This window comes from Littorina saxatilis, linkage group LG3 (genome assembly GCF_037325665.1).
Source record: "Littorina saxatilis isolate snail1 linkage group LG3, US_GU_Lsax_2.0, whole genome shotgun sequence".
Lineage (NCBI taxonomy): Eukaryota > Metazoa > Mollusca > Gastropoda > Littorinimorpha > Littorinidae > Littorina > Littorina saxatilis.
The window spans coordinates 50,857,818-51,001,056 of NC_090247.1; the positions used below are offsets into that span (position 1 = coordinate 50,857,818).

The 143,239-nt window shown below is 43.4% G+C and overlaps 6 protein-coding genes and 1 non-coding gene across 10 annotated transcripts in view; 6 read left to right on the forward strand and 1 right to left on the reverse strand.

Moving 5' to 3' along the window:
- Window positions 1-300: 300 nt before the first annotated feature.
- LOC138962591 (polyphosphoinositide phosphatase-like) lies at window positions 301-50,425 on the forward strand. 2 transcript variants are annotated; one of them, XM_070334462.1, is made up of 24 exons: window positions 301-456; window positions 4,225-4,323; window positions 6,221-6,344; window positions 8,124-8,280; window positions 10,320-10,370; window positions 12,389-12,645; window positions 13,147-13,284; window positions 15,883-15,983; window positions 17,354-17,516; window positions 17,929-18,026; window positions 18,535-18,668; window positions 27,229-27,345; window positions 27,926-28,061; window positions 29,185-29,243; window positions 30,069-30,235; window positions 31,095-31,236; window positions 31,739-31,797; window positions 38,062-38,206; window positions 38,771-38,848; window positions 41,474-41,539; window positions 42,751-42,922; window positions 43,953-44,032; window positions 44,849-44,974; window positions 47,701-50,425. In XM_070334462.1, exons 1-24 carry the CDS (start codon window positions 391-393, stop codon window positions 47,876-47,878), a joined length of 2,913 nt encoding a protein of 970 aa, XP_070190563.1. In that variant the 5' UTR covers window positions 301-390; the 3' UTR covers window positions 47,879-50,425. The 2 variants fall into 2 exon arrangements, with proteins under 2 accessions (XP_070190563.1, XP_070190564.1); XM_070334463.1 differs by lacking the exon at window positions 41,474-41,539 and having other exon boundaries at window positions 47,701-50,424.
- LOC138963342 (5S ribosomal RNA) lies at window positions 21,131-21,249 on the forward strand. The gene has a single exon (XR_011454806.1). It is a non-coding gene; the product is annotated as a 5S ribosomal RNA (ribosomal RNA).
- Window positions 50,426-52,171: 1,746 nt separating the features above from the next.
- On the forward strand, window positions 52,172-83,267 carry LOC138962592 (E3 ubiquitin-protein ligase listerin-like). Its single transcript, XM_070334464.1, has 31 exons — window positions 52,172-52,365; window positions 52,907-53,107; window positions 53,924-54,022; window positions 54,375-54,605; window positions 55,078-55,130; window positions 55,498-55,681; window positions 56,034-56,207; window positions 56,770-56,960; window positions 58,758-58,902; window positions 59,380-60,114; window positions 60,737-60,959; window positions 64,992-65,146; window positions 65,558-65,639; window positions 66,128-66,281; window positions 68,496-68,679; window positions 69,326-69,607; window positions 70,997-71,109; window positions 71,560-71,661; window positions 72,227-72,363; window positions 72,632-72,770; window positions 73,592-73,736; window positions 74,313-74,529; window positions 74,788-75,025; window positions 76,247-76,330; window positions 76,676-76,862; window positions 77,324-77,543; window positions 78,884-79,013; window positions 79,278-79,365; window positions 79,880-80,074; window positions 80,728-80,895; window positions 82,366-83,267. The coding sequence occupies exons 1-31, from the start codon at window positions 52,324-52,326 to the stop codon at window positions 82,423-82,425; spliced, it is 5,358 nt and encodes a 1,785-aa protein (XP_070190565.1). The 5' UTR covers window positions 52,172-52,323; the 3' UTR covers window positions 82,426-83,267.
- Window positions 83,268-88,916: 5,649 nt separating this feature from the next.
- LOC138962594 (uncharacterized) lies at window positions 88,917-93,614 on the forward strand. Of its 2 annotated transcripts, none has more exons than XM_070334467.1 (3): window positions 88,917-89,013; window positions 89,830-90,104; window positions 91,406-93,614. In XM_070334467.1, exons 2-3 carry the CDS (start codon window positions 89,856-89,858, stop codon window positions 93,269-93,271), a joined length of 2,115 nt encoding a protein of 704 aa, XP_070190568.1. In that variant the 5' UTR covers window positions 88,917-89,013; window positions 89,830-89,855; the 3' UTR covers window positions 93,272-93,614. The 2 variants fall into 2 exon arrangements, with proteins under 2 accessions (XP_070190568.1, XP_070190569.1); XM_070334468.1 differs by lacking the exon at window positions 88,917-89,013 and adding an exon at window positions 89,105-89,122.
- Window positions 93,615-100,515: 6,901 nt separating this feature from the next.
- Window positions 100,516-114,931, forward strand: LOC138962593 (uncharacterized). Of its 2 annotated transcripts, none has more exons than XM_070334465.1 (3): window positions 100,516-100,633; window positions 102,625-102,920; window positions 109,713-114,931. In XM_070334465.1, exons 2-3 carry the CDS (start codon window positions 102,666-102,668, stop codon window positions 111,639-111,641), a joined length of 2,184 nt encoding a protein of 727 aa, XP_070190566.1. In that variant the 5' UTR covers window positions 100,516-100,633; window positions 102,625-102,665; the 3' UTR covers window positions 111,642-114,931. The 2 variants fall into 2 exon arrangements, with proteins under 2 accessions (XP_070190566.1, XP_070190567.1); XM_070334466.1 differs by having other exon boundaries at window positions 100,534-100,614.
- Window positions 114,932-115,106: 175 nt separating this feature from the next.
- Window positions 115,107-137,666, reverse strand: LOC138962595 (protein GDAP2 homolog). The gene is made up of 12 exons (XM_070334469.1): window positions 137,195-137,666; window positions 136,045-136,187; window positions 134,312-134,465; window positions 133,681-133,769; window positions 132,744-132,820; window positions 132,266-132,428; window positions 131,800-131,983; window positions 130,460-130,613; window positions 128,958-129,097; window positions 127,645-127,699; window positions 120,249-120,392; window positions 115,107-119,940 (listed from the first exon to the last, which is right to left on the reverse strand). The coding sequence occupies exons 1-12, from the start codon at window positions 137,371-137,373 to the stop codon at window positions 119,887-119,889; spliced, it is 1,536 nt and encodes a 511-aa protein (XP_070190570.1). The 5' UTR covers window positions 137,374-137,666; the 3' UTR covers window positions 115,107-119,886.
- Window positions 137,667-137,873: 207 nt separating this feature from the next.
- LOC138962598 (ashwin-like) overlaps window positions 137,874-143,239 on the forward strand; it is a 13,259-nt gene continuing 7,893 nt past the window's right edge. Inside the window, exons 1-3 of the mRNA XM_070334471.1 lie at window positions 137,874-137,968; window positions 139,884-140,086; window positions 141,648-142,041. Coding sequence (XP_070190572.1) covers window positions 137,876-137,968; window positions 139,884-140,086; window positions 141,648-142,041 — 690 coding nt within the window. The 5' untranslated portion in view covers window positions 137,874-137,875. The remainder of the gene's footprint in view (window positions 137,969-139,883; window positions 140,087-141,647; window positions 142,042-143,239) is intronic.

Below are 143,239 nucleotides of genomic sequence, written 5' to 3' on the forward strand. Positions count from 1 at the left end.
ATTAATTAGAGAAGGACTCAAGGAGACTGCCAAGCAGAGAAGTCATTTGGGACGTCAATGTTTAGAGCCGGCAATTATTAGAAGAAAAATTTTGTAACATACCTGTCTGCTACCCCTGTCTGCTCTTTTCCACGTGAAACACAACAGAGATCTTGAGGAGCTGCATGATCTGTCCTCCGTTGATGATTTCTTCCGAGACAGAGAGCTAACTACCAGCCACAAAGCCGGAGAACGAATATAGTAGTGGAGTGGTCGCCCTTTCCCCTTGTCCTCAAACCGTTCGAGACAAATTCACAAGCCGATCGAGAATCGCGTTTTAGAATGATCTCCCTTCCCTAGCTTCCCGTGATCGTCCAAAGCAGTTCTTAGGGAAAATACATTGTTAAAAACATGACTTACACGGAAGTCCCGATCATAAACTGGATGCAGAAGCTTGTTCTTTATGAAACAAAAGCTGTAAGTATGCGTATTTGGCTTGCATCAAGTCTCTCTCTCTCTCTCTCTCTCTCTCTCTCTCTCTCTCTCTCTCTCTCTCTCTCTCTCTCTCTCTCTCTCTCTCTCTCTATGTCCTTTGGCTTTGGGACACAGTCACTCACTTTTGATTTATTGCTTTGTTCACGAAATTATGATGTTCTGCATAATATCCATTGTCTTGCAGAGTTGATGTACTATTGCATAGTATTCTGACTCTAATTGACTTGCAAATTTTTCACCTTGTCATGAACATTTATAAACTACAAGTACAATGTTTCATATAATGCGCTTATGAAGTTATGTACATAAACTTATACTGTTTCACTAATTATGTATGTAGTAGTAGTTATTATAGTAGATTTAGTCCCTCTTTAGGGCGAGGGCCAGATGCAAAAAAGTATACCAGAATTGTCATTGTCATTGTCAATGTCATTCTCTCTCTCTCTCTCTCTCTCTCTCTCTCTCTCTCTCTCTCTCTCTCTCTCTCTCTCTCTCTCTCTTTTACGTCTCTCTCTCTCTCTTTTTACGTCTCTCTCTCTCTCTCTTTACGTTGAAAAGGAACCATAGGCTAAAAGAGAAAAGACAGACCGATAGACCGACAGACGACCAGAGACAGAGACAGTGAGAGAGACACACATACACTGACAAAAAGATAGTAAGGCAGCGAGAGAGGTCACTCACAAGCACGATCACGCACACACACTTGTAAACACGCACACATGCACAAAAAACAATTTGGCTGGGGGGGGGGGGGGGGGGGGGGGGGGGATGCTTAAGGCCCCCGGGCTTGAGACCCCCATAGACCACCAACCCTGCCCCCTCGTCCGGCCCTGCGCACACCTGTACACACAGTAACACATGGTGCACTCAATTACTGAAATAGACAAACACACACTGTATGCCAGGCGCACGCGAGAAAAGCGCCAGAGAGGGGATGACATCACGATGCATTGACGTCAAAACATCTTGACGTCGTCTAATTGCGTAAGGCCAAAAAAATAAGTCTGTTTACGGTATCTCGACTGACCCTATTTTTTTGCGCGACCCGAGACTTTTTTTTGGTATTTGGGGGAAGAAAAAAAAAGTTAAAAATTAAAAAAAAAAAAGTCTTTGTTTTTTGGCGAAATAATAAAAAAATAAAAAAATCCCGACCTACCGACCCTATTTTTTTGGCCTATGTTACCGTAAACAGATTTTTTTGGGTGGCCTAAGCATTATGCCGTAGCAGGGATGTCGTTAGGCGTCGGACATCGGACATTTAACGATGAAAATCCCCAAATGTCCGATACACATTGCCGCGTGGTCATTGTCCGATATGTACTCCATTCCTTCGGACAGCGCGATATTCGTAAATTTTCATTTCAAGATACAAATCTTCTAAAAGTTCGAACGCTCTCGTGTTCAGGTGACACCGAAGTTGCCAGTGCCGCGTGCGGATCTTTTCTTTTGTCGGGAATTCCCGAACCGTTTGCGGTATGCGCCGTTTGGGTATAACCGTCTCAGTGCAGCACACTGATCTAAAAATAGTGGATTATTTTTAAATCAGTGCATACTACAAGAGTACGGGAGACAACTCCAACTGACTAAATTTGTCGTCTGCTTTTGTTTTCGATACGAGACGAAGCTCTGAATTATGCCGCTGAAAAAAAAAACTAAAGCCTGCAAAAGATCAGCATTAGATCAAACCGATCATTTTGTTTTCAACTTTTATCCAAATCATGCAGTTTGTAATCAAAGTAAGACTAAGAGCTCTGAAGTTGTTCATGTTGGTTTCTTTTTTGTGGTTTCTTTGAAACTAAACAAATACAACATTATACGCACACTGTGTTGATGTATTTACTATATTATGTGTGTGTTCCACAGCGCGTGGGTGTGTGCATGTGTGTGTGGGCGCATGACTTTGGAACAATTCCATGGAATGTGTTATATGGCGCAAATTTATAATGTCCAATTACACTTTCTGAAAGCGGTCAAATGTCCTATTGATGCTAAAGAACTCAGGACATTTGTCCTATAGATATGAATTTGTAGCAACATCCCTGCCGTAGTCTCAGAAATTCCACCCCAACATATCGGCCTTGGGTAGCGGTGGATCGAAAATCGAAGAATTAGTCGGCACCCACCGTATTTCAGTTAGTATGTTCCCAATTTTTGGTGAACTTCCATCCCGAACTGTAGCCTGAGTTAGGGCACAAAGATTCCTTCTTTATCATGTATTATCGGCATGAACATTTCTCAAGTCGATTATATATATATTAGAGGTTACAACACGAGTGTTTTTTTTATATGGCTTGTATTTCAGTCAAGACCCAGCGGGAATATCAAAGGGACTCACTCGCCAGAGGCTCGTGAGTCCCTTGATATTCATCCGCTGGGTCTTGACTGAAATACAAGCCATATTAAAAACCACTCGTGTTGTAACCTGTATATCCCATGAAGATCTAAAAGACAAAGTGTGACGGAAACATCAAGCTTTAGTTGTGTGTTCAGATGAGGCACCTCTGCACATGCCTTATTCTAAAGGCTTGTCTGTTGATCTGTCAAGTCGGTGCATAATGGTGGCTTAATGGTTGTCCCCGTCAGTTGAAAGCCTCTTACACGGATTTGACTGAATACCTAGTGGTTACACACGCATCTCCTGAGATCTTGGACACCTTCATCATCTATAGGGCATACTGCACCGCAGAAGAGCTAGAAATACTCGCAAAATGCATTAAACAGCTTGTCCAGAGAACACTCGTCGTCGATGATGTACCGATTAGGGCGTGTGTACCGGGCACGCTGTAACTTCACATGAGCATAGTCTGAACATAGCAGTGCTGGTCGGACGGACTGGGTTTTTAACGATTGCTAGTTTGACTTTTGTTTTAGTTGAGAGCACGAGCACACTCAAACACATACGGCTTGTCATGTTGATCACAAGAGAGAAATAGAACAGCGAATACAAGGAAACATAACAGATTACGTCCCCTTAATATGACGCGATGGACGACAGACGTCATGAAATCTATGACGCTACAATGATAGTCTCGGCAAGTCGAGACTAAAACTCAGCTATAACACTGAACGACTCTCGCGCAAGTTCTCAAAAGCGTGGTTACCCCTTGCACATCCGGTCTATAGGTACATGTGCATTTTGGAATGTCAAGGACGACAGAAAGTAGAGCCAGCTATGATGTATTTTGTGCACCCTTATTTATCCTCTATTTTATGTGTTATAAGAGTGCAATAGTTACATGATAGATGTAACAAGAGAACAATGGAAATACAAGAAATATACCTAGAGTACATTTACAGAGACAAAGAAGGGAGGTCATGGGATATATATATATAGTATAGCGTTCGTGGGATACCTCCAGCTTCGCTGGGATTATGTAAATTGAAATGCCTTGTCAATGTTTTGCGTTGTGTACATGTATTTGTTCATACACGTGTACACACACTCACACACACACACACACACACACACACACACACACACACACACACACACACACACACACACACACACACACACACAGAATGACACTCTCTCTCTCTCTCTCTCTCTCTCTCTCTCTCTCTCTCTCTCTTTCTCTCACACACAAACACACACACTGTCACACAAGGCAGTCATATCGACAAGGATGTGACTCACAAGAAAAAAGGCTCTCATTTTCTTTTCATTGTAAATTAATTGGCCTAAATAAAACCATTGAGGTAGAGGTCATAATTTATAGGTCTGTGCATATGTGTGTCTTTATGTTGCAGAGATTCTATATTGTGGGATCAAATAAAATTGAGACTCGCTTCAGGGTGTTGAAGATTGACCGAACAGAACCAAGAGACCTGGTTATTAATGATGATAAGGTAAGGGATTTGTCAATGTCAACAGACAACTAAATAAAAATAAAAATATTAAATGCGTACTTGTAATTGTAGTCAGAGATTGTTGTTTTCACGTTCTTTGTCTTGTTCGGACTAAGGGCTGCCTGTATGTAGTTGAGCCAAGTATACAATATATATATAATTATATATATATGACGCTGTGATGATAGTCTCGGCAAGTCGAGACTAAAACTCAGCAATAGCACTGAACGACTCTCGCGCAAGTTCTCAAAAGCGTGGTAACCCGTTGCACATCCGGTCGACAGGTACATGTGCACTTTGGAATGTCAAGGACGACAGAAAGTAGAGCCAGCTATGATGTATTGCGTGCACCCTTATTTAACCACTATTTTATGTGTTATAAGAGTGCAATAGTTACATCATAGATGTAACAAGAGAAGAATGGAAATACAAGAAATATACCTGGAGTACATTTACAGAGACAAAGAAGGGGGGTCTGTGAAGGGACACATTTTTTTGTTTCCTCTCTCTTTTGCTCTGCTAAGAGATTTTAACAAATCTCAGAAGAAAGTCTCTTCTGACTTTCAATTGTTTCTTTCACAACTTCTGATGTTTTATATATATACAACATAATAAAAAGTCAAAAACCAAGCCATAATGTCGCATCTTTTTAAAAATCCAAATTTTCGGCCCGCAGGCCTTCTTCAAAGGTTCACAGACCAAGCGTCTATAGTTACCAACACAGCAATAATAAGTTAATAATAATAATAATTATAAGTTAATAATAATAATACGTTAATAATAATAATAAGTTAATAATAATAATAAGTTAATAATAATAATAAGTTGCTGTGTTGGTAACTATAGACTATATATAATTATAAGTTTCCAAAATCTCGGGTTGCAATTTTCTAAATTTATTACAGCTGTTTTCAAAGAAAAGTACTTAAAGGCACACTCAGCTTCCCGTAAACTATCGGTTTCTGGTCACAGACACTGTCAGGCTTTTACACGCAGTACGAACACCCTTTCGTTTAAACACTCACCGCTTGAGAACATCCTAGGTGCCCTCCGTAAATAACAAGCATTGTTTAAAGAATTTATTTTTGCGTGGCCAGCCGGATTTAAATACAATGAGACAAATCGGACGCCTCGTCTTCATCAAGACTAGATGAGTACAATTCGAAGTTTGGAAAGTTCCGAAAAAGGGAGCCCGGAAGCGTGTCACGCAAGGTCATGTTTCCCGTAGCAGACGAATGTCCTGCATAGCGCTTGCTTGTTTGAAACCAACTGCCACCGATAAGTTTGTGTGACTCGCAGCTGTTTGTTGCGTTTTAGATTCAGAGGTACACAATAACGTGCTACGGCAAGTCGCATTGAAATCACAAACCGACAACTAAATTCTGGAAAAAAAGAAAGTGGATCACACAGGTTCACGATGGCTCAGGGGTTAGATAAACCACAAAAACTAATGTGTGGTTTACGCGAGCTAAATAGCCATTCAAACTAACTGTGTCATTTAATGCTATTACATGCTATTGCAAGTGTGTTGGATAAGGTTAGAACTGCTTTTTTCATGAGAAGATTTAAATCGTTCTGTAACCATTTGAGAGAAACTGGGACTTTAATGATATTTTCAGATCACACAAAAATTCCAATGTGCTTATTCTGTTTGAATAGTAATTTTGTGTCGTCAGTCACTGAGTCAGACCCTCCATTTTATAGAAATTTCTTCTGACAATATGCAACCCATTTGATAGTTTTAGGCATGCAAGTAGTCTTCTGACAGAACAATTATTTTGTAGCTTTTGCATATCTTCAATCGAGGTTGAGCTGACCAATCGTCCACTTAGTCTCGGAACAATACTAATGTAATTTGCTAAACTGATTAAAAAAAACTCATTTCTTTTTGCAACAGGTTGAGTACAGCAGAACAGAGATTCGCAGTGTGTTGTCCATGATTGATGGCGGAAACAAAACCAAGCGAGCAGCACAGGGGTCTGCAGGCTTATCCAAGACCACCTCTGCATTTGGAATTGCTGGTGAGTTTAGGTGTGGAGGTAGTTATTCAGATGCTGTGTACTTTTTGACTCACATGCGAAGCAAAAGTGAGTCTATGTACTCACCCGAGTCGTCCGTCCGTCCGTCCGGACGTCCGGAAAACTTTAACGTTGGATATTTCTTGGACACTATTCAGTCTATCAGTACCAAATTTGGCAAGATGGTGTATGATGGCAAGGCCCCAAAAAACATACATAGCATCTTGACCTTGCTTCAAGGTCAAGGTCGCAGGGGCCATAAATGTTGCCTAAAAAACAGCTATTTTTCACATTTTTCCCATTTTCTCTGAAGTTTTTGAGATTGAATACCTCACCTACATATGATATATAGGGCAAAGTAAGCCCCATCTTTTGATACCAGTTTGGTTTACCTTGCTTTAAGGTCAAGGTCACAGGAGCTCTTCAAAGTTGGATTGTATACATATTTTGAAGTGACCTTGACCCTGAACTATGGAAGATAACTGTTTCAAACTTAAAAATGATGTGGGGCACATGTTATGCTTTCATCATGAGACACATTTGGTCACATATGATCAAGGTCAAGGTCACTTTGACCCTTATGAAATGTGACCAAAATAAGGTAGTGAACCACTAAAAGTGACCATATCTCATGGTAGAAAGAGCCAATAAGCACCATTGTACTTCCTATGTCTTGAATTAACAGCTTTGTGTTGCATGACCTTGGATGACCTTGACCTTGGGTCAAGGTCACATGTATTTTGGTAGGAAAAATGTGTAAAGCAGTTCTTAGTGTATGATGTCATTGCTAGGTTTAGTTACCCTAAAGGTCGAGGTCAAGCATGTGAGTCGTATGGGCTTTGCCCTTCTTGTTGTTTCTTTTTCTCCGGGCAGGGAGCATCCTTCTTCATAGGTTATTTTTTTAAATTTTTTTTTTAACTTTAATCTTAATTCTTTATTTGTTTTACTCATTCTAAATTCCTTAACCGCAATTTATAATAAAAAATATATCTATGCTGTATACTGTTGGTGTGCCAAACACAGGAAAAGCTTGAAAAAAAATGCAAAAAAGTTAAATTATTGTATACATTTGTGAACTTTTTAAAAACTTTATTTATTCTCTTTATCGTTCAACAATGCATAGTTCTCACGTGGTTCATCCATGGAATAACAAAACCAAAAGATCGCTATTGGGAGGTAAGCTATGAAGAGAAGGTCTCTGGATTCTTGAAAACATTTAGGGTTTCAAGTCGAATCGTAAAACTGTGCATGCAAAATAACCGACTGGTAAACACACACACACACACACACACACACACACACACACACACACACACACACACACACACACACACACACACACACACACACACACACACACACACATTTTCAACATTCACCAAGGGTCTCCCTTAATTTTCTTAAACTATTTGGTCAATTTTATTTACATAGAACAGTGGTAGCAGGCGTCATCGATCGTTGGGAAATTTGGGTCGTTTCCTCCCAGTGGAAAGCTAACAGCAACGTAGTCGCGCTACCCAGGTGTCTGCGTGTTTAGGTGTATTCATGCAGCCACCTGCACTTATGGCAGAATGACCAAGGTCTTTTACGTGCCATTGTGGTGACACAGGGGTGGGACATGGCTCTGGGTCTGCACATAAAGTTGACCCGTGTCCGTCCCGGCCCGAATTCAAACCAGCGACCTTCCGATCACAAGTCCAGTACTCTACCAACTGAGCTACCGGGCCCCCCGCAGCCGATCGTAGTCCTGCAGTGTTTTCCAAACTTTGCTTTTGACTGCAGGTTTTGTGCGATTCCTGGAGGGGCCGTACATCATTCTGATCACCAAACGGAAGAGGGTGGCTCTGGTCGGCCCGCACACAATCTACAAGATAGAAGACATCAGCATGCTGTACATCCCAAATGACAGTGTGCGTTATGTCCACCCTGACGAGAGCAGGTAAAGAGTGTTACTCAATACAGTGGAACCCCACTTTTAAGACCCCCGAAGTTGACCTCTCCCCTGAAGATCTTGCTTTTTGAGAATTTCTCTTCATGACCTCTGTAAATTTAACCCCTTCTTCTTCTTCAGCGTTCCAGAATTGTCTGGTTACGTGCGAGCTCGTTTGCCCATTTGCAGACCTGTTTACCAGTACGATTTGGGCGTATTTTGTACGCCAAATTATTATCGGTACGCAAATACGCGACACACGCACAAAATACGCATAAGAAAAAGTCTAGAATACGTTTTCCGGTGTTGGTGTGCTGATTACGGGATGGTACAACTGATACCGGTTTCGGTTAAAGGGAGATAACCATGACAGCGAGTCTTCAGCTGTAGAAACCTTGTTCAGTTGTTGGCACGTGCGATCGTCTTGACAATCGTGGCAAAATGAAGCGGTAAAATGTGTCAGTTTCGGATGACTGTACCAAGTCTAAACAGCAGAAGCAGCAGATTTTCTTGGAGAAATATAAGAAAGAGCCAGGAATTGTGGAGTCTACTATGGGAAAAAGTCATCCACACTGCAAGTATTGTAAATCAGATTTCTCCGTTGCCCATGCTGGGAAATATGACATCGAACGACACTGCATTTCCAAAACTCACCTGGACAAGGTTGCTGCAAAGAAATCCGCTGAAAGCTGTCACGGAATTATGAAGTTCATTCCCGCAAAGCAAATCCTGCCAGAAGAAAAGGTTGTAGTCCGTGCTGAAGCAAGGTTTTCTGAGATGATTGTAAAAATGAACTTGCCACTGTCAACCGCAGATGTTATTTCACGAACTTCATCTTTTCATTATCGATCTGTTTGGAAGACACTGGTTATAATGCTATAAACTGACAGGTAAATAAAATTGTTTTATTCCTGTTGTATTGGAAGGAGTTAAATTCTGAAGGTGTCCACAAGACATGCTATTCTTACTCAAACACTTTTGCACCCACGCGTACATTCCCTAGCCCATATGGCTTTGCTTGCAAAGTACAGCAGAACCTCCGATGTGTGGACCCTCCCATGAGAGGACACCTCCCTTAAAAGGACACTGCTCTTGTCCCTGTTTATATTATCTCTACCAAAGTATACCTGTCATGAAAGGCCACCTGCAATGTAGGGACACTTTTGGCTGTTCCCAAGGGTGTCCTTTCCTCGCAGGTACCACTGTACACCAACTTTTTGAAAAATACACTCAACTTTTTGGGAAAGTACTCTTGCCTCGTGTTTAGGGTAAACAGGTCTGCATTTGGGTTCCCCACACTATAATCTGAGAGCATAGTCAGCTCACTCCGCTTTCGTTGAGTAGGCATGCTGGGTATTTTTGTATTTCCATAACCCACCGAAATCCAAGATGGATTACAGGATCTTTTCCGTGCACACTTGGTCTTGTGCTTGCGTGTACACACGAAGGGGGTTAAGTCACTGGCAGGTCTGCACATAAGTTGACCTGGGAGATCAGGAAAAATCTCCACTCTTAACCCACCAGGTGGCATTGACGGGGATTCAAACTCACGACCTCCCGATTAGGAGGCCGACGTCTTACCACCATGCCACTGCGCCTGTCAATTTAACCCCAATTTAATACTCCCTCTTTATGACCTGAATTTCTCAGGATTTGTTTTAGGTCTTTAAAGGGGGGTTCCACTGTACTGAGAATGATTATCTTATTGATGGATGCACTAACTAGTTGAGTGGTAGTATTCGCACCTTCAAAGTGGATTAGGTTTGGGGTTTGGATCCTAGAATTATGACTGCAAGAGGATGTTGCACAGAAAAAGGACTTTAATGGGCAAGGATTCAAAGAATACTTGGGTTTTGTGTGTGGTAGTGCTATCACATCAGTGGATACATTTGTGGCTTGAGCAGACTACTGAATTTCATTTTGAAATGTCTTAGATCGTCTCCCTTGAGCTCTTTTTGAGAGAAAAAAAATTGCAGATGAGGCAACGAGTGGGGTAGTTTGCATCGTTTATGACTTCCCTATGACGCTTTTTCTGTGCTCATTTGCAGATACGTTCGGATGTTTCAAAATGTGGACTTATCCAGCAACTTTTACTTCAGGTGAGTCTTTCTGTTAGTTGATTAGTTAGTTTGTTTGTCTATTTGTTGTATTCAGGCACAAAATGCGACGAGAAGACAAAGACAAACTTCAACAGAAATCAAGGACTAATGTTACCTGTTAATTGCTTTTGGGATGATGTACAACCTATACTGTTCAAAAAAAGAAACGCATAGCTTGTAATATTTGGTTAATTTAGTTATATGGCTACAAGGATATCCACCAAACTGCAGAAAGTGTTTATCTGGTCGTCGACCTTTCGTTCATTGCCACAAGTGAGCTCTGCACGTGACGCATGCGTTATCAGTGGCTACAATGTCAAAATTGCTCATTTGGCATGACCACTCGTCATGCTTCAGTGTAATCTCGTGAAACTCGGGGAATATTGAGCTCTCACCATGTCTTCCAAAACCCATAAAAGCGGATTGTTCGCCACAAAGAAATCAGACGACAATTCAGCGACGAAAGATGGCCCGATTGAGCAGAGAAGACCGCCAAATTGCATTGGGTCGTTTACAAGCAGGCCAAAGTCAAAGTGCAATCGCCAGGCACTTCCACGTGTCCCAGAGCACCATCAGTAGACTGTGGGTCAGGTTTCAAGCCACTGGCTCCGTTGCTGACTTGCCACGAGCGGGAAGACCAAGGGCGACAACTGCTGCTCACGACCGCTTCATACGGCTCCGCCACCTCCGGAATCGTTTCCTGTCGGCCTCATCTTCTGTCCAGGCTCTCCCCGGGCCACACCGATTATCGGACCAGACCGTGCGGAACCGCCTGCATGAAGCTGGTTTGAGAGCTCGCAGACCTCACAGAGGAGCTGTCCTCACCCGCCGCCATCGCCAGAACCGAGTGCAGTGGGGCAACCAGCACCTTCGCTGGACCGTCCGGAATCACTGGAGACACGTGTGGTTCAGCGACGAGTTCTACTTCCTGCTCCAGCGACATGATGGTCGGAGGAGGGTCTACCGGAGAGTAAACGAACGTTACGCGCCCAACTGTGTGGATGAGGCACCCGTTCATGGTGGTGGAGGCGTCATGGTGTGGGGGGCGATCAATACCGCTGGAAGGAGCACCCTGGTGCACGCATAACTGCCCAGCGATACGTGGAGGAAATTCTGCGCCCACACGCCCTTCCTCTTCTGGCTGACCAGGATGCCATATTCCAGCAGGACAACGCTCGCCCGCACACAGCACGACTCACCACCCAGTTCCTCACCGACCACCATGTCCAGGTGCTTCCCTGGCCATCCATGTCGCCAGACATGAAACCGATAGAACACCTCTGGGATGAATTGGACAGACGTGTGCGCAGGCGAGAAGAAGCGCCGGCAAATCACCGCGATCTATTGCAGGCACTTCAGGAGGAGTGGGACACCATCCCACAGCAAGATATCCGGCATCTGATCCAGTCCATGCCCAGAAGGTGCCAGGCAGTTGTTGCTGCTCAAGGCAGTCACACCCCCTACTGACTTGACAGCCTCGGCACCCAATCGTATTGATTGACTGATTGATTTGAAGATGCAAATGAACTGTGTGTGCATTCAACTGTGTCCATACCAAATTTCAAACAAATAATCTAAATATTGGATTTTCTGTTAATTTTTTCGAAAAATAAAACAAATTTGGCAAGTAGCAACTATGCGTTTCTTTTTTTGAACAGTATATATAGTGCCTCAAATTCTGGGAGGCTAGCGGGTTGTAGTTAAAGGTTTGGAATTCTTGAAAATGAAAGCAAAGCTGTATTCTGCTTTAACCCATTGCCTCATGCACATAGTCTATAAAGATACTGGACTAGTGCAAGCCTTCAAAGCCAGGGGGGTGGGGGGGGGGGGGGGGGGGGGGGGGGTATTACCTTACTGCAGCAAGGGAAGGGTGACAGAATAAACTTGGAACCTAGCATTCAACTAGCACTATGAGGATTTTTTTCTGGAAAGAAGACATATTTACTGGATTTTATTGGGCATAAAAAGGAACATTGACTTTAAGTTTTCTACATGTTTTGTATTTTATGTGGTTTCAGCTACAGCTACGACCTCACCCACAACCTTCAGTACAACATGGCCAAGTCATTGCAACCCACGCAGGGCCCTATCCCCCCTCCTGAGTCCCAGAGCAAGCAGAAACTGGTATTCTGGGAGTCCAGCATGGAGGATGAAAGTAAACCCGGCGAGGGTACCGCCGAAAAGGAGGACATCTGCTTCTCTGATTTCTCCACCCAGGAGGCGTCATTCTCACCCACCCTTGCGTACGGACTCACCGGTGACAAAAACAGTGCTGGTGTGTAGGACTTATTTGATTGTTGACTTTATAGCACAATGAAAGCTCTGTTTTAGGACCCTTCAATTAAAGGCTGTTCTCTCTTTTAAGCTCCCCCCTTCCCCTCTTTTTAAAATTTTTTTGTTATTTTGTTTTTGATTTTTCGTTAAAGTGTCCATAAATTTACCTCCCTGTTCATAAACTGATATAGTCGGTTTTCTTGGATTGCCCTTTATTTTCTTAGATGGAAAGATGGCAATGTTTCATTCTAACATTCTGCTCTGTGCCCTTTACACTTATTGCTGTAAGCTGTTTAGTACTCAGGGGTGGTAAGGGGGGATTGGGCCGGGAGGGGCATAGCAGGTATATAGGTGAGTACATTGAACTCAGAACTTGATTTTGAAAAGATAGAGGTTTTAGGATTAGCCTAATCATTCCATCTGTCCTTTGAGAAAATTCTGGACACGTTTGTGATGCTTTTTTTTTATCAACCTGTTACCCCCTGTATTTTTGTGTGTGCAGCCAATGAACTGGTCTGCGGTGTGCGGCAGAAACCGGTGCGAAAGTTTGTGTGGAATAATCACCTGCTGAAGGACTTTGAGGGCAAGGTACACCATGACTGGATCCTCTACATCATCCATGGCTTCATCGGACAAAGCAGTATCCTTGCCATCGCTTTGCTTGTTTGATAACACAGTGAAACACCCTGGTTAAGATCTCTAAAATCCGGGAACAGACTACTTCCAATTCAGTAGGGGGGCGACTATCCTCAACCCGGCGGATCCCCAGGTGGCGGATAGGGGAACGGCCCCCAGATATGGGGGCCAGCTGCGAATATAGAATAAGCAGTCCCGGACCAACTAGCGGTGTCTCTACCAGGACAGGGTGGGTTGGCAGATGGCACTGACTACCCTATAAATGCCCTACGTGTCCGATGACGGTTACACCATGCGGGTAAGAGCCGCATTAAAAGCTCTAGCCCCGGGGTGGGATCCCCGGTAAGAAATCCCCCATGTGTTCCCAGGGTTAGGTTTTTGAGCCAGGAACTAAGGGCGGGGTAAGCCCGAAAGAAACCTAAGGGCTGAAGTCGGAGGATCTGGGCCAACAGGCGCACCTTAACCAACCACAGATCCACAAAAACGCAAAATGAAAACAGCGAACGACAAGAAGAAGAAGATCTCTAAAATTCTGAGAAAATCAGGTCTTAAAAGGGGGTACATTTATAGAGGTTGTGGACAGAGAAACTGAAAAAGTAAGGTCTTGAACAAGAGGAATTCTTCAATTGGGGAGGGGGGGGGGTTCTTAAAAGGGGGTACATTTATAGAGGTTGTGGACAGAGAAACTGAAAAAGTAAGGTCTTGAACAAGAGGAATTCTTCAATTGGGGAGGGGGGGGGGGTCTTAAAAGGGGGTACATTTATAGAGGTTGTGGACAGAGAAACTGAAAAAGTAAGGTCTTGAACAAGAGGAATTCTTCAATTGGGGAGGGGGGGGGGGTCTTAAAAGGGGGTACATTTATAGAGGTTGTGGACAGAGAAACTGAAAAAGGAAGGTCTTGAACAAGAGGAATTCTTCAATTGGGGAGGGGGGGGGTCTTAAAAGGGGGTACATTTATAGAGGTTGTGGACAGAGAAACTGAAAAAGTAAGGTCTTGAACAAGAGCAATTCTTCAATTGGGGAGGGGGGGGGGGGTCTTAAAAGGGGGTACATTTATAGAGGTTGTGGACAGAGAAACTGAAAAAGTAAGGTCTTGAACAAGAGGAATTCTTCAATTGGGGAGGGGGGGGGGGGGTTTCTTAAAAGGGGGTACATTTATAGAGGTTGTGGACAGAGAAACTGAAAAAGTAAGGTCTTGAACAAGAGGAATTCTTCAATTGGGGAGGGGGGGGGGGTTCTTAAAAGGGGGTACATCTATAGAGGTTGTGGACAGAGAAACTGAAAAAGTAAGGTCTTGAACAAGAGGAATTCTTCAATTGGGGAGGGGGGGGGGTCTTAAAAGGGGGTACATTTATAGAGGTTGTGGACAGAGAAACTGAAAAAGTAAGGTCTTGAACAAGAGGAATTCTTCAATTGGGGAGGGGGGGGGGGTCTTAAAAGGGGGTACATTTATAGAGGTTGTGGACAGAGAAACTGAAAAAGTAAGGTCTTGAACAAGAGGAATTCTTCAATTGAGGAGGGGGGGGGGGGGTTCTTAAAAGGGGGTACATTTATAGAGGTTGTGGACAGAGAAACTGAAAAAGTAAGGTCTTGAACAAGAGGAATTCTTCAATTGGGGAGGGGGGGGGGGGGGTCTTAAAAGGGGGTACATTTATAGAGGTTGTGGACAGAGAAACTGAAAAAGTAAGGTCTTGAACAAGAGGAATTCTTCAATTGGGGAGGGGGGGGGGGGTCTTAAAAGGTGGGTTCCAATAGGAAGGTTTCCGCCAGTTATCTCTCTGAGGTTTTGGGTGCGTGCCCCTTGCGGGGGCAAAAAATATCGAGGTCACAAGCAGGGTCAAGGGGAAGGTCGGCTGGGCGGACAGGAGTATGACGGCTTACTTGTGCCAAAACCTGGTGTTACCCATTATCACGTGATAATTACTAATTAACGCTGTCAGTTACTGTTTTCATCTGTTAGTTACTAATTTTCACGGGAAAATTACTAATTTTTAGTTTCGGCACAAGCAATCCGTCAGGAAGTGAGCCAAAATTAAAAATTAGTAATTAACAGGTGAAAGTTAGTAATCTTTCCGGAAAAATTAGCAATAAATTAGTAATTAACACGTGAAAATGGTAATTATCAAGGAAAAATTACTAATTTTCCCTTGATAATTACAATTATGAGGTTTTGGCACTAGTAAGCCGTCATACAGGAGACTACAATAGGAAGGTTTCCGCCAGTTATCTCTCTTTGAGGTTTTGGGTGCTTAGAGAGTACCGTACCCCTTGCGGGGGCAAAAAACATCGAGGTCACAAGCAGGGTCAAGGGGAAGGTCGCTGGGCGGACAGGAGACTATTTAATGATGATGATTGCTTACGTAGCGCAGATCACAGAATTATTTTGCACTCTCTGTAATTTCAAATAACATCTAAGATACACAATAAAATCACCACACAATAACAGTTAAGTCACAGCATGATGATATCTAATGTAGACAATAACATTGAACATGACAATGATCATGAAACATTCATATGAAAAGAACACGAAAAAGTTCAAACTCCAGCAGTAGTTGTGTGTGTGTGTTTTGTGTGTGGTTTTTTCCTTAACTTTCCCCAGACATTGGTGTGTACGGCAAGTCCATCTATCTGACTCTCATAGGGCGCAGATCGAATGAGTTTGCCGGCACGCGATTCTTGAAAAGAGGAGCCAATTGTCAGGTAAGGTCATGTGTGTGAGGTGTCAGAATGTAACAACTGGCAGTGTTATAGTCAAAAGTCAAGGGTGTGCGTTGCAACCTGGGGCAGTAAAAAAACACAATTCCAATTCATTGAAGTAAAGCCTGTCCTTTATTGAGCCCGAAGTCGACTACACAAAGACTTCTTGAAGTCTTTTTTCCGAAAACTTAGTGCTAAAGCTCCGTGTGACCTTCTTCTTCTTCTTCAGCGTTCCAGAATTGTCTGGTTACGTGTGAGCTTGTTTGCCCATTTGGGTTCCCCATGCTATACTCTGAGAGCATAGGCAGCTCACTCCGCTTTCGTTGATGAGGCATGCTGGGTATATTCGTGTTTCCATAACCCACCGAACTCCGACATGGATTACAGGATCTTTTCCGTGCGCACTTGGTCTTGTGCTTGCGTGTACACACGAAGGGGGTTAAGTCACTAGCAGGTCTGCACAAAAGTTGACCTGGGAGATCGGAAAAATCTCCACTCTTAACCCACCAGGCGGCAGCGACCGGGATTCGAACTCATGACCTCTCGATTAGGAGGCCGACGTCTTACCACCACGCCACTGCGCCCGTCTCCGTGTGACCAACTTCGCGAAGAGTACTTTGCGTAGTCCACTTCGCCCAGTTAAGGACGGGCTTAAACGTCTGTATCAGAAAAGTTGTAAAATTTCCTTCCTTTCTTCTTTCCTTCAATCATTTTTTCATTTACTCAAGTTTATAGAATTGTATTGTTCGTAGTTCCTTTAATCCAAAAACAGATAGACTGCCAACGTTCCAAAATTCAGAATCAAAAACTAAAAACAAAAAACCTACCATTCTTGCTTTTTGATTCGTAGTTCCTTTATAATAGCCTGTGATGTGTTGTAGACACAACCATATTTGACAAATATGTGATGTGTTGATTTGTGTCTCGCCCAGCAAAGACCCAAAATCCTGGTTTCTTGTCCAAACATCCCGAAATACATTTGAACCTGTCTATAACGACCACCAAAGGAACCGATCAGAGTGGTCGTTATAAGACAGGTGGTCGCTGTGGAAAGGGGAATTATATGAAGAAAACTTGTCTGGGATCCTTAGGAGTGGTCGTTGTGGGCAGGTGGTCGCTTTCGAGAGGTGGTCGCTTTCGAGAGGTGGTCGCTTTCGAGAGGTGGTCGCTTTCGAGAGGTGGTCGCTTTCGAGAGGTGGTCGCTTTCGAGAGGTGGTCGCTTTTGAGAGGTGGTCGCAAGGACAGGTTTAACTGTATATGTGTTACCTTACACAAGAGAATACCATCATTACTCTCATATTCTTTCTCCAATCATGAATTACTTTTTTGAAGTTTTTTTTCTCATCTTAGATATTGTTTTCTTCTTTCCCTAGGGTTCTGTGGCCAACGAGATTGAGACGGAGCAGATCGTGCAAGACATGTCGGTGACCTTCCTGTCTCACACGAAGGTGTCATCGTACACACAGTTGCGTGGCTCCGTGCCTCTCTACTGGTCGCAGGATCTTAGCAAAATGGTGGCCAAGCCCCCGATTACACGTAAGTGACTGCATGAGGCTTGGCTTTTGAATGTCTGACCGATCTTGTCAATGTTTAAAATTCATGTTTTTGTTCAAACCTGAAGAAGAAGTTGAGATTCAAATTCTCCTGCAGGTTTGTTTTGATTTTGAAAGCATATTTTAATATGGGTGTTTTGGGTGAAATGAAATTGATGGGCTTGAATTGATGGGAGTTGGGGGGGTAGGCATGAGCGGCAGTTTGGCTTTGTCTGTTCAGGTTAAAGATGAACGGTGCAAGATGTGATTAAGAAAAGTTGAAGTGTTTATGTTTAGCTTTTTAGATCTTTTAAACTACTGAAAGCAGGGTTGCATTCTGCTTGTGTTACATCATAGTGTTGTTGAAATTTGTTGTTTGTTGTTTATTTTGTTTTTTGTTTATCATTGGTTTTCAGTGGATCAGAGAGATCCATACGCTACAGTGGCAGGTCTTCACTTCAACCAGATTCTAAAGCGATATGGAGCTCCTATTGTCGTTCTCAACCTTGTCAAGGTAAATAAATATACAGATTGTGTTCAATTTTATTGTGGCATCTGTTACGCATTATTTTCAGCCAGGAAGCAAATGTCTCCACTCATTTCATTTATTATCATCATTCCCTCCAAGAAAAAAAGAAGTTTTACAAGCAAACTAAACAAGATGATATCCCCCCCCTCCCCCTCCCTCCGCCCCCCAAAAAAGAAGAAGAAAGAAAAAAAGACAAGAAACCACACATGCACACAGCTTTTTGTGTGTGTACTTTTTTTTTTATTAGAACTACTGATATTTTTGTGGTGAAGTGTGCATATTTTCCAAACTCTGACAGCTGATTTTTTGGTATTTTTGTATGCTTACCCATTTTCTCTTGGTCTTTCAAAAACTGGCCTTTATTTAAGAGAACAGTAAAAGTCAAGCTGTTTTTTAAGAAATGATTGTAGACTTCCAGAGAAAGTACACAAGTTGACTGAGTGACAGCTCTTGAAATCTGCAAAACATCATCATTGCCTTAAACATTCCACAGACCAGGGAGAAGAGACGCCATGAGAGCATCCTGAGCGAAGAGTTTGTGGAGTCCGTCAACTACCTGAACCAGTTCCTGCCTCCGGAGCATGCCATCCAGTACATCGGCTTTGACATGGCTCGGGTCACAAAGCGGTACTTTCAACATTTTTCTGTCAGTTACTCTCAATCGGTAGAAACTTCCTCAAAACTGATTCAGATTACATAGCCTGGCTATAAATGTAGCGACATGCCATGAATATCTATTACTTGGGCATCAATTTGGCTGTCATATAAAAAATGAAGAGGGAAGAAGATTCCGTGCTTCACAAAGTTTGTGTTGCGTGTACTTTAAGTGCAAAATTAGTATTCTAATTTGCTTTTCTAAATGACAAGATGACTTTTACAGACCTGTGCACATCTACGGTTTCTCCGTAATTTCTCCGATTTTTGAGTCACTTGAGAAAAAGTGACTCTATGTAATCGGTCAGTGTTAGTCTGTCCGGCCGGCCGTCCGGCCGTCCGTAGACACCACCTTAACGTTGGACTTTTCTCGGAAACTATCAAAGCGATCGGGCTCATATTTTGTTTAGTCGTGACCTCCAATGACCTCTACACTTTAACGATGGTTTCATTGACCTTTGACCTTTTTCAAGGTCACAGGTCAGCGTCAAAGGAAAAATTAGACATTTTATATCTTTGACAAAGTTCATCGGATGTGATTGAAACTTTGTAGGATTATTCTTTACATCAAAGTATTTACATCTGTAGCCTTTTACGAACGTTATCAGAAAAACAAGGGAGATAACTAGCCTTTTCTGTTCGGCAACACACAACTTAACGTTGGGCTTTTCTCGGAAACTATAAAAGTGACCGGGCTCAAATTTTATGTGAACGTGACTCATTGTGTTGTGAATAGCAATTTCTTCCTGTCCATCTGATGCCTCATATAATATTCAGAACTGCGAAAGTGACTCGATTGAGCGTTTGCTCTTCTTGTTATATGCAGAATTCCGATGTTTTACTCACACACAAAAAAGAGGTACTTTTTTCTGTTTTAAGATGTTTTGACCAATTAGTTGGCCGTTGCGCTGAAAAGACGTTTTCCGATTTACCGGAAGCGCACGTGTTCTCAGCATTGAGTCTTTCATCTTAAACTTAGTTCGTCCAGCGTCTGCGTGGCAACTTGTGATTGAAGTGAAACATGGAAAAGAAAAGAGAGTGCGAGATTCAGATAGTGAAGAGGAGACACCAGCTCTGTCACCAAAGAAGAAGAAAACGGCACAACAGTGCTGGAAGTCCAGTTATTCTCAAGACAACCTGCTGGCAAACAGTACAGTCATGAATGAATGTCAGAATGACGAGACCAAAGACATTTTCAGAACAAATGTTACAACAGTGTTGATGTTTCACCTTGGCTTGTTAATAAATAGTACTTCCCAATTTCTACTGCGTCATAGTGTTTCAGTTTGTGTGCTTTGTGAGCAGAATTATGTCTTGAACTGTCCTTACAGCTTACTACTGAAACATTTTAAAAAACTACTGAAATTTGGTTTGTTTACTACTGATGAGCGTTTTGAGTGTGCACAGGTCTGCTTTTATTCTGTGGTCACCAAATTGCTTTGTATGTCAATATAACACTTACCTCGACAGTACTATTCTTGCACATTATCTATTATAGGCCGAAAAAATTGGACAAAACGCTGAGTGGGTACAATTATCTCCCATAACCATGCGCCACCGTGGATCCCAAGCACTGTCCGAGTGCTTCCCCCTTACAGGATGTAGGTGGCGCGTCCTCTTTCTTTTTTCGCGCGTGTCAGACCGGCTGTGTTTCTGCTACGCTCCCGGATTATTTTGGACTAAGAGGCTTCTTTTCTGTGTGGACTATCACCTGTTGGATTATTGTGTGTTATTCCACTTCTGGCTTGAGGCTACGTTGTGTTTCCTTCAACTTGTGCCTCCGTTTTTGTGTGGCGGACTCGGCGTGCCTCCCGTCCTACTTCGTGGTGACCGGTCGTCTGCTTCTCGTTTCGCCGCATTCACTTGAGTATTGACCTAAATTTTCTTTGAATTTTGTTAATTCTCGGTCTTTAAGGGTACGTACAGGGCGAGGTAGGATGTCTCGTCCTGTTTTGGGCTCTGGTTCTACGGAACCAGAGTCTGCCGGGGGCAACCCTTCTCCGGGCGCCCAGCGTCATGTTTTACGCACGGAGAAGGGGATCTTTCGGCGCTCCGACTCTCCCTCCCCAAACGCTTTGCGTTTGCGGCGAGGGAGGGCGGAGAAAGCCTGTTTGAGCAAGCTCAATGCGAGCTTGCTCAAACAGGCTGGGCTTGAGCCTGGGACTTCGGGCGGGGCTGCGCCGTCGAAGGTTCGGGGAAGGTCGAGGGGAAAGAAAAAGCTTCTTTCTCCTTCTCCTTCAGTGGAACAAGCTTCCCCCCCTTCGACGCCGTTGTCCGGCCCTCAGTCTCAGGCTTCAGCTCCTCCCGGTTTCAAGCCTGGGGGGAAGGTTTCCTTCTCCTCCCTGGCTCGAATCCGGGGGCAGGTCGATTCCCAACCCTCTTTGGGGGTTGGTGAATCCGATCTAGGGGCTACTGGAGAGACTCAGGTTTTGACAGCCAACGGCCATACCACGTTGTAAACACCGGTTCTCGTCCGACCACCGAAGTTAAGCAACGTCGGGCCCGGTTAGTACTTGGATGGGTGACCGCCTGGGAACACCGGGTGCAGTTGGCATTAAAATCTTCCTTTTCCGGTGCCTCTCCTGTGCCCTCCTCGGTTTCCACCGCTGTGGAAGCCAGGAGGGACACGGGTCCTCCTCTGAACTCCCTCGCTGGGTCGTCTGCTGCTGTTTCGACAGTAGTTTCGGCCTCCTGGGGGGGGAGATCGGAGGAGATGACGGGGTCTCTGAATTCCCTCCCCGCTGGGGTTGGGATGCGAATTGACCCCGTTCAGGGCGGTCCTGTGGGGGCAGGGGTTTCAGGCTTCGTGCCTACGACCACTGCTACTACGGTTCCCTCTGACGTCCGTGTGACTGGTGGCTGTCCCTCTATGAAACGCTCCGGCCGACTAGTTACTGGACGTGGAGGTGTTCGACAGAACGTGGTACTTCTGTCGAATGGTCAGGGCGACGGGAACATTGTTTCTGTTGCTCAGACCGACACCTCCGACCGGACCGTCTTGACCCCACGCCATTCCTTAGCGTCTGGTGTTCGGGTGACGGATGGTCCGGACCAAGGGTCCGGAACGTTCCAGGCTTACGGGTCGGGATCGAACCGGACCCACGGGTCCCGACTGGACTTGACCTCCGGGTTTGGTCCGGACGGGACCCATGGTACGGGACCGTACCGGACCGGTGCGGGACAGTACCTCTGGCCCTTCCCGGACCTACGGGTCCGGATGGTACGGTACGGGACCAGTGGTTCGGTCGGGACCGGACCACCCGACCACCTCTGTTGGTCTGGGTGGTCTGGCACCGAACCGGAACACACCGGACCACCGGACCTACGGGTCCGGATGGTACGGTACCGGACCAGTGGTCCGGTCGGGGCCGGACCACTCGACCACCTCTGTTGGTCCGGGTGGTCTGGCACCGAACCGGACCATGCCGGACCTACGGGTCCGGATGGTACGGTATGTCCACGTCCGACCGAGCCACCCGAACACTTCTGTGGGTACGGATGGTTCGGTACCGAACGGGACCTCCGGATGCTACGGGACCGGACCGAACCTACGGGTTCGGATGGTCCGGTACCGGACCAGTGGTCCGGTCCGAACCGGACCAGTGGTCCGGTCCGAACCGGACCACCCGACCACCTCTGTTGGTCCGGATGGTCTGTCACCGAACCGGACCATACCGGACCTACGGGTCCGGATGGTACGGTAGGTCCACGTCCGGACCGAACCACCCGAACACTTCTGTGGGTACGGATGGTTCGGTGCCGTACGGGACCGCCGGATGGTACGGGACCGGACCACAGGACCGGAACACCGGACCACCCTATCGGATCGGTCCGGACCACCCGACCACCTCTGTTGGTCCGGATGGTCTGGCACCGAACCGGACCTACGGGTCCGGATGGTACGGTATGTCCACGTCCGGACCGAGCCACCCGAACACTTCTGTGGGTACGGGTGGTTCGGTGCCGAACGGGACCTCCGGATGGTGCGGGACCGGACCGGACCTACGGGTCCGGATGGTCCGGTACTGGACCGGTGGTCCGGTCCGGACCGGACCACCCGACCACCTCTGTTGGTCCGGATGGTCTGGCACCGAACCGGACCTACGGGTCCGGATGGTACGGTACGTCCACGCCCGGACCGAGCCACCCGAACACTTCTGTGCGTACGGATGGTTCGGTGCCGAACAGGACCTCCGGATGGTACCGGACCTACGGGTCCGGACCTACGGGTCCGGATGGCCCGGTGTCGGACCACCCGACCACCTCTGTTGGTCTGGATGGTCTGGCACCGAACCGGACCATACCGGACCACGGGTCCGGATGGTACGGTATGTCCACGTCCGGACCTAACCACCCGAACACTTCTGTGGGTACGATGGTTCGGTGCCGAACGGGACCTCCGGATGGTCCGGCACCGGACCGGAACACCGGACCACCCTACCGGACCGGATCGGCACCCCCGACCGGACCGGACCATTTCTTTTCTGATCAGACCCGATGGGTTCCTGTTCAGTCTATAAATGGCGGGGGTTCGTTGGCTGGGCTGACCCAACAGTCGCAGGGTTGTTGTTTTTCTCCCCCTTCGGCTGCTGGAGACGTTTCGTCTTTGGGGCAGGGGTCTTCGCGGCCTCTTGCTTCTGTGGGCGTTTCTTCACAGCCTGCTTCATCGCTTTCGGCTCTTCCCCCTCAAGCTCCCTACACTCCTGCTTTTGAGGAGTTGTCGGGAAGTGAAGAGGAGAGTGAGTCGGAGGACGATAGGGAGGAGGATCAGGGTCGCCCTGAGGTTAACACTGATCCTCTACCCTTGCCGGTTTCTGATGGAACTTCCGAAGCTATGCTTCGTACTTTGCAACAGTACATGACAGACATCACGCGGCGTCTTGACGTCACGGATGCCTCTCTTAAGCGTCTGTCGTCTAGTGTTGACACACAGGACCTGGACCCGGGGTCTGAGGACGAGAGGCAGGAGGCTCGTCCTCGCACAGCTAGAAGGACGTTTGAACAGTTTCAGGACGTCCTTCCCTGAGACGCCCTCTCGTCCTTTGAGTCCGCTTCGGCCCGGGCGCGGGAGGCTCACGCCGCGTCTGCCGGCGGCTCGTTTTATGAACGATCCGTCCGCCGGCAATTCGCGTTCCACCCTAGTCTTAGTGCCACGGTGGAAGCGGCAGCACATCGCCTGAGGAGTACAGATTCACGTGCAAACGCGACCTATGTTCCTCGGGAGGACGCGGGTTCAGTGCCATGCTTTCCTTCGGGAGGCGCACCTCCACTGTTTCCTCGTGTCCAATCTGTTTCGTCCCTCCCTTTTCCCTTTGACTCTCGAACTCTCACTTTCCAGACTTCGAGTGTTTAGGGTGGGGCTGACGGTGATGTGTTCGTTGGGGAGGTGCCTTCGGTCAAGAAGGTGGAACTGAGCTCTGCTTCGTTCCACAATCTTGAGGCCACCGTTTCTTCCACAGTCGAGGCCCAATCACAGGCCTTGACATGGATGAGCACGCTGTCCACACTGTTGGACCCTCCCGATCGGGCAGAGTCCGATTCCACTCGGGTCCTTGTCACGGTTCGAGTGGATCGGGCTTTGCATATCGTGCGTGACGTCTGCGGCAGAATTGGCCATTGGAACACGGGTCCACTTTATTGGCCCTGTTCCGTGATCATTTTCTGCCTACTTCTATAGTGCCTCCGGATATGAGGAAGAGTCTGAGGAACACGTTTCCTCAGCCTTCTTCCCTCTTTCATCCGGACACTGTTCGTTCTGTGGTGGAGTCCACACGCCAGAGGAACACTGATTCTCTGATGGTTGGCCTCGCTGCTTCGGCGACGGCGGCGGGGAGTAAGAGAAGTGCTACAGTCACCTCCAGCTCCCAGCCTCAGAAGAAGAAGAAGAAGAAGAAGCCAGTTTCACTGCCTCCTTCTTCCTCCTCTTAGGCGCCTGTTGCGTTCCCAAGCAAGACGAAGGGTGCTCAGACAGGTAAGGGGAAGCAGCACCACCAGGGGGGGTGGTCGCAAGCCTGCGCCTGCCCGCCAGCAGAATTTTCAGTGAGTCCCGGCCCTACGTTGACGCCCCCTCAAGTTGCCCCTCTTTCGTCCGTCGGTTCCCTTTTTCGGGCCCGCGGCATGTGGGGCAGACTGGTCTCCAACCAGTTTTTCTTGAGGGTGGTGTGGTCGGGGTTTTCTCTACCGCTGTCGTCACAACCTCCATTGTCCGCTCTACCCTGGACGTTCCCCCCTCCTCGAGACCCTGCCAGATGGCAGGCTCTTCAGGACGAGGTGAACTCGTTGGTCGAGAAGAAGGCGGTCTACCCCCTTTCTCAGCCTTCTCCAGGGTTCTGCTCCCGCCTGTTCACCGTCCCCAAAAAGGACGGCCGGTTCAGGCCGGTGTTGGACCTCTCCACCTTGAACTTGTACCTTCACAGGTGCAAGTTCAAGATGGAAACCCCTTCGTCGGTCCGGTTGGCCATCCGGCCAAACGATTGGGCCATGTCTGGGACCTCCAGGATGCTTACTTCCACATCCTGGTGGCCCCGGGGTACCGACATCTGCTCCGGTTCGTTTGGGAGGGCACAGTGTTCGAGTTTCAGGCCCTCCCATTCGGCCTGTCCTTGGCCCCTCTGATTTTCAACGGGGACAACAACACCACATGCTTAGCTTACCTTCGCCACCAGGGGGGCACCAATTCTCGGTCCCTCTCCCTGTTGGCGGAGGAGATTCTGCTCTGGTGCCAGACCAATCAGGTCCGGATGTCAGTCCAGTTCGTTCCGGGGAAACTGAACGCCCTGGTCGACATTCTCAGTCGGGGCGATCAGGTTCTCTCCACAGAATGGACCATCGCTCACAACGTTCTACAGCGTCTGTGGGCAAGGTGGGACCGTCCTCTGATCGATCGGTTCGCAACTCGATTCAGCGCTCGGCTTCCCAGGTACGTCAGCCCCTTTCGAGACATGAATGCGTTCCACTTGGACGCATTCACTCTCTTGTGGAGGCTCCTCGATGCTTACACCTATCCCCCGACATCTCTGATTCCGAGGGTGCTGGCAAAATATCTGCAGGAACGACCAAGACTGATTTTGGTCGCGCCTTACTGGCCAACAGCTCTGTGGTTTCCAGATCTTCGCGGTCTCACCCACGTAGACCCTCTACCTCTGGATCTGGACGGGGGAGGTCTGCTCCAGCCTCGATCATGCCTCCCTCATCCACGTCCAGAGAGTCTGTGCTTGACCGCATGGCTCTTGTGCGCTCCAAACTGCTTGCACTAGGATTGCACAAGAGTTCAGTAGAGTTTTTCTTGAACGCTAAGAGGCGATCAACTAATCAGCTCTACGACTTACGCTGGAGAGCTTGGGCCACCTTCGCCTTGTCCAAGGGGATAAAGCCGCTTTATCCCTCAACACAGGACTTGGCCAACTTCCTGGTGGAAGTGTATCAAAAGAAGAGTCTTTCTTCTAAGACTCTTCTTGGATACAGACCTGCCATCGCTTCCACGATTGCGGCCGCTACTGGTCGCAGACCTGAACACTTGATCAGGTCCTCCCTCATCGCTAATGTCCTTTCGGGTATTAGCAATGCAGCGGTGTCTAAACCTCGGGTTTCATTTCCCAAGGGGGATGTTTTTCTGGTCCTCAAACTCCTGCGTAGCAATGAGTTTGAACCCCTGGCAGGCATCAGTATCAAGTTGCTGATTTTTAAGACTAATTGTTCCTCATCGCTTTAGCCACTTGCCGTAGACTCAGTGGTATTCAAGCTTTGAGTGGCCTGGACTTTGACATTGAGTTCACCACACAGCAGTGGTTGCCAGCATGGTCACGTCAGTCTTAGGTATGTTTCTTGGGTATATTTTCTTGTACGGTAGTACTGTTCGAAAATTGCCTGGGTATCTTAATCCTTGGATTTAAGTGATTTTGATTAAGGAGTTTAATACTCTACATATCACCCTCACACCACTCTGGTATTCTGTGCAAGAATAGTACTGTCGAGGTAAGTGTTATATTGACTGTAAGGCTTCTTTTTAAGCCTACTGTCTATATGATACTTACCGAGACAGTACTATTAGAGTTTCCCTCCCGCCTCCCCTCTTGATATGTTATGGGCTTTTTGAGGGTCTGCAGCTCATAAAGAAAGAGGACGCGCCACCTACATCCTGTAAGGGGGAAGCACTCGGACAGTGCTTGGGATCCACGGTGGCGCATGGTTATGGGAGATAATTGTACCCACTCAGCGTTTTGTCCAATTTTTTCGGCCTATAATAGATAATGTGCAAGAATAGTACTGTCTCGGTAAGTATCATATAGACAGTAGGCTTAAAAAGAAGCCTTACAATTTGTTGTATAACTATCATACTCATGTTTGATCTCAATACTGAATGCTGTGGACAATGCTTCATCAAGCATTTGATGTACGATTTGTTGTGGTGCAGAACAGAAGAACAGACTTTTGTATTTTTAGTGTTGTCTGACTGCAAATGACTTTTTTGTTGTTGAAATAGATAGACTGCTAGCGTTCCATAATTCAAAATGAATTTTATTTTTGATTCCAGCAAAAATGCAGATGTGATGATGCGACTAGCTCGCATTGCTCGCTACTGCTTGAAACAGACTGGATTTCACCTGAACGTTCCGTCACGACAGGCTGACTACTTGATGAAGGATGAAGAGTGAGTTCGCTGTATCAGAGTTGTACATGATCATCATGAGTTTGAGTTTTTTGTGGTGAAGTAGGGAGGGAGAGAACGAACGAACGAACTTTATTTTACAAGGATAAAGGTTTAAGGCACATTGCCTTGTCTAACAACCTGTCCTCAAACAAATACTAAGAGAGAGAGATAGAGGGAGGGAGAGAAAGAAAGAGAGAGAGAGAAAGAAAAAGAGTGTGTATGTGTGAGTGAGTGTGGTGAGTGTTTGTGTGTGTGCGTGCGTGCGTGCAAGCGCTGTCATGTGCCTCTGTTTGTGGTCATGTGTCTGTGTGTATCTACATCTGTATCTGCATGTTTATGTACCTGGAGGGCATTGTTGCTTTATATTGTACCTATCCTGATGCCTATGACTATTCAAAGTCTCAAGATATAATCACATGTTGATTTGAATTTTTATTATCAACTTGTTTGATAAAGTTCTACCTCTTCGGGGTAACAGTGCCTGTTGACACACTTAACAAGAAAATGTTATTTTACACCTACTCATGATTTTTAAAACAATCAGTCCTTGAAATTCAAAAAAGGATATTTTTGTCATCAGACTGAAGGTGCTTCGAGGTCGGTGGAACAAAAATGGCTGCCAGCAGGCAGGAGTGGTGCGAACGAACTGTGTGGATTGCCTGGACAGGACCAACACTGCTCAGTTTGCTCTGGGCAAGTGTGTACTGGCTCACCAGGTGAGAAATAATAACCTTCAGCTGCTATGAAACACTCCCTCCCCTCCTCCCTCCCCTTTGGGGGGGGGGGGGTGGGGTAGGGGGGCGGGAGCTGCAAGGTTCTTTGTTTCACAGGGTGCATTAGCTGCCGCCCCCTTTTCCCATCCTTTTTTTCGCACTGAAAGAACAATAAGCCACTCATGAAGTGCTGCCTCAGGCATGTTTCACTGTATGCTAGTCATAAAAATTGATGATGATTACTCGCCCAGATAATTGTAAATATCAGGCTTGCAGTGACAGAGACAGTATGATGAATATATTATGAAATTTGAAAAAGGAATAGCTTCAATATCTTACCTCAGAGGAAATAATTATCAGTCCATTGCTGGATGTCTGGATGTCTGTATGTGTGTACTGTTATGGAATGCTACATTAAAGAGAAAATTAGAGAATATTTTGAGCGCAGTTTCAGTGAATGCATTTTGTTGTAAATGTGAGAGCAGGACTTCTCGTTTCAGAAACAGTTTCTTTCCTGAGGCAGTCCTTGCGGCCTCAATGGTGGATCGTTCTTAGATCTGTTAGATTTGTGATATGTGTCAGTTAAAGTTTTGAAAGGGATCGAGTATCCTTAAATGAAATATCTTAATAGATGTAAGGGTTGTGTCCTTTGAATAACTGTGTTAGCATGTACTCGGATTTATTATATTGATGACTATATTTTTAGATATGATTTTAGGGAATTCATTTATCTTTATCCATGTAACCTGTGATTACTCCTGTCAAATTGGTGCTAAAAGAACAACCAGTCCGTTTTGAACTGTCTGGTTGGTGTACACATGTAAATAGGCCCAGTGAAATTGAACACTTTATCTGTACATATTTATTATGATATAATATGCGTGTGGAAGGAGTGTGAAGTTTGGATGCATACACCATAACAAAATCCTGTGCTTTGCATTTGGTAAATAAACTGTTTGACTTGACTTGAAATAAAATACAGAGGAACCCCTTTATTACGACCTCCAAAAATCTGAAAAATTAGGTTTTAAAAAGGAGGGAGTCTTAAATTGGGGGGTTTTAAAAGGGGGGTGCCACTGTAGTGATTTATGTCCACTTTCACTAAATTACTTTTCTTTTGTAACAGCTGTATGCACTTGGAGTGCTTGACACCCCCCAGCTGGAGTTTGATACAGACTGTGTGAAGTGAGTTGGAATGCTGTTTATTTTCTTTAGTCGTACTTAGTGTGTGTATGTGTGTGAAATAATGAAACACTCTGAGAATTAGATTCTACCCAGATGAAATATTTGAATAAATTCAAGCAGTGGTTTTTTGAGGCTTGTTGACAAGATGTTTCTTTTATATTTTTGTTTTGTTTTGATATTTTTTTTACAGTGGAACCTGCGATATGAGGTCCCTCTGATGAGGGGACACCTCCCATAAAAGGACACCTTCTGTTGTCCTTTTGTCTATTATCAATACCAAAATGGGCCTGTCAAGACAAGCCCCCTTAATGTAGGAACATTTTTGGCAGATACCCTAGAGAGTCCTTCCATCACATGTCCCACTGTAACAGTGTTGTGCCCAGCCTTTGAGGACAAAAGGAAAATATGTATAGGTCCAAATGTCCTGGCTTTGTCTGCTTGGCAGGAAGAATGATGGTCAGAAGACCTCCTTCATGTCAAAAGTACGGATAGTTAACCGGCCAGTGGTTAGACCAATGCGTCGGTAGCTCAGCTGGTAGAGCACTGGACTTGTGACCTGCGTGTCATGGGTTTGAATCCGGTCAGGGGTAGCGCGACTCTGTTGCTACTAGCTTTCCACTGGGAGGAAGGGACCCGAATTTCCAAGCGATGGGACAATAAAGTAATGAAAATTTCAACAACAAAAAAGTATGCTTCAATGTCCAAAGACGGAGGCCTTGAAACAACACTGCTGTAACCGTGACTTTCCTCATATAATTTTTTTTCTCATCATCAAAATACATCTTGACAGTGTGACATTTTCCGTCTTTGACATGTTGAACCCAGGATGCTGGAGGAACTGTACGAGGACCACGGAGACACGCTGGCCCTGCAATACGGCGGCTCTCAGCTGGTGCACCGCATCAAAGGATACCGCAAGATCGCTCCCTGGACCTCACACAGCCGGGACATCATGCAGACACTCTCACGCTACTACAGCAACACTTTCTCAGGTGAGACCTTGGACATTTTAATAGCTAGATGTAAGTGCAGCATACTACAGGTGAGTTCTTGGACATTTAATGGTTGGAGATAGTGGTGGAATTGTAGATCTGGGTATGAGAGGAGGAGGTTACAAGTAAGATCAGTCCTTGGACCTCACACATTAGGAAAACCATGCTCTCACGCTACTACAGCAACACTTTCTCTGGTGAGAGCTTGAAAATTTGATTGTTCGAGATAGTGGTGAAATTATAGAGCTGGTTATGAGAGTTGAAAGGAAGAAGTGGAGGTTACAAGTAAGATTCGTCCTTGGACCTCGCACAGGGAAATCATGCAGACACTCTGACGCTACCACAGCAACACTTTCTCAGGTGAGATTTTGAATGTTGAATGATGGGCGCAATAGTGAATAAGATGCCGACCTCCAATGGGGAAGGTTGCGTGTTGAAATCCCGGCCATGCCAGGTGGGTTTAGGGTGAAGATTTTTCCAATCTCCCAGGTCAAAATGTGACCAGACCTGCTAGTGTCTTATCCCCCTTTGTGTGTACACAAAGGCACAAGTACACACAGAAAAGATCCTGTAATCTATGTCAGAGTTTGTTGGGTTATAGAAACACAAAAATACCAAGCATGCATCCTCGGAAATCAGTGTATGTCTGCCTAAATGGCGGTGTAAAAACGTTCAGTCACGTAAAAACTCTCTGAACACATGAGTGTACGTGGGAGTTTAATTCAGCCCATGAACGCAGAACAAGAACAGTATTTAATGGTTGCAGGTAAGCGCAGGAGTGTAGGGTTGGGTTAATTTGGGATCTTGAGAGTTGAGTTTTTCTCTTACAGTTATTGAATTCATTGTTTGTTGTGTGCAGACGTGGAGAAGCAGCAGGCCTTCAACCTGTTCCTGGGGATCTTTGAGCCAGTGGAGGGACAAGCCAACCTGTGGGAACTGCCCACTGACTTCTACCTGCACAACCCCATCACCATGGGCAAGATCCCCTCTGAACGCTCCAGGTGAGCGTTGGACTAGGTGATCTTTTTATCAGGGCTCCCGCTTTTCTGCAAATTCGCAAATTTGGCAAAATGTAGAATTGAAAAGGCTGTGGCTAGAGCCACGGGTCCGTGGCTTTAGTGTCCTGGCTATATTCACGTCATGACATCATGCTAAAGGGGCATTTACTCTGACATATATCATTCACCCACTTCGGATGCCACATAGAATCTGTTGACGAATAGGTTAGAAATGTTGAAATTGTCATGTTCACTTCTGTCATGAAAACCCAGAGCCCAAGTGGTCCTAATAGATGACAGGAAAGGTAAATTATATAGGTGAAAGGTGAATTATATAGCAAGGAAGCTTGTGGGGTGGTCGTAGTGGGCAGGGGGTTGTTATCAAGAGATTGTAGCCAGGGCAGTTTCAACTTGATAGTGTAGTAAGAGTTGCAGCTGAAATTCTTTCATATGATTTTTCTCGTGAACACAATGTATCAGCAGTTCTGTTTCTTGTTCGTTTCAGCTACTCGCAGTGGTGGGAGAAGGGAGTCTACGAGAACTTGCCAAGACCCTATGATGAAGGTAAGCTGATTTGCAAGGTACTCTGCAAGATAGTGGAATACAGATTTAAAACATTGATTCCGAGGTATTAAAACCATTATAGGGATAATGAAATGCAGACTTAAAACGGTGATTAAATTACATATCTTACCCAACTCACATATAGCAATTAACCCATAGTTCAGTGCTGATACCGCTGTACGCGTCCCCTTAGCAACAAGGAAGACGCCTCTAAAAAAGAGTGACCGAGACCCGTAAGGGTATCCAGGCCAGCCCGTAAGGGAGGCTGCCTTCCATATGCGCGCGCATATGCCGCCATCTTGTCATTCTACTCTCAGCGCTCAGTGGAGCTGGTCGTGTTTGGTACGCTCCGGCTGTGTTTTCAGCCTACTTGCTTGGTCTTCCAGACCTGGTTTGTGTTCCCCTTGGTGTCTTCTTGTCACCGGACTTCGCATTTGCTGTTGAGGTGAGATCTTTCCATTTTTTTACCTGAATTTTGGCGGCATTGTTGGCTTGTTTTCGGACTTACAAAATTTTTTCCAAATTTGTTTGTGAGTTGTTTTCATCATGGCCGACAATGCGGACGGGAAGAGGTCAACATCTAAACATGTAGCTGCTTCGCCCTCTCCTGTTAAGAAAAGCTCTAGAAGTTCTAGAAGTTCTAAAACGCACGGCGATACGCCCGTGTCTCTTTCGGGTTCAGAATCCAAAAAATGTAGTGATGTTGTTGTTGGCGTGCCCGGAGTTTCCGGTTCGTCTGCTAAACCTACGGAGAAGCCCTTGCTCGGGGTTAAGCATGTTGTAGGGGATGTCTCGCCTGTAGGTTCTGGGCTTGCATCTGCGGATTTTGCTTCTTTGCTTTTGACATTAAGCTCTCAGGTTTCGGCCTTAGCGGCTGAAGTTTCGTCAACTAAGGCGGAGATACGTGCGCTGCCGGCAGGGGTCGGTGGTACGTCGTCGCTGGCCAGTGTGCGTTTGCCTCCCTCTGCTACTGTTACGAGGGCGGACGTGCATGCGTCTCAGGATGGGATCTCTCAGGCTCCCGTGGGGTCTCCGGCCGGTGTCCGTTCTTCTTCACAAGGTATGTGCACTCCACGTGAGCGTTGTCTTGAGGGAGTAGCCTCGGGTCTCATCCCAGGTGAAAGTTCTGAAACATCGGCTGATATCCACCGCTTAGTCGGGGTGTCAGTGGGTGCGAAGAGCCCTGACAAGCGAACAGATGTTCCTATTCTTCCTGGCCGTAGTCAGGTTGAAGGGCATCTGCTTCCGCCCAGGGGGCAGGAAGTTGGTGGTAGTATGGCTGGCTCTGGACTTGACTCTGTTAGTCAGTACGGGGACCAGTCTCCGGAGTGCACGGAAGGGCACGAAGGCTACCTGGATGACGGTGCCGCCTCTCAGGCTGAAGGTGCTGGATTCTTTTTGCCACGGCAGCTGCCAGATGCGGTGGCTCTGGCGGCTGGAGTGGCTTCGAAATATCTCGAGGAGGAGGTGGCGGTGAACAAATCTCAGTTTGTCCATCCTCCTTCTGCCTTAGGGGATTTCAGGAGTGCTAAGGAACCGAAAAGTTCGTTCCGATTCCGGGAGTCCCCCTCTGTGGCGGTCGAGATGTCGAAGGTTTTTGCGAAAGGTCGAGCTATGTCCGATGCCTTTCCGCTGTTGTCACAGCATGGGGAGGCGCCGGAGGTGGTGGGCCCCTGGTTGGCTAAAGCGGGTCAACACGTTCCTTGTTCTGCGCTCTCAAAGAGCTCTAAACTGTCGGTTCGTCCCGTCGCTCTACTTGACTCTTTCGCTTTGCCGAGATCAGTTCTACCGGTGACTCCGGAACTGCTTTCTCTGCGGGAGGACGGGTATGCCAGGGATAGATCAGTCCCTTACACGGAGTCTGCTCTTCAGGCTTTGGAGGAGACGGGTAGATCTCTGCTCGAGTTGGGTTCCGTCTCTAGTTCTCTCCAACGCTCTTTGTCTAGGTCTATCGCTTCATCGTTAGACCCGTTTGAGTTCCGTTACGACGCCTCCCAGGAGGATGTGACAACTCTGTTGGCGACGCTTGCCAAGGTCTCTCAGGAACAATTGAGCTTGGCAGCCAGGCTTTACGGGCATGCTGTACATTCCCGCAGAACTGCCTTTTTGGCGGGTTCAAAGATCCGAGACAGGGGTACCATTGACAGACTTAAGGTATCCCCGTTTACGGAAGGGTCGCTGCTGGGTACTTCCTCTTTGGACGCTTTGCAGAAGGAAACCCAGGACGCTAGGGATCTGGCTATTGCAAGGATTGCTCACCACGGCTTTCAGAAGGTTCAGAGCAAGCCTACCTCCCAGAGTAAGGCTCAGCCTTCTTCGTCTGGGGGGGGCAAGATGCAAAATCAGTCCACCTCTTTTCGGGGTAGGGGGCGAGGCGCGCCTTACCCGAAGAGAGGCTCCTTTGGGGGTTCTCGGGGGTCGGGGCACAAGCCTCACCCCCAATGAGGGTCTCCCGAGCCACTATTCCCAGTAACCCCCGCCGTGGTGGCGGCGGGTGGCCCCTCCAGGGCCTTGGCCGCCTGGACACGCCTGGTGTCCAGCCGGTGGATTTTGGGAATAGTGCGTTCGGGATTCCGTCTCCTCTGGGCAGAGGGGAAGGCACCTCTGTCCAGGATACCTCCGCCTTTCAGATATCCCGTGGACCCGGAAGCCAAGTCAGCCGTTCATGCGGAGGTGGCTTCCCTACTCCTGAAGGGTGCGATAGAGGAAGTTCGAGATCGAGAGTCCCTCGGCTTTTACGGCAGGCTGTTCGTGGTGCCCAAAGCCTCAGGGGCATGGAGGCCTGTTTTGGACCTGTCCACCCTGAACAAATACTTACGGGTAGTCAAGTTTGTCATGGAGACTCCTCTCTCTGTAAGGGAAGCTCTGCGTCCGGGAGATTGGGCCACGTCGGTGGATCTCACCGACGCATATTTCCATGTGCTCATGCATGTTCAAGACAGGAAATGGCTGCGCTTTCTGTGGGGCGAGAAAGTGTTTCAATTTCGGGCACTCCCCTTCGGGCTTTCCCTGGCCCCCTGGATCTTCACGCTGGTCGTTCGCCAGCTTTGCTCCCTTGTCAGACAAGAGGGGGTACGCCTACGGGCGTATTTAGACGATTGGTTGAATCTGCATCAGGACCAGTACATGTGCAGAACTCAGACTGCGAGGGTTCTCGACCTGGCGGCTCAGCTGGGCTTTACAGTCAATCTAGGGAAGTCAGAGTTAGAACCATCCCAACGCTTCACTTACCTGGGCATGGATTTCGATACGGTGGAGTGGTTAGTCCGTCCCTCTCAAAAGAGGGTGGACAAGCTTCAGAACTTGGTTCGCTCGTTGAAAGGAAAGAGTGTGTCCACGGCCCGGGAGTTGTCCTCCCTACTGGGGCAGATGGAATCGATGGCTCCCCTTGTGCCTCTAGGCAGGGTCCACAAGAGGCCGTTTCAGGCGGCTTTGAGGAGGCAGTGGGACCAAGCCTCTCAGGGCTGGAATGTTCGCATAGGACTGGGGAGTTGGTTCAACAACACTACAAGTGTTTGGCTGCTCCCCTGGGTCTCTCAGGGTGTTCCGATCGTTCCTCCGGCGCCGGAGAACATTCTTGTTACAGATGCATCCATGACAGGCTGGGGTGCTCATCTGGCCGATCAGACAGCCTCAGGTCTGTGGGATCTCTCCCTAGCTCCACAGCACATAAACGTGCTGGAGCTGGAGGCTGTGTCTCTGGGTTTACAGGCTTTCCTGCCGCTTCTGGGGGGCAGTCATGTTCAAGTCCACACGGACAATACGACTGTGGCCGCTTACATAAATCGGCAGGGGGGCACACGCTCGCAGAAGCTGTCGGAGAGCGCTTGCCGTCTGTTGGTTTGGTGCAGCTCGCACAACATACTTCTCTCAGCCAAGTACCTGAAGGGCACGCTCAATGTTTTGGCGGATGCCCTCAGTCGGGGGGACAAGGTTCTGCACTCAGAATGGACCCTCTCCCACCAGGCGTTGGACCGCCTTTGGGTTCAAGTAGACAAGCCTTGCATAGATCTGTTTGCAACGAGATTCTCCACCAGGCTTCCCCTTTTCGTCTCACCGTTCCCGGACCCTCTGGCGTGGGCGGTGAACGCGTTGGATCTGGATTGGTCAAATCTGCAGGCGTATGCTTTTCCTCCGTTTTGCCTGCTAGGGAAGGTAGTAAGAAAAGTGGATCTGGAAAAGCCAGCGCTGGTGCTGGTTGCTCCTCTTTGGCCCAGCCAGCACTGGTATCCGGACCTTCTGCGGCTGGCAGTGCGCCCACCCATTCCTCTAGGCGTTCGAAGGGGCGACCTGTTACAGCCCAGGTCAGGGGTCCCGCACGAGAATCCGCAAGCGTTGCAGCTTCACGGCTGGATTCTGTCAGAATCGCTCTGCGTCGTGCCGGGGCCTCGGCCACAACTTTGAAACTGGTACAGAAAGCACACAGAGACTCAACTAGCTCCGTTTACTCTTCTCATTGGGCTGCATGGGCCAAGTGGTGCTCTGAGAATAAGGTTCAACATCTTTCCCCAAGGTCCATGGAGGTAGCCAACCACCTCTCTTGGTTGGCTAGTAGGGGGGTCTCTCCTTCTTCACTGCGAGTTAGAAGGTCTGCGATTTCTTCCACTCTTAGACAGCTCGGTCGCAAGATCAATCTTGACGGCGTCATTTCAAGCGTGCTTAAGGGAGCTGCCCTTGACGCAGCTCTCTCAAGATCACAGCTCCCTGCCTGGGATCTGTTTGTGGTTCTCCGTTTCCTTGCATCGGAGGACTTTGAGCCTCTCCGGTTGGCTAGTTTACCTAATTTGACGAGAAAAACTCTGTTTTTGGTCTTGCTGGCCACGGCTAGGAGGGGTAGCGAGGTGCACGCACTTTCTGGTCTCGCTAAAGATATTTCCCTGGAGAGGGATGGCTCCTACTCTTTGAGATTTACGTCTAATTTTCTCGCTAAAAATCAAAAGCCCGGTCAGGCTTCGCCTTGCATTCGTATTCCACCCTTGAGCGATATACTCGCTCCTGGAGACCCCGATCTGTCAAATTGTCCTGTCAGGGCGTTAAGCAGCTACCTGTCTAGGTCTTCGCCGATTCGCTCGGAAACTCAGAAATTATTGTTTATATCCCTCAACACTGTGCGAGCGAAGGATATCTCGAAGGTCACCTTGACTAAATGGGTTTCACTGACCATTAAGCAAGCGTATGGATGGTGGCAACGCCAGTCTGGCGAGGTCAGGGCGGTGCTTCCTCTTACGTCAGCCAGGACGCACGAAGCGAGGGCTTGGGCGTCTTCTGTGGCCGTGCTTCGCTCAGGGCGCCTATCAGAGGTCCTGGCGGCGGCTTATTGGAAATCTGAGGACGTGTTCATCAATTTTTATTTGAGAGACATTGCTGCAAGGCGGCAAGATGGCAGTGCGGCTTTGCCGGCTCTCGTGGCTGCAGGGCAGGTCCTGCGGTCTTAAGTTGGTAAGTACCCTCCTCCTATAGTAGCAATCTGCTATATGTGAGTTGGGTAAGATATGTAATTTAATTAAAAATTTTAGTAATAAATTTTCATTTGATTAATATACTTACCCAACTCACATCGTTTATTCCCTCCCGCCTCCCCGCTGTGGGGGGTATGGGGGTCTAAAAAAGTAGTGAGTTGGGCTTCGTGTAGAATGACAAGATGGCGGCATATGCGCGCGCATATGGAAGGCAGCCTCCCTTACGGGCTGGCCTGGATACCCTTACGGGTCTCGGTCACTCTTTTTTAGAGGCGTCTTCCTTGTTGCTAAGGGGACGCGTACAGCGGTATCAGCACTGAACTATGGGTTAATTGCTATATGTGAGTTGGGTAAGTATATTAATCAAATGAAAATTTATTACTAAAATTTTTAATTCTGAATTATCAAAGCCATTACAAACAAAATTAAGATACCAGGAAAAAAAGAATGAGATGACAGAGAATTTGGGCGAGTTAGGGGTTGGATGCGGGAGAAGTTGGGTTGCAGTCAGGGGTAGGAAGAAGATTTACCCTGCTAAACAAAACATGATTATTTCCAGGGATGGCGAAATCGCCCGCCCGATCGCCAGGGGCAAGTAAAAAATCCGCGGCGCTAGTAGAAACAGCCTGCCATCTCGCCCCGCCAGTGAAAATTCTGGTCAAATGCAACCCTTCTTCTTGTACTATCGAGTTTCAAAGCCATTTTCACCGCAGATGTATTAACTGTGGTGTGTACCAGGCCAGCGAAATTTTCTGGCAGGCTAGTAACTTTCTTAAAAAGTTGAGATTTGACCATCTGATTTCAGTGGCAAAGAGCGACGCAGGACAGCTAGAGATCTCCACAGCCCCAGCGTCCAGTGAGAACGTCAACATCTTCTTCGAGTTCTACCGCCCAGCTGACCTGACAGTGTTTGAGGACCTCTACCAGTTCTTCATGTCGCGAGCTACCAGGTGGGAATGTACAAAGGAATGTATGTGTTATAATGTTGTTTCAAAACGTGACACAGTCTTACAGTTCATTTCGTTTTCCTAAAAGCAGCCATTTTTGATTCAACCAAACCGTTTGTACCTTTTCAAAATGTGCAGTTACCAATGAGTCTTGAAATTGCTTTGGAAAAATGTCTTCTATTGGGGAGGAGGCAGGGGGGTGGTGGGGAGGAGGCAGGGGGGGGGGTTCTTTAAAGGGGGTTTCCACTATAATTTGACATGACGAAGGCGAGCCGTGCAATCATTTGCTTTTCTTGTTGTGTGTTGTGAGCAGATCAGTTCACTAGCATTTTTTGTGTAGGCTTAAGTTTTCTCATGGTGCAGTTGAGATTTGGGCGTTCGTATTTTAACAAAATAACTTATGAGTTCTAGACACATATGAGCAAGAACTGCTTGATTACATAAACATGCATGAAGAGGTAATACTTTTGTTTTTTTCTGCAAATGTACCTGTTTGCATGTTTTGACAGTGTTTTTTGTGGTTAGGTCAAATAAAATAAAAATAAATTCTTGTTTTGCACCTTTCAGAAAGTTCATGCCAAAAGGAGCCACTCATTTCAGTCCGTTCATCATCCGAGAACCACCAGAGCCTTCAGATAAGATGGGGTGAGACTTTTTTTTCTGTTTTTCTGTCTTTGTCAATTAAGTCTCTGCCTGTGTATTTTGTGTACAGCAGTCCCTCTCATGAACGGACACCCTTGGGCCATAGCAAAACTGTCCGTACATTGCAGGTGTCCGGTCACGGGAGGGGTGACCACACCACCCCCTCCCCCATACACTCACACAGAGACACACAAACAACAGGATTGAGTCTATGCTAATCACTTCTTGTGGCTACTAAACAATAACAATAAACTCCTAATACTTCTTTAAACGTTCTGTAAAAATTATTTGCATGAAAAGTGTTGAAAAGAAGAGATAAAATAAATCCTCAAGGCAGTGAACACACTCACCATGCACTGACATACGAAACCAGCCACACAAACACAGCACAGAGGAGCGTGTGCAGATGCTTTGCAAGAATAAGCTTGAAAACCAGTTTGAATAAATAGCAGCAGATAGAGCTGCATGTCATAATCTTGTAATTTATTTTCTTCTTGTCTGGCTTTATTGACTGCATGCCGATCATGTGGCATGACAGTGACTTTTCACTCTTCAGTCGAAAATACACTGTACATAACACAGCTCCCACTCTCCCTCACTAATGCCTACCCCAAGCCGTGACAACTGATGCTTGGAAATTGTGTGGAAGAGTACACCTCTCTATTTCTCTCCAATGCTCTTCCTGCTGACATGCAATGACACCGGACACCCCACAGAGTTTAGCCAGCTACCCCTCCACCCCCCCCCCCCTCTCACTCCCTCCAGCCATGTACTGTTTGGGGCTGTGGCCAGAGAGGCCAGTTGCACTGTTCACTCAGAGCAAAACCAGTTGACTGTGTCGTAACTTTTGACAAAGCAAGACAACTGAAGGAATCACAGATTAGGCAACCGACTCACTGGTCAAGGCTGAGGGGAAACAAGAGTATCTTTTCAATGAAAGAGGTTACACACAGACACACGATGCTGATAACTGTGGCCGGTTTTTCACTCTCTTTCGCTCAGGACCTTCATTGACTGTGGTTTCTGTTGTTTACGTCCAACAGACAAGAATAAAGAGCACAGTGCAGTTTCATGTTGGCATCTTCGCATGTACTCCACTCCTGACCAAAAATACCCCCTCCTGATGGGTACACGTGCACTCAAGTTATCAGTGACTGTCATCACGCCATTGCGGCTGTGATCTTTGTACCAAGAGCCGGACTGCTCTATTATCGATTTTGTTGTGGTGAAAATTTGATGATGGTCTGTCCGTACATTGGAGGTATGACGTGCTGTTGGGACCGAAAATGAGTGTCCGCGTCCACGTTTTGCAGGTGTCCGTTTAAGGGGGGGCAAATATAGAAGGAAAACACTCCGTGCCGAGCAAATGTGTCCGTACATGTCAGGTGTCCGCTCACGCCGGGGGCCGTACATAGCAGGGACTGCTGTACATGTATCAATGTATTGCATGTGGTGCTGTGTGACTCACTTTGATTGTTTGTGTTCCATTTCTGTCAAAGAAAACCTGATGGGTGATGTTTTTGAAAGGCATTTTGCATTTAAAAAATGATAATTTTAAGTTATTCTTGCATTTTGAAATGCTCTTTACTTTTCTTCTCATAACAAAAAATGTTTGTATGTTAACAAACAAAAACACAGTACTGAAACAAAGAAATTCATCAGAATTCTGTGTTGTATATTTTGCAATTTTTATATTTTTTGGTTTTATGTTTGCAGAAGTATATCAAATCTGTATTTCAATTTTCATATTTTTGCTTTTCTCATTTGCTGTAGTTTCTTAGATGGCAGTAGTGCTTTTGATATTGTTTTTATTCATCTGTTAGAAGAAGAAAAACGAAGAAGAAAAAACACAATGAGATTTTGTATCTTCACCGGTTATCAAGGCTTCTTGAAAGCTACTTGTGATTTCAAACGTGCATGATTTTTTGGACTAATGATGTTCGGAATCCAGTTATATTTTTCTTTACATGCAAGTTTGCATCGTAATTGTAGGGGAATTCACACAAGCAAACTCTTGCATCATCTATGAAGATTAATCATCAGGGGCTGGAACCCTAAATAAATCATTAAGAATAACAAAAATTAAAAAATGTAAATCACCTTTTAATGTCCAAATGAAGTTTGCTTGAGGTGGACTCCTCTGTAAGATTTTGTTGTTGCAGTTTTTAGTGTTTGCATGTTTGACCAGTCAAGCCTGCATGCGCATTGTTCCCCCCCCCCCCCCGCGGGTTAGGGGGAAGAATTTACCCGATGCTCCCCAGCATGTCGTAAGAGGCGACTAACGGATTCTGTTTCTCCTTTTACCCTTGTTAAGTGTTTCTTGTAGAGAATATAGTCAATTTTTGTAAAGATTTTAGTCAGGCAGTATGTAAGAAATGTTAAGTCCTTTGTACTGGAAACTTGCATTCTCCCAGTAAGGTAATATATTGTACTACGTTGCAAGCCCCTGGAGCAAATTTTTCATTAGTGCTTTTGTGAACAAGAAACAATTGACAAGTGGCTCTATCCCATCTCCCCCCCTTTCCCCGTCGCGATATAACCTTCGTGGTTGAAAACGACGTTAAACACCAAATAAAGAAAGAAAGAATGCGCATTGTTGTGTTTGTGTGCTGTGTTGTGATGTTGTAGCTTCACAAGGTTCCACCCCTCTCATCTGACCAGTAGAGCGTCACAGTTGTCCTTTCTCCTGAGCAGGTCAGTGCAGTGATACATTGTACTAGCTATTTCACGACCTCCAAAATGTGAAAAATGTAGGTCTTGAAAGAGAGGTAGTCTCAAAACAGAAGTGGGGGCGGGGATGTAGCTCAGTCGGTAGCGCGCTGGATTTGTATCCAGTTGGCCGCTGTCAGCGTGAGTTCGTCCTCACGTTCGGCGAGAGATTTATTTCTCAGAGTCAACTTTGTGTGCAGACTCTCCTCGGTGTCCGAACACCCCCGTGTGTACACGCAAGCACAAGACCAAGTGCGCATGAAAAAGATCCTGTAATCCATGTCAGAGTTCGGTGGGTTATAGAAACACGAAAATACCCAGCATGCTTCCTCCGAAAACAGCGTATGGCTGCCTAAATGGCGGGGTAAAAAACGGTCATACACGTAAAATTCCACTCGTGCAAAAAACACGAGTGTACGTGGGAGTTTCAGCCCACAAACGCAGAAGAAGAAGAAAAACGGAAGTAAATATACTGACTATGAAGAAAAGGTCTGAAAAAATCGGGTCTTAACACAGAGGGGGTCTTACAATAGAGGGTCTTAAAATTATTATTCATGCAAAACAAAAAGTTTTAACTTCTCAATAATTTTCCTGTCTTGCTTTTGGTTTACCGTTCATGCAGTTTTTTCATTTTCTTCTCAAAGAAAACCTGATTTTTTTGTTTTCGGGTAGGCAAAACTACCTGTATGCAACCTTCTCAGACGTGATCCATCTATAAATGCAGCATGCATGTTCTGGTTTCAGACATGATAGTTAATCTTAAGCTCAAGATGCTTTTTGTGTGTCGTCACTGGAATATTGTTGCTTCTATTTTTGTTATTTGAGAATGGAAATGAGATTTGCTGTATGCTTTTTGCTTATTACTAATTACATGTTGTATTTCTTTATTTGTAAGCATGTTTTATGCCCTAACATAGTTCTTTATCTTTGCATCCTCTAGAGAGTGTTGTAAAGCACACATTTTGTAGTTATGCATAATTCAAATTTTGTTTCCTGTTCTTTTTTGTCTGGTGCATGAATTAACTGTGCAACTACTCTCGTATTTTCCTTGAAATTAATTTGATTTTGTGTGAAATATTAATTAAGTATTGTTGCATTAGCAGTGACATAAAGGTACAAATGAAGTTACACATTTTGCTTTGAGAAAACTTCTGTGTCTGAAGAGTCATCCCAATTCTGAAATCTCATGATTTTAGCAACGAGGCCAACCCAAACATATCTGGCAAAGACTCAACGGCATCTACAACGTCTCAAGGGTCTGATGACTCGAGCAGCTCGGAAGATTCGAGCGTGGAGGCAGGAGTACACCTGTCCGAGTCCTCCAGTCCATACGACTCGGAACATGAGTCCACCTTTGTGTCTTTCAAGGTAGTTGGACACAGTTCGGAATATAGCTGACTGTGTTATCTTAAAATATGTTTTGTCTGTTTCTTAGAATATAGATTTTTACTCAAAATACAAAATGGTTACTATTGCTGATGGTGAACCAACATATGCAGGTCCGACTTGGAAACAGCAAATTGTGTGGCTTTTGAAAGTAGTGCATTGAAATAGGTATGATGAGCGCAATGGCCCAGTGGGTATTTAAGACATCAACCTGAAGGTGAGTGTTTAAATCCCAGCAACGCCTGGTGGGTTAAGGATGGAGATTTTGCCGAGGTCAACTTACGTACAATCCTGCTAATGCTTAAGAACGCAGAGAAGAATAAACAAAAATTTACTCCCGCAGTGGGGCACTGCGGTTATGAAATTAAAAGCCCCTCCTGTTTTTGGAACCGCAGGAGCTTTCTAGTTTGCTGTTAGGTAGATTTTTGGTTCCTCTTTCCTGTCATGCTCTCTTTTTCTTCATGAATTCTTTTCTTTTTTCTGCCTTCTTGCTCATTCACCTGTATTTTTTCCAAAAATCTCTTCTCTTTCCGCTTGTCTCGCGATTCATGTATAGTTTAATCTGTTAGTGTTCTGATGTAAGTCCAGCAGTAGATAGGTTAAGCCTATTTTAACATACTGGAAACTGGTAATCTTCCAGTAGGTATTAATTTAGTTTTACTAAAGCCTGCTGGGACACAAGTAATGGGTTAGTGCATTTGTAAACAGGAATCGCTTGACAAGTGGCCCCCTTCATCCCCCCCTTCCTCGTCCTGATATGGCTCTGCGTAGTCGGCTGGACGTTAAGCAACAAATAAACAAACAAACAAACAAAAATCTACATTTTTAATCCAAGTAGATTTGGACAGAATTGAAGCAAAACTTCAAATATGTTCCTTATTGTAGATTACATTAATATTAGTGTATGCAGGACATCATCATGCATCATTAACAAGAAATGTACATGTACATATAGAATATTAGAATAAGCAGAGATATTTGTACTAAACTCTGGGTAACGTTGTTGTTTCAGGATTTGTTCCCTTCAATGAAGAAGGTGTATGACTCGGAGATCAAGGAACCCAATGATCGTGACCGCAATATCTATGAGAGGTAATAACACCTAAGTTTCAGTAAGATTCAGTGACATGAAAGCTGAAAAGATTTGCTGTGGTATGTTGTGTACTTTTTGACTCACCTGATCAATGAGCAGTGTTAGGTCATGCAGCGGTATGCTTTTCTTGTTCTGATTAACTTTTCACAGTTTACAGTGTATAATGATCTGTAATGGCAGGCTTTTTTTAATTTTTGAGTCACTTGAGAAAAAGTGACTCTATGTAATCGGTCAGTGTTAGTCTGTCCGGCCGGCCGTCCGTAGACACCACCTTAACGTTGGACTTTTCTCGGAAACTATCAAAGCGATCGGGCTCATATTTTGTTTAGTCGTGACCTCTAATGACCTCTACACTTTAACGATGGTTTCGTTGACCTTTGACCTTTTTCAAGGTCACAGGTCAGCGTCAAAGGAAAAATTAGACATTTTATATCTTTGACAAAGTTCATCGGATGTGATTGAAACTTTGTAGGATTATTCTTTACATCAAAGTATTTACATCTGTAGCCTTTTACGAACGTTATCAGAAAAACAAGGGAGATAACTAGCCTTTTCTGTTCGGCAACACACAACTTAACGTTGGGCTTTTCTCGGAAACTATAAAAGTGACCGGGCTCAAATTTTATGTGAACGTGACTCATTGTGTTGTGAATAGCAATTTCTTCCTGTCCATCTGATGCCTCATATAATATTCAGAACTGCGAAAGTGACTCGATCGAGCGTTTGCTCTTCTTGTTATTTTTTTACCCTGGCTAGTAGATTTGATTCCATGCAGTGTTTATACCTTGTTTAAATTCTATTTTCCTTTGCGTCAGGTATGTTGAGATTGGACAGGGATGTCACCAAACACCAGAGACGAAGGGGCAGAAGTCGGTCTGCTTGTCATTTGAAAGGTCCATGGCCCCCCATCGTGCTCGCAAAGTGCCCCAAGGACTTGACATGTAAGCTTTTGCTTTTGTTTGAACTGAGATTGAATGATTATTTTTTTTTTTTTAAAGTTTGCCACGCACATCATTGTAGGGCTTTTTGACTCACATGCGAAGCAAAAGTGAGTCTATGTACTCACCCGAGTCGTCCGTCCGTCCGTCCGTCCGTCTGTCCGGAAAACTTTAACGTTGGATATTTCTTGGACACTATTAAGTCTATCAACACCTGATGTGGCCTGATGGTGTATGGTTACAAGATCTCAAAAAACATGTGCGGCAACTTGACCTCACTTCAAGTTCAAGGTCACAGGGGCCGTAATTGTTGTCTTAAAAACGACCATTTTTCACATTTTCGCATTTTTTTCTGAAGTTATCGAGAATGGCAACCTTAGCTATGTATGCTATACAGGGCAATGTAAGCCCTATCTTTGGACACCAGTTTGGTTGACCTTGCTTCAAGGTCAAGGTCGCAAGGGTCCTTTAAAGTTGGATTGTATACATATTTTGAAGTGACCTTGACCCTGAACTATGGAAGATAACTGTTTCAAACTTAAAAATTATGTGGGGCACATGTTATGCTTTCATCATGAGACACATTTGGTCACATATGATCAAGGTCAAGGTCACTTTGACCCTTATGAAATGTGACCAAAATAAGGTAGTGAACCACTAAAAGTTTGTTTGTTTGTTTGTTTGTTTGCTTAACGCCCAGCCGACCACGAAGGGCCATATCAGGGCGGTACCACTAAAAGTGACCATATCTCATGGTAGAAAGAGCCAATAAGCACCATTGTACTTCCTATGTCTTGAATGAACAGCTTTGTGTTGCATGACCTTGGATGACCTTGACCTTGGGTCAAGATCACATGTATTTTGGTAGGAAAAATGTGTAAAGCAGTTCTTAGTGTATGATGTCATTGCTAGGTTTAGTTATTTGACCTTGACCCTGAAGGTCAAGGTCATGTAAAGGTCAAGGTCAAGCATGTGAGTCGTATGGGCTTTGCCCTTCTTGTTATCATTAAACATGCATCCTTCAAAACATAGAAGTGTCGATTCATACTTGATCGATCACAACTGGCAAAAATATTACATATGATTCATCATAGACAAGGGCGGATCCAGGGGGGGGGTTTCCGGGGTTTCTGGAAACCCTCCCCTTGCCTAAAAAAAAAATTACAAAAGTGAGAAAAAAAAATTGGAAAACAAAGAAAAACTGATGGCTCAGATAGCAACAAATTCCACCTGTCAACCTTTGGAGGTTCGAATGCTTCGCGCCCTCAACTAAACGCTTCGCGTCATCAAATTGTCCCTAAAAGGAATTTGGAAACCCCCCCTTAAGAATGATGTGATCCGCCCCTGATAGATCATTTGGGTGCTAACGATTGTAGAGAAAGTTGTATTTGTTGATCTTTATCGTTGTGTGTTTATAAAGTTATACACTATATATAGACAGTTAAAATTAGTGTTTGGTAGTGTTGCTTAAAGCTGACTTCACAGTTTTCACTGTTCTGCAAATTAAACATTTTGTCTTGAACATGTTTTTAGAGAGAAGGTACAGTATTTTAAGCAACACTCTGCTGTGTCTTGGTGTTGATAATCAAAAACATCTCTACTTTGTTTATACATCTCAACTACGTTTTGTGCTAAAATGAAAACAGAAGTGTCAAAGATTTAATTTAATTTGACTTTAATTTAATTTAATTCTCTATTTTTGTATGAACTCAAATGTTTAGTGTTCTTAGTATGTCTTGCTAAGCTAAGTTCTATTTAATCAGAGTATGTTTGCGTGTGCTTATACTTAGTGATCTTGTAAAGCGCATAGTGCTTTTAGTTATGCGCTATAGAAATCTCCTTAATAAATAAATAAATAAATAAAGATGACAAATTTAAATATGTACTGTGTCTGTGTGTTTTTACATTTAGTCAAGTTTTGACTAAATGTTTTAACATAGAGGGGGAATCGAGACGAGGGTCGTGGTGTATGTGTGTGTGTGTGTGTGTCTGTCTGTCTGTCTGTGCGTGTGTGTGTGTAGAGCGATTCAGACTAAACTACTGGACCGATCTTTATGACATTTTACGTGAGAGTTCCTGGGAATGATATCCCCGGACGTTTTTTTCTTTTTTTCGATGTCTTTGATGACGTCATATCCAGCTTTTTGTAAAAGTTGAGGCGGCACTGTCACACCCTCATTTTTCAATCAAATTGATTGAAATTTTGGCCAAGCAATCTTCGACGAAGGCCGGACTTCGGTATTGCATTTCAGCTTGGTGGCTTAAAAATTAATTGATGACTTTGGTCATTAAAAATCTGAAAATTGTAAAAAAAAAAAAATTTGTATATATCGATCTAAATTTACGTTCATCTTATTCTGCATCATTTTCTGATTCCAAAAACATATAAATATGTTATATTTGGATTAAAAACAAGCTCTGAAAATTAAAATTATAAAAATTATGATCAAAATTAAATTTTCGAAATCAATTTAAAAACACTTTCATTTTAATCCTTGTCGGTTCCTGATTCCAAAAACATGATTAAAAACACGCTCAGAAAGTTAAAACGAAGAGAGGTACAGTAAAGCGTGCTATAAAGCACAGCGCAACCGCTACTGCGCCAAACAGGCTCGTCACTTTTACTGCCTTTTGCACTAGCGGCGGACTACGTTCAGTTTCATTCTGTGAGTTCCACAGCTTGACTAAATGTAGTAATTTCGCCCTACGCGACTTGTTTTTTCTTCTAGCTATCCCATCAGTGGCTTTAAGATGGACAGCACCTTTGGAGTGGAACCCCCTCCTGTCAGCCTACATTCGCAAGACATCTACAAGGCGTACGTTAGCCGGGGTCGGCACGGAGCGGGCCCGCCCACTGAACATGATCGTCACACCTACGTCAAGTACATGCAGATGAAGTACATGTAGACTGGACTGGTGTAAGCAGGCAGCTCAGAGAGTTCATTTCTTTTTGTGTTTGTTATCTGGATTGACTGACATTCCCTGTGGAGACAAGGTTTAGGTCTTCTTGGAGAAAATTAACCAGGGGGTAGATCATTAGACTTGTGATCCTAAGGTCACCGGTTCGAATCCAGGCCAGGGCGGACACGGGTCAACTTAATGTGCAGGTTCAGAGACGGTATTCATGTCCCACCCCTGTGTCACCACAGTGGCACGTAAAAGACCTTGGTCATTCTGCCATAAGTGCGGGTGGCTGATTACACCTAAACATGCATACACCTGTTTATCTCATCTAACGTTGGGGTAACAACCGGGAACATATGTCCCGAATGGTTTCACCGTGAGGGTGTAAAACAACGTTATCATCAGGTCTTAACATAATCTTTTTGTCGCATGATACTCAGTTGCTCATATGCCTCCCAACTACAGCAGATGAATAACGTTTGTTACAACTACAGCAAGAACAGTTAAAACCAATGCTTGAAAAAGTCGTGAGATATGCCTTGAAGTGCAATATGGTGGCTTCATTTCTTGATCTAGTTCGGCTTTGCCTCTGTAAAACATTTGAGGTTCAAGTACATGTACCACCGTGAAGTAGACTGTCCAATGTGATATGTGCAATAGTCTGGTTTCTACTATATTTTATTTTCATTTTGCATATCGGTTTGTTACATTTCATCTTGACCTTGGTAAATGTATGTTGATATTTTCTATCAGAACTTGAGTGGACACATTTTGTCTTGAACAAAAAAGGCACCATTGCTGTGGTATTTTGATTACCATTATACATGTATTTTGATGTCATGTTTGTTGAAGATTTTTTTTAGACAAATATTCAAGAATGAATGGAGGCTGTTGCTGCGTGCTGCATCATTTGAATGTCTTACTGAATGGCCATGAACTATTAATAAATTGTATGGTAGTCAAACTGAAACAAACAGGCAATATCTGCCATGTCCAAACACTTTGATTTTATGTCAAAAGTGCTATATATGTCTACATGTACATGTACTTTACATACCAGAATTTAACACATTTGTAGTTGACATTAGACTGTTTGATTGTACTCCTGAAAAAGACAGATTTATGTGAGAAAAAAAATCTTGCTTTCACCAACATTCCAGATTACTCTACTATGATTTTCCTTGTTCGTGTCTGAAGCAATTTGAACTAGCCTGCTGTTTCACCAGTGCAATTTACATGTTTTCATCAATGTCCTTGTTAATTTACTTTTGATAAGTTTCCATTTAACACTCGGTGTGTGTGCTCTGTGTTTGCATTCAAGTGTACATGCTTTGTGTGTGTGTGTGTGTGTGTGTGTGTGTGTGTGTGTGTGTGTGTGTGTGTGTGAGAGAGATAGTGTGTGTGAGATAGAGTGTGTGTATATGTTTGTGTGTGTAAAAAGGGAGGGAGGGGGAATGTGTGTGTGTGTGTACAAGGATGTATTTCCATTGCCTTAGATGTGTTTTTGAACAGTAATTCGCCACTCTTATCTATTTCAATATAAGCAATCATTTGAAATTTGTTTCATATGCTGACTTTCATTGGAAGCAAGCATGTAAATGGTGTTGACTTAACGAAGCTGGGGCAGAAAGTATAGTGGCAAGAAAGATTGACCATTCCACTGTGTCATTGTAATTCTTGTCAGGTGGGCCAGTGCACCATGTGTTTTTTTACTTGAATGTTTTATTTTGTTTGAATGTTATTGTATGAAAGAAATGAATAAACAATGACAAATAATAGTCACTTTTTGTATTTTGGGTTGCTGGTTTTTGTTTTACGCGACAAAAACAGTCAGACTACGGACAAAAGTGGAGTACAGGGAGGATATGATATTTTAGCAGATATGACTGTCACACTTCCAACTATTGTTTTATTTTATCCTTCTGGGTATGCTCTAGGGGATTACGAAGCAGATTTAGATTATTGTATTTATATCTGGAGTTAGGGACACTTCTTAGCTACAACCGTCGTAGGGTAACCCCTGCAAAATTATTTTTTGAAATAATCTGGTTATGACTGTAATACAATTGCAAAAAAATCTGTTTGTAATCTCCTAGAATATCATATTCTGCACAAACTGCACAAACAAATATTGCTCTAGCTTCATTACAGCCAGAGAAATCGCAACCACCAAGAAGCAACTGCCGCAAAAAGGGCTGACATGAGAAAAACGACGTTGAAGATAGAACTATTCAAATATTGTCTTTATTGACACATAAATATGACACTTTTGACAAAAACACTGCCACACATGCATTATAGGTATGTTATGGAACCATAATCTGCAAAAATATATTAAAAAAAAGCTTTTTGAACAATTTGATCCATTTTGCACTGGCCCACCTGCCCTTAATTGGTAGTTATGAAGTTAACAAGTTTGATTGTGTCCTTTAGATTTATATGCATGAATGAAATGTACCCAGTTGAATAAATTGCATAAATGTAATTGACTGTGATACAAGTGTCATTCAATAAATATTGGTATCTTGACTTCTTTTTGTTGACTGTCCTTTGTTTTGATGGAAGTATGTACAATAGGTACCGTAGATGTTTTGTTTGGGATATGTACAGGGTATTTTTTTACCAGTGTTTTGCCTGCCATATGCTTGTCACCTAGCTGTCCTTTATTTTGTCTTGTCCTTCACTTTTTCAGAACAATTTGTCTTGCTCTCAAGAAGCACACACAAACATGCATAGTGAGCACACACACACACACACACACACACACACACACACACACACACACACACACACACACACACACACATAAATAGGCCAATATGTATCAGGGGCGGATCACATCATTTTAAAGGGAGGTTTTCCAAATTTTTTGGGGGGACACTTCGATAACGCAAGGGTGCGAAGCGTTCAAACCTCCTAGGGGGGTCCGGGGGCAAGTATTACACCTTTCAAAAAGTACATTTAAGAAGACAAATTTGGATTAAAAGAAGGACAATTGACCGATCTGGTGCAACCTGAGCCATCAAATTACCCAACTACTTTCCATAACCGTCACTTAGAAGACAAAGGCCGGCGGTCCGGGGACATGCCCCCCGGAATTTATTTAATAAAAATCAAGAAAAATTGAGCAATCTGGTACAATCTGAGCCATCAGTTTTTCTTTATTTTAAAATTTATTTATTTCTTCTTTTGATTTTTCTCTGTGTATTTTATTTTATGTTTTTAGGATGGGGGGGGGGGGGGGGGTACGGAAGCCCCGAACCCCACCCCCACCCCCCCACCCCCCCTGGATCCGCCTCTGTGTATAACTGAGTAAGAATAAACATGCCATCATCGCCAACATTTTTTCTCAGACATAAAATTACAAGTACATTTCCGGTCACCTCTCTGCCCCCCCCCCCCCCCCCAGTTTTTCTCTCTAACTCTCTTTCTCTCATACACCACACACACACACACAAACACACACACAATCATATAATTTACGACTGTTTTCCTGCATTTCAGTATGATTTCCAGTGAATGTTTTGGAAAAGGCCGAGGCTGGAGGTCCGGCGAGCCGGATCCTGAGCCTGGGGGCTCAAGCACCGGCGAGTCGGTGTTCGAGCCCCCAGGCTCAGGATCCGGTGTCACGATTTCATCTTTCGCCTGTGTACATATTTCCCCCTCGATAGATACTCAAGACTGAAATGTTGTTTCCTGGTAAAATTAAGAAGTGACATTATTTATGGACGAAAAGCATGTCAGTTTCTTGCATGTGAAGAAAATTGGTGGTGAAATTTAATCGATTTCACCCCCAAAATCGATTTTTTCGAAAACGTGTACCGAGTGGTTACGTTCCTTGAGTAAGAAGGGAAACATTTGAGGATGAATCAAATTTCAAGTTAAATAAAAAAAAATTGTTTGGACAAATTTGGCCCCATGAATGTAAGGTACACGAAGGGTGTTTTTTTGTTCAGTGTAGAGTTTATACTAGATCAGGGATCATTTTAATATAGGTCTATGACTAGATCAACGAGGCCGAGAATCGAAATATCAACCCGAGCGACTCCGTTCAGAAAACAGTAGGATGGAGAGTACAATGTTGACTTGTTCAACTTTGTTGAGGTTTACGGTTAGTCTTTGTTGCTTTCGTTATTTTAAACTAGTAATCATGAAACACAAGTATGTGCACAAACATATTAATACGAACTGAAAACGTGTGGTGGGGAGAACTTGTGACAACATTGTTGAACCATACTTTTGGGGACGACAGTTGAAACAAGTGTCCTCATTGGCTGAGCGTCACCCGGAAGTACATAGCTGAGGTCACAACGTGGATACCCAAAACTACAAGATTGCATGATCAAGGAACAACATTAACAGACGGTGAAATTAAAGACCAAAATATTGCTCGACTGAGCATATTATCATCCTTTTCTCACCGTATTTGAACCTGTAGGTAATCTACAATGCCTGGAGGGAAGGGAAACCGAACCAAAGGAAATGTCAAGGTAGATTTTGCTTTCGTTTCGATTGTAACTTGTAAGAGAGTGAAAGAGCTTTAAACTTGAGACCATTGCCAATATATTCTTGGTTTTGATCTGTATGGTTAGAATACTTACAGAACAGAAGATAGAATGTGTTAACAATTGAAGAGCCTTGCTAGATAATGACATAACATTTCTTTTTTTTTTTGCTCACTGAAAATGAAAATATGGAATAGTGTTTGTTTGGAATCGTATCTATTTGAAGGGGTATAGTTTCACTTTCACAAAAGTGAAATATAAATGCAGATGAATTTTCGTGAGACTGCAAGGCTTTTGAGCCCACAAAAAAGAATCCTGATACTCGATTAGTCAGATGATTATTATATGACTATATGAGTTTATGACACTGACAGTAAATCCACTTGACCAAAACACCTACAAGTAGCTGAACTTATTACTTGTACTGTACAAAAATGTTTAAGCGTTTGGCAAACTGGAGATTTGTGTCTGCGTAGACCTACACTTAGCCAGACTTATAAATTGTACAACTTATTTATTATTTCAGCCTTCAAGCAGTAGTCGGGCAGCAGAGTTGCTGACACAGTCGGGGGGAGGAGCGGGGTTCATCGGCTTTGGAGGACTGGGTGGGGCCGGAGCCTACGTTCCTGCCAGCCAAGCGTTCGATGAAGAGGACACCTGTCTTGACAGTGACTTCAGGGTGGTCATGAGAAAACTGACCAAACGAGATGCTACCACCAAGATCAAAGTAACGAATACCTTTTGTAGCTGGCCGGATGGGTGCTGTATGATTTCTCAGTCTTCAGGCCTGGGAATGATACGCCTTTCGTCGTAAATACGACAAAGTCCTTTTCTAATTGTGTAAGAAAAGAGCCTCCGTGTGCCCTTAAAAATGCTTAAAACGCAACATTTTCCCGTCAGTACGCCCAAACCACTTTTACTCATTCCCAGGCCTGAGTCTTGGTAGTTTCTTTGACAATGCAGAAAGTTTTTGATAACCAAATGCTAGATGATTTTTACTGTCTTTCATTTTGTGAGAATATTAGTAGGAAAAGCATTCAAGGAGTATTTGATATGGTGGTAAAACTAGGATGTAAGGACACCTGTGGGACGAGCCAAAAGTGTCTGCAAATTATACTACAGATGTCCTTTCGTGACAGTGAGAGGTGTCCTCTCATCAGAGGGACCTCACATCACAGGTTCCACTATACTTCGTTATGATTAAGTTGACAGCTTGGTGTACAGAAACTGAGGCAATAGCTAGATGTTGCTTTCAGGTTTAGGAAATAAAGAAAACAAAAATGGAATTTTTATTTAAAGACAAACGGAATATTCCCTGGCAGTAATATGTCAACTTCATGGTCTTTGTAGTGGAAGGGACATGCAAGTAATTATGAGAAAATCAAAAGAACAAGATTATTTCAGGGTTGAGGTTTACAGCTATTGCAGAGAGAGAGAAAAGAGAGAGAGAATGCGTCTGTGTGTCATTGAGTGTATGTGTGACAGGGATGGAAGGAGATATCTAGTTTATGACAGTAAAATATTGAGTGCCATCTTTTTTCAGGCTCTTGGAGAGTTCAGTGTACTGTGCAAAGAGAAAGACGAGAACACTCTACAAGCTGTTCTGCCATTCTGGCCTCGCCTTTTCAACAAAATGGCCATTGTGAGTTTAGTTTTTGTCATTGATTGCTTTGTGAATATATATAAAAGAAAAGTTAAAATTGTTAAGACCTAGGTGGGCTCCTTTTTGGTTGCTATCAGTATTGATCAGAAATAGAGTGTTAAGTTCACATTTTGCATTTATTTTATGTGAGGGTGAATATTTCTCTGTGTTGAAATTTCATCACTTACTGAAAGAGGTCCAACAGAAAAGAATGTCTGTGATGGATGTAGGGTTTTATGTTTACGAGTTCTAAAATTCTGTATATTTTTTGTTCAAAGAATCTGAAAAAGTAACTCTCTTTTTTATTCCTAGTTTATGGGTTTTTTATGTGTGTGTTGTTTTATTTGTCCAGGATACTGATCCAAAAGTGAGAGAGTGTACGCAGAATGCCATGGCAACCCTAGTGAGCCGAGTGCGTCGTAACCTGGCTCCGTACCTGAAAAATGTGATGGGGGCTTGGATCCTGAGCCGGAATGACACATATCCCACTGTAGCGTCTGCTGCAAACAAGTCTTTTAACGCTGCCTTTCCTCCCGACAAACAGGAGAACGCCATTGTCTTCTGCAAACAAGCCGTTCTGGAGGTAAGTAGAACAGTTTATGGGATTGTGCTAGCAGTTGGGGAATGTGTGTGTGTGTGATTGCATGGATGTTTGTGTGTGGGTGGATACTTGCTTTGTGGTGTGTGTGGTCATGCAGTTTTGCAGGTCAGGTTTAAAAATTGAGTGAGTAAATTGTGTGGCGTTGGCAGTTGGCAAGATGCCGGTACTTCTTTCCAATTGCGGAAAACTTTTAATGCTATTTCAGCAGATGTGCTGAACTTTTTTCAGGGTAAGGGGAAAGGTGACGCCAAGGGCTACCTTGCCTTCCAAAAATTGTCAAACTTGTATGGCCAATTCGGCAAATTGGCAGAAGAAAATATCACAGAAACATCTCTGGAAAGTTGGAAAATAAGCATGGCAATGATTACAAGATGTGCTCTTCTGTTTCATGTGTCTAACAGGTGTTGTGATGGAAATAAATAAATAATGCTTTAATCCTTTGTTTTGTTTGCAGTATTTGATCGACAACTTGCTGAACCAGACAGCCTCCACTCTCAGTGACCCAAAGTAAGTAAAATGTCATTGTTATGTGATACTGGACCACAGTTCTGAAATTCTGCTTTTCAACACAGATTACACAATAACAGATGAAACAAATTAAATTAGCATAATTCATTTTGTTAAATGTAACAGAGAGCGAGGGTGGACATAGCTTTAACCCTTTTGCTGCCTGTAGGACGTCAACTGACAAACGGAGAAAAACTGGGTGCAACCTATCTGGGTTGGAACAAGCGGCGGGATAGGCAGTCCAACCCTGCAGCTGCGTACCACCCATTTGACTAGCATCCAGTTTAGCTTCATGCACCTCCGTCCTGGTCCTGCGAAGCATGTTTAATATGCTGCTGTCAAACATTTAAAAAAAAAATGTTTGCAGGACAACAGAGAAAGAGGAGATGGAGGCAAAGCTGATGAGGGTCCAGTGTGCTAGCATGATGGGATTGCGACAGCTTCTGCTGGCTCTGCCATCAGCTCAGATAGACGATGGTCTCAAGGGTCACCTCAGGGCGCTGTTGAATGATGGGAAATTCTGGAACCTCTCAAAGTCACCGCAGCTTTGGGTATGAATCGAAAGTTGACATTTTGATCTGTTCTGTGAAAGATGTTGATTTTTTCATGATCTTGAATTAGCACACCTTTGAGGTGGAATTTTTATGGTGAAAGAAAGTATAGCCAGATGTGTGAATTTGTGTGAATTTATCTATGCCGTAATGTTGGGATTTAAGGGGAAAGAAAGTATTTGCTCGAAGAAAATGCACCTGAACTTTAGAAATAATCTTTGTGAATGTCATTCTGCTTTTTTTTCAAGAACCTGCCATAACCTCTGAACCCCAGATAACTCTTTGTGTAGTTGTCATTGCTGAAGCATCTAGGACAGTAGCATAATACGATCTCTGTTTGTCATTGTTCAAGGTTCGCAGTGGAATGTTCTGGTTCCTGGGAGGTCTGTGCCAAGTGGTGCCTGACGTTGCCGGGGAGTTTGTACGCAAGATGAGTCCACTGGTCCTGGGAAGCGTCGACATCTTGGAGCCAGGCCTTACAGGGGCTGTGTGGGATGCTGTTCTGTCTTTGGTCAAGTTTGTTCCTGTGAGTATGTCTTTGGGTCAGGGGGTGCTGAAAACCATAATTTTCATAATTCAAGTGCCTGGAGCCAATTGCTGGGACTTGCACTATAGAAAAGTTATTTATTATTACATGTATTACTATTATTAATTTTCAACTTTGCTCACTAGACAAGTGGTGCAGTCAAATTCAAGGTCTTCTAGATTTCTTACTGGCCCATCAGCGAGAAGTGTTCTAAGAAAACTAAACTCGAGTACAGACCAAAATTCAGAATAAAGTTAGAAAACTAAAGTTTAAAGGTCATCCATTAGACAAGCTGGTAGCAATTCTGGACTAGTCCACCATCAATTTCAGTCTTTGCTGGAAGACAAACCGGTTGTTCTTTTTTCAGCACCCTTGCAAGCTGTATTCTTCAGTGGAGCTATTAAATCATGTAAAATAAACAAACAAACAAACAAACTAGTACTTTGTGTCAGGAGGTGGAACCTAGCAAGTCTGAACTTTTTTTAATAATTCCATAAAAATGCACATTATGTGTAAAAAAAAAAAATAATCACGAGCTTCACTGTTATCACTTTTGTTGCAGGCATGCTGGGAGAATATAAACTGGCAGAAGGCATTCTGGCCCAAACTGAAAAATCTGCTGGAGAATGGTTGCCAGGGTAACGCTGCTAGCGTGGCTCCCAACCTTCTCCCACTGCTGAGTTGCGTTCCCATGGAAACGGCTGGTGGAGCTACTTTGTTCTTCCCAAAACTTCTGGAACACTTCAAACAGGGGTTAGGAGCTTTTTGGTCAAATAATGTGTGTGTGTTTGACTTTGTGTGTTGGTGTATGCATATGACTGTGTGTCTGTTTGTCTTGTCTGCCCTTTTTTCTTGTGCCTTCCCTGTTTACCCAAGATTGCAAGATGTTATTCAGCCTAGTGTGTTCAAGGAATACAGCTTGGCAGTGATGAATCACTCTTTGACCACGTCAGCAAGCCAACGCATAATTCAAAGCACAATTCCCCAATTAATCCCTCCCTTTGACTATGGCTTTCCATAATTCTGCCTGTCAGAGTGTACAGTGGAACCCATCACAAGGACCCCCCTCTCTAACGACTACCCCGCCACAACGACCCTTTTTTTTTTAACCGATGTGTTTCCTTATATAGTTGTCACCAGTGTAGCGACCACCCCGCTTTAACGTCGAAGGACCGACCTAACAGCTTGTGTAACGACTTTGTCAGACTAAGCCAAGACTCTCAGTCAGCGTAACACATCACTGACAAACCGGTTATAACCAGTTATAACCGTCTTGCATAAGCAAAGGCACTAAACCGCTGAGAGGTGTGATGGTTGGGTGGGCTGAGTAAACATCACAAACCAATCATCGAGAAAACAAACTCACGTGACCAACATACACCGTTCAACTCGGTCAGAATAGACAGTCTTTGGACAGAAGAGCAGTGGAGATCGACATGGCGTCTACAAATAAAATAAAATATTTAACTTTCGAAAATCGAGTGAATGTTGTGAACAGACACAAAAAGGGAGAAACTGCCATCGCGATTGCAAGAAGTCTTGATGTTGGAAAATCGCAAATTCAAAGAATTATCCAAGACAAAGAAAACATTCTGAAAAGGTGCGAAAGTGGTGACAATGCCGATCGAATGCGATCAAAGCGGTAGAAGACAACATACTTTGACGTAAATGAAAAGGTTTGGGATTGGTTCCTGGCTGCCAGAAAAAAGAATTTTCCGATCTGCGTGTGCGGCGAGATCAAAAGCAGGTCCATTGTGATAGCTGGGTGGCCTTGTTTATAGACACTGACCTTCTTCCCAGGGGTCATTGACCCAGTTTTAGCTATGAGAGGTGGTTCCCCTTTCATATCTGAGAGAGGAAACACTTCCTGCTCCCGGGTCAGTGACCGAGTTTAACCTATGGGGAGTTTAACCTATGGGGCGGTCTCTTTGATGTCTTGAGAGGAAACTTGGCCAGGGTAGTACATGCACCAGAACTGGTGGACACCATGGACAATGTCAAACATGAAATCAAAGCAGTTTGCTTGAGGAAACGGTCGTCAGCAACTCAAACTTCTCTGTTTTCTTTTTTTTAAGAAAATCTGACTTTCTTTGTGGCCCCCTGACCCCGCCCCCTCCCTCTGTAAGGACCCCCCCTCTAAAAGGACCGATTTTTGTCAACATTTTCAAGGTCGCTAGAGAGGGGTTCCACTGTATCAGCCTGTCCATTAGAGTAAGCCTATACAGTCAGGTATAGTGGTAGGATTTGATTTGTTTGCTAAACTTGCCAGAATCATTGTAGAAATGTTGGCAATTTTCTGTAGTTTAAGGGAGCCTTTAGTGTTACTTTTATTCCTTCGTGAACAAAGATTGGCATATCTGCTAATATGCTGTGTTTTGTTTTGTGTATAAATATGTGATTTGAAAGAAGTTTTGGCATTTTGCTGACAGCTTACACAAAACGACATCCCTGTCCAGTGAAGTTACATCAGATCAATGGTTCGTTTACAGATTACCAGAATATTTGTCAGCGTTGACTTATTTATTCATTTTTATCTGATTTATTTTTCAGTTTTGCCCAAGACAGTGTGGCCAACAGCCCCTCTGAAAGCAATGCCTGGGCCAGAGCCTTCGTGGAATGTTTGCAGTTTGCCTTCAGGCAGATTGGCACTGATGCTTCTTCTGCTGAAATTCTTCAGTCCATCTTGCTGGATCAGGTCAGTCTGAGGCACTAACAAAGGGAAATATTTCAAATCACTGCATATCAGAACTATTTTTACTTTTGATAGAGGTGTGCACTGCATAAAGCATGAGTGAATGTGGCTGTGGCAGAAGCTTGAATTGTGGCAATTTGTTAATTGTTTGGGCTTGCGGTATGCTTGAAGAATATTGAGGTCTGAACCAAGGAATAGTAATAATCATGCCATAGTACTGGTGGCTTCAAAAACTTTTGAGGCAGAATTTTTATTCATATACATTTTTTGATAAATAAGTTAGAATTATAGTAGTGTATATGACTTATATGCAAGATGCAGATGACTCCTTCCAAACACTATTTCTTTACTAACAATTTGTGTATGGGGTTTTCATGCATGTGTTATTTTTAGCACCTGATCTTTGTGGCATAATTTGTATGTATGTTTGATTTTTGTTCTCTGTTGTAATATGTATTGTTTTTTATGTATCCCTTACAGATGATTCCAGTTGTGGAGGCTTCGCTGTTCGACCCAAAGCCAACGCTGTCTCGTTCACACCTCTTCCCTTCCGTGTCTGCTTTTTTGAGAACTCTGGAATCCAACACAAAATCTTCCAAGTTGGTTCAAGCATTCTGGGCCCAGCTTTCAGATGACATTGTGGGAATGTTTGAAACCGTCGGCTCTGGAGGAAAACAGAGTTTAAGACCCGACAGGCTTGTGTCATTCATCAGAGCTTTGCTGAATCCCAAAGATGCTTCAGCTCTCAGCGGAGCAAAAAGCGAGAGAGTGAAGTTTGCTGAGGAGGAGAGGAAACCGGAAGCTAGGGTCCCCATTTCGAAGGAGGTTGAAGTATCAGAAGTGATGAACAGTTTTGTGAAGAAGATGGTGGTGCACTCTCACAAGCTGTATCAACAGGATCGCTCCTGCGTCCACCTGAAGCTTTTCGTAGACTTGGCGAACCTGTACTTCCCAGAGGACATCGCAGCTTTTGTGCTTCAGTCTCTGCAGAGTGACAAAGAAACAGGGGCAGGGGATCAAACTCTAGGGCCAAGGGAGAGCAGTCAGAGCGCTCACAGCAGTGTGATAGACAGAGTGGTGCTGCCTGTTTTGGGAGGGAAGGTGGAGGGGGAGAACGCGGAAGAGATTGTGGACCACACCATCACCTTGCTGTTTGCCTGTCTGCCGTACCTCTCTGAGCAAAGCAGCACTGATGTTTGGGACAATGTGCTGCAGGTTAGTACAAATTGGGTAGGAAGTATATGTGTTAAAAGTGCCTTGGAGAATGAGGAACATATTGAATGAGGAACATATTGGCTTGCGGCAATCATTCTTTTTTTGAGGATGAAAGTCGTTTTTTTCATTTCAATGCTTGTTATTCTCTCAGGTGCCAGGAGATTGGTTCCGTATAACTCTCACTTACTCTTGTTGCACATGTCATGCATTTTAAAGTTTTTATGTCCCTTTGTTTCTCACTCTCAGATCTAAAAATAGCTCTCTGCTTCATTTGATTATGATTTTCAGTACAAATTGGGTAGGAAGTTGCTGTTTAGAAAATTGGCATTACGGGAGTGTACTGGATGGGGATGAGAGTGTGTGTGTTTAGGGGATGGGTAGGGGCTGGCAGATGGTATGGAACATGAATATACTCTGCAGTTTGTTAAAAAGACCTGGGGGATTGTTGGGGGAGGTGGGGGTGCTTGTGGCTTGGTGTGTATGCACTCAAGTTTGCTATGGTGGTTATAACTGAATATGCACTCAAAGTCTTGCCCCAATCAGAAATTGATATGCTTTTTATTGCATTTATGTATGTCTTCAGTTTTCATGGATCATCATGATCAGTTTGACATTTTTGCAGACAGTCAACAGCACAAACGCACTGTGCAGCTTGATAGAAAGAGCTTTGGAGAAGAGGAAAATCATGCTGCAAGTGTCAAAGTGGCTCGGCTCCCCTCACCTTCACTCCCGACTCTGTGGCCTTGTTGCTATGGTGACCACACAGCATTCCGTCAAGCAACCATCAGAGCTTGAGCAGGGCTGGAGGGTTATCTGCCTTGTGCTTTCTGCCAATGATGATAATGGTGAGAATGTTTTGTCCAGGTTTGGAAAAGAATCTGAAGATTTGACCTTTTGAAATAGGTTTATTTGGTACAGCAATTTTTGAAGTATTTGCACTGGACCAATATTTTTAGTGAAGATGTCGCAGATGGAGAGATATATATATATATACGACTTGTGTCTGTGTGTCTGTGTATCTGTGTATTTGTGTATTTGTGTATTCGCCATGCACGGCCAAAGTTCTCGATGGATCTGCTTCAAATTTGGTGGGCTTATTCAGAGAGACCCCGGACACAACCTCATCGATGAGATATTTCAACACGTGCTCTCATCGCGCAGCGCTGAACCGATTTTGGTTCCACCTCAGCTATTTTGGTTCCACCTCAGCTACCCGGGCCCCCATACCGACACACCGAAGCCAAAGTTCTCGGTGGATCTTTTTCAAATTTGGACACCGTATTCAGCTACACCCCGGACACAATATCATCGATGAGATATTTCAACACGTGCTCTCAGCGCGCAGCGCTGAATCGATTTTGGTTTTTGTGTTCATTTCACCATTATAAGTAACTCTTCCTTATCTTCTCATATTCTCCAGGTTTTCAGCGTTTACCTCCCTTCCTTCGTAATGGTGCACTATAGTGTGAGTGGAGCGTCTTCGGATATTCCCGGCGTTCTGTTACTGTTACTATTTTTAGAAGGTCAACGCAGTGTCCAGAACGTAAATTGGACCCGTAAATTATCCTCACTGTAAAAGTGCAAAGGTCGAATCAATTTATAGCCACGCGAAAAATACACTGTCATCTATCTCTCTATAGATACGGCTTCTCTGTGTTTTTGTGTGTGTGTGTGTGTGTGTGTGTGTCTCTATGTGAGCAACACCTGTGCATTGTTCAGTTCTGTTTGTGATGTGGTCTGGCGGCTTTTGTGTAAATTTATGTACTGGCCTTCCTTTCAGAAGCCATAACTTGCTCAGTCCTGTTTGAGTGGAGTTCGCCTCCAAAGGTGATTAACACGGTTACATTCGTCGACAAGGATGGGACTCGATATGGTCAGGAATGGCATTATGGCCACTGAATCATTTTCGTGCTGTTCCCATTCCACGAATCTGGGAGGGACCTAAGCTTGGCGGGTCCATTGTTCGGACCCGGCAAAGCCGGCGTACGGCTCTAAGTACTTCTTCCCGGCGAAGCCGGCTACCCGGCGAAGCGGGTATTCATTCTAGTATATATATATATATCTATATATATATACGACTTGTGTCTGTCTGTCTGTCTGTGTGTGTGTGTGTGTGTGTGTTCGCGATGCACGGCCAAAGTTCTTGAAGGATCTGCTTCAAATTTGGTGGGCATATTCAGGTAGACCCCGGACACAACCTGGTCGATGAGAATTTTCAACACGTGCTCTCAGCGTGCAGCGCTGAACCGATTTTGGTTTTTCTGTTCATCTTCCCAGATCCATTCCCAGTAACTCTTCCTTATCTTCTCCAGTGTTTTGCGTTTATCTCCGTCAATCCATATTCCCGTTACTATTTTTAGAAGGTCACTGTCCACAACGGTTTCATCCCGGCGAAGCCGGATATTCCCGTTACTATTTTTAGAAAGTCACTGTCCACAATGCTTTCATCCCGGCAAAGCCGGGTATTCCTCTACTTCTTCACAGCGAAGCTGGGTATCATTCGGCTCTACTTCTTTCCGGCGAAGCCGGGTACCTGGCGAAGCGGGTATTCATTCTAGTAGATATATATATACTAGATGAATACCCGCTTCGCCGGGTATGGCTGCGCCGGGAAGAAGTTGAGCCGAATACCCGGCTGTGCTGGGGACCCGCCGGCGTACCGCACGAAGGAAGGGAGATAAACGCGGCTGAAAACACTGGAGAAGATAAGGAAGAGTTACTGGGAATGGATCCAGAGAAAAATCAAAATCGGTTCAGCACTGCGCGCTGAGAGCACGTGTTGAAATATCTCATCGATGAGGTTGTGTCTGGGGTGTAGCTGAATACGGTCTCCAAATTTGAAAAAGATCGACCGAGAACTTTGGCCGTGCATCGCGGACACACACACACACACACACACACACAGACACACAGACAGACACAAGTCGTATATATGTTACAGTCAAAACGGGAAATCAGTCATTACGGGTAATGACTAAAAGTTTTAGTCATTTCCGGAAATGACTGATTTGATCAGTCATTACCGGAATTGCCTAAAATCTTTAGGCATTACCCGTAAATGACTAAACTTTGTGAATATTTTTTACCCTTATTGCCTGACTGCTAGTTCATGTTCAGTCATTACTGGTAATGTCTAGAGCATATTTTTAGTCATTTACGGGTAATGACTAAAGATTTTAGGCATTTCCAGTAATGACTGATCAAAACCGTCATTTCCGGAAATGACTAAAAGGCGAGATAACAACACGTACACTCTTGCAACAAAACATGGGATTCTAAAAGGTTCGTATGAAAGGAGTGGGTTTGAACTATGTCCACAAAAACTCCTGGATACGGCAGACCTTAACTGTGACACAATCCTGAGCCTGCGAGAAACAGTTATTCGCGGATCACAGAGTGGTGGGCAGGGTTATATCAAGTGCAACTGTGCAGGAACAAAAAAGTGTCGCACTAACAGGTGCAAGTGCTACAAATCAAAGATAAAATGCAACAGTCGCTGCCACCAAAGCCTGAACTGCCACAACAAATGAAATGTGTGTGTGTGTGTGTGTGCGTGTGTGTGTGTGTGTGTGTGTGTGTGTGTGTGTGTGTGTGTGTGTGTGTGTGTGTGTGTGTGTGTGTGTGTGTGTGTGTGTATGTGTCATTTACTTCAATTTTCCATTGATTTATTCTATTTTACTCCAGATTTCTGTTCAATTTATCGAATGTGTATTTGTCATTACAGCGTCAAAGTGTGTGTTCAAGACGGTTTAGTTGCAAGGGGTATTGACAGGGGGAGGGAGAGAGAAAGAGAGAGAGAGAGAGAGACAGAGAGAGAGACAGACAGACAGGCAGAGAGAGAGACAAAGAGAGAGAGAGAGGCACAGACAGAGAGAGACACAGACAAAGACAGAGAGAGAGATAATTCCATTTTCTTTAAATTTCTGTTCATTTTATCTTTTCTTTATTCCAAATTTCTGTTCATTTTATCTAATGTGTATTTGAAATAAAAGATTGACAAATGTTTAACATCAGAGTTGCGAATAGATTGAGAGATTATGCGGTTCGGGGTTTGAGCGCTTTATGGCGAAGGGAGTGCGTTCTATATAGCATTTCTATTGGCCGATCTGAGAAGTACACGCATTTAGTGCGCGTTTTATAGCAATTGGCTTTCGCACACACGGGTGCAACCTTCGTGTCTACCACTCTGTGTGTTTTATAGCCTTTACAACCAAATAAATTTAATGTGTTTTTGCTTGATTTTTGAATTATTACTAAGTTTAATATTGACTTATGTTAAATATTGTATGGAAACACAATATCATGCATAATTGGATAAAAATTAGATGATTGTGGGGGAGCAAACTATATGAAGACTCACAATTTTTGTAATAATGGGATTCATCTCAGAACATTTAGTTCATGTTCAGTCATTACTGGTAATGTCTAGAGCATATTTTTAGTCATTTACGGGTAATGACTAAAGATTTTAGGCATTTCCAGTAATGACTGATCAAAACCGTCATTTCCGGAAATGACTAAAACTTTTAGTCATTACCCGTAATGACTGATTTCCCGTTTTGACTGTAACATATATATATATATGGATCAGAAGAAGCAAAATCAAACGGCTAAGGCCCTTGTTACGCTGTGCAGCTAGGCTGAATGTAAACAACTCATAATATCGTGTAGCAGATTGTATTGTTCGGTATCTGATAAATTACATTCAGCCAAAAGAACACTTCATGGTATTACTTTTTTCCAAATGTCAGCTTCACTCACTTTTCAAGTTATTGATGTTCAGAGTTGAGAAGCAAATGTTTGTCACAGGAACAGAGATACAAGCTAAGTAATTTTTGCTGAAGAAAAATAGTTGAAAATATTTTGTATTTTTCCAGAACCAGTGTTCCCTAGCAGCTGGATCGTAGACATTGTGAGCAGTGTTCACAAGGAACTGGTGACCCTGGGTTCACGCACGCTGGTGCCGGGAGAAGCCCAGATCGCCATTCAGTTTGTGGCCAGGGCCGCACTCACCTTCTTTCAGAACCTCAGGGTAAGAAGTATTTCACATTTCACTTTTTTTTTTTTTTTCTAGTCTGAAATAAGAACACTGCAGTTTGAAAAAGCGGGTGGTCAAAGGGAGGTAATTTTGTGAGGATGAGATCTTAGAGCAAGTGGGAATTTTCTTTTAGCCTGCAAAGGATGGATGGTGGGATTAAATTGACATGCATCCTCACTGGAGCAATTTTTAGTTACACTCACTTATCTTCGGATAGTTTTGCTTTGCTTTGTGTTTGGTTAGCAATGGACTGCATAATTGCAATATTTACATGCAAACATTGTAATTGTGCACTCTTCGCAAGAGACAAGGTTCAGGGTCCATGTAATTGGTAGAACATACAGTGGATTGTTTTTAAGCTTTTGTGTGCCGTGTACTTTTATTTTGCTTTCTTTATTTCTCCAGATGAGCCTTTGTCTGAGTGAGGGGCGTGATGTGATCGTAGCTTTGATGATGGCTGACCTAGACACCTGCTTCTCCACATCTGGTAAGTTATGAAAAATTAGGCATAATTTTTCCAGGTTAAGGATTATGGCATTTTGTTCATCACAATCTTAAAATATCAATGTCGTCGTGGAATTTTGGCGTACCTTGTTTTCAACAGCTTTTCTGTAGAAGGACAAAACTGATTATTTTTATCATGAAATAGTGTTTATATTCGTTCCTGGTATGGATAGAAAGGTAAAAGAATATTAAATCATGTATTGTCAATCGTATTTAAGAGAATATTTCTCATGAAGAATGATTTACTTAGTCAAAAGCACACAAAAATCTAAACCACCAAGAATTGAGTTGCGCCAAAATTCCATGACGACATCGATTTGCGTGTTGTGATCTCACTTCATTGGTGCTGATTCAGGAGATTGCCACGCAGACATTTAATCCCAAACCAACAAGGCGGGTATATATCTAATCATTTTAAACATGAGGATCGTCATGGTCTACAGCTTTGTCTAATGTCAGTGTGACTTTCAGGAGAAGCAGGCAGCATGCTGAGACAGTCTTGGACCACAGGGCTGGGTCTGGCAGTGAAGGAGACGGGCGGTCTGATACAGGAGGGAGGCATGCTGGCTTCAGCCTGTCTGATCGTGCGAGACACTGTCCTCACCAAGACAACTTCCATGGAACAGTGAGTTCTACTACTTGTGATTAGGCCAAGAAAGAAAAAAATTCAATGTGTCCGATTCCCCGTCCTTCCCTTTTTTGAAAATGACAAAACTCGATTTTGCAGACTTTACATTACAAGGAAAGTTAGTCTTCTCTCCGACATCCAGGGTTTACAGCTCGCACTTTTTTCTGGCTAATAAAAACTCACATGTGATGGTGTAAATAAAAAATAAACTTCAATCTAAACCCCAAAAAAGTAACCGATCTACCAATCCTAATTTTTGAGTTACTTGAGAAAAAGTGACTCTATGTTATCGGTCAGTGTTAGTCTGTCCGGGCCGGCCATCCGGCCGGCTGGCCGTAGACACCACCTTAACGTTGGACTTTTCTCGGAAACTATCAAAGCGATCGGGCTCATATTTTGTTTAGTCGTGACCTCCAATGACCTCTACACTTTAACGATGGTTTCGTTGACCTTTGACCTTTTTCAAGGTCACAGGTCAGCGTCAAAGGAAAAATTAGACATTTTATATCTTTGACAAAGTTCATTGGATGTGATTGAAACTTTGTAGGATTATTCTTTACATCAAAGTATTTACATCTGTAGCCTTTTACGAACGTTATCAGAAAAACAAGGGAGATAACTAGCCTTTTCTGTTCGGCAACACACAACTTAACGTTGGGCTTTTCTCGGAAACTATATGTGAACGTGACTCATTTTGTTGTGAATAGCAATTTCTTCCTGTCCATCTGATGCCTCATATAATATTCAGAACTGCGAAAGTGACTCGATCGAGCGTTTGCTCTTCTTGTTCTTGCATTGTCATCAGAAACAAAACTTTTTTTCTTCTTGGCCTTAGCAAAACTCCTTTCTTTTGTGCCAGGCTTGAAGAACGTTAGCGCATGAGTTTGAATGCGCTCTTACCCTATCTATTATTCTTTTCCCACGATTGGCACTCACCTCTTTATTGCATTGTAAGTTTCTGTGTTTATGTATATCCTGTTATTTACAGGGCCTAGCATTGTAAGCCGTTCGGGCGTACTTTACGCCGAAATAACATCTCCAGTACGCGGAACTCGATTTGGTGTACGCCGAAATGCAAAAACCTGTTATTCCCAAACGGTAAACCCAAACAGTCCCAGCTTTCGTTTTGTGCGCCGTTTGGTTCAATTCTCAATCGGGTTGACAGTTTGCTTGAGCACGCACTTCCTCTGGCATCGCGCGAGCATGCTTTGTGCCGGTGTTTTGTGGCTCTTGACTTGAAATAATGTCTTGAAGCGACATTGTCGAACGTGGTCAGCCATTCAGTGACAAAGAATCCAGGTATTCCTGGAAGTGGGAATGGCTGGATTTCATTCCGAAGGCGGAAGGCAAGTCAGAAGAAGTAATGTGCCGATACGGACTATGGCTCCGAAAGGTTGCTATTTCTGGCAAAGCATACTGTCAGTTTTGCCGGAAAGAAATATTTTACGCGAACAAGGGCTTCGCAAGGCCAAGCAGATCAAACTTGAATCTTTTTTTCAAAAAACAATAAGCCAAGAAGGATCATCTCACAACATCTGCTAAAGACATTTCCAGTGTGTAATTTTTTTTAACAACTTCAGTTTGTTCTCTGTGTATAGTTTTCAAAGGAGGGACACGCTTTATGCCTGAGACTGTGTATAGTTTTCAACAACTTTAAGACAAGGAGTGACATTGCTGACATTGAGTGACATTGTGTTTGTTTGAAGAAGGTAAGCACTTTTAGGCCAAATAACACAAGATTGTCAGTTTTCTTGTTTTCTGTCTGTGTTTTGCTTGTTGGTGAAGGCATAATTTATTTGCTCAATCTTCTTTGGGGGGGGGGGGGGGGGGGGGGTCATTTTAGGTAAGAAATCTCCAAAAAATCTTCAAATTCGGGGGGCAAAGCCCCCGAACCCCCACCGGGGGCCTCCTGCGGCCCCCAGACCCCCGCCTTTGTAAGCTGAACTCACTTTTTCCAATGCTAGGCCCTGTATTTACATGTTTCATGCATTTTCAAGGACTGTCACTGAGCTAATTTATGTTCATATGAGACACAGAACAACAAAGTATGTGGTAAAGTGTGTGGGATTCCCCAAGGACAATAAAATAGACAAAATAACCAAAATAAATTTTGAATTTGATAAGACAAAATAAGGTTGAGACTGATGTGACTGAAGTTGATGTGACTCCCCATTCACAAGTTTGACCACCTTGGTATGTTTTCTACTTCAGGTACAGAAAGGTCGTTGAAGTGACAGAAGCATTGTTGAAAACCACTCAGGATCATCTGCCGCAGGGAGATGGAGAGGAGGATGATGATGATGATGATGACTCTGAAAAGTGTAACCCAGTTCTGGTAGCATTGCTGTCAGAATTGGTTGTTCCCCTTCTCACATCTTCTACGTACAGTGACAAGGTAACATTTGGCATGCATAAATATTGAACTGTCCCGATAGTGAATAAAGAATGAGATCACATGAACTCACACGCACATGCGTGCACGCATACATACTCTCACTTGATCACGCACCATACTCTTGGGCAGTCGAGGAAAATTTTGTGTTCTGATGCAGTATTGGCATTAACCGGTAATTACCAGTATTTTACCAGTTGAAATGAGAAAATACTGGAAGAAAATTGGCTGCCAGTATTACCTACTGGTTGATTTTTAGAACTACCTTTTTTTTCGCTGGTAAAACAATAAAGCCAGTACTCTCAGCTGGACTCTTACTGATTCCAATGACCAGCCTACCGTTTTTTTCTGGACTGTTTGCATCATAAAAGTGTGCGTACCAGTTTGAAAAATTACTGACACCATCACTATGATGATGTGACAACTTTAGGCTCTCATTGATGGTAGAAAGTATGTGTCTTGAATATGATTGATATTTTTTGGTTCGGTAGGGCAGAGAACTTGAGGTTTGAAACAACAAAACACTCCTTTCCGAAGTATGCATTTAGAAACTAGAAATTTACATTTCTCAGTACAATAATTACTTTTTTAAAGCATTTCCTTGGACATACAATTTTTGAAACTATTTCTGCTATTTCGAATGTTACAGATTGTCCAGTTTCTCTGCCTGACTGGCCAGCTGCCTCTGACCACACTAGACTATCTTGCCGACCAAGGGGAAGATAACGCCGCCAGTATGACCACACTTGTCTTTTCCTCAATCTTCAATGTGCAACTCTTGTGCTACTGTCGCTCAGAGTTCAGGTTTGAGGCTGTAGACGCAGTTTCTGAGAAAGCAGAGGAATCGGAATGGACTGGAGCAGAAGATGTGATTCTCAATGCAGCTAAGGCTGTCTTTTTGGCCAACACCTGGCTGACAGTGGAAAGCAAGGTGAGATATACAGCGAAACCCCCCTCCCCCGTTCCCCCCCCCCCCCCTTTTCCCAGTTTAATACCTTCACCTTTAAAGACCATACTTTTTCAAAGTTTCAGTTTAACATTTCTGAATATTTACCTCCATTTGAAAACTCTTTACCTTTTAGGATTCGTCTTTCACATATTTTCAGAGGTCTTACATGAAGGGTTCTACTGTAGCAGGGTAGAGGTGATAGCGGTGGTGACATTATGCTGTTCTACTGTAGCAGGGTAGAGGTGATAGCGGTGGTGACATTATGCTGTGATGATGAAACGAAAGAGGTGTATGGTAAGTCAGATTTAGTTGATAGTTCTTAATGGTCTAATTTAACTCTTCTGATAGAATATGATGGATTTGGGAAAGAGATTACACAGACACACACAGGCAGGCAAACACACACGCACGCACATGTTCACACATATGGCCACCCCCACCCCAACACACAGCTACACACACACACACAAATAGACAGACACACACACACATGTACACTCACATACACAGGCAAACATGTATTAGCCTCCCCCCCCCCCACACACACACACACACCAGTGTATTTCATTTAGGCTAAGTCCACCCCGTGATCGGGAGGTCGTGGGTTCGAACCCCGGCCGGGTCATACCTAAGACTTTAAAATTGGCAATCTAGTGGCTGCTCCGCCTGGCGTCTGGCATTGTGGGGTTAGTGCTAGGACTAGTTGGTCCGGTGTCAGAATAATGTGACTGGGCGAGACATGAAGCCTGTGCTGCGACTTCTGTCTTGTGTGTTGCGCACGTTAAATGTCAAAGCAGCACCGCCCTGATATGGCCCTTCGTGGTCGGCTGGGGGTTAAGCAAACAAAAAACCCAAAAAATTTAGGCTAAGTCTGCTTACTTTGGCTCACTCGAGGTGACTGAATTGGAACAGTATCACTTCATTTTTGGCTCACGTAAGTGTAGCCTATGCGATCGTAACTTTGTCTGTCTCTGCGTGCGTGCGTATGTGCGTGCGTGCGTGCGTGCGTGTGGTAGAAACTCTAACATTTGAAGACGTCACATTACATTGACGTCACATTATGACGTAAGAGGGTTAGAAGTCACGCGAAGGAAGTACTGAAAGTCTCGGTCATTATTATTTTGAGCGGGCCGAGACTAGTTGGCAGTCGTGTCCCTGTAAGTAGGCTACATGCAGACAGACAGATCTAGATCTAGTGTCTCGCTTTCTTGCACAGTTTCACCTATGCTCTTTCTGTGTGTGTGTGTGTGTGTGTGTGTGTTGTGTGTGTGTGTGTGTGTGTGTGTGTGTGTGTGTGTGTGTGTGTGTGTGTGTTACTGTTTGTCGATTTCTTACGTGAGCCTTGATGGCTTCGCCTCTTGTTGTGTTCAGTTGTTGCCTGATTTGGTGTCTGCTGTCGAAGAGCTGACAAAAACAACGCACAGCTGTTTCTTGTCATCCCCCAGAAGTCTGCAGCAGCAAATCATGGATAAAGCTTTTGTGAGGTAAAACCAAGTGTGTTCAATATGTGTGTTAGATTGAACTAATTTTTCTGCAAAAACTTTGTAGCGAATTACCTGAAATTGAAACTGATGGCAAGAGGGGTACAGTTAACACACATGGGTTGTCATAGGTTAACAGGATTTCATTTTTCTAGCAGGCTTTTTCATTGCCAGTGTGTGTGTGTGTGTGTGTGTGTGTGTGTGTGTGTGTATGTGTGTGTGTGTGTGTGTGTGTGTGTGTGTGTGTGTGTGTGTGTGTGTGTGTGCTTGTGCAAGTATGTGTGTGTGTGTGTGTGTGTACAGAGCAAAGATACGTTGATACTGAACGTAATGTTGGGACCTAGACATTAGTGTTTGCGTTTTTCTTACAATAAGTTATGTTGTAATATCACTGTTGAGTTTTAAGTTCAAGGAGAAGGTAGCTCTTTCATCATTGATTTTTGTGTACTTCAGGATGACAGACGATGTGATGAGCGCCTTGGTTGTCGGGCACCTTGCACAGCTTCTGTCCACTCTGGGTAGCAGTGATGCAACTCACTTCCAGCAGGTGTATAGGTGAGCGTGTAAACATTATAAAGTCATGAAGAGAAAAAAAAGCGATGTTTCTGTTTATGGTGGCCAAGTTGCTCGGTTGGTAGAGCGTTAGGTTTGTGATTCGCGGGTCACAGCTAGGTTTGAATCTGGGCCGGGGCAGACACAGGTCAACTTTGTTGTCGTTGTTACTGTGCTTGTGACTGACGCTTGATGTTTGATATTGATTCTGTTGTTAATGTTAGTGTATATATTTTGAATGATGTCATTCAATTTATTTGAATTTTTGTATAGCTGCGTATGTTGGGTGTGCTTGGCTAGAGTGAATGGAGTGAAAACCGCGTCTGTCAAAAGAATTCCCAAACTTGGGCAATAAAATACTCTGTATCTGTATTCTGTATCTGATGTTGTGTGGGAATATACATAATGTGCTTATCGGTGTGTGTAACTTTGTTATGCTATGTGATTTCAAGTCTGCATGATATATATATGTCTACTTGTCTCTGTGCGTGCCATTCTGTTAGCGTCTTTCTTGCTATCTTTGTGATTGTTAGTGTCAGTAATTGAACACTTTTGCTTTTTCTTGCAGTGAAAAGGTGGACAGCATGGAAAACTGTGTCGAAGTGTTGGTACCTTACCTGCCTCTGTGGAAAGTATTGGAAGTCTTTCGACTACAGGCAGCAGTTCTGACAAGCATCAATGCTGACACTCTGCCTACAGCTATCTGTGAGTTGAAAAAATAGAAAACCTACAAAGGGTACTTATTAAATGGTTATTCGGGTAAAAAGACATGATCACCAGGCTTTTTTGGGGGTAACGTTTGAATTGTACAAACAACATGTACAACAGACAATATCTCAAGCAGCAAAGAAAGGGTGAACAAAGTGAAAGTGGAAATGACTTTATCTGTATATGATAGGGATTTTTTTCACAGTTGTTAGTTGTTCTTTTTATTAATACATACACATCTTTTTTGTCCCTTGCATTTTTTCAGCTTGTCTACGTGTGATGGGAGCTTGCATGACAAAGGACTCTAGTGCTATTGCCACAGACTGTGATGATCTGTTGAAAGTCAGCATCGACAGCCTGAAGACTATGAGAGATGAACACACTGACTTGTTCCTGTTTTCATGGTGAGACTCCCCTTTTATTTCCAGTTGATTTACTGTATTGATCTGGTAATGGCATAACCTTTGTTATACTGTCGAAACCTGTCTTTAGCGACCACCCAAGGGTCCGAAGGGACCCTAAAGAAAGGTGAATAATATAGAAAAAACACAACACTTTTCAGGGATTCTTTTGGGTGGTCGTTGTGGGCAGCTGGTCATTATTGAGAGGTAGTCGCGAGGGTAGGTTCCACTGCAGTACGACAAACAAGAACAAACAACATCAGCCAAAGGAGGAGCAGGTGGATGAAAACAAAGCATGTAGAGTATGTGTGTTTTTATTGAAGTCTACATCGGTGTCTACCGGCACGGTTGGCCTAGTGGTAAGGCGTCCGCCCCGTGATCGGGAGGTCGTGGGTTCGAACCCCGGCCGTGTCATACCTAAGACTTTAAAATTGGCAATCTAGTGGCTGCTCCGCCTGGCATCTGGCATTATGGGGTTAGTGCTAGGACTGGTTGGTCCGGTGTCAGAATAATGTGACTGGGTGAGACATGAAGCCTGTGCTGTGACTTCTGTCTTGTGTGTGGCGCATGTTATATGTCAAAGCAGCACCACCCTGATATGGCCCTTTGTGGTCGGCTGGGCGTTAAGCAAACAAACAAACAAACAAACATCGGTGTCTCTCAGGACTTTGATTTTAGATCTTATATATATATATATATATATTTTCAGAAAAGAGTGGCACAATTATTTCTGAAGAAAAGTTTTCCTTATTTGACATTACAGGGCGGTTTTTGCTTTGTTTGTTTGACCCTTTAGCAGCTAATGTCTTTCCGTTCTTTTTCAGCAATGTCGTGGAGGAGCCACTGTGGCGAGTTGCGTTCAACGTGTCGGCTATGCAGTTCCTGACAACAGTTGCCAATGCAGAGTCGTGCACTTTGACCCCTGACATTTGGGATTTCATATTGTGCTCAGCGGTGTCCTGGATTGAGGTCAGTATTTTGATTGCACTTTGGACTGCTTAGCCATTGAGTACAAAAGTGTTGCTGGTTGTTTTGAGAACTGTTTGATGATATAACGCAGTTGTACTTTTTTTTACATTTTTTAACATCATTTACATTAGTTAGGATGTAAACTCAGTTGCACTTTTTTGCAATGTTGTTAACATTCTTTACATTAGTGTCCATGCAGCTTACTGTGAACGCCTTCAAAGCCTTCTACCTGAAAAGCTCTTTTTTGAGAGAAAAAAACCCACCAACACATCTCCACATGTTCTGCAGAATGCATTATCCTCCTCATTAAGGGATGGACTCAGATGGCCTTGGAAGGTCTGTGTTAGTCTAGAAAGAAAAGTACTTATATAACAGCTGTCTGCATGACTGTCTTATAGGATGATCCTTTTGTCTTCACATACTGCACCATACTTGACTTGTTGCCTAACCCCAGGGGGTTAGCGGGATCACCCACAAAGAAGTCCAAAAGATTTAATTACATTTCGGTATGTGGATAGCTAAGGAAGACTATTTGACATCCGTCAATCATGGAAAAAAGGTTGTTTTGCGTTTCAGAGTCTGAACAGTTCGAAAGTTTCTCTGGCCTCACCCACAAGCGTGCAGACGTTCTGCATGGCCGCTTGTCAGCTGTTGGCGTCTGTGGCTCTGACTATTCAGCAGCGACTGCCAGTGAACCGTGACGTCTACCCGCCCAACCTGGAGACGGAATGGAAGGAGTTCTTTGCTGAAGGAATCTACGCCTTCCTCTTCCCTCTCTTTGTTAGACTTTTGGGTAGGTTGTTCGATAAGTGTGCATAGTTTCCACAACATTTTCTTCTGTTATTTTTGTTGTTGTTGTTGTTTTGTGGGGGGGTTGATGGAGGTTACCCTGAAGACAGAGGCTTACATGTGAATGCGAATCACTAAAACATTGAAAGCTAGAATGGTCAGAATGTTGTTCACGTAATTTGCTACACCTAAGTTGTGCGAATGGGTTTTTGGGTTTGTTACTGCTTTTCTCATATTTCACTGTAGTCGGTTGTGTCCACAGATGAGCTGAAGGGATCCAAAACGGGGGAGACAGAGGTGATCCTGAGAGCTGTGGGATCCGCCATGACCCAGTGTCCCCAGGACCGCGTGCTAGCGCACAATCTGCCACTGAAGCTCATGGCCAGCGACGACACCTCCCCCCTCCCTGACTCCATCCAGACCGTCCTCAATTACCTGTGTCCTGCCCTCACCTGTCCTCTGGCACCTGCACAGGTCACGGCTTTCACCTTGTTGGACAGGTGAGTTTGTAGAGCACAAAACAACAAGTCGCGTAAGGCGAAATAACAACATTTAGTCAAGCTGTCGAACTCACAGAACGAAACGAAACGCACTGCATTTTTTCACCAAGACCGCATACTCGTAGTTTCGTCAGTCCACCGCTCGTGGCAAAGGCAGTGAAATCGACAAGCCAGAATAGTGCGGTAATGGTCGCGCTGAGTAGGATAACACGCTTTTCTGTATCTGTATTCTTTTTAGCGTACTGAGTTTGTTTTTAATCCAAACATATATGTATATGTTTTTGGAATCAGGGACCGACAAGGAATAAGATGAAATTGTTTCTAAATCGATTTCGGACAATCAATTTTTATCATATTTTTCATATTTTTAATTTTCAGAGCTTGTTTGTAATCCAAATATAACGTATGTATATGTTTTTGGAATCAGAAAATGATGCAGAATAAGATGAAATTGTTTTTGGATCGTTTAGAAAAAAAATGTTTTTAATGACAAGTTTCCGATTTTTAATGACCAAATTCATTAATTATTTTTTAAGCCACCAAGCTGAAATGCAATACCAAAGTCCGGCCTTCGTCGAAGATTGCTTTGCCAAAATTTCAATCAATTTGATTGAAAAATGAGGGTGTGACAGTGCCGCCTCAACTTTTACAAAAAGCCGGATATGACGTCATCAAAGACATTTATCGAAAAAATTAAAAAAACGTCCGGGGATATCATTCCCAGGAACTCTCATGTCAAATTTCATAAAGATCGGTCCAAGAGTTTAGTCTGAATCGCTCTACACACACACACACACACACACACACACACACACACTCACACACAGACACACACAGACAGACAGACACACACACACACACACACACACACACACACACACACACACACACACACACACACCACGACCCTCGTCTCGATTCCCCCTCTATGTTAAAACATTTAGTCAAAACTTGACTAAATGTAAAAAGAAATTTGTTTCCGATGACAAGGCCAAAAACAATAGTCTTTTTTAATTTGTTTTTGTTTTTGACCGAAGTTGTTTTTGTTTTTTTATTTACTTACACAGGTGAATGTGGCTTTTTATTGGTCTTTTTTTTCAGTCTAATTTTCTGTAGGGTCAAACAAAGTTGTAGGGTTGTGAGGAAAAAAGTATCTTGTGCACCTGTACCTGTCTTTTCAGTTGATTATGTAGTCATCAAGAGGCACTTGCCATGTTTCAGAATCATACCACTGTTACCAACCTACCACAAGGAACCAGAGGCTGCTGAAGGTGCTAGCAGTAGCAACACTGACACAGAATCAAGGTGAAATATTTTCTTCTTTCCTTTTTGATAACAGATGTTATGTTTGAATTTACATTTGATTTTCTATCTGAGCCCTTTTCTTTCTGCTAGATAAAGATGCAGGAGGAACATGCAAAACAGAATGATATGCCGGCATTTGAAAGGTTGCTCAACCAAAATTGAATAGCACTTTAAAAATCTGCCTGTGAATTTTGACCATGTTTCTTAGCGTGTTCAGGGGAACACCAAGACGGTTATCTTTGCAATTTTCTTTCTTGAAATTGAAATTGTTATGGGAAAAATCGCCACGAGTTGCCAATTTCACCAATTTCAATTGTTCTTGTTGCTTCTGTTTTGAATATTCAGGCCTCCCCCAGCAATGCTGATGAAAGTGATAGAAGACTGTGCCACTGCCATGGATGTGGTTCTCTCCCCTGTTGACATGGGAACCACTGTCGCCATGGCACCAGGCACTGAGGAATACCAGTTTGCCCTGGGATACCTGTTGGCATGGCAACTGATGCTGCGTCTTTTCCACAGTGCTGGCTCCAAGGTATGATGTCCATCACATGCAAATTCAGTTTGTTATGTTTGTGTTTACCAAAACATAGTCATACTGACTAGTGGTATAGTGACACCCCCCCCCCCCCCTTGTCAGGCCTTCCCCCATTTAAGATCTTGTTTTATTTTCAGATTTTCTGTACATAACCTCTGTAAATTTACCTCCATTTTAAGAATCCGTCCTTTTTTATGACCTGATTTTCTTGAATATTCGGAGGACTTACAATGATGGTTCTTCTGTAAACACACGTGATACACGAACAGAGTGCCTTATTCATCCCATGCACTTTTGTTTGTGAATGTGCAATTGTATGCATTCTCTTTCTCCTGAAAAGGTGAGATTCTGTTTTTCCAATAAGCTAACGTCCTTCCTTGAAATGTTCTTTTTTGTGTGTGATTGTTTGTTTTTCTTCAAGTGAAACACCCACACTACTTCTCTGAATTTTTGTTTAGGGACGAGCAGAGTACGCCGCCTACCTCAAAGACCACTCCAACGTCCAGCGTCTCTTGACTCACCTGTTCCGACTCATGCCGGCCACACCTGTTTCTGGCCCATCAGCCACATCGCCGCTCAAATCTGCAGGCCCAGGGTCACCACTCAAACCACTCTCACCAGAGCCTAGTGGTTCTGATTCTTGGTTTGAGTCGTCTGTCATGCCTTTGTCAGCTGAAGGTAAGGAGAAGTTTTGCTGCTTTTGTTATACAGTGGTACCTCTGTCTAACGACTTTGAAAATGTAACCGAAATTCGGTCGTTATATGGAGGGGTCGTAACATGGAGGATTAGTTTATGTCCGGGTCCGTCAATGATCCGGAATGACATGGGCGTTTTGATTGATGCCGCCCACAAAGTAATGTTATTTAACTTATTCTTTCCTTAAACGATTATGGTAAACAGTTTTCTATTGAATTATTTACCCACATATAGTATTCTTGCTTGTTTAATCAAGCCCCGTAACTACTCGTGGGTTCAGGTTTACAAATAGATACACTGATGTCGAACGAAAGCATGCGGTCCAAAAGCATGCAGTGATGCACATCGATCTCGATACCAGATACTAATCATAGTCATACGATACACCGATTTCAGGCTTTCCCTATTTTAAGAGCTTGCTTTTACACATTTTCTATTTGCCCTTGTAAATCTGCCTCCATTTTAACCCCTTCACTGCCACAGTATAACAGCATTTTGGTATTGCTGTGCGCCAGGGCAAATTTCGCTTTCTTCGGTAGGTTCACTAATCTGTTCACTGCTCAATCATTTATTGAGATATCTCTTAGATCTTTGGCATGTGGTTTGCTTACACCCTTGGCTATTATGTGATAACATGATCATTGGACTTTGTTTGTGATTGTTATAGTAAAAATCGATATAATGAGCATTTTTGTCAAAAATTACCGTTTCCAAACTTTCACACACACACTGCAGCACGTAAAACCGCAGGAAACACAGCTAAAACTGGTGTCAAACATCAGGTACTCACATTACAGCCCATAACAGTATTCTTCTGTGTGGTAATCCATAAATCACTTCTTGTAGAGCTTCCAGAACACTGTATCATTTCAAAACATGTCTACGAGTTGATGTCCGACTTTCGGCCGCCATTTTGAATCTTATAGATCGGAAAAAACTTCTAAAAAAGTTTTTACCATGTGGTACTAACTTATCTGAACGGTCAATGGTAAAGAACTGTGTTTAAACCCCTACAAGAAGTTGGACAGTGGTTACCTCCCATTTAGTTTTCACAAATGTCCTGAAAGGTGCTGATATAAATGCCACGTACCTAGTATGTATATGGGCGTATGATAAACCAAACATGACCACGTACCTAGTACGTGCTGGGCAGTGAAGGGGTTAAGACCTTGCTTTTACACATTTTCTATTAGCCCTTGTAAATCTGCCTCCATTTTAAGACCTAAAGCTGGATAGACCTAATTTTTTCAATATTTGAGTCCTAAAAGGGGGTTTCACTGTACACAGAATAGTGACATAGTGCTACCTGTTCTGCCCACAGGTGTTGGCCAGCGGGAGGACATACAGCGTGCATCATGCTACGTGTACCTGCACTGTCTGGAGGTCATACCTGTCCTGGTGCGACAGTGGTGGAAAGATCAGGACAGGAAATCTGCTGCTTATGTTGACAAGTGAGTAGTACCTGGAAAATCTGAGAACATAGGTGACTGATTTTGTTTGTTTCAAAATCCCAGTCTAAAGAAAAGTGACTGGTGTTGTGAAATGATTCCATTCAAAAGGGGCATGTGTGTGTGTGTGTGTGTGTGTGTGTGTGTACACGCAAACATGTATGTGTGTGTGCATGCATACATGCATGTGACATCGTGTGTGAATTTCACAGTTGAGTTAGTACATTTTATTTGTTTGCTCTGATGATTCTTCTTTCTCTTTTTCAGGTTCACCACCAAGTATGTCAGTCCGCAACTCATCAAGTCAGAAATGCAGTCTGTCAACAGCTCAGAATCAGCTATCCCTGACCTTTTGGTGAGTATACAGCTATTTTGTAGAAACTGGTCATGAGTAAAAAGCATGAAACCTAGCTTCCACAGTGGTAAGTAAAACTTAAGCAAGTACAATGTAGCTGACCATCTTTAGTATCAGGTCTGTCAGGCGAAGTTCTCACACACTATTTCTTCTCTGTTGTGTATGCATTTCCCTGGAGAGGAGAAGAATGTAAGTCTTCTGGACATAATTTAGTGCGTGTGTGTGTAGGAAGAAAGTTTGCCAGTCTATCTTTTTGAGCACGACTGTTGTCTCAGTAATGCTGATACAGTCAAATCTGCCCTGGCAACCACCTGTCCATAACGACCACCTGTCCATAACGACCACATGTCCATAACGACCACCCAAAAGGATCCTCGATGAGATGTTTTGATTATTTCACATTTTCAACGACCACTTTTGGTTGACTCCTTGGGAGATCGTTTTACACAGGTTCAACTGTACAGTCTGTTTCCTACTGAATGATGAGAGTCACATCTTCCGCTTTGAACCACAGGTGAAGGCCAACAGCATCACAAGACAGGTGACGGCATCCTACACCACAGATGAGCTGAAGGCTGAGATCCAAATCACGCTACCGGAGAGCTATCCTTTGGGCGAAATCTCTGTGGACGCACAGAGACACGCTGTGGTCAAGCAGGCGCAGTGGGAACGCATGTTGCTGCAGATGACCATCTTTCTTCAGCATCAGGTACGTAAAGGCCTTCCTTAACAAGAGTCCGAAGTTGACTTCACAACAATTCAGTGCCAAAGCTTCGTGCGGCCAGCTTGTGAAGTAGACATTGCAAAGTTAACTTTGCCCAAGTCATATCAGACTAAAAGATGATGGATTCCCATGGTCCTTTTTTTTATTTTTTTTTTATTGTCTTGAGGGAGGGAACTTGAGACAATAATATAATGAATGGAAGATGTTTAATTTTTGACTTTCGACAAAGCCTTTTAGACAGTTTTAGCTTATTTATGTATGTCCCATACTTTTAATTTTTGTCAGATAAGCTCCAGTTTATTGGTGTTCTTCACTTTGAAATTTTGTTAGCAAAGCTTGAGAACTATTAATGATCCATACTTATTTGAACTTCAGACAGAATCTCACAGAAGCAGTATTTTATTTTAACAAGAAGAAAGAAAAGTTTAGGGGGAGGGGCTATATTCTTCCTGATTTGAAAAACAGAAGAAATGTAGGTTTGTCTAGGAAAGTTATAAATGGCAAAAATGAAAGTAGAAAGTACAGGAGCATACTGCAAACTTTGATGACAGTGAAGAGTTATACCTTTGAAAAGATAACCTCTTTTCTTAACTGTTTTCAAGTGAACACATGCATTCACACGATTTCTTTCTTGGCAGAATGGAACCATCATGGAAGGCCTCAGGCTATGGAAGCGAAACATTGATAAGAGAATTGAGGGTGTCGAAGAATGTTTCATTTGCTATGCTGTCATCCATGCTTCAAACTACGAGCTCCCCATGGTTCCGTGCAAAACTTGCAAGAAGAAATTCCACAAAGCTTGCTTGGTGAGTCTAGCTATTGTTTCATTGAAAATTAATGTTTTTAACACAATCTACATGCAACCTGTCACTTGTGTTACCCTGTTAAATCAAATTCTAAGCTTTATAAGCCCTTGGAATAGAAGTCACATCAGAAATTATCACAGTTACCACACTCTTGGGACCAGCCCAAAGTGTTCCTACATTGTAGGTGTCCTCACATGACAGGGACCTTTAGGGCAAGAGACATTTTCCGGAAATAACTTTGTCTTAATGTTGTGGTCTATTTATGACTTTCCGGGGCTACGAGGTTGAAAAGATAGGGATTAAAATCATGTACAGAATTCGGTACAGCAAACGCTACCCGAAACCCCACCTATACGGCGTGTATGACCTTGAGAGCTTCAGTCAACGCTTACATTTTGCAGGGATAACATCCGGTTTGCTCTCTCAAGACTGATCATATTTTATCTTCAAGAGAGATCAAGGGAAAAAAATAAATGCCCCGGCGAAGATTCGAACTCTCGACCTTGAGACTTCGTGTCTGATGTCCTAACCACTAGGCTACTACGCCAATTGAGAAAAAGAAGGAAAAACATTGATATGAATTCATGTTATGTTATTCTTGAAGCAGCATGATTTATATCTCTATCCGCCCACTGTTCAGAAATGAATACATGTATAACTTCTTCTTTGATGTCTGCTTTCAACTGCACAGAGCTTTGGAGAGATTCAATTACTGTTCTTGTCATTTTTCTTGCATGTTGTAAATAGAGATATCGCAGCTATTTGCACGGCGCGAATGTCATGTAGCATGACGGTGTAAACATGTACTGCGATTCCGTGAAACATGTTTGCAAATAAAGGCAAATTTGAATGGCAATTTTTACGTACGTTTTTGTACCGCATGAATGGTAATTCAAGCGTAGAATGATATAAAAAATTTAAAAAAATTCTATCTTTGACAACACTGTTGGAGTGGCCTAGCGGTCAAGACATCGGACCCGACATTTCAAGGCCCCGAGGCCATGAGTTCGAATCCCTGCCAAGTCGTTTATTTTTTCTCCTCGATCCTTCTTGACAAGTATGCTTAGCTATGAGAGAGCAAACCGGATGTTACCACTGCAAAATTCAAGCGTTGACTGAAGCTCTCAAGGTCATACACGCCGTATAGATGGGGTTTCGGGTACCGTTTGCTGTACAGAATTTTGTACATGATTTTCAGCCCTATCTTTCCAAACTCGTAGCCCCGGATAGTCATAAATAGACCACAGCTTTAAGTGGTGTAGTAGAATTAGAGCCCCTTTTACTACGTCAAGCTTTTCAAAGCAAGTACCACACTGCCACTCAGCTTTAACCTGACATCGGGACGAACAACTAAGTCTGTTTAGTTTTAAGCAGTAGCTAATGTTTAGACAAAATGCTGTTAGTAATAACATCTTTCTTGGCATTTTGATATTGACATTTTTAAGCCAATCTCTGCTTTTCTCTTTTCAGTACAAGTGGCTGAACTCGAGTCAGAACGCCACATGTCCTCTGTGTCGCAGTATATTCTGATTTGTCATCATCACCTTTGGTCCCATCTTCTCTGCTGTGGAGTTGTTGCATGGAATTGGGAGATTTCCCTTCAACTTATAATCAAATGGCGGTTACATACAGAATGTATATATGAGAACTATAAAAATTGAGACTTTCAAACAGATTTCTGCATGTGAACTGCAGGGTATCTTTGCTAATTAACAAACCTTTAAACATAGCATGTGAACGGATAATTTTACAAGAGGTGAGAACGACTACACACTGGGTGAGATCTCCGCAGGAATACAATATGTACCTCAGTAATGTTCAATTACTTTCACATGCATGATATACGATTGCACAGTTAGTAGAACAGTGGGGCCCCCTTTTTAAGACCCCCTGATTTAAGACTATATTTTAAAGACCCTCTTTTCTAAGATTTTCTGTTCATTGCCTTTGTTAAGTTACCCTCATTTTAACTCAAGACCTGATTTTCTCAACAACAAAAAAAAGTTACGTCTAGAAGTGGGGTTCCACTGTATCAGATTTAGCTAGAAAGGAGTAAAATAAGTTCTTCTCTTGTCATAAAGCTTAGAGCAGAAGTTTTCAGAACATTTTTCTTTTTTGTGTGCGTATTTTTATTTTGTAAAGCAGACTGGATATAATTTCTAAACAGAGAATTGTTTTGGATACTTCTTTGAGGCTTCTGCAATTGTAAACTTGTTGAATGTCAACCTGGAAAATTCCAAACCTTACTGATAGTTCATGAGTTATTGTGATTAGGAAATGATTGCTAATGCACTGAATACTATTTACATTTATGCTTCTCTGGGGTCAGTTATTTCTGTCATGTGAATAAATAGGAACCACACAGAAAGACAGCCAGTGTGTGTGTGTGAGAAATAGAGAGAGCGAACAAATGTGAATTTGTGCTAAATATATCGACAAACATCACAAATGAAAGTAAAATTGAATCTATTTATTCAAATACAAACTCTTTCACACATTTCAGATCACACATGTACAAAATATGTCTGACAACATCACACAATAAACCAGCTCAATGTTATTTTCATAATGAACAAACTTCAAACCAGCTTGCAACTATAATCTACTTGAAATGATTTAACGCTTATTAGTCACCACAATTTTGCAAACATACCATTTGGCATGAAAATAAATGACACTTGAGATGATACATTTTCATTCAAGCCAGCGTATTCACACAATCTCTCACACAAACTACTCTCTCATCAAATAATAACACATTTTGGGATGCAGTTCTTGTTTGTGTAGTCTTCCAGTCCCAGTTGATTTTTTTCAGCAACAGAATCAGTGAATCGGTGAATGTGTACTCGAATGAAACAAAGACAAAATCAGATTGTATGCTCTTGAGCCTCAAAAGCTATGATCTGTGTATCTGCAGAACAATAAAAAGCCACATCTAATTTGTAAACTACACTATTTCTGGGGCAAATTTCACTAACTAGCCTTCTAACAATAAAGATGTACAACAGAGACAAAATCAGCTCATATTCAAAACAGATGAAAGTTCATGATGTGCAAAACTCCGCTCAAAATTTATTATGACTTAGACCAGATCTCCACCAGCAAATACATGACCTACTCTAATTTTGTGATAAAGAAAATAAACTTTCATCCTGAGGTTGTATAAACATACATGTGCATGATACCATTTATTATTTATAACCCTCCCAACATGAACCTGAAAACAACAAAAAAACACTTAAAGAAACTAGATGATGCTAACAAGGCAGTCAACCTATACATTCCGACACCGGCTCACTTCCTGCATACAGCCTATCAATTCATTATCTGTCACTATTTTGACAAAATGGTATACCTTTCTCTTCCTTTTTATATTTAGTCAAGTTTTGACTAAATATTTTAACATCGAGGGGGAATCGAAACGAGGGTCGTGGTGTATGTGCGTGTGTGCGTGTGTGTGTGTGTCTGTGTGTGTGTCTGTGTGTGTGTGTGTGTGTGTAGAGCGATTCAGACTAAACTACTGGACCGATCTTTATGAAATTTGACATGAGAGTTCCTGGGTATGAAATCCCCGAACGTTTTTTTCATTTTTTTGATAAATGTCTTTGATGACGTCATATCCGGCTTTTCGTGAAAGTTGAGGCGGCACTGTCACGCCCTCATTTTTCAACCAAATTGGTTGAAATTTTGGTCAAGTACTCTTCGACGAAGCCCGGGGTTCGGTATTGCATTTCAGCTTGGTGGCTTAAAAATTAATTAATGACTTTGGTCATTAAAAATCTGAAAATTGTAAAAAAAAATAAAAATTTATAAAACGATCCAAATTTACGTTTATCTTATTCTCCATCATTTGCTGATTCCAAAAACATATCAATATGTTATATTTGGATTAAAAACAAGCTCTGAAAATTAAATATATAAAAATTATTATCAAATTTTTTTTTTCGAAATCAATTTAAAAACACTTTCATCGTATTCCTTGTCGGTTCCTGATTCCAAAAATATATAGATATGATATGTTTGGATTAAAAACACGCTCAGAAAGTTAAAACGAAGAGAGGTACAGAAAAGCGTGCTATCCTTCTTAGCGCAACGAATACCCCGCTCTTCTTGTCAATTCCACGGGCACTGCCTTTGCCACGGGCGGTGGAGTGACGATGCTACGAGTATACGGTCTTGCTGCGTTCAGTTTCATTCTGTGAGTTCGACAGCTACTTGACTAAATATTGTATTTTCGCCTTACGCGACTTGTTTTTCTTTATTTGGTGTTTAACGTCGTTTTCAACCACGAAGGTTATATCGCGACGGGGAAAGGGGGGAGATGGGATAGAGCCACTTGTCAATTGTTTCTTGTTCACAAAAGCACTAATGAAAAATTTGCTCCAGGGGCTTGCAACGTAGTACAATATATGACCTTACTGGGAGAATGCAAGTTTCCAGTACAAAGGACTTAACATTTCTTACATACTGCTTGACTAAAACTCTTTACAAACATTGACTATATTCTATACAAGAAACACTCAAGGGTAAAAGGAGAAACAGAATCCGTTAGTCGCCTCTTACGACATGCTGGGGAGCATCGGGTAAATTCTTCCCCCTAACCCGCGGGGGGTTTCTCTTCTCTTTTTCTTCATTCTCATACACATGATGATACAGTGGAACCAGTCTAAAACGACCATCCAAAGCTTCAGCAAACAGTGGTCGATATAGACATGTGGTTGCTATGGAAAGGTGAATTATATAGACGAAAATCTTATCTAGGATCCTTCAGAGTGGTCGCTGTAGGCAGGTGGTCTCTTTTGAGAGGTGGCCGCAAGGGCAGGTTTGACTGTACCCGTGATGAAAGGACGCCATTGGAAGCTGCAAAAAGTATCCCTTCACTGCAGGTGTCTGTTCATGACAAGTATATTTTGGTAAAGTCATAGGGACTACAGAATGTGTCCTTTCATGGGAAGAGTCCTCTGGAGGACCCAACACAGTACGTACCCCTGAACTGAGTCGAGACGAATTCATAAACAATCAAGTCACTTCAGTCACCACTGGGTGGACGAGTGGTAACGCACTTGAGCTCGGAAGCGAGAGGTTGCGAGTTCGACCCTGGGTCAGGGCGTTAGCAATTTTCTCCCCCCTTTCCTAACCTAGGTGGTGGGTTCAAGTGCTATTCTTTCGGATGAGACGAAAAACCGAAGTCCCTTCGTGTACACTACATTGGGGTGTGCACGTTAAAGATCCCACGATTGACAAAAGGGTCTTTCCTGGCAAAATTGTATAGGCATAGATAAAAATGTCCACCAAAATACCCGTGTGACTTGGAATAATAGGCCGTGAAAAGTAGGATATGCGCCGAAATGGCTGCGATCTGCTGGCCGATGTGAATGCGTGATGTATTGTGCAAAAAAAATCCATCTCACACGGCATAAATAAATCCCTGCGCCTTGAATATGTGCGCGGTATAAATTGTATAAAAAAATTTTTTTTTTAATTTAATAAAAAAATCCCTGCGCTTAGAACTGTACCCACGGAATACGCGCGATATAAGCCTCATACTGATTGATTGATTGATTGACTGATTGACCACTAACCTCCCTTTCTGTGCCCCTATCCCCACTTTTTAATATTTTTTTTTAGACCTTGCACACATTTCATAATGTTCATCCAACTCTTCATTGCATCCTGTGGCGTTCTTTCTGCAGACGTGAACTGTAAACTCGTGACACCAAATTCCAGGAGTCCATGTATCGGTCCATGCACATCGCTATACATTTCTGAAACAAAGCAAACGAGTGAAAACAATGAAGAATGTAAAGTTCTGCTAAGAAATTTATACTGAAAAACTATAGCCCTTCCTGTCAACATTATCTCAAATTATAATTTGACACCACATTTTTCTGTCATTATAATCAAGTGCGCTTTGTTATTTATCTCGTTTGAAATGCTGGATTACCAAACATGTACCAAGATCTGCTTTTTGGCTTGCATCATTGTATCACATGATAAGAAACTTTAAAGTGTATACACAACTGTTTTAGATACTTCGGACTTCTCAACAGTCTGTCCATGCAGGCATGTCTGTACTGAGGACACAAGAAAATATTACCAAGCACTGTTAGAAATAATCCACATGAGATAATCAGACCCCCCGCGGGTTAGGGGAAAGAATTTACCCGATGCTCCCCAGCATGTCGTAAGAGGCGACTAACGGATTCTGTTTCTCCTTTTACCCCTGTTAAGTGTTTCTTGTATAGAATATAGTCAATGTTTGTAAAGATTTTAGTCAAGCAGTATGTAAAAAATGTTAAGTCCTTTGTTCTGGAAACTTGCATTCTCCCAGTAAGGTCATATATTGTACTACGTTGCAAGCCCCTGGAGCAATTTTTTTATTAGTGCTTTTGTGAACAAGAAACAATTAACAAGTGGCTCTATCCCATCCCCCCCCTTTCCCCATCGCGATATAACCTTGAACGGTTGAAAACGACGTAAAACACCAAATAAAGAAAGAAAGAGAGATAATCAGTGAAAAAAAAAAAACTATATTAGTATTACTTGTAATAATTAATCAATTCAACACATCTTACCTGCTCTGAGTTGTCAAGGGCAGTGCCAGGCTTGTAAATGCATTTCTTGTAGCACTTCTCTGACATTTTCTGCAAAATAAATGGAAATCCAATCACAAAAAGGCTATGGCAAACGCCTCATTTTTAGCTGATGAGCCAAACTGAGCTCAACTAATGCTTAACTATATGCAGTGATGGCGCTAGTATTTGTTCAAACCGGTACGCAAACTTTTATGATGCAAACAGTCCAGAAAAAACCGGTGGGCTCGTCATTGGAATAGTACAACTCAGAGTACTGGTTTTATTGTTCTACCAGCGAAAAAACCCTGTAGTTCTAAACATCAACCGGTAGGTCATACCGGCAGCCATTTTTATTCCGGTATTTTCTCATTTCAACCGGTAAAATACCGCTAATTACCGGTTAACGCCAATACTGTATATGTTAAAAATAAGGCTTACGTTCAGTTCAAATGAACCCCTAAATAGTAGAACTCGGAGTGTATACAGTGGTCAGAATCTTGTATACATTCCGGCATTACCTTCCGGAAGGAAGGAACGCTTCACTTTCGATTCATGGTATCAATGTACGCTGGGAACAAACACAGACAAAAACAAACACGAAACTGATGCTTCACGGCAGTTTATTGTCGGAGATTGGAATTATCGACCCAGAAACGGTTGTATTGAGGTCTAACAAATGACGTCTCACAACGTGCGCGGTCGTCCTTGGCGGTCAAGAAAGCCGCCGCGATCATTGCGCAGACGACACTTCTAGACCGCCAGTATTTTTTGTGCGCATCACGTGCTCCACATAAAAAGGCCGGAAACGAAGCAATTGGGAAACCTGGATACTATGTGAATGTACTTATTTGCTAACCCTCGACACTCCAAAAAAGAAATAGCGGAAGTCCATACGTCAGACTGATTTTTCATTGGCTACTTTCTAACGAGTTGTTAGGGGGAATTTCATTGGCTTCAGATTTATTACAGAGCTTTTCATTGTCGGAGTGTATACAGACCCATCGATCCTGTATACACTCCGAGTGCGTATAGCTTTTAGAAAGCAGACCATCGCAATCATTGCTTTATCCACTAGAAATCACAGTTATAAGGCGACGTTCTGTCTCCACAAACGCTACATAGCTACATAGTTGTCAAGCAAAGCAGACGAAGACAAATACAAGGAAACTTGTGGAACTGCGAGTTTGACTTTGAGATGACTTGTGCTGTCTGCTATTTGGCTTATGCAAGAACTGAATCTTAACCGTTTACCGACCTGTAAAAGTTCTTGGGCGTTCGCGAGTGCGATCTGTTGTTTTACTTGACCCATTAGGTGCTCCTTGTCGGCTGCGCCCATTTTTCCTCCCGGTGGTGGAGCATCGAAATCCATTTTTGACCGTTTGAAGCTGCGTCTTCTGCTACCACCCGCACGTGTGGAAAGGAAACGCCTTGAGTTACCTCGCTTGAAGTCGATCTGCGGTAAATAGACACTTCCGTCTGTTCGCCTTCCTTCAAGGCTCCGGAGCAAGATTTGCGTGCGTTTGAAAAGTTTCGGTGCAATTGGGTAAATATTACTGAAAACAAGACATTAGCTTGGGAAAAACACGAACACCTAGTTTTTTGTGTAGCAAACAAATAAATCCACAACACGTAGACCTCAGTCTTGATGTTAGGTGAACCTTGTTTTATATTCGCTGAAAATCCTGACACTGACGGTTCATATTTTTCATCGTGATCCATTTTATCATTGGCCGTTTATCATTTAAATGGTAGCATATTACTATTAGCGCCAAATGTGTGTTTAAAAAATTACAAAGAGCATATACTGATGTATGCCATTGTATTTGTAAATTCATAACTCACATTCAGATTCACAATCCAGTGGGATTCTTTACTGTTTAATCTTTACTCAAGTCACTTACAAAACTAATATATCAAAGCAAAGAATAGTGCTTGTGAAATTAATTGACGGATTGATCCCAAAATGTAAACTTTAAAGCATAAATAATTAATTTGATCAAGAAAATAGCTCCCACGGTTGTCTCCCTTTTTAATTTTTAAGTCGCATATGTAGGATCAACATGGTTGGGCCGTCGTTTTCCTCCTAAACCCCTTGTAGGAGATACGCATCCCAACATTTCATTCTGTAACTTGAATGGTAACTAAACCTTTTATACTTATAAGTGTCTGGGGGGGATGGGCCATGAATTTGAACTCGCCTGAAACTGTTTCAGTGTAGGTAATTTGTACCCACGGCACCGGGCAGGTGTTTATTTAAGGTACAACCCTGCGGCTGCCCTGTGTACTGTAACTCAAGCTTTTTACTTATAGTACTTGTCTGTTATAACAATTTATTTGAATCATTTTGATCTGATTTCAGGCCTTTATATGCAGTGACGAACAGCCATGCCTCTCTTGCATGGAAAGGGCAACCTGCAACATGCATGCGCAAAGTGCAGTGAATATTGTCAAGGATGGGAGGGGGTTTTCTGTGATGTCTGTGGGAACTGGCACCATGTGAAATGTGAACAGCTGGAGATTCAGATTCTGCAGGCCTTCAAAGAACTCCCCGAAGTGCCGTACATCTGCAAATCCTGCCGCTCGGACGAGAGAGGCAGTTTCAGCTATGACGGGTCCATTAGTCGTTTGCACAAGGTATATATACATGTATCTAAGTTATAGAAATAAAGCAATGGGACGAAACTTACAAAATCAGTAAATCTAACAGTAATGATAACTTAAAGGGACTGTGCAGGGGTCACACTACAGGATTGCTGAAGCAACAATTTTTCTTTTGTCGCAGATTATGATATAAACAGTCAAAAGCTTATTTTACACAGCTTTCTCACAGATGCCTTCACATACCTTTAGTGTTTCCAGCGAAACGAAACTGTATGTGGTTTTCCAGTTCGCATCTCCCACCAAAATGTAATTAACATTTCCCGCGAAGACGTTCTGGGGCTCAACGCTATGTGCAGTTTGCCAAAATGGGCCCACATACCATCTTTTACAACCGGCACGGTTGGCCTAGTGGTAAGGCGTCCGCCCCGTGATCGGGAGGTCGTGGGTTCGAAACCCGCCCGGGTCATACCTAAGACTTTAAAATTGGCAATCTAGTGGCTGCTCCGCCTGGCGTCTGGCATTATGGGGTTAGTGCTAGGACTGGTTGGTCCGGTGTCAGAATAATGTGACTGGGTGAGACATGAAGCCTGTGCTGCGACTTCTGTCTTATGTGTGGCGCACGTTATATGTCAAAGCAGCACCGCCCTGATATGGCCCTTCGTGGTCGGCTGGGCGTTAAGCAAACAAACAAACAAACCATCTTTTACAATTTTCTTTCGTAATCACACACAAAGTACCCAAAACAGAAAAAATTCTCCCTCTCGCCAAGACTAATAGACTTCCATGTAGGCTTTGACGTAATTAATAAATGCGCTGGACCTGATGTGAACCTGGTCGAGGGTGACTCTTGCCTGCCCCGATGGCACTTAGTCCAAAGTTAATTCGTAAAAATATTGTAGTTTTTGACTCCTTGCATGAAAGTCAATGAAACTTGGTATATATTTTCAAACAGATAGCTGCCTGGGGCATGACTGAAAACCCTAGGGGCTCTGTGCAAATGGTTGACTACTGACTGAACAGATTTTGTTAGATGTTTTGCCACTGCTAGTCTACAGTTTTGCACTCAATCATATTTTTGTTACTGTTAGGACTAAGTGAGATGTGATGACTTCTTAACAGTTTTTATATAATGCAGTGTCTCACTTTTTAGCTTGCACAAGATTTTGTCCCCCTCCACTACCACTGACATCGACGGAATAAAATTGTGATTGAAGCTCAGTATCTATCTTTCTGGCCCCTCTCTCTCTTTCTTTCTCTCTGAAAAGACAACCATCTGGTGGGGAAAGTAATAGTGTGAGTCACTAATTGGTTTTTTTTTTCTTTCTTCTCTCTAGGCTGCCAAGCAAGGCATAGAAAAGCTGTACATTTATGTGGAGAGAGAACGGCTCTTCATGAAGGAGGATCTGGCCTACCACAACGTAAGGGTTCCCAAGTACTCCTCTGACGTCCAAGCTCAGGCACTCCTCCAGGAGTATTGCCCATCACAGAAGAAAAATGCTGCCAAGGTCACCAAGGACAACAACAGTCTCTTCTCTGCAGTCTCCGTGGCTCTGGGTGGCAACGAAAAACTCGCCAAAGAGTTGCGTGTTCGCTGCTGCATCGAGATGGTGGTGCACGAATCTTTCTACAAATGGCAAGATAACTACGAACAGCTGACTAAATGTGCGCCTGATTATATGGAGAGTTGTCTCAACTGCGCCACCCCGGATGAAGACTCATGTGTTTGGACAATGTCTGCACTCGCATCTGTCGTGAGGAGGCACATCGAGTCCATTTATCCTGCTGTCAATGGCAAAATGGACCGTGCTATCAGCATTCTCAACAGGGTGTTTGTCCCCCGCAACAAGATCGATTCCGGAGAAAACCTCAAGATATTCTGGAGCAGCTCCAAGAAGACCACCATCACACCAGGGTCATGGGTGCCAGACATGTTTGTGCCACTGGTGGACATGCCCATCGTGCCGTTGTCTCCCACAGTCATGTCGCCATTCAACACACCCTCCAGAGTCTCTGGGCGCATGCGAAAACCCACTGCTAAGGTCATGGCCATAACCAGCCCCAGAGAAAAGAATCAGATGAAAGTGGTGGTGGAGAACACTGACCCAGGGTCTGAGGATGAACTGCATGACGGTGATGACTCTGACTTTGAAATGCCTTCTAGTTTCACGCTTGAGCCCGCTGACAATGAAGAAGCCTACATGAACAAGTATCACATGGAGAACATCGACATCAACTGGATGGACAAGTTCACCGTGGTGGCAAAGGGAGGCAACCCGTTGACTGGAACAGCATTCCTGTCTGCCCAGGAGATATTCAACGTGTTGACCACAGAAACAGAGATTCTCCCAAACATCCCTGCAGGCAAAAAGGAAGATGTGTACTACGTTGTGGACAACAGCCGAAACATGCGCTACAAGCATCGCCGTAACTACTTCCAGGATGATTGCGGTCGGTACAACCAGAAGAGCGGCACCACCTGCAAGTCCTACTACCTGCTTACTGCTGACAACATGCTGCAGCCGATGATCAAGCACGGGGACAAGTACTGCAGGGAAAGCAAGAGAGTTCCTGCTTCAACTGGGGTGTCGCCTCGAGGGAGAGGTCGCCCTCCTGGTCGAGGCCGAGGCCGTGGGAGGGGAGCCAGCGAGCAGAAAGTCACCAAGTGGATTCCCATGGAACCCCAGCCGGATGAGGACAAGATCATCATTCTCCACCGCTACTACTCCCAGCTGGAGATCGACCCCACCTACAAGCGACGCATTTCATGGTTCATCAACCTGCCCGAGAGGCTGGAGAAGGGCCACAGTGTTTTTTTGGCTGAATATCTCACCAAGCCGGTGCCAGGGCTGCAGCTACCCTTGAACAGGAAAAGGCAGCATACTACCACCATGACCAAAGCAGCAGAGAGAAAGTCAACAACAGATGCTGGCAGCGATGACGAGATGACGGACCCACCTGCAAAAAAGAAAAGGATGGATGGTGATGCAACAGAAACCCTGTCAACGGAACCAGATGCCGGCGAAGCAGAAGAGCAGCCTGAGAATCCGCCAGCTCAGGATACTTCTCCCAGTCAAGATGAGAATCAGAAATCGCATACGTTGGAGCAGGATGATGGAAAAGGAGCTGAGGGTAGCAAAACAGGGCAAAAAGCTACAACTATGGAAGACACGGGCGAAGCTCAAACTGCCGAGGAGAGTTAGATAATGTGTTGAAGTAGATCCGTCAACGCGGAGTCTGACTGTAATAGTGGTGGCAAACTGGCATTCACCAGTACAAGTTCGTTGTTTGAAGCAAATGCCATGATTTAATTTTCTGTTCCATTTTAATAATTGTAAATGAAAGATGTGTTGCTTTATAATCATTTTGGGCAGCTTTTCTGTGTACTCTGCACGTCTAGTTACATGCTGTAATTAATGTTATACATTTTCTGTGAGTTTGACAGAAGTACTGGATATCAGAATTATTGTTCAAACTATTCCCAGAAGACTTTTCATTACTTTGCTTGCTTTGACTTTGAGTAGTAAACTAAATTCACTACTCGTATCTTGATTTTTGCTTCTCATTGTAGTTCTGTGTCTGTAAGTGTGTACCATTCCGGATTTGCTTATCTGTTGTGAAAGTGTGTGTTTGTGTGCCTATGTGTGTGTGTGAAGTGATCCTGTGAAAGAAAGGATTTTTTAAAAAAAAATTTCTCCTTTCCACAAATAGCATATTAATATTACAAAGTACAGAAAAAATGTGCTTGTTCTTCTAATTAATGTACATCAAGATAATTATATTTATTATACTTGTTTAGCAGGTTATGTTGTGCATGTCTGGGGTTTGGAAATGTATTTAGTGTCTCTGTTTATGTGTGTGGTGATTGCTCACTTCAAAAAGAAACAACAAGCTTGTGAATTCCCTACCAGTAATACAGACAAGCGTAAAGAGGTGAACCATAGGTCAAACAAAGTATGGCGAAAAGCAGTAACAAAAGCACCTGCAAAATACATTTTACAGAAAAAGACAAACGACGAACAAAGAAAGGATTTCAATCAAAGGAGGCAGAGCGCTATTCAAACAAAGGGATGTAAGTGCTCTGAATACATACGACATGTGCTTCAAGACTACGTGGGACTGGAAGTTATGCGAAAATTGAAACCAGAAGATTGGTTCCGCACAACTGTCACCTACTCTTGATGTGCATGTTTTACGCATTTAGAATTAGAGTGATTATGTTCCTTTGTTTCTCAGATGTGAAAAAAAAGTACAAGCGATCGAGTGCACATTTTGGCATTTTTAGCAGCGCTCTCATTATAAATTTATATTTTGTTGCTTCAACAACCAAGAGCAGCTGCTGATACTTCAAAATTTCTTTTTCATACTCTTCACTGGCAGTTGCAGGGGAATCAAAGAAGGATTCTCGTCTATGCAGAGGGCCTACCGCAGAAATGTGGTTTTCTCTTTTGCATAGAAGCTTGAGAGTTCTCTGTTTTATGCCAAGAGACTGCCTGATGAGAGCTTCTCAGCTCGAAACCGGTAGCAGTCTTGGCTAAACAAAAACGGACCTTTTCAGGTTCAGCACTCTATGAGAATGCCCTTAAATGCACTTCGGTGACTTCTCAATCCTTTGAGGTTGTAGAACTCTCCTCGGGTTATTCTTGTTCAGTGTTGCAATCGGCTCCGAAAGGGTTTGATTCTCCAGTAGGCTGTCTGTGAAGAGTTCTTTCTAGATCTAATTCTTACCCCCTCCCCCCACCTCTTCCATTACCTCTAGTGTGCTCCCTGCTTTCAAAATTCCTTGTTGGAATGTAGGCGGTGGAGACACACACAGAGTAAAGGATGATCTCCCTTGCTCATGACGTAATTTCTATGCATTCTCGCTCTTGACGTCATTCTATATTTAACTTTTCTTTAAAAGTACAAGCGATCGAGTGCACATTTTGGCATTTTTAGCAGCGCTCTCATTATAAATTTATATTTTGTTGCTTCAACAACCAAGAGCAGCTGCTGATACTTCAAAATTTCTTTTTCATACTCTTCACTGGCAGTTGCAGGGGAATCAAAGAAGAATTCTCGTCTATGCAGAGGGCCTACCGCAGAAATGTGGTTTTCTCTTTTGCATAGAAGCTTGAGAGTTCTTCTCAGTTTTATGCCAAGAGACTGCCTGATGAGAGCTTCTCAGCTCGAAACCGGTAGCAGTCTTGGCTAAACAAAAACGGACCTTTTCAGGTTCAGCACTCTATGAGAATGCCCTTAAATGCACTTCGGTGACTTCTCAATCCTTTGAGGTTGTAGAACTCTCCTCGGGTTATTCTTGTTCAGTGTTGCAATCGGCTCCGAAAGGGTTTGATTCTCCAGTAGGCTGTCTGTGAAGAGTTCTTTCTAGATCTAATTCTTACCCCCTCCCCCCACCTCTTCCATTACCTCTAGTGTGCTCCCTGCTTTCAAAATTCCTTGTTGGAATGTAGGCGGTGGAGACACACACAGAGTAAAGGATGATCTCCCTTGCTCATGACGTAATTTCTATGCATTCTCGCTCTTGACGTCATTCTATATTTAACTTTTCTTTAAAAGTACAAGCGATCGAGTGCACATTTTGGCATTTTTAGCAGCGCTCTCATTATAAATTTATATATATATATATATCAATAATTCCTGATCTGCACGCATTTTCCACTAGCTTTGCTTGTCTGAGAGAGACAGTGCGGAAGGCGAGAAAGTTTTGCGAGGGCAGTGTGAACAACCGTGTTTGTTCGGAATGGGATGTTTACCATCTGGAAAGTGCCAAGCAGGTGGCAAGTGATACAGTGGAACCCCCCTTTTAAGACCCCCTCCTTTTTAAGACCTTGTTTTCTCAGACTTTCTGTTCATAACCTCTGTAAAATGACCCCCATTTTAAGACTCCCTCCTTTTTAAGACCTGATTTTCTCAGATGTTTGGAGGTCTTAAAATGGGGGTTCCACTGTAGCCAGATTGCAAGCTTGATCCATAGGTGTGAACACAGCTTTAGTCTGCAGGTACTTCCAAACATTTGATTCAGTCAGACATGTATTTGATTCCCTGCAACACTATAGTTAAACCTGCTCTGGCGACCACCTCTTGGTAACGACCACCTGCCCATTACAACCAATCTAGAGAAACGCTGACAAGGTTCTTTCCTATATAATTTACCTTTCCGTAACAACCACCTGTCTATGAGGACCATCGTTAGTTAGTCCCTTGAAAGGTCGTTATAGACAGGTTTGACTGTACTGATAGAGTGGCAAGTCTTGAAGTAAACAGACAATTGCACGTTTTTTTAAAATATGTTTACATCTAGAGTGATGAGGCGGTATTGACTTCTTCCTTCCACCTTGAAGATTCAGGGTTCGCTTCCCAGCTGCCCTAGTGTGTAAGGGTGGAGATTTTCCAATCTTCCCGGTTAAATTATGTGCAGACCTGCTAGTGCCTTATTCCCCTGTTTGTGTACACTCTGACTCTAGAAAAGTACACACTGAACAGATCATGTAATCCATGTTAGCGTTTGCTGGAAAATACATAACATGCATCCCCTGAAAACGGAATAACTGCCTGAAAATGGTAAAACCTCATTTCAAGATCATTACACACTGAACAGATCATGTTATCCATGCCAGTTTATGCTAGAAAATACCAAAATACATAACACGCATGCCTGGTAAACAGTAATAAATTATAATGGTAAAACCTCATTTGTAAAAAAAACATCAGCCCACAAACAGAAAAGGAAGAATCGAAAACCAAGAAAGAGGGCCCCAAAGGGTTTAAAATCGTGATCGTGATTGGCGTTTTTTGACCTTTCTGTGACCGTGATTGCCGAAATTTCCATTTCTGTGATCGTGATGGGACTTTGCCCGTGATCCGTGATGACAACAAAATCATGTCTCGTGATCGTGATCGTCATTTGCTTTCGTGATCGTGATGGGCATTATTGCAAAGCATTTTATTTTCAACGTACATTTTTTACAGCTGTATCACTCTATGATCCTCTATTCGTCAAGGAGCCAATCCCGATTGAAGGGAAGCAACAACACATTCAGAAATATGATTTTGACAGCGATTGCTTCCCTTTAAGAGAACCAATCACACACAAAAAAAAGAGATCCAATCAGAAGGCAAATTGCTAAAGTCTGCCAAACTTCATCCAATGGAAGGGCCTCGTGCAAAAGTTTTGAGTGCATTCAGTCAAATTCGAATTCGAAGATCAAAAATGGCGTGCAGCAGTACTGTCATCGAACTTCTGTTATATTTTGTGGATTCAAGCCAGACCAAAGCAGGCGGCGAGAATGCCTTCCTTGGTGGAAAGGTCAGGCTACGGGTCGGTCTTTCCGAAGACGAAATATCAAGATATGTTGATCTATGTTGCTCTATGACTGTTCTGAATGTAGGCAAATATCTTGAAATTTGTTCAAGATCTTTGAGTTTGAGTGAGATCATTGACATTGTCGACATTGCCACGTCCGGCTGTCACTCGCTCAGTGTGACCTCGACTGGCTCGAGATCGAGTCTGCGTGTAGCCAAAACCGAAACTAGAAATGTGTTTTTCATCCCAGCAACGTGGACACGCTAATTGTCGCTTCTTTGCATTAAGCTTGGATTTATTTTAGCGCCTGTAAACTTTAATATCAACAATGGGTTAAATTCAGAAACAATGGCGGGGAGACGTGCCAGTTTGGGTCACTTGATCCTCATGTCAAAGACGATCAAAGTCATGTTCGTTGGGGATTTTGTCAGGCATGCTACTTTTCCGGTAATTGCCGGAAATCCGATAAAGCCGTTTCCAAAATCCGGTAAAGTCAAATTTATTCCGGTGAAGTTGAAACATTTCCGCAAAAACGATCAGTGTGAATATCGCGCAACGCGACCGGGCGCCGGTCTCAATGAAGCCAGCGCACAGTGGTGTTGTTTTCACCAGTTTGGAGGTGTGTTGAATGGTGGTGGGGGGAGGCTAAAATGGGATTTTTAACAAGATCACAACACTATTACAGCCCTGAAAATGATGCCCAGAATGCACCAGATTGCACAGATTTTTACCGTTTTTTGAAAAAAAATCCGGGGGGACATGCCCCCGGACCCCCTTAGTTGGCTCGCCTGCTTCGCAGGCTCAGGCTTGTGGATTCGCCACTGGCACTGCGCGCTTCTTTCAGGTAAAACCATTTTTGGCCTGTAGCATTCCTGTTTGTTTTTCAAGCCCATGAAACCAGGCGATGGTGTACCTCAAATTGTATGGCAAAGTTGAAAATAAAGAACCCATCACACATACATGTACTTTAATTTCAATCCACCCAATAGTTTTTGAGAAAATGGGTTTACAAGATTTAGCTCTGGAAATGTGACATTGTGTTAGTATATATTCATGTGTGTGAGTGAGGGTGTGGGAGTTGAATGTGTATGAGTGTAGAGAGAGCGAGAGAGAGAGAGAGAGAGAGAGAGAGAGAGAGAGAGAGAGAGAGAGAGAGAGAGAGAGAGAGAGAGAGAGAGAGAGAGAGAGAAAACAATGAAAACAATGAAAACAACATTCTTGTTACTGATTACAAACCATGATATGAATTTCTATGTGTGTGTGAAAGAGAACTAAAAAAATAATAATAAAAAAGTGCAACAGTTCTCACTTTGTGTTGAATAAACAATAGATCCAGAGGAGCGAATTACTGTGTGGTTGTGTTTACTTTGACACGTACGTTTTGTACATGCAACTTTTACCGTGACCGTGATTTGCCACTGGTGTTCGTGATCGTGAAAACAAAAATCAAGGTAACTGTGATCGTGAAAGCTAAAATTTCCCTTCCCGTGATCGTGATGATACCCCCCCTTTGGGGCCCTCAAGAAAGGTTACATTTTTGGAACATTTAATTCAGAACAAAACAACACAGTCATGAGAACCTCGGCCTGACAACATTTGAAGTGTACAAACAAGAGTCACAATAGAAAAAACATAAAGAACAGTTGCTTTGACTTACTTTTGACTATGCCCAATATGTTTTATCTTGGGAAAAGTCGATCCATCTTAGGCATAGTCAAGATAAGACAAAGCTACATTTCTTTATTTTGTTCTGTGGTGTCTCTTGTTTCAACGTTCCAAATATTTAACGTACCTTTTTTTATTTTACTAGTGTTATGCCATTGTTTTTCAACCCATGGTTGTTTTTCTCTTGTTTCTTTTGTTTATGTGTCGGTGTATTTTGTTAAAAATATTTTTATTGGAGGTGGGGGGGGGGGGGGGGGGGGGGGGCATTGTGCTTGTGGAAGTGTTCTCTATATCTTTCATTTCATTTCATTTCATTTTCATTACTTTATTGTCCCATCGCTGGGAAATTCGGGTCGCTTCCTCCCAGTGGAAAGCTAGCAGCAACGGAGTCGCGCTACCCAGGTGTCTGCGTGTTTAGGTGTATTCAGCCACCTGCACTTATGGCAGAATGACCAAGGTCTTTTACGTGCCATTGTGATGACACGGGGGTGGGACATGGCTTCCGTCTCTGGGTCTGCACATAAAGTTGACCCGTGTCCGTCCCGGCCCGAATTCGAACCTGCGACCTTCCGATCACAAGTCCAGTGCTCTACCAACTGAGCTACCGGGCCCCCTGTGGTGTGTTCAAATTGAGTGTAATTGTTTTTAGGTTACATTCCTACTGTTTGGTGCTATGTCAAAATAATGCTGCAATGTAAGGTGCCTGTGCTCCTGCATATTTATCTTTCCATTTCATATCTTCAATCAATCAATCAATATGAGGCTTATATCGCGCGTATTCCGTGGGTACAGTTCTAAGCGCAGGGATTTATTTTTTTGTTTTGTATTTTTAATTTTTATGCAATTTATATCGCGCACATATTCAAGGCGCAGGGATTTATTTATGCCGTGTGAGATGGATTTTTTTTTACACAATACATCACGCATTCACATCGGCCAGCAGATCGCAGCCATTTCGGCGCATATCCTACTTTTCACGGCCTATTATTCCAAGTCACACGGGTATTTTGGTGGACATTTTTATCTATGCCTATACAATTTTGCCAGGAAAGACCCTTTTGTCAATCGTGGGATCTTTAACGCGCACACCCCAATGTAGTGTACACGAAGGGACCTCGGTTTTTTGTCTCATCCGAAAGACTATACTTGAACCCACCACCTAGGTTAGGAAAGGGGCAGCGCACCCAGGGTCGAACTCGCTTCCGAGCGCAAGTGCGTTACCACTAGGCCACCCTTATTATCTTATTATCATCAGTCTGTCTCTAGAATACTGCTGCACACTCCGCTAGAGCTTTGATATATAAATAATCTTTCCATATATTTTTTTTATTCTTTTGCTGTTTCGTTTTCATGTGTATTACCTCCCTTCCAAACTGTCTCGGTCGTCTAGTCTCGTTATCGAGAGATTTCATGTGGGATCCTTTGATGCATACAAGCCGTATCTAGGCTAACCAAGACTGGTCACATGCCCTTCCAACCGGAAACCAGTAAGCAAAGGCGCAATCCGACGCGAATGCGCGTAAGCCCGCCATCTTTTTTCACGAATAGCGCACAACATTGTGATATTCAAAGCAGGTTTGTCTTTTTCAAAGAGGTTTGTATTTTGAGCATTAGATTTTCACAATTCGTGTGTAATGAAAACGTCTGCCCCACTGTTTTGAAGGGAAAGTAATGCCCGATTCAACTGTTTTCATCCATGCCTCGTGTACAGAATGAAAGTCACAGTGGCCAACACACAAATTAATGCACAAAATTTGGGCTCGCACGTTCGTTTGGTTAACGTTATACTTGTAGGTAATTTTAATGCTGGATATTGTCGATGTTTTTTCTGGAAATATTTGTCTTATTCTTCATGAAGGTCGTCTTGCAAAAAGAATATTGATTATTTTACTAGAACTAGAACCGTATAGATTCTACAAAGTGGTGTTGTTTTTCTTGGCCAAAATAAGTCAATATCTTTGCTGTAATACTGGAAGTTTTTCAGTTTTTAGATGTTTGAGTAAATGCCTTTTTTTGTTGTGAAATGGACAGACTCTGAATTTAGATGAAACTGACAGTGAAACCTAGTAAATCTTAACAATAACAATAACAGCACTTTATTGTCCATTAAAATATTACATAAAAATGGAAATTTTTCTTCGGCACACCCTGCCTGCCTGTAAACGATTATAACAACAATTGTATAGGACGACACACATAAAACATAAAACATAAAAGGGATACAATCAAATATGATATTGCACTATGTGAATTTACCCTCTCATATCACAGGAGTTGGGTTTCACAGCAGAGTAATCACATTACAATATTTCACACACACCTTCACATGTAGGCTACACATTGTTGTTGGGTTTTTTTCCCAGCCGACCAGCCTCTATGTGATGCGAGAAGAATTTAAAATGGTGACTGCAGAAGGCAGGAATGACTTTTTAAACTGGTTTTTGCGTGCCAAAGGGACCGTATAACGTTTACCTGAAGGGAGAATTTCGAAACAGGGGTTGAGAGGATGGATCGGATCACGGACAATTTTGAGAGCTTTCCGCTTAATGGCAGCTTCATAGAGACTGGTCAGCTGTCGTTGGGGTTGCCCAACAAGCTTGCTAGCCGTCGCAACAATGAGAGTTTAAAATAATGTCAACATGGGCATGGCAGTTTGGCCGGGTACCGCAATACGGATTTTAGAGAGCAGAAGGCCAAAACTGATTATTTTATTATGAATTAGTGTTTATATATGTACCTGATTTGGATATTTCTCAAGGAGAATGATTTAGTTGATTTAGTTACATAGACCTGAATATAGGTCCCTGATCTAAAGCACAAAAACATCAAAATCGGCAAAGGACAGGGTGGCCGAGTGGTAACGCACTTGCGCTCGGAAGCGAGAGGTTGCGAGTTCGACCCTGGGTCAAGGCGTTAGCAATTTTCTCCCCCCCTTTCCTAACCTAGGTGGTGGGTTCAAGTGCTAGTCTTTCGGATGAGACGAAAAACCGAGGTCCCTTCGTGTACACTACATTGGGGTGTGCACGTTAAAGATCCCACGATTGACAAATGGGTCTTTCCTGGCAAAATTGTATAGGCATAGATAAAAAAAATGTCCACCAAAATACCCGTGTGACTTGGAATAATAGGCCGTGAAAAGTAGGATATGCGCCAAAATGGCTGCGATCTGCTGGTCGATGTGAATGCGTGATGTAAATGTGTAAAAAATTCCATCTCACAGGGCATAAATAGATCCTTGAGTCTGAGTCTGGAGATACGCGCGCGATATAAGACTTCATATAACAAATAACAAGTATCGAGTTATGCAAAAGTTCGAGGACAAGGACGATGTGCTGGGCAAGTGCAAACTTTACTTACAAGAAAACAGTTTTCCCCTAAATTTCAAAGCATGGTTTTTAAACTCATTTTACTATTTGTAGTTGTGGCTTGTGTCTGCTTATTTCAATTTTCATACATTTTGCTCTTAATTGAGTTTGAGTTTGAGTGTCCTTTTTAGATGTATGGAAATTTCTTTCACACAAAAATCTCTGCATGGCATTGGCAGCATGGACTAACAATAACATGTTTGATTTGTTTGTTTTGAAGGGTGTACAAGTACAACACAAGAGTGAAGAGCAGCCGCCAGCATGGCATACCTGCATCGGAGGAACAACCCCCGCAAACAACGCTTCTGTAGCATTTGCTCAGAGATGTGCTCTTTTTCGTACATCTTTTGTGACACTTGCTCCCTGTGGGTTCACAACAACTGTGATATGATAGGAGATGAAAAAGTGCAACAGTACGAACGTCTTCCGTCTGACTTTCCCTACATCTGCAGGAAATGTCGCTGTGACGAGGAGGCCAGTCTCGACTATGAAAAATGTTTGCAACGGCTTCACAGGGTCAGTTTATTTTTTTGTACTGAGGCTTTTCAATTCATTGGTCAGAACTCATGCCAGTTGTGTCTCTTAGATTCTGGAGAAGGGTCGCTTACCTTCTGAAGTTAACAAAATCAAGTTTATTTTGATTTTATTTTGGGAGGGTACAAAAAATCTACTGTCAGAGAATCGGACACTACTATTACTACTATTGTTTGTTGGTGTGCCTTACTAGTAACTTGGAAATGTATCTTTCTGACTGTAAGAATTACAACTTCAAAGTTCACTTACTTGTACCCAAAATAGTTTTGAAATCTACAGTTGTCGTGACTTTTTTTTGTGCTTGAAGTTGAAGTTGAATAAGGCCAAAAAAAAAAATAGGTGTGGTTACGGTAACATAGCCCAAAAAAATAGGGTAGGTAGGTAGGCAATCACTTTTTTTTTTTTTTTACTTTTTTTTCTAATGTGTACAAATTAAACCTACTTGACAGGGAAATAAGTGTGCGACTCGGGCGCTTTCGCTTTCATTGCGTTTTTTGCACTCGTTTTTTTTTTTTTTTTTTCTTTCTTTTTTTGACAAATGTAATAAAAAGTTATAGGATCGGCCCCTAAAAATAGGGTAGGTCGGGTTACCGTAACCACACCTATTTTTTTTTTAGGCCTAATGTCTGAATGTCTTGGAAGTGTATTTAAAAATTTGTTAGGTTCAATTAACTTCCACTTCAAGTGAGGACAAATGTTCATGAAGTCTTAAATAGACCATAATCAAGCATCTTAAATAAATCAAGGCTTGTAGTTGTAATTTGAAATCACTAAGTATATATATATATATATGAGCCTGTGCCAAAACGTGGTCAGCAAGAAGATACCTACCTTTCAAGAATAATTTCTCTTTATGAAAGCAGCAAGTTACTAATAGCACCACTCCTTCTTAAAGTAAACCCTTCAGAAAGATAGTACAGATAATTTCATCAGTTTTTGACTCACATGCGAAGCAAAAGTGAGTCTATGTACTCACCCGAGTCGTCCGTCCGTCCGGCCGTCCGTCCGGCCGTCCGTCCGGAAAACTTTAACGTTGGATATTTCTTGGACACTATTCAGTCTATCAGTACCAAATTTGGCAAGATGGTGTATGATGACAAGGCCCCAAAAAACATACATAGCATCTTGACCTTGCTTCAAGGTCAAGGTCGCAGGGGCCATAAATGTTGTCTAAAAAACAGCTATTTTTCACATTTTCCCCATTTTCTCTGAAGTTTTTGAGATTTAATACCTCACCTATATATGATATATAGGGAAAAGTAAGCCCCATCTTTTGATACCAGTTTGGTTTACCTTGCGTCAAGGTCACAGGAGCTCTTCAAAGTTGGATTGTATATATATTTTGAAGTGACCTTGACCCTGAACTATGGAAGATAACTGTTTCAAACTTAAAAATTATGTGGGGCACATGTTATGCTTTCATCACATCCGGTCAAGTACCCCCTTCTTTTAAGCATGCAGTAGTCACTCCCCTCCTGAAAAAAGCTAACCTTGACATCAACACTTTCAAGAACTACCGCCCTGTCTCCAATTTGCCTTTTGTTTCGAAAGTCCTTGAAAAAGTTGTTTTGGCCCAATTGTCAGAGCATCTCGCTAAGACAGGTATGGTTGAACCATTACAGTCCGCCTACCGCGCAGATCACAGCACTGAAACAGCCCTACTTAAGGTAGCGAATGATCTTCTCACTGCTTGTGACAGCGGCTCTGTTTCGCTTCTGGCCCTGTTGGACCTATCCGCAGCGTTCGACACCCTTGACCACGATATACTGCTGGCAAGGTTGAACACCACATTCGGCATAACAGGCACGGCTCTGGGGTGGTTCTGCTCCTACCTGACTGGACGCACTCAGGCTGTTGTGATCCAGAATAAGCACTCCGAGGACACCATATTAAAGTATGGTGTCCCACAAGGATCTGTGTTAGGCCCAGTGTTATTCACTATGTACATGCAGCCGTTAAGCAAAGTCATAAAGCACCACAATGTCCTGTACCACATGTTCGCAGACGACACTCAACTACAAAAATCCGCACACACCAAACAGTTTACAGAGTTAGTGCAGTCAATAGAATCATGCAGCGATTCCATCAAACAGTGGATGACAGTCAACAAGCTCAAGATGAATGATGATAAGACAGAGATCATGCCAGTTGGCAAACAATCAAAGTTAAAGCTTCTTTCAGAAACATCCAGTCTTACCCTTTCTGATACCACAGTCACATTCAGCACCAAAGTAAAAAACCTGGGTGTCCACCTTGACAGTAACCTGTCAATGGACGCCCACATCAACTCACTCTGCAGAACCGCCTTTCTTGAAATGCGGAGGATTAGCCAAATCAGACACCTTCTTTCCCTCGACGCAACCAAGACACTGGTTTCGGCTTTTATTTTGTCGAGACTGGATTACTGCAACTCGCTCCTAGCCGGCCTCCCAGACGCCAAGCTAGACCGCCTACAGCGCATCATGAACAATGCAGCACGTCTTGTGCTGCGCAAGTGCGACCATGTCACCCCTCTCCTCATGACCCTTCACTGGCTACCAATCAAAGCACGCATTACATATAAAATAGCTACCCTGTGTTACCGTAGCCTTCAAGACTCTGCCCCTTCTTACCTGTCTTCGCTCTTAAAGCCACACGTCCCCACACGCAACCTCAGATCCGCTGACGCAGGGCACCTTGTTGTCCCACGCGTCAAACTGAACGCTTTCGGCAAGCGCGCCTTTACCTACACAGCTCCCTCTATTTGGAACTCTCTGCCCATGTCTGTCCGCCTTTCTACCTCTCTCCCTTCCTTCAAGTCCTCTCTAAAAACACACCTCTTCCGGGAATACTTCAACCCCTAGCCTGTGCGAGTGATTCGATGTTGTCCGTGTGTGTGTTTGTGTGTGTGTGCGAGTGAGCGACACGAGTATATGCGAGTAATTGGTTGTGTGCACTGTTCAGTATTTGCCACATTAAGGAGAGGGGTCGCTTGCCATCGTAGCGCGCTGTGGGCCGGCTGGGGGCGGGTTGCTTGCGAGGGCTGTATTTTGTACATTGATTATTTGATACATGTATAATTATTAAATGCGTCTCCAGGAATATGTTTAGTTTAAATCTTGTGTCGATACTATTTAATTCTGCCTCGCCATTAGCCATTGAGTAAAACTGTTTTATCACCATTGCTTTATTGTTGTTAATTCGTCTCCAGAAATATGTTTTGTTTTAATCTTGTGTCGATACTATTTAACTCTGCCTCGTTATTAGCCATTGAGTATAACTGTTTTATCACCATTGTTTTATTGTTGTTCTTTGGCCATTTACGTTGAATGACTTGTTATACATTGACATTGATAGTTTTATTCTTCTTCTTCTTCGTCGTTCGCTAGATAGTTTTATTATAAGAACCTTTTTTTTTAATTCCTATTAACTCGATGTTCTTTAACTATGTTTGTAAATTGTTAGAGGATCTTTTAGTAGAAGTGTTTAACTGTCGAAGCTGCTTTTACCTAAGAGACCGACTGTATATTGTGCTGTTGTACTTGTCAGACTTGATTGTACCAAGTCCTTCACATGTTGTAATGCGCTTAGAGCCAAATATTTTTGTTTTTTGTAAGGGATAGGCGCAATATAAATACACTTTATTATTATTATTATTATTATCATGAGACACATTTGGTCACATATGATCAAGGTCAAGGTCACTTTGACCCTTATGAAATGTGACCAAAATAAGGTAGTGAACCACTAAAAGTGACCATATCTCATGGTAGAAAGAGCCAATAAGCACCATTGTACTTCCTATGTCTTGAATTAACAGCTTTGTGTTGCATGACCTTGGATGACCTTGACCTTGGGTCAAGGTCACATGTATTTTGGTAGGAAAAATGTGTAAAGCAGTTCTTAGTGTATGTCATTGCTAGGTTTAGCTGAAGGTCAAGGTCATGTAAAGGTCAAGGTCAAGCATGTGAGTCGTATGGGCTTTGCCCTTCTTGTTATCAATTGGAAGGTCTTCAAAAGGTTATTAGAATGCCCCAAAATGACAAAATCCGACACTTTCAAAGTGGGACATTTGACACATAGCTCTACTTCATTGTTTTGTAAGAGCATGTATGCTCATTGGAAATTAAATTTCTTGATTGTATTTCTATGAGTGTATAATGAGGATTTGCTCAAATGAGTTTGCACCCAAAACATGTTTGAATATAAATTTTTAAAAAAATTGAGTTTTAAAAGTGGCGTGTCAACTGTAACACACTGTAACGGTTCATGTCCTAAATTTCTCAAATTTAAGACTGCAATTTTCTTATTTAATTATATATTTGATAGCTTTCAGTACATTAACATCAAGAAAAGAGCCTTTACATTGAAGCCTCATGACAAAAGAAAAACTCAGATGTCATTTCTACACTCTTATTTTTGAAATTTCAAATATTTTATAATTACTGTGTCTTTTCGTTACAATTGAGCATTTCCTTATAAAATTCACAATTTGTTTCCTCTCTTTTGAATTACAGTTTAAAATGATAGCTTTTATTCACACCTGCCTGAACAAAACTTAGCTGAAGGGCATATATGTAGTTATTTTAGGCTACAATTTTATTTTATTGTAGTACAAAATAAAATATTTGTACTGTGTCCTCTTTACAGAACCGTTACGATTGACATACTGTGTCTTCAGCAGGCCGTTACGATTGACACACTAAAGTCTAAAAATCACCCAAAGCAGCATGTGTCTTGCTTCCCCTTTTGCACAGTTCCTGTGGTTGGTATTTTTAATGATAATTGAGAAAGATTTCAATGTGGTGTCTTGATGTCTTGTCACAGCAGTTATTTATTGTTTTTAATGTCTTCCGGGACATGTTACAGTTGACACACAAAATTTGAAAACTCATCCTGTGTATGTTTCTCCTGGCTCATTTTGTATTCAAACAATAAGTATGAGTTACTTATTACTAATTTTGTCCAAAAGTACATATTTTTTTAAAATAAGTGAACAATATGCATTGAAACAAAATTTCATGTCTCGTTACAAGTGACACACAAATATGAGTATCTTAGTACAGGGTTCGTACAGGTCAGGGAAAACCTGGAAAGTCATGGAATTTGATTTTTGATTTTCCAGGCCTGGAAAGTCATGGAATTTCAATTCAAGTCATGGAAAGTCATGGAATTTAACAAAAATAAGAAAGGAAGAAAAATTAACCTTTAGCACGCCAGCGGAGATTTTCGTTGCCCAGCCATTCCCCCCCCCCCCTTGCCAGCCAGCAGCGATTTGCGTCGCCAGCACAAGGCTTGTTCGTATGACCAACTTCTCGTTCGTATTTGCATTTCTTGACAACAAAAAGTATGCGGAATTGGAACGAATTACAGAGGAAGATCTTCGCAATGAACTGTGTATCGCGGTGAAAAAAATGACAGTTCGTCAAGTCACAGTGACGGTTACGAAAAGGAGACCCTATCGGTATTCCAAGCTCTCGTAATCTCTCGCAAATTTCAGAGCATAGCAAAGCATGCGGTACAGCGATCTCGTGCGAGCTGCACAAGCCAAGGTTCGAAGTTCTCGCGATGTTCAAAGCATAACAAAGAGCGTGTCTCGCGAGAGCTGCTCAGATACCGAAAAGGTACGAAAGTGCAGATGGATGGGGCGGGGATATAGCTCAGTTGGTAGCGCGCTGGATTTGTATTCAGTTGGCCGCTGTCAGCGTGAGTTCGATCCCAGGTTCGGCGGAAATTTATTTCAGAGTCAACTTTGTGTGCAGACTCTCTTCGGTGTCCGAACCCTCCCCCCGTGTACACTACATTGGGTGTGCACGTTAAAGATCCCACGATTGACAAAAGGGTCTTTCCTGGCAAAATTGCTTAGGCACAGTTAATAATTGTCTGCAGAATCTTCACCTCGATGAAGGCGGCAGTCTAAAGAAAGAAGAAGAAGAAGATACAAACAGTGGCTGGTCCAGTTTAGTGAAATGACAGGACCAGCAAACATTACCGATAATCTGACTGCGTAGCAAATGCTTGACTTGCTTGTCGAAGAGACACTGCGTAGAAACTGACTCAAATTCAGTGCAAAGCAAGCCAGTGTCAAAACTGGCAGTGACAAGACGTAAAAAGTTTGCGTGTTCGGAAATGGCGACCTGTGGATCTAGTCATGGAAAATGTTATTGAGGCTCATGGAAAGTCATGGAAAAGTCATGGAATTTTGTTTCTAAAAACCAGTGGGGACCCTGTTAGTAATCAGAATAGAAATCCAACTAAGTTTGGATACCAAAACATTTACAATGTCATAAATTATACAACATAGCTTCTTAAACTTTTGCTCTGAAACTATTTTTGCGTTTGTGAGGAGAAAATTTTGACTTATTATGTCTATCGTAACGGAAGACACAGTGGTTACGTCATTGTTTTAGCCCAGCAGTCTCAGCTATGTGAGCAATAGCAATATATCCTTAGCTTACAATGCATGTATGTATAAAAAATAAAAATGTGATTTTGAGCCATTTAACACTTTTTATGAACAAAATATTAAGCATAGTACTGTGTTCTGCGTTACAGTTGACACACATAAATATCAAGCTTTGTCCTGGCATTATCAAAAAGGTATGCTGCCAGTTATCTTTTAACCGTCAAAAACAGAATCCTAAAACAGTCAAAATGACTATATTAAATTTGCAAAGCTCTGTTTGCATTCTGAATTTTGCATGTGAATGTCCCATTTCAAGGATCACCTTTTGGCACAGGCTCATATATGCATTAGCTTTAATTAATGTTCTCTCTCTCTGCATGTATTTTCAGGCTGCTATACAAGGGATAAAAAAGCTGAAGGGCTGCGTAAAGAGAGAGGAGCTGTTCCTGGATGGACCGTTCATCGGGGTGTCTGGGGTGGGCAGCCTTGCTGTGGACCTCAACGCACAGTCTATGATGGAGAAGTACCTCCCCAAGGACAAAGGAATCCCTGCGGCTGTGTCCAACACAGACCATGTGCTGTTTCGCGCTGTGTCGCTGGCCGTCTGCGCTAAAGACTCCCTGGCATGCGAGCTGCGAGTGAGATGCTGCATCGAAATGGTCAACTTTGCTAGCTACTACCGATACCAAAAGTCCCATCACATGTTGGCCCGCTGCGCCCCCGATTACACAGAGAGCTGCATCGACTGTGCTTTGGTGGATGAAGGGTCTTCCATATGGACGCTGTCAGGCCTGGCGAGCGTTGTGCGAAGGCCCATTATGTCTGTCTACCCTAACGTAAATGGCCCCTCTGATCCAGCCGTTCAGGCTCTGAACGCAGTCTTCCAGCCGCGGGAGGGGGAGTTCAACTGCCAGCTGGTTCGCATCCTGTGGTGCAGTGAAGCGACAAACATCATGCAGGGCAAATGGAAACCCAACCATTTTGTGCCGCTGTTTGATCAGCAGAGGCAAGAAGCTCCCTCCCCAGCTAAAGATCGGGGGAAGCAGGAGCTCGATTCCAGTCAGGACACAGAAGCTGACTTTGAGAACTTTGAGGATGCATTTGAAGCTGAGTTTGGACCAGAATCAGCTGGGGAAGAAGCAGAGGCGGAGCAGCTGCAAATACCAATGCCCCTGGCTGAAGGAGGTGAGCAGATAGACTTTGGAAAGTTCATGGACGTCTTTGAAGCCTATGAGAAGATCACCACAGCCACGATCGTCAACTCGGAAATCCCCCGAGGAGTGAAAGAGAACGTTTGGTTTTTGATCGACAACAGTCACAACGTCCAGCACCCTGAGAGAAGGAACACTTTCTTTGATGACTGCGGTGTGTGGGACTCCAAACACGGCTCAGTGGCCAAAAGCCACTTACTGCTGGACGACAAAGGCATTCTTTGCACTCTCAAAATCCATGCAGGGGTGTTCAAACAGCTGTCCAAAACCAGGGGCAAGCAGCACTGGGTCACCATCGACCCCCAGCCAGACCCGGACAGGGTGGTGGTCTGTCATCGCTACTATGCCTTCCTGAAGCGCTGCCCCACATACAAGCGACGCATCATCTGGTTCACTATGCCCCCGTCGCAGGAGGCGGGCAAGGATGTGGCTCTGGTGGAGTATCTGGGCAAGTTCCCAGGGTTCCCCGCCCAGAGGCACGGAAACGCCAGGCGAGGCAGAGGCGGCTCTCGTAACTACGTCCGCACAGATCCCAAGCTCCTGGAAGAGATTTCGGAGCAGATCAAACAAGGCACCAACCTGACGCCCATGAAAATCTTCAAAGAGATCCAAAAGAAGCTGGGCTCGACCTCCACCCTGCGTGACCCCAGGCAGATCAGGAACCTCAAGTACTCCATCCTCAAGCGAGCCAGGCAAGCCCAGGGGAAAGGAGCGATTGTACCAAAGCAAGAACCTGAAGAGTTCACTACCATCTCCCTGCAAGAGACAGGCGAGGTCAGCATCGACGAAGCAGGCAACGCCACAATGGGAACGGAAATCTCCAAGTCCGACTACGACCAAGGTCTCATCAAGGTCATCATCCACCAAGGTGACGGTGAAATGGGGGAGATGGTGCAGTCGGTGGAAGAAATCACAGAGGGCTCCGAGGTGGCCCACTCCAAAATTCTGCAGATGGAGGATGGGCAGCAGGCTATCAGCTTCATGGAAACTGACACCAACGGCATGCCAGACCCCAGCACGCGGACAGTCATCATGGTCAAAGACCTGAATGCTGCCTTGGCTGCTAGCGCCGGTGCAAGTGAAGTGATGGTCACTCATCCAATCTGAGTGTGTAACTGTTCAAGACTGTTGATTACTGGCAGCTTTGCACTTGCCCGGTTCCTTTACTGTAAAGGCCAGTTTCCTCTTGATTGACTATCTGTTCTGACATTCCCAGATGCCTGAGATGGGTAGAGCTTGTTAAAAAAAACACCAAAGAAAGAGTTAAAAGGTCAGGGGGGGGGGGGGGGGTGGGGGATGGGCTGAGGGCATGCTTCTAGTTCTATGTGGGCTGCAATATATTTTGTTGAATTTTTTGGGGGCGGTGTTTTAAATTTAAATAAATAGTGTAATGTTCAAGTATGAATTAGAGCATGTCTTGAGGATGAAAAGACAGACAAGAAGTTGTTAATCAATTTTTTTTTCGGGCATGAAACACAAGCTGCTCATGTGAAATTGGAATTCCTTTGGTATTGGGAATAGGATTTTCTTAAAAGAAACTCCCAAGGTCTGTTTTGAGATAACTAACCAGGGTTTAGTGCAGTCAAGTGAACTACACAGGCATGAAAATTCTCCGTATTTTCCGTATTTTTGAAAAAAATAAACCGTTTTTTGACTCACATGCGAAGCAAAAGTGAGTCTATGTACTCACCCGAGTCGTCCGTCCGTCCGTCCATCAGGCCGGCCGTCCTGAAAACTTTAACGTTGGATATTTCTTGGACATTATTCAGTCTATCAGTACCAAATTTGGCAAGATGGTGTATGATGACAAGGCCCCAAAAAACATACATAGCATCTTGACCTTGCTTCAAGGTCAAGGTTGCAGGGGCCATAAATGTTGTCTAAAAAACAGCTATTTTTCACATTTTTCCCATTTTCTCTGAAGTTTTTGAGATTGAATACCTCACCTATATATGATATATAGGGCAAAGTAAGCCCCATCTTTTGATACTAGTTTGGTTTACCTTGCTTCAAGGTCAAGGTCACAGGAGCTCTTCAAAGTTGGATTGTATACATATTTTGAAGTGACCTTGACCCTGAACTATGGAAGATAACTGTTTCAAACTTAAAAATTATGTGGGGCACATGTTATGCTTTCATCATGAGACACATTTGGTCACATATGATCAAGGTCAAGGTCACTTTGACCCTTATGAAATGTGACCAAAATAAGGTAGTGAACCACTAAAAGTGACCATATCTCATGGTAGAAAGAGCCAATAAGCACCATTGTACTTCCTATGTCTTGAATTAACAGCTTTGTGTTGCTTGACCTTGGGTCAAGGTCACATGTATTTTGGTAGGAAAAATGTGTAAAGCGGTTCTTAGTGTATGATGTCATTGCTAGGTTTAGTTATTTGACCTTGACCCTGAAGGTCAAGGTCATGTAAAGGTCAAGGTCAAGCATGTGAGTCGTATGGGCTTTGCCCTTCTTGGTTTTTTTTTTTTCCGTATTTTTCCTTTTTTTTTTTTTTTTTTTTTTATTCCTAGTCATAGTTATAGTAAAATAGTTTTGGGGCCATGTTTGAATCCAATTTTAAGGCTCAGATAGCCCCAGATTGCACCAAATTGCACCCTTGAAAAAAAAATTTCCGGGGGGGGCATGCCCCCGGACCCCCCTAGAAGTCTTGGCGCTTCGCGCCTGCGAAACTTGGCGCTACGGGCCTTCGAATTTTGTTTTCAGTATTTATTTTTTTTCAGTTTTCATGCCTGACTACAGTACAACACAACTGACAATTCTGTTGACAGTGACTCAGTGAGACATAACTTGAAATTAGTACCTGAACATTTGTTTCATTTTACCACAAGGGTTATGCATCTTGTTTGTTATAATGTTGGCACCCGTGTAACTGTACGCTTGGCTAGGTCAGGGAACTAAATGTACTCAAGCGGAAGAAGTGTGCCTTTAAAAGTGAAAAAGAAAGCAGGGATAACATCAGGCCATATTGGTGTCTTGTTGGGACTTCGGATTTCCGCCGCTACTGATGACTGTGTTCACTATTTGGTACAAGAATGAAAGGGCATTGGATTTGGAACATATACAGGGTGTCTCAAAAAAACTACCCGATTTTCTTTCAATACTACAGACAAATCAGTAACTTTATTGAAATCATTTTTGCGTGATATTGTAGTCAGTTCATAGAAGTTTCTTCCCCAGTTCACAGCTTTCAGTTGAGATCGTCCGTTTCTTCACACCACGTGATCAATGTAGCCACCCCGTTTTCCAATGACAGACTGCATCCTCATTGCCATATTGTTCATTACATTGGGGAATGTTTCCTGTGGGATGTTCTGGATTTCTCTGAGAATGTGGTGGGGCTCCATCCTGTTGGAACCACTGTGTTGTCATTCCGATTTCATTGTCCCTTCTCTTAGTTTTTCCATTTCTCGGTACTGATGTTTCAATGTCTTTTTGGGTACTTTTTTTTTGAGACACCCTATATATATATATATATATATATATATGCATCTGTGAATGCTTATTCCGGTGTACAGTTTTGCTTAGATGGCTCATGATGTATTCGTGAGCTTGTTATACAGGGTGACCCAAAAAAAAGAGTACCCAAACAAAACGTCATAAATTGAACAAAAATAAAGCAATCTTCATAAAATTTATTTACACACACAAGTAGCCTCTGCATGATTTCAACAAAAAATGTTAGCGTTCTAGCTTGTCTTTCAGGAAAGTTATGCTCATTCTACAGAACATGCTCCAAATGGCCTCCCCCGGATTTAAATCCCCCAGATTTCTATCTTTGGGGGTTCCTGAAAGACAACGTCTACAGGAACAACCCACAGACAATCGCAGAACTCAAGTGAGCCATCACAACAACCATTCGCGGAATCTCGCAACAGGAGTGTGTGCGGGTGATTGATAACTTTGCGCGGCGAGTTCAAGTTTGCCTGAATCGGCGCGGAGGCCATTTGGAGCATGTTCTGTAGAATGAGCATAACTTTCCTGAAAGACAAGCTAGAACGCTAACATTTTTTGTTGAAATCATGCAGAGGCTACTTGTGTGTGTAAATAAATTTTATGAAGATTGCTTTATTTTTGTTCAATTTATGACGTTTTGTTTGGGTACTCTTTTTTTGGGTCACCCTGTACCTGACTCAGAATCACTTTTTCATGACTAAATGTTCAATTTGTGAAAGTACATGTTCAAGATTTCCTGAAGTCGTTCATATTTTGATCCCACTTATGTTATCCTGTTCGAAATTGCTTGAAAGTTTATTTTTTTATGTGGAACATGTGTTTTGTTGGTTAAATTTGCCATTGGTTCTTTGAAGGAGGTCACTAATCAGTAAACAGTGCTTCCTCCTGTACAGAGACCCCTGAATTAAAATCTGAATAAAAACTTTGTGTTGGTGTTTTCTTCATTAAGCCAGTGAAATAAAATACTCTCTGCCAGTGTACCACAATTTCTTTTCTGTTCTTTCTTTATTTATTTATTTGGTGTTTAACGTCGTTGTCTTAATAGAATGCAAACTCAAGCACAGTACTAGTCACTTTCTGCCAAGCCAAAGGTCACAGAGTTCTGTATGTGTTGTAGTGTTTAATTTTGTTTTATTTCACCATCATGGTTTGTTCATGAGACAAACATTGTACAATGATTACCATTACACATAATGCACTGCAATGTTTCCATTCTCAGTCATATGATACAATGAACTACCCTGTTATAAACTAATATAACCACGTGAAGAGAGAACTGTAGCTGTTAACAGACCAGTACACCAGTGCAAAAGCAGTTTACATCCATATGTACAGTAGTACCTGCCATATCCGGTCACCCATTAGTCATTGCAAAGGTGACCGCAAATATCAGGTGGCCGTTCATTACAGGCCCCCTCCTCCTCCAAAAAAACCCAAAAAAACACGATCAAGTTTTCATGAAGAAAAGAAAGCGATCATCCACGAGCCGCCGATTCATTGTCTCTGTTAGTTTTGCTTTCGTTTATACATCTTAATTATTTGCGTGTTTAACTCGATCGTCCTGGCTAAGCTATTGTTTCGTATGTTTCTATGTGTGTTGTTTGGATTATTATATATGTATTTGAGTGTCAGATAAACAAGTGTTTCAAACTCACATCAGCTGTGATCGATCCGGAAGTGACTGCAGTAAATGTACATGTATGCGCATGTCTGTATTTACAGTTTGCGCATGCGTAAGTATTCATGTCGTCTGCTCGTGCTGTGCCGTCTGTGCACACAACACACACACACACACACCACAGGCGCTCGCCCGCGAAAGTGACAAGTGGCCGTTAAGTGGCCGCTCCTGTCGAGTAAGAGGGGCACCTTAGGGCAAAAATCAGTGACCGTTGACCGCGTCAGACAGGTTAACGGCCATTAAGAGTCAATTATAGAAGGAAAACTCATTAGTCATGGGAAAGCTGGCCGCTCCGGGTAGGTTCACGCCCACGAAAGGGCCGGAAATGGAAGGGACTACTGTACTCCAAAATGCAATAAATTATATGTGCAAAAATGGATTTTCTACAGATGCAGATTTGGCTGTGTTTGTGAGTAATGTTACTGTAGTGTAAGAAAGCTTTATTATCACATTTGTAAATGGTGACCCCAAAGACCCCCCCCCCCCCCCCCAATTACAGTAAAGGTAGATCCACACACAGAACAACAACCAAAGGAAAGGGTATTCGGAAAGAGCTTGTCAAAATCTTGAACTTAAAGGAAAGCATAAAATACCTTGAGATGTCAAGGTTAAATCTGATAGTAATTGCTGTTATTCATTATCAGTGTTTAATGCTGTACAGCTCTTTTGCAGAATGATTGTACCGGTTGGCATGAAACCAAGTGCACACCTTGTTTTAATTTTGTTATTAACATGGACAACAAATATGATGGAAAAAAACAAAGAGGATGAAAGTCGCTTGTTCATTTCAATGCTTGTTATTCTCTCAGGTGCCAGGAGATTGGTTTCTTTTTTCTTTATTTGGTGTTTAACGTCGTTTTCAACCACGAAGGTTATATCGCGACGGGAAAAGGGGGGAGATGGGATAGAGCCACTTGTCAATTGTTTCTTGTTCACAAAAGCACTAATCAAAAATTTGCTCCAGGGACTTGCAACGTAGTACAATGTATTACCTTACTGGGAGAATGCAAGTTTCCAGTACAAAGGACTTAACATTTCTTACATACTGCTTGACTAAAATCTTTACAAACATTGACTATATTCTATACAAGAAACACTTAACAAGGGTAAAAAGAGAAACAGAATCCGTTAGTCGCCTCTTACGACATGCTGGGGAGCATCTGGTAAATTCTTCCCCCTAACCCGCGGGGGGTGGGAGATGGGATAGAGCCACTTGTTAATTGTTTCTTGTTCACAAAAGCACTAATAAAAAAATTGCTCCAGGAGCTTGCAACGTAGTACAATATATTACCTTACTGGGAGAATGCAAGTTTCCAGTACAAAGGACTTAACATTTCTTACATACTGCTTGACTAAAATCTTTACAAACATTGACTATATTCTATACAAGAAACACTTAACAAGGGTAAAAGGAGAAACAGAATCCGTTAGTCGCCTCTTACGACATGCTGGGGAGCATCAGGTAAATTCTTCCCCCTAACCCGCGGGGGGTCATGATAGGCATATATAGTTACATAAATCAGGGGATAAAAAATAACACTGGTTTGAGCATTTCATTCAATCATGCACAGAAATGACATTGTGAATGTGATCCTCCTCCAAATTAAATACTTTCATAATAGCACACTTTTTTTATGATGACTTGCAGTGAATAATCTTTGACTGACAAGACAGAGCACACAAGTTCAAGAATGTCTAGTTACATTTTTTAACACAAAAAGAAAAAGTTGATCCACTGTACTATCATTTCACAACCACTGAACTGTGTCCAAAAACCACAAGAAGAATAAAAATATTGACATGATATGAAATCATCTAGAAGAGATTTTGTGTGTGTTCCAAATTACTGCTTGATTAACACACCCAAATCTGAACCCCGTCCTATCATCTTTATTGTTTGCCAAAATAACCCTCACAAATCATATACCAATTTTAACAAAGTGGGTGTATACAACCAACAAGTACTCTGGCTGCATTTAAAGGCCCTCACAGTACAAAAAGCCATGCCATCTGAAGATCTCTGTGCTTTGATTCAGCGTATGAAGCTATAAACTGTATCACTTGTCTATTGATCATTTCAGTCTCAAACACAACAGCGAATAAATCGGTTTAATGTTTCATACCTATACACATCAACAACCTAACACAATTCATGTACATGTATTATGACTAGGAGATCCACAACAACAAAGCATTTTCGGTGGGTGTAAATTTATTCTTTTTGAGGTACTGAAAACTCAGCAGCAGTAGCTGAATACATTGATTAACTCTCTAAGTCTAACAGTATTGCCCACAGCAATAGCAGAGTTAATTCACCCCTTCCCTGGCCTAAATCCATTGTACAAACACAGACCTATTTGATTCTCAGCATGAAGACAACATATTACACCAAAGATGAATCAATCCGATTCTCAATATGAAGAAAAAATCAGAGCAAAGATGACTTGGATTCGTTGGTGAGACAAAACCATAATCAAACAGCAAATTGTAAATATGAATTCAAATTCAATACATGTACCTAGAGAGTTAAAAAAATGTAACACCCAACACAAACTTATTATGTATTCAATCATTATTTTACAAACATGTATCTCACTGAAACACACATTTTCATGAAATGTTAAGAACACACAAGTTCATTCAATTCAAAGACTACCAGTACTCATTAACCTTGAATGTGGCAAGTATATATATGAGTAGAAGATATGACCAGAAAGTAGTTGGGATACTGTAACACATGAGGCCAAGCTACGGTAGTTTTTCTTCATAAAATCGGATGAATGAACTGCTCAAGTTTAACAATGTCCATGCTGTTTCAAGAAACAACAGAAATGATTGCAGTGTGATTTGATTACCTGTGTGTGTGAAAAATATAAAAGGAAATGACTGCAGTGTGATTTGATTACCTGTGAGTGTGAAAAATATAAATCGTGTCTGAAAACCTCATCTTCTGATTATCTCAGTTCATTATTCATATTCTCCTGTATCACTAGACTCTTATACAATCCATTGCACATTGTCAATAAGAAAAGAAAAACTGTCTGAAAACGCATGTTCATGGGGGTATTACAACTTTTCACAACGCCTTTAGGGGTGCATGAGTTTCATGCAATAGCAATAACATGATTTGTGCGAAACAGTGAACATTGAACATGATGAGCAACAAAACCATTCCCTTGTTTTTTTGCGCATTGCTCTGCTTTCTTTTCCCCTTGTCTGCGTTTTCTTTCTCCCAAGCAAGTTGTGACCGAGTATCTCAAGAACAAACCTTCATAGGTACACTAAACAGAGTTGAAATATTGTAACATTTCCGCAATGTAAACATCTGCTACCCCTTCACAGGTACAGTTTATATTAATTCTCAGCAATTTCACCAGTTATTGTGTCCGCAAGATGATTAACCAAATGCAAACATACCAGAAAGAAAGAAAAACACCTGAAAATACAAATATACAAAGCACATTGAACACAATCAGAAGAGATCACCAATAAAACTATCAAAACTGATCTGCAACAGTGTATTAGCGAGACATTTATGCAAAATCATTCAAGTGCAGTACATACAGGCATCTACTGTACTAGCTACAGTAATACTGTAACATGATGGCAACACTTTTACATGTCATCAATTGCTTTCTAAACTCTTTCTGTACATACACATAATTACAAATGATACTTATCACCATGGGGGCTTTCAAACATGCCACCCTGTACCTCAAATGTAAAGCAATTAATTAATCAAGAAAACTGAAGCACCAAGTTTCAAAATCACATTACACAAGTATTTATGATCATTTGAGATATCTACACTACACATGAAGAAAACAGAAATTGTAAGCCTAAAAGAAGAGCAGTTTTAATGATCAAGGAAAAGAATAAAGGATCAGAAGGAGGCAAACACACAGAGAGAGAAAAAAGAAAGAAAAAAACACTGAAATATTTAGAGCAGACACATTAGAAGTCTTGCAGCTCAACACAAACATAAAAAGCAAAGACAACCAACCAAAACCCTAATGCACTAAATTCACGGTCAAACACGACAACGTACTGACTGATGGTCGTTTGCTGCAACAAAACCTTTTCACCAAATCACAACTGAAAGGGGGAATTACGCCCGGGAAAACAAAAGTCAATGCAACACTGTTTTTATCAGTCCAAGTTGCTTGGCCTTGAAGGAAAGTCATGTCTCGAGACCCCGTGACTCACAAACCCTCTGGACTGTCAGGTTCTGGTACAAAGTATCGTGGTCCGTTCACCTGGAGACAGAATGTTCACAACTTGAAAGGCCTTGGGGGAAAAAAACCAGACATACTGTAGAGCATCCTATTCATAACCAATGGAATGAAAGAAGCAGAAAATAAATAGAAACAAAGAATCTAAAAATCGCAGTTGTCTACACACACACACACACAGGCTCTCAGAATACTCCCCGAAAGGTATTTCAAAACTTCAACACTTAATTGTTTTCTCTCTAACAGGTGCATTCATGCACAAACATGCACAAACACATATATATTCTTCCTCATGCTTTTATGAGAAACGAGCAAGAAAAACCTCTGCCCACCTGAATGTCATATTCATGTATAAACTGTGGGACGTCTAACTGGTCTGGGTTGATCTTGGTGTAGAGATACTGAACACCACTCAAGCTGTGCACTTTGAACTTAATGTCTGAGGCAGTAAATGTCGTGAAGAACCATGTTGCTAGCTGCAAAACAAAACCAGTTTTACATTTTAAAACAAATACTAAGGACTTGTTAACTCACAGGGGCGGGGATGTAGCTCAGTCGGTAGCGCGCTGGATTTGTATCCAGTTGGCCGCTGTCAGCGTGAGTTCGTCCCCACGTTCGGCGAGAGATTTATTTCTCAGAGTTAACTTTGTGTGCAGATTCTCCTCGGTGTCCAAACGCAAGCACATTAAGACCTAGTGCACACGAAAAAGATCCTGTAATCCATGTCAGAGTTCGGTGGGTTATAGAAACACGAAAATACCCAGCATGCTTCCTCCGAAAACGGCGTATGGCTGCCTAAATGGCGGGGTAAAAAACAGTCATACATGTAAAATTCCACTCGTGCAAAAAACATGTGTACGTGGGAGTTTCAGCCCACGAACGCAGAAGAAGAAGAAGAAGTTAACTCACAGAGGTCTGTTCAATACAGACCTCCAAACCTCAGAGAAAATGGAAAATTTCCTAAATAAATTATCATTTAATTAATATACTTACCCGAATCACATTAGCATTGAGTCACCTGAGATGCTTATCACTGAAAAACGCTTACCCGGCTAAAGAATTTAAAGGGAAGCAACCCCATCACCAAAACGAAAGTGAAAGTAGCTTTGGTAATGGGCCAGTACACCGGGAGTTACCTCCCATACGGGTGTATGCCACGTCACTTCCTCTAGGAACACGTGCCTATTATCATACGGCTTTAAAAAATCTTAAAACCATAAGCGGGGCAGGTGGGAGGGAATACAGTATGTGATTCGGGTAAGTATATTAATTAAATGATAATTTATTTAGGAAATTTTCCATTTAATATCATATTCTTACTCCGAATCACATTAGCAGATAACATCAACAAGGCGGTGGGCTAGAAATGAATCAAAACTCACCATCAAGTTCTGGACAGGAACTGGCCTGCTGCTATGAGCGCTGGAAGGCCTCTGGAGCCATCCTGTCGAAGAGCTGTGACGTCCCGAAGATAAAAGTTTATGAAAACATCTTCGGAACGCCAATACGCAGTTGTCAGCACCTCCTCTAGACGTCTGGAGCGCAGAACTGCCAGAGAGGATGCCCACGCCCTCGTCTCATGGGCTCGGGCCGAGTCAAGTGGCAAGGAGGGCATAACCCCCCCCCCTCTTTGTGCGCCTCCACTCATAAGCCTGCTTGATGAGCGAGGACACCCACCGGGCCAACGTTACCTTCGACAAATCTTTCTCGCGCCTAGTAAGGAGAGAGATAAACAACAACTTCTGAGAACTAGACCGAATCGGCTGAGTCCGGGCTAAGTACAGACGAAGTGCCCTCACAGGGCAATTGACCGAATCGGGGTCACCCGGGGCCAACGCGCTGGTCAGAGCCTTAACTCTAACCAGCGGAGAGGCCTGCCCCGGAGACTGATTCTTGGCCAGGAAATCAGGCCGGAAACGCAAAGATGCGGAACCGTCCGGCTCAAAGGAGATATCTCCAGGCTGACCCGACAGGGCGTGGACCTCGCTACCCCGTCGGGCCGTAGCCAACAAAAGGAGAAACAGCGCTTTGCGAGTGACATTGAACAGACTGGCCTCGCTTAAAGGCTCAAAATCCGCAGAACGAAGGAATTCCAGGATTAAAAACAAGTCCCACTTGGGAGCGGGCAAACGAGCTTTAGCTTCCTTAAGAGCAGCCCCTTTAATGACTGCAGCTATAACGCCCCCGACTCGAACAGAACGACCAATCTGCTGAAGAGTCGCCGAGATAGCGGAGCGCCGGACCCTCAACGAGGAGACTGAGGCGCCCTGTGAAGACATGAAAGAGAGGTGGTTAGCGACCTGAATAGAGCGCGGAGCCACCGAACTCACCCCTCTAGCTGAACACCAGGCAGTCCATGCCTTCCAGTGGGAAGCATAAACTGAAGAGGTGGACGCTCTATGCGAGCGAGCCACCAAGTCCAGAGTCAAAGACGACGCCCCAGAGCGCTTCAGCGAGTCCCGAACAACTTCCACACGTGAAGCTTCAGAAGACTGGGCTCCTCGTGTGGAATGCCTGTTCGGGGCTGCACTAGTTCCCCTCGCACGAGTGCGAGAGGAATGGGGGGCCCTTGGGCAAGCCAAAGAAGATCTGGAAACCAGACCTGCGACGGCCACAGAGGAGCGACCAGAAGAAGAAGGGCCGGCTCCTCCATCTCCGCTTTCCGGATTACTCGGCTGAGTAACGGAAAGGGAGGAGTCTGAAGATCTGTATGTGCCCCCCAACCCTCCCTGGACGCATCTGTAAAGAGGTCCAGGTCGGGGAGGGGCACGACGATCGGAACACCTCTGCAGACCCACTCCGTGTGCAACCACGGAAGGGTCGCAGACTGGAACCATCCCTGCAAAGGGATGAGGGCGTCCCAGTCCACCAGAGGAGAGTCCACAAACGGCTTCAGCGCGAACTGAAGCGGACATTTGTGGACCCGGCCCAGTGAAACCAGAAGAGCCATAGACTCCATCTGCCCCAAGATGGAGGCGAGCGAGCGGATGGAAGCCATCAGGAGAGGTAAAGTGGAGCGAATCTGAGCTTGGAGCTTGTCCACCCTTCTCTGAGAAGGCTGGACAGTCCAAGCGACCGTGTCGAAAGACATCCCCAGATAAGTGAATGTCTGTGACGGGGTCAGCTCCGACTTTACCCGGTTGATCGAGAACCCCAACCAGTTGGATTCTCGAAGAACCGTCAGGGTATCCTGCGAACAGCCGCTCTGGGACTGGTTCATGATGAGCCAGTCGTCCAGATAAGCCCGCAGACGGATACCCTGGGACCTCACCAGTGCACAGACCTGTCTCACCACCATGGTGAAAATCCACGGTGCGAGAGACAGCCCGAAAGGGAGTGCGCGAAACTGGTAGATCTGATCTCCCCACCGGAAACGAAGCCATTTCCGGTCGGTCGGATGCATAAGAAAGTGAAAGTATGCGTCCGTGAGATCGATCGAGGTCACCCAGTCTCCTGGGCGGAGAGAGTCTCGGACAGAGGCTGGCGTCTCCATCTTGAATTTTATCTCCCTCAAGAAAGTATTGAGGAGAGATAAATCCAACACGGGACGCCATCCTCCTGATGCTTTGGGAACAGCGACCAGACGCCCGTAAAATCCCAGGGAGCTGTGGACCCGAACTCTCTCCACCGCGCCCTTCTGCTCCAGGGAGGCAATTTCCGACTGCAAGACGGAACGTGCTTCCTGCGAGAAGGGGGGCTTGAACCGCGGAGGCACTCGGGTAAGAGGCGCCTTTTCCTCCCGCCAGAGTAGACGGAAGCCCGAACTCACCACTCCCACAATCCATTGGCTGTCTACTACCGACATCCAACGAGAAAGTGCCCGGGAGGGGCCTCCCGCCATCACCAAGGTGGAGGGCGGGAGGGAGGTGAGATCGGGAGCGCTTCATTGGGGGTGTGGCTTACTTCCAGAGCCGCCACGCCCCCTCCCCGATGCCGTCCTCTTCTTCCCACCACGAGCGGCCGGCGAAGCCTGCCGCTTCTGAGCTGGCTTGGGGTTAGACGATGTCTGAGCCTGCTTCTGTTTAGAAGGCTGAGACTGTTTCACCCCCTTCAGAGTGTAGTCAAGGAACTGACTGTCCTTGTTTGACTGAATCTCCTTCTGTCTGGCATCCAGTGCCAGCGGACAGAAGAGAGACTCCTCTGAGACCGGGGAGACTCTCAAGGTCTCCCTAGTAGCCAGCTCCGTGAATTGGGACTGCGAGAGGAAGAGATCCCTCCTGCAGAGTACCGCTTGGGTGTACTGCAGGGAGGAAAGACGCAATTGTTCCTCATTGACCTTGGCCAATGCGGTCAAAAGCGCAGAGACATCGTCCGCATTCTGTTCTTCACTGAGAGTGAAAGGAACTAGCGAATCGGTCAATGCCCGAGACAGAGCCCGAACGAGAGTCTCCGCAATGGAGGACAGTTCGATCTGCCGACGTCCAACCTCCTCAGCAGAGAGGAGGGAAGCCTCGGAAACCGGCAAAACCGAATCACGCTTGATCGGTTTAGCCAGAAGAGGCAGCAATTCCCGGGAAACCGGAAGGGTAGCCCTAGGGAGTGCAAAAGACGCCAGCCAATTCTGGCTCTGATTGGGCATGCCAAGCTTCCTATTGGCCGTAGGCACGAAGGAAGAGGATTGGGCAGCTGAAGCCACCCACTGCTGAGCTGATTCCGGAACTGGACCAAAAGGAAGCAGTAACGGAACAGGCACTGGCCGAATACCACTCCCCGCATGTGCTGGACGAACCAGTGAATGCGAAAGTTGGTAAGCCACTGACGGAGACTCGGCGAACCGGAAGGAAGAAACATCCTCCTGTGCCGGCCGGAAGTCCGCCATGGCAGAAGGAACGAATGATGCGGAAGAGTCCGCAGCCACCACCCCTTCAGGAAAATAACGAGACGTTACTTCCGCCGCGACGTCAAGAACAGACTTGAGCTTCGACGGAAACACGCCCCGCGACTCCTCGCTGACCACTGATGGAGCATCAGAATAGTCACACGTGGAACCATGACCGAAGTCACCAGTTCCGGAAGCAGAAGCATGCCCTGGCAAACCGGAAACCGGAAAAGCCTGAGCACTAACGTCATCCTGCCGCCCAAAACCCTGTGAAGGTAAAGGGTAAGCAGGACGACCATCCGCAAAAACCGGAGCTGGATGAGCTGACGTCACTCCCCCGACTGAGTGGAGTGATGCCTGCTCAAGCCTAGGCGCTTGAAAGCCGGAAGGCGCACGCTGTAATCCACTATCTGGTATCCGGAAGGAACCACCAGAAGAGGAAGAAGCGTTTCCGGCCGAAACCGGAAGTGTAGTCAACGGAACCGCAAAATGCGGAAGTGAAGACTGCACTGGTTGACTTCGCGATCCGGAAGGACCGGAAGTCAGTGAATACTCCATCCTGCCGCGACCGCCGTAGCGTGCCGGAGCGGACGGATCATCACTTCCGGCAAGTGCCGGAAATGCGGCAGTCGAAACCGACTGCCGCCGCTGTTCGAACAAGTCCGGGGCCTCGTAGGTTATCGCCGGAAATGAAAGATCAGCAAGGTATCGGTCGTGACCCGATGCGAAAGAGCTGTCCCCCGAAGGAGAACGTCCAGGCGCCTCACGAGGGCTATCGGACCAGCTCTGCTTACCAACCGACGCTGAAGAGGGAGGACGCTGCTCCAAGCCGGAAGTGGAGGACAAAGACACGGAAGCCAATGCCCGGACGTCACTGCCAGATGCCGGAAACGCCGAACTGCTGGCGACGGAACGCTGAAATTCTGCCTGCACCAAGCTGCGGATTTCTGGAACCAGTGACTTTAACAGAGAGGAAACCAACGCACCTTGTCCAGGTGCTAACAAAGAAGACGAAGTCTCCGATGTAGAGACAGGTGCAGAAGTAACAGTAGCGCTAGGCGCCGCAAAAGAAGCAGAAGTAGTAACAGCGCTAGGCGCCGAAATTGGTACAGCCAACAAAGTGTTACGCTCTTGGTCTGTAACAAGTAACGTTGCTTTGGAAGAGGAAGACTTAGCCTTAATTTTCCCCTTGGGGTCCGACTTGCCACGGCGCTTGTCTGAATCAGACATGTTGACAACAACACGTGGCAACGCGAAAAAATTTACTGAAACATAAGTCTAAACGACTGGAAAATTCAGTAAACACACGCACTAATGCGTTAACAAAATACTATAGCTAAACTTGCCCCACAAGCAGAGGCACGGAGAGCTACAAACAAAGTCACACGAGCTAGAAAACTAACTCACACAACAAAATGGCGACACGCAAGACACTGACACAAACGTCAACAACACGTGGCAAAGTAAAAAGATTTACTGAAACGTAAGTCAAAACGACTGAAAACACAGTAAACACACACGCTTACGCGTCAACAAAATACTAAAGCTACACTTGCCCAAACAGAAAGAGGGCACGCAGAGCTACTAGCAAAGTCACACGAGTTAGCTAACTAACTCACACAACAAAATGGCGAAACACGCAAGTCACTGACACACAAGTCCGTAAAAAACGGACAACGTACAGTAACGAAACAGCGCAAACAACCAACAACAAACGGGAACGAGCTCACCAAACTGTAGGCAAGGCGAGCAGACAAGCTGGGTAACGTGGCCGGCGGGTGTCACTCAAACACACAAGGTCAGCCACAGAGCGTCAAAAAGTGAACCGTCCTCTCCGAGGTGAAAAAGACGTATGATAATAGGCACGTGTTCCTAGAGGAAGTGACGTGGCATACACCCGTATGGGAGGTAACTCCCGGTGTACTGGCCCATTACCAAAGCTACTTTCACTTTCGTTTTGGTGATGGGGTTGCTTCCCTTTAAATTCTTTAGCCGGGTAAGCGTTTTTCAGTGATAAGCATCTCAGGTGACTCAATGCTAATGTGATTCGGAGTAAGAATATGATATTAAATCTGGTCTTAAAAGGGAGGGAGTCTTAAAATGGGGGTCAATTTACTGAGGTTATGAACCAAACAAATCTGAAAAAAACAGGGTCTTAAAAAGGAGGGAGTCTTAAAATGGGGGTCAATTTACTGAGGTTATGAACCAAACAAATCTGAAAAAAACAGGGTCTTAAAAGGGACAGTGTTTTAAATTGGGGGGTCTTAAAAAGGAGGTTTCGTTTTGTTTTGTTTATTTGTTCGTTCATGGGCTGAAACTCCCACGACTTTTACGTGTATGACCGTTTTTACCCCGCCATTTAGGCAGCCATACGCCGCTTTCGGAGGAAGCATGCTGGGTATTTTCGTGTTTCTATAACCCACCGAACTCTGACATGGATTACAGGATCTTTTTCGTGCGCACTTGGTCTTGTGCTTGTGTGTACACACGGGGGTGTGTTCGGACACCGAGGAGAGTCTGCACACAAAGTTGACTCTGAGAAATAAATCTCTCGCCGAACGTGGGGACAAACTCACGCTGACAGCGGCCAAGTGGATACAAATCCAGCGCGCTACCGACTGAGCTACATCCCCACCCCTAAAAGGAGGTTTCATTGTACATATATATTTCACAGGAAAGCAAAGACTAAGTAACATTGCTTTTTCCTTGTCAACCAGTGAAACCTAACTGATTTTACATGACTGACAATAGACATGATCAGAATTTTAGATGAATCTTTTATCCAAAGCTTTGGTGAACAGGAAAAGGAATGCTAAATTCTCTTTAAGTTTAACGAGACACACACAAATGTAACATGCAACCTGTGGTTTTACAAAGGTTTTTGTCGTAGGAAGAACAATTTGACCCACCTTAGACCACCATGTTGGATGAACGATGTAGAAACTCTTCAAATTCTTCTTGTACCTAAAAATAAGCAAAAAATATCATGCAAACAGTAGGCGTCTTACTGCAATGCACATAAACGACAGTTTTCTGATTACACTGAAATTGCTTTTGTTACCAAACGTACTGATGAAAGTGCTTGCAGCATGCCCTATAGCACATTGTTCTTTGCTATGTCAAATGTAACTTACAGGTCAATGCTCAGTCTAATACCGTATTTTCCGGGTCATAAGGCGCGACTTTTTTCCTCGAGTTTGACCCCTGCGTCTTGTATAACGAAGCGCCTAATCCGTGTATGAAATACGAAAAAAATCAAAGAGACCGCCTGAGTACCAGTCAAACAACTTGTGATAATGCATGTTTCAGCTACTAGGTACTACCCTGGCCAAGTTTCCTCTCAAGACATCAAAGAGACCGCCCCATAGGTTAAACTCGGTCACTGACCCCGGTGCAGGAAGTGTTTCCTCTCTCAGATATGACAGGGGAACCACCTCTCATAGCAAAAACTGGGTCATTGACCCCTGGGAAGAAGGTCAGTGTCTATAAACAAGACAACCCAGCTATCACAATGGACCTGCCTTTGATCTCGCCGCACACACAGAGCACACATATTTCCACTCTGTATTCTTCCTTTGATGTGCGGCTTATTTTCATTCTTCGACCGTTTGTTACCGGTATACTTTTTCAATTTTGGTGCGCCCTATCGGCCCCCTGCGCCCAATGGGTGACTGGATTACAATTTTTTTTTAAAAGAAGGGGGTGCGCCTTATGCGCTGCTGTAGCGCCTTGTAACCCGGTAAATACGGTAACTGTAGGAATCTTTGCTGTGGGATACAAAAACTTGACATAAAAACACACAATGTTATTCTATTGAAGATGCAGCCTAATGAAACTGATGTCTGAATGCCCCCGTGTGCGCACGAAAAAGATACCAAGCTCACAGCGAAAGTCTCAGGGCTTGGAAAGAGAAAAACATGCATGCATCATCTCTCGTCTCTCATTATTATGATCGTATCTCGATACTTTGACCAGACAAGCCTAATGCTGGCATGTCAAAGAAGACAGCCACAGGGAGCTTGTCGAGTCACAGTATCACACCATATTCTCCGTGTATTACCAATACATGTCCCAATATAGGCCAACTGGGCTAAGAGGACGTTAAACTCAAAGTGTCAGTCACTCCAAGGCTGAGGTGGACTGGTTACAATCACAAACAAACTTCAGTTTCAACCAATCCGACCCCAACGAGAAACGAGAAGAAAAACAAGAAGAGTCCTACCTATGGTCCAACATGTGGTAGGCCTGTTTCAAGTAGGCCATAGGCGGTTGATTGGAGCCGTTGGTGAGTGTGTGAAAGTAGACTACCACGTATGGACTGTCCACCACAGTGTCCATCACTTTCACCATGTACAGCAACGCCTGGGAAAAAAAAGAGTAAATTTTAAGGGACTTATTGTCCGTCAGGTCTTAATTGCCTATATTGGACATGAATTGGTTTATACGATTCGAGTTTTACGCCCTCACGGCTTTTTGATGTTTGCGTGTTTAGGTGGTATCAGCCATCTGCACTTATGGTAGAATGACCAAGATCTTTAACGTGCCATTGTGGTGACACGGGGGTGGGAGATGGATACCGTCTCTGGGTCTGCACATAAAGTTGACCCGTGTCCGTCCCGGCCCGGATTCGAACCAGCGACCTCTCGATCACAAGTCCAGTGCTCTACCACCTGAGCTACCCGGGCCCCCAACGCCTGGGAAAAAGTGGTCAGCAATTAAATACAGTGGAACCACCTTTGAAAACCTCCCAAATATCTGGATAAAAATCAGGTCTTAAATAGGAGGGAGTCTTAAAATGGGGGTACATTTACACAGGTTAAGAACAGCTACTCTGAGAATACAGGGTCATGAAAGGGAGGGAGTTCTAAGTTGGGGGTCTGAAAAAGGGGGGTTGCACTGTATTACCATACTCCTCATATTGGTTATTGAAATGTTTCTTTTTTTATAACTTTTTAATTTGTAAACTAAAATTAGGAGTTTTCTCATTTTTTTATGTTTGTTTGATATTTTATTCCTTTCGACTCGGACCATCTCCTTAGCAGAGATTGTATCCAGAGCACTCTAAGCTAAAATTGTCTGTAATTATTTGTCTGTGAGTCCACTCTAAAGAACATTAGGTCGATGTACTTGTGAATGTCTTGTTTTGTCAAAAATTAAACGATCTAAAAGCTAACCTTCCTTGTTTTCTGAATCTGGATTTTGGAATGTTAGCAGTCCATCTGTTTTTTAATCTTTTTCTCATTATAATAGTCCTTATGACTATGACTAAGACACATCTGCCTGAAACTAAAGCCAAAGAAACCAAAGATGCGACATCAGGTTGCATGCCCAGAGAAGCTTTTCATGATTCTAAACTTCACAGTCCAACAGTTCTTTACTTGGGTGCTAAGGATACATTTTCCGCTCATATTCTAGCAGAAAACCGCGATATACATTTGCCTGCCAGAAAAATTGCATGATAGGGCCTTCTATCAAAAGAAATTTGGAAAGGGAGAGAGCGATGTTTGACTGTCGACAGAACAGTTTCAAATGTGCTCAAGCAGAAGCACAGACGCATTAGACACCAAGGCTCAGCCTTTAAATAATTCATGATTATTTCCACAGAGCATACTAGATTTATACCCTATTATTCTAAATAATGAACCCAGACAATAAGCATATTCAGTGAACCAAACCACAATATTTTGACAATGAAAAAAAAATGAAAAGAAAGAAATGACATACCCTTTGTGGATCAACGTCTCTGGCGTTAAAGTTTTTTCCCACAAACACAATAACAGGCTGGCCATGACGATCCACACCACTTCGGTACATGCACCGTAATGATGCGATGTCTGTTAAGTCCTCTGAACGAGCCTTCCTCAGTAATCCCTCGTACCTCAAAAATGCAGAATGATGATTAATGACTGACATAAATACTAATGACACATAGAGAATACTACATGGCTTGCTGTGTCGTACCAGATTTACACGAGTTTTTTTTTAAAATAGTAAACTGTGAGCGAAAGCGAGCTGTTCACTATTTGAAAAAGCAATGAGTGTACATCTGGTACGAAACAGCAAGCCATGTAGTATTTTGTTTATCCTACATACTGTACTTATGTGTATTTTACTGAAAATGTCCTGCAGTCGAGGCAGCTAAATTGAGACGCTTGTTTTGGAACCTTGATCTCTTCTAAAGCCTCGTGCAATCTATTACGTCAAAGCAAAGAAACGTCACTCTGAAAGTGTGTTAGTTCTAAACATTCATCGAGGGTAATTAGCGAGCGCAATTTTTTTTCTCTATAATGACGTTTGTCTCGGTGACTTTGGCATCATAAGCAGTGGAAACACAGGTCCCTGCCAGACTTGCTTGACATGACCTCATTTACATGATATACACACATGTGATTTGAACGATTATTATCTCACGAGTGTCTCTCTCACGTATGTAGGATAAAACATTATCTTTAACTTGAAATAAGCACAGAGCTTCAGTTGGTGTCAGAGATTCCATGGAAACCTTGAGACAATCTACCATGGAAAATCATCTGCAACATAGAGAGAAAATAAGCGCATTTGTAAGATTGAAAGATTGCGATTCATACCTTGGTGCACATGGTACTTTTGTGTAAAAGAGAGGTCGACTACATTTTGACAATCATGAGGGATGAAAGATCAAGTATGCACAAGCCATTTGAAAAGGAGTGAAATTTCAATTTAAAAAAAAACAAAAACATTTTCAAACAGGAAGAAAATAAAAGGTAAAGGTAGTCCCATAACCAATTTGGTTGTAGGGGAGTGAGATGTTAGAGATCTGAACTAATGTACTATCTGGCTAGCTTTATGAGGGCGGTACCCACTCCTCTCCTTTGCTGCTTTGTCCTTCCCTGGCCCTGAATAGGGTCAGGTACCCATTTCCAGATGGGTTGACTGGAGAGCGCTTGAAAAAATCGATTTTCTTGCGTTCGCCCCGGGTGGGGATCGAACCCATGAACTCCAGTGTGAGAGGCAAGCGCTCTAACCACAGTGCCACGCCGGCTCCCAGGAAGCAATAAAAAGAATAAAAACACAATAAAACTCACTTTCGCCGGGCCTCAGCACGTCTGAACTCGGCGGGTGATATCCCTTGCAGTACCTTGGTCTTGGTGGTGTCTGGATTCTCCTCCATGCTAGCGAAGGGGTGGTGGCCCACATCAATAGCCATTGAGGTCTCAAAAACTTTGTTCAGGTCAATTGTCTCTTCAAACTCATTCACACCCTCTTCCCCTGGAAAAGAAATGCAGTGAAACCCTCAGTTTTAAGATTCTGATTTGGTGAACATTTGAGGAAAGTAGGTCATAAAACAAAGGTGAATGCACAGCCGGAATGAACAGAAAGCTTGAAATATTAAGGTATAAATACAGGCTTACCAATAACATGTAACAATTCAATGCGCTAAAGTAACATAGTGTTCTCAATAATAAAAATTATGTTATAAATACATCCCAGAAAATAACCTCTCTTATTTTTTGTAGCTTCAGAGCATTGTTTTCCAGATAAATAATTTACTGTATGCAGCAAAAGCAGGTTTGTCCATGATTCTGATCTGTCGCTCTGCTATTACTGGCTCTCCATCCTCATTTCCGAGATCTTTCGGCAGCTTGCTCAGGGTCTCCTCCTCCTCCGTGATGCTGCGAGGGAAGTACAGGGGCAGCAACTCTTTGTAGATGTCCTGACATGGGGGGACAATGATATGAACGTTAGTGTCTTCTATGGTGAACACAGTGTCAAATCGTTCAAACAATAATGCATATATTATATGATGGAAATGGATATATATACGAGATGTACTGTAAACACAAACCACGGTGGAACTTTTCTAATTTCATGCTTGTAGGCAAGTGAGACTGTCAAACGTTTCAGTGACCAGAATGAAAGTTTTGATAGGACTATCAGTTTTCTTTTACAGGCAGACAGACCGATAGACACACTTTCACGATAGGATTAACATCAACAAACATAAAACATGATAATAAATATTCTTTACCACAGTGTCATCCGAGCAGACAAATAACAGAGTGTCTAGTGTGTCTGGATACTTCTCCAAGAAACGTCTAACTGTTCCTGAACCAAAAAAGAAGAGCAGTTACACAGAGTTCAATCAATTTAGATACACTTACAAAGAGGATCTCTATAAACAATCTGCTAGTTTAATACTGCATATCAAGTGACAGGCATACATTTCAGGACCGGCACGGTTGGCCTAGTGGTAAGGCGTCCGCCCCGTGATCGGGAGGTCGTGGGTTCGAACCCCGGCCGGGTCATACCTAAGACTTTTAAATTGGCAATCTAGTGGCTGCTCCGCCTGGCGTCTGGCATTATGGGGTTAGTGCTAGGACTGGTTGGTCCGGTGTCAGAATAATGTGACTGGGTGAGACATGAAGCCTGTGCTGCGACTTCTGTCTTGTGTGTGGCGCACGTTATATGTCAAAGCAGCACCGCCCTGATATGGCCCTTCGTGGTCGGCTGGGCGTTAAACAAACAAACAAACAAATACATTTCAGGATTGAACATGCAATAACTTAATAACTGTCAATGACACCCTCTTGTTTTCCAATTTTGAACAGGAAACTAGCAGCAACACTGGTATTATTCTTTTATTGATACCACCCCCCCCCCCCTGTCCTAACCTTATTCCCTAACTTCCACCTCCACCACACAAAATCAAAATAACTTCCAGCAGAAGACTGAGGTCTTTTACACACCACTGCAGTGACACATGAATACCATCTCTGAGTCTTCACATTATGTTGCCCCCTGTCCATCCCAGCTGAGGATCACGAGTCCAGTCCTTTACCAACTGAGCTACCAGTTCCCCAAATACAGCAAATTGAACAGCTGATTCGAAAAGAAGTTACACACACACACACACACACACACACACACACACACACACACACAAAACACCCCCCCGTTCAACTCACTAATGGCTATGTGGGCGCCTTGTTCTGGTGGATAGGATCTGCGCATGGTATGAACGCATGACAGGCCCAGAGATCGGATGGCATTCTCTCTGCAAAGTGCAAAAAGAACAAGTTGGCATAGCTGCAGTAATAACAGGTGCATCCAAAAAAAACTCATATATTTACAAAAACACATATATAACTATGTATACACACTGTCACACAAATCAGACAGAAGAACTATCTCAGGATCCGCAATTTTCTGAGAAATAAGAAACAGGATGTGAATGTCAGAACAACAATTTTCTTAAAAACAAACACATCGAGAGGCTATCTTTCCGAGTCCACTTTCACTGCCACTTCTGAGTGGTCTAGCTGCCATGAGAGGCCATTCAATTCTCTTTAAAGCTGCACACTTTTGTTTCCGCTTCAGTGCCCTCTACCAGGGCACTGCCCCTGGATCCTGGCCAGTTTTCAGGATTTGTTTCTCAGCTGTTCTCCGGCTTGTCACACACACACACACACACACAGATCTACATAGGCAATTGCAAGGTGGCAGAACTGTCTGGCAGTGGTACACCTTTCAGCGTACCTACCCTCGTCCCAGCAAACCTGTCGAAAATTCTGCCAGTCTTTTATTCAGTTCCCATACCTGCAGAGCTGAAGAGTATTCCTGTAACAGCTGTAGAGAGCGCTCTCAGCAGCTGTGATGTACTTGAGGTTGTAGCGAGGGCCCACGGTGTGGATGACGTAGCGGGCAGGAAGGTTGTACCCCTTGCTCAGCTTTGCCTCCCCTGTTTTGCACACTGGAACAGAAGGTACTGGATTATAGTAAGACATGGCCATGACTTTTTTTTCTTCTTCAAAAGTTCTGTGCATTACCCTTTCCTGGTTTTTGTGTGTGTCTTGATTTGGGAAGGTTGTCTGTCTCTCCTTTTTAGATCTGTGTATATCTATATCAGGCATGGGAATTGAAAATTGTAAAAAAGGCGGAAAATTTATAACTGAAGACGCGAAGCGTCAAGTCGACGGCGCGAAGCGTCAAGTCGACGGCGCGAAGCGCCTAGCCTTACTAGGGGGGTCCGGGGGCATGCCCCCCCGGAAAAATTTTTTCTCCAAAGAACCCAGATGGTGCAATCTGGTGTCATCTGAGCTCCAAGTTTGCCATTAAATTCTGTTTTTAGAATCAGAGTTTTTAGTACAAAAATGTACCAAATTTTGCTTACATGTATTATATATGGTTTAAATTTGTAAAAAAATTTATCTGTTGAGACAAACAGGAAAATGTAACTTGTAACACAATCTGTGCAATCTGGTTTACTTTCAAACATAATAGTTCAATAACTGAGGCGGGCGGTAGCAGTGCGTGAACAAAGTACGGAAAGTTTTCGCGGGCTTTTGCGCAAAGGCCAAAGTAACCGGTGCTTTTTTTGTGTGCCTCCCCCCTTTATTTTTTCGGCGGACACTTTTGCATTTTCGGCGGAACAAAAAAAAAATTCGGCGGAAATCCGCCATTCGGCGGACAATTCCCATGCCTGCTATATCTATATACGGCTTGTGTGTGTCTGTCTGTCTGTGTCACTTCGCGATGCACGGCCAAAATTCTCGATGGATCTGCTTTAAATTTGGTGGGCATATTCAGGTAGACCCCGGACACAATCTGGTCGATGAAAATTTTCAACACGTGCTCTCAGCGCACAACCGATTTTGGTTTTTCTGTACATCCATTCCCAGTAACTCTTCCTTATCTTCTCCTGTGTTTTGCGCGTTTATCTCCCTTCCTTCGTGTGGCGTCAATCGCGTACACCGGCGTACACCCGGCAAAGCGGGTATTCATCTAGTATATATATATATGTGTGTGTGTGTGTGTGTGTGTGTGTGTTTTTGTTGCTGTTTTGTGTGTGTGCGTTTTTTTTACTTTGATCTGCAACCCCTCTCTTATAGATTTCTTCTTCTTTGTTCATGGGTTAAAACTCCCACGATCTTTTAGGTGTATGATCATTTTTACCTTGCCATTCAGGCAGCCATACACTGCTTTTAGGGGAAACATGATGGATATTTTCGTGTTTCTATTACACAGAGAACTCTGACATGGATTACAAGAGTTCTGTGTGTGCATATGGTCTTGTGCTTGCATGTGCACACGAAAGGGGGATGAGGCACTTGTAGGTGACTGCACATAAGTTGATCTGGGAGATCAGAAAAATCTCCACCCTTGACCTACCAAACGCAGCTAGGATTCGAACCCGTGACCATTGGCATGGGAGGCCGGCGTCTTATCCACAAGGCCACTGAGCCTGTCTCACATCTGTTTCATTTCAGTTTTACTGTTCTCATGGAATGTCTACAAGTAGTACTACTAAAGGGATTCATGACAAAACACACCTCTGATGTCCTCCCTGACTTCTTTCACGAGACCTGGTCCTCCCTGAGAGAAGATTTCATCACTGATTGGATTTCTGTCGTTCAGATGTTCATTGGATGCATGAACAATGGCATGCACGTTCAACTGAGTAAGGTTGCGAGTGCTGCACATGAAATTATACATTATTTTAAGGTAACTAATATTTCATTATCGTTAATACTAATAATAATAATGATATGATCAAAGTTGAACCGGATGTTAACCATGGGGACTTTTTGCAAATCTACTTAGTTTCACAGTAAAAGACAAAGAACATACTTCATACTGGGCAAATAGGGTTTTTTGTAACATTTTGAATATACATTATTTTTCTTTAACAAAATTATCTCTTCACTTTTACCGACAAGACAATTTTGAGTTTTATAACAATACTAAACAGCATGATTTGCTCCCCTTGCATTTGGGCTGTCCAAATTGGGGCAGTATCAATTTTATTGCGGCACGATGATAAAAAAAATATCCTAATTGATCCTTTAATGCCCTCTAGGTGAACGACAAGAAGAAGAAGATTTAATGCCCTGACTCTGAAAGACAACTTAAGGAAACAGGGGAGGAAACCAAATATTATTATATTTCAAACTCAAATCTCTTTGAATGATGACAGATAACACCAACATGTATGTAAAAGAGACAATGACAAAAGGTGACGTTTTCATGTCAGTTACTCAGTATGTCCCAAATGACATCACCAGTACATTTTTCATTCTATCTAATCTGTTTTCGTTCTATTTTTTCTAATAACATGCGTTAACAATTGATTGCCAACTGGAATGGAAGAGCACAAAAAGTGTAACTTGATATGTAGTTTCTCTAGAGGGAAAAACATCTTCCACTTTCATGTCAGTGTGTCCCATGCAACATACATTTGCCAAACAGCTATGTGTAAGTAGATTATTTGTTAGTGGTATAGAAAATACTGATCAACAATCAAAGTCAGTTTTCACATTCATTTTCTACCTATTTCTTATTTGTTTATTCTTTTGGCAATGGTGAAATGTCAGCAATCGTGTGTCATTCGGGACAGTAGACATGACACCTGACCTTTTGTCACTGTCTCAAAAGCCATTCTTTATCAACAACTCACAGCCAGCATATGCGAGTCAGACTTACGTCAAAATAAGTTTTGAATTCAAATCATTTCGCCATGGGAACGGTGAGGCTAGCGCCTCCGTCAAAGGGTCTTTTTCTGTGGTATGTGGCAGATGTGTCAAGTTCCATCGGGTCAGCTTGTTGATGTCGACCAAATCATCACGATGGCCAAGAGGTTCTTGAGCAGTTTCATCCATCATTTGCTGTGTCAGCAGAAGTCCACTGAACGTGATGACTTACTGAAGTTACTACTAATTCTACTGCTGTCTGTAGTGTTAGTGTTACTGTCAGTGTCACTGTCAGCACAGTTGTAAACTTGCATGTGAATTGTTAACTACGAATATGAAAAAAACTGCCTGTGAATATTGGCTGAATAAGCCAAGCGACGGTTTTAACCCCCGAAAAGTGTCACGCTCGAAGAATGTCACTCCCTGCATTTGAAAGTAAGACGGACCCTGTGATCACAGACCAACGCTACCTCCGCCATTTTGGACAGTCATGTGACTATAAACTCAGGTGAGTCCAGAAATTAATTCTGTGTCAGAAAATATTAAATTGGCAGTTCGAGAATCTTTAAGTCTTTCGAATAATTTGTATTTCTGAGTCTATTTTGAATTTGGTGTTATTTCTGATTAATTTGAATACACTTTTAACTTTATATTCCATCCGTGCCCTATTACTTTACTGCAGACTAGCTATAAAATGGCTGCCCCCATGGAAGTCAAGATTCCAAAGATTGACTGGCTTTATCCTGAGCTTTTGTCCAAAGAAGGACTTGTAGAGATACTTTCACAGGTAAATTCTCACAGCGCTTGTAATTTGTGGTACGACCACGAAACTATAGGCTACTGGCAGGGTTTTAACACATTTTTTGCTTGATATTCTTCGCCGGGTAAAGCCCAAGGTTTCGATTTCCTCCGCAGCAAAAGTAATGAACTGATGAAGACGGAAGTTTGAACTACTGTCTTTTTTGCAGGTATCCCCTTGACGCACGATTTTTGCGTATATGAAGCATTAAAACACAGAGAGAAAAGTAAAAGTATGATTAGGAAGCAGTATGCAAAGAAAAATCCCTGATTCAGTACAGTCTGCCAGTGCCCACTGCTATTAAAGTGCCATATAAACAAAAGCTATATAATAGTTAATACACTCCGAGTGTATACAGAATCGATAGGACTGAATACTCCCCGACAATGAAAAGCACTGTTACATCTCTAAGCCAATAAAATGCCCCCTTACAAGTCATTAGGAAGTAGCCAATGAAAACTTAGTCTGACTCTGAGGTATTGACACCATCTGGATATCTTTTTCAGAGGGTATACAGGGCTGGCAATAATGTACACTCACATGGTATAAAACCATTTCTAGGTAAATACACAAGTGTGTTCCAAACTCCGACAATAAACTGCTGTGTAACATCAGTTTTGTGTTTGTTTTTGTCTGTGTTTGTCCCTGCGTACTTTGAATTTGATACCATGAATCGAAAGTGAAGCGTTCCTTAGCAAAATGGCGTCGAATGACGCTCCGAGTGTTGATGCGGTTTAATGTCTGGTCTTTTATGTACACCCCAAGAATGTAATCTACGTTACAGCAAAGGCCATGCAGCATCAGATTGTTTTTGTTTTTTCGTACTCTTATAATCAACTGCTCTGCGTTCCTATCACATAGTGGTGTCAAACAGCAAATTTGCTTCACGATCGGAAGCTAACGCCGGAGTGTATATATATATGTCGTGCCGAATTCACGTAATTGCCGAATTCGCGAAATCGGCAAAATGTTTGCCTATTTCACGTAATCGGCAAAACGCTGCCCATTACGCGAAATCGGCAGCGTTTTGCCGAAAACGCGTAAAGGCTTGTAAAATGTGCCGATTTTGCGAAATCGGCAGCCCGTTTTTGGCTTTAAAGTTATCAAATGCCTAGGATATCATCACACTTAGACAGCTAGATACTCGAATGGATAAATGTTGCAATAATTGATAAGTTATGGCAAGTTATTGCAAAAATTGTAGTTTTCGTGCATTACCAGAGTTATGCTTGACACAGACCAACACAGACCATCAAAACCAAAATAGGGAGTTAAATTCATGTTAATGCAATGATCTGGTGACAAAAAAAGTAACAGACTGGCTGTCACTTTTGCGAAATGGAAAATGTTTAGGAGCCTTTACGCATTTTCGGCAAAACGCTGCCGATTTCGCGTAATAGGCAGCGTTTTGCCGATTACGCGAAATGGGCAAAAATGTTGCCGATTCCGCGAATTCGGCAATTCCGTGATTTTGGCACGACATATATATATATAGGGGTCAGAATTTTGTATACACTCTGAGTGCGTAAAGCCAGTGGGTATAAATTATATCATTTGTTTTAACCCTCCTCTCCACCCCTCATCCCCCCCCCCCCCCATTCCTGGCCCAAACCTTGCAGGAAGACAGAAAGGGAAATAGATATATCTATATGCTTCATAGATAGCATTGTGTATTGGAGATGTTAGGGATCTGCATTTGGGAACTCGAGCAGGCCATATTGGGCGCTCTGGAGGGAAAATGGTTGTGTAGTGATTCTCCTTTTCTATGCTTATTACTTGAGTTTATGCCATTTTTGCAGTAAATGGGATGCTGTTCATAGTGCTGTTTATTTCAAATACTTGAAATAGTTGACCTGCATATATCTTGGTTCTGAAAGCAGTGTGTAATGTCTCTGTTATACAGCGTTTTGTGAAACTGCCAGATGACACAGAACATACAAGTAAAGATGACCTGCTGGAGCTGTACTACAAGTACATCATCCCAAGGCCGCAGCGACAGTATCGTCAAAACCGTCGAGGACGAGAGATGACAAAGAAGCAAATTTTGCAATCCAAAAAGAGGAAAATCACAGGCCCAGACGACTCTGAACCACCTGCCAAGTACATGTACGTAGCTAATTCATTTTCAGCAGTGAAAATTTTAAGTTATGTATTAGCTACTAGATGAATACCCGCTTCGCCGGGTACGGCTGCGCCGGGAAGAAGTCGAGCCGAATATGCCGGGTGTACGCCGGCTTTGCCGGCGCACCGCACGGAGGAAGGGAGATAAACGCGGCTAAAAACACTGGAGAAGATAAGGAAGAGTTACTGGGAATGGATCCAGAGAAAAACCAAAATCGGTTCAGTGCTGCGCGCTGAGAGCACGTGTTGAAATATCTCATCGATGAGGTTGTGTCCGGGGTGTAGCTGAATACGGTCTCCAAATTTGAAAAAGATCCCTGGAACGCCGAAGAAGAAGAAGAAGAAAAAGATCCACCGAGAACTTTGGCCGTGCATCGCGGACACACACACACACACACACACACACACACACACGCACACACGCACACACACACAGACACACACACACACACACACACACACACACACAGAACGCCACAAGTCGTATATATATAGATTACTGCAGAGGGAGATAGTTGTAACAGAGGGAAGTAGTTGCAATGAACTTTGATTTAGAATGTGTGCTTTTGTTGTCATACCATTGAATGGGTGATGGAACTGAACTTCAGTTTGGCCTACTCAGCATAAGCTACACACACAACATATATGCTGTTAGAACATGTGCAGTTAGAACAACATGGTTGCACTTACACACAGTTGCCGTTAGAACAAGTGCATGTACTTTGTAATCACAAACAAACATACACACACATACAAATGTTTTATTGTTTGTCATAGTATGTCCACACAAGCAGTTAAGAATTGTAGAATGCACTTTTTTTTATGTAGTGGTCGGTGATTTTGTGCAACACAGCATGCTTCTTTAATAGTTACGAGTTTGCTTTCACTTTATGCCACACTGGACTCGCACTGCAGACTAAAGGTACCTGTAGCTGGGCAGTAACTCACTGTCAAGGTCACAGATTCAGTGTTCTCTTGATCCCGTCGCGATATAACCGTCGTGGTTGAAAACGACATTAAACACCAAATAAAGAAAGTGTTCTATTGATGAGCTGTCTAAATTTAACAACTGAATAATATAAATACTACAGGATTTTTAGGAGAGCTGTTTTATCCTCCTCTTCTTCTTCGTTCATGGGCTGAAACTCCCACATTCACTCATGTTTTTGCACGAGTAGATTTTTACGTGTATGACCGTTTTAACCTTGCCATTCAGGCAGCATACGCCAATTTTGGGGGAAGCATGCCAGGTATTTTCGTCTTTCTCTAACCCACTGAACTCGGACATGGATTACGGTATCTTTTCCGTGCGCGCTTGTGGTTGCGTGTACACACGAAGGGGAATAAGGCAGTTCGGCACTAGCAGGTCTGCACATAAGTTGACCTGGGAGAATAAAAAATTCTCCACCCTTAATCCACCAGGTGGCCGCGGCCGGGATTTGAACTCACGACCCTCCGACTAGGAGGCCGATGTATTATCCATTGCGCCCATCAGAGAGTTGTTTTCAAACACATGCATTATTTTTTGTATTTTTTCTGTGTGCAGGAAATCTGCAGAATATTCTCGTCCTGTGACCTCTTTCGATGGCGTCGCAGTGGGAAATCGCTTGAAGCCACCTCCGTCTTGCATCAACTTTGAGAAGAAAGTGATTAAGCTTGGTGGATCTTCTACAACACAGAGTCCTTCTAACACTGCAAACACAACAGGCCTGAAAGTGAAAGATGACACAGGAACAACAGGGTCAACCTCACCAAAAGTCATTAAACTCGGTCGGTCGACGTCTGCATCCAGTGATCCCAAATCCCCCACATCTCCAAAGAAGACTATTTCCGTGAACAAAACTGTGAAGCTGATTAACTCACATTTGTCACCATCTGGTGATATCGAGAGTAAAAAATTTGATGCAACACACAATGCCAGCAAAGGAGAACAACCCATGGTGAATGGTTTCTCTTTGTCTAATTCAGTTGATGTTGCTGTTGCTATTAAATGCTCAATTGATTGGCAACATGTTCTTGAATCTAACAAAAACAAAACAAGATTAATGAGTGTCATGAACACTAAAGATTTAATTAAATTACATATTCTTACTCCGAATCACATAAAGCATTGACGCAGTCTGAGATGCTAAGGTCTGAAAAGGCTACCCGTCTTAAACAATTTTAAAGGGAAGCAACCCCACCACAAAAAGTGTAAATGGAGCCTTGGTAATGACCACAGACCCGGGGAGTTACCTCCCATTGGTGTGTAATACGTCACTACCGCTCCTCAACACATGGTCAAGATCATACGACTTTTTCAGCTCTGAGAGAAGGTTGTTGATTTTTTGGCTCTCCCCTAGCTGTGCTGTTTGGTGTTTGTTTGACGCCCACCGGCCACTTACCGTCTTACTTGCCTTCTGCTTCGTTAGTTGGTGAGCTCTTTCCTTTTTGGTCATTATTTTGACAAGAATGTTGATGTAGTTGCTGACTTTTCGTCCGTTTTTGGACTTGTAAATTTTTCAGTAACTTATTGTTTGGCCGCCATTTTTGTTGGTCAGCATGGCTGACAGCGATAAAATGTGGCAAGGCCGATGTAATGGTGAGGTAAACCTTATATTACCTCCTTACTTGCCTTCTGCTTTGTTAGTTGGTAAGCTCTTTCCTTTTTGGTCATTAGTTTGACAGGAATTTCGTTGTAGTTGCTGTCTTTTCGTCCGTTTTGGACTTGTAAATTTTCCAGTAACTTATTGTTTGGCCGCCATTTTTGTGGGTCAGCATGGCTGACAGTGATAAAACATGGCAAGGCTTATGTCTTGGATCTTCCAGACCATTGGTAATTGTTGTTGTTTCGGACTGTAATACCGCTATGTCCGTTACTTATTCTGCCCCAAATGAACATGTGTTTTGGGGGCAGTTAAGCATGTCTTTGACTTCTTTTTGACTCACATGCGAAGCAAAAGTGAGTCTATGTACTCACCCGAGTCGTCCGTCCGTCCGTCCGGAAAACTTTAACGTTGGATATTTCTTGGACACTATTCAGTCTATCAGTACCAAATTTGGCAAGATGGTGTATGATGACAAGGCCCCAAAAAACATACATAGCATCTTGACCTTGCTTCAAGGTCAAGGTCGCAGGGGCCATAAATGTTGCCTAAA

Bases quoted from the DNA above. Each gene is read 5' to 3' on its own strand.
- LOC138962591 (XM_070334462.1), top strand. From the start codon at position 391: ATGACTTACACGGAAGTCCCGATCATAAACTGGATGCAGAAGCTTGTT. The intron at 6,345-8,123 runs GTGAGTTTAGGT...TTTTGACTGCAG, and splicing joins CTCTGCATTTGGAATTGCTG to GTTTTGTGCGATTCCTGGAG. The intron at 31,237-31,738 runs GTGAGCGTTGGA...TGTTCGTTTCAG, and splicing joins ATCCCCTCTGAACGCTCCAG to CTACTCGCAGTGGTGGGAGA.
- LOC138962592 (XM_070334464.1), top strand. From the start codon at position 52,324: ATGCCTGGAGGGAAGGGAAACCGAACCAAAGGAAATGTCAAG. The intron at 53,108-53,923 runs GTAACGAATACC...ATCTTTTTTCAG, and splicing joins ATGCTACCACCAAGATCAAA to GCTCTTGGAGAGTTCAGTGT. The intron at 65,147-65,557 runs GTAAGAAGTATT...TTATTTCTCCAG, and splicing joins CCTTCTTTCAGAACCTCAGG to ATGAGCCTTTGTCTGAGTGA.
- LOC138962594 (XM_070334467.1), top strand. From the start codon at position 89,856: ATGCCTCTCTTGCATGGAAAGGGCAACCTGCAACATGCATGCGCAAAG. The intron at 90,105-91,405 runs GTATATATACAT...TCTTCTCTCTAG, and splicing joins CCATTAGTCGTTTGCACAAG to GCTGCCAAGCAAGGCATAGA.
- LOC138962593 (XM_070334465.1), top strand. From the start codon at position 102,666: ATGGCATACCTGCATCGGAGGAACAACCCCCGCAAACAACGCTTCTGT. The intron at 102,921-109,712 runs GTCAGTTTATTT...ATGTATTTTCAG, and splicing joins GTTTGCAACGGCTTCACAGG to GCTGCTATACAAGGGATAAA.
- LOC138962595 (XM_070334469.1), bottom strand. From the start codon at position 137,373: ATGATGGATGAAACTGCTCAAGAACCTCTTGGCCATCGTGATGATTTG. The intron at 132,429-132,743 runs GTAAAGAATATT...CCCCCATGTCAG, and splicing joins TCTGCTCGGATGACACTGTG to GACATCTACAAAGAGTTGCT. The intron at 129,098-130,459 runs GTATGTCATTTC...TTTTTTTCCCAG, and splicing joins GAGACGTTGATCCACAAAGG to GCGTTGCTGTACATGGTGAA.